The following is a 144,179-nucleotide window of genomic DNA, read 5'->3' on the forward strand; positions in this document are numbered from 1 at the left end:
AGACATAACCTTGACCACATGCTTTCAGATTCGTAGGAGGGAGCAAAAGTGAACTCCTTCAGACTTCACTGAATTCCTCTCTCCCCCAGAGGGCACCTCCCCACAGAGCTGCTCACAACCCGGGCCCAGCTTGAGCCGTGCCTGGGGCCCTGCAGGACAAAGCCCTCCTCAGCCTCAGAGCCCAGGTGGCCGCACTGGGCCAGCGGGCGAACCGCAGGCACGGAGCCCCCAGCGACGTCGCTGTTTTAAGGCTAATTTCAGTAAAGAGCAGGAATGAAGACTCTAACTTTGTCGGGAAGTGGGATCCTTCTTCCACAGGAAAAACAGTCTGTAGGGCTGGGATAAATCACTGAAGTGAAGCAAGCAGTTTTCTCTCCGGCTTTTTGAAAGGAGTTTTACCAATTCACTCAGAATGCTAGCCCTTCCCTTCTGCACACACAACCTCGTGTCCAGAATGCTTGGAATGTGCCCCTGGTTATTGAAACACCACTGTGGGCAGCAAGATCAGTGACCCATTTGTTTCCCTAATCCCTGCCCAGTGAGTGATTCATGAATGCACAAATGAATGAATGATAGACAGATAATTTAGTGAGCCCCTGAAAACCCACATTATAAAATAAATGCTCTCTGCACACGAACCTTCTTCTGCATGATGGGTAGAGCAGAAATCAAAAGGATTCAATACGTCCTCGGTCCTGGACAGCGTGGACTGTAATGAATACCAAGAAATGCACCTTTGTCTTGGAAAAAGTATTGCCACCAGACTGTCCCTCGGGACACCTGGGTTCAAGTCCCAACTCCCCTCTGACCACAGAGGCCCCACTTCCTTTTTAGTAAAATGTGGGAGAGACCCAGAGGACCTGCAGGATGCCTCCCAGGTCACACAATGTGCACCCTGGGCTCACCCTGGGCTCCCGGGGGAGAGACAATCCTACCTGCCCCAGCCAGGGGGCCACAGGGCAGCGCTCCTCTCGCCACGGCTTCTAAAAGGGCCAGTTGCCCCAGTGGCACAACAGAAAGGTCCACAGCAGTTGTCTTTCAGGGGAGCCAACCCCGTCCCCTCAGACACTGGCTGCAGCTCTGATCACCTCGGGCTGGGGAAGGGGGGCCTTCCATTCACAAGCCCATTCAGGGGCTTTTTGGAAGCCTTCTGTCCCGGTGCAGTGAAGCAGGCTAAGGCTGCCTCTTTCTTCCACCAAATGTCCCAAAGGGAAATGACAGGCACCAAGAATCTGGACACACAATTTTTGGAAGAAACAGTGAGAAAATGGCACAGATCCTTGTTAGATAACGCGTTGGAGAAGAAAACTGCAGGAAGCGGTAGATTCGGGGCATAAAGGACATCGTTTGCTGCCTTATTATCTCATTTTTCAGCGAAGCTGACGGGACAGCTGCCTGTTATTATGGGACACACCAGGAAATGTTTAGCTGCCAAACAGAAAGGATCGAGGGAGGGGATTAGCAGCTCTGTTCATGCCACACAAATAGAATTCTTGCACCTGGTAGTCATGCCGTTAGATTTATCATCTTCGGAGGGTGTGTTACTTAAATCCCATTTACAAAGCAACAAAAACAACCCAAAAAGGCGCCTTAATGTCATTGTAATTATGATAAGTATCAGTAACCATTCTGCAGTTTTTAGTCTAGATTAAATGAATTGGTGTGGCTTCCCTTTAATCACACTAATCTTTTATTTGGTTTCTGTCATGTTGCAAATGTGCCATTCTATGTTGCAAATCGAAAGCGTTCTTAGGGATGAAAGATCGATAACAGTTTAACCCTCCGGAAAGCTGCCATCATTAATGATGTTGTGTAATAATAGTGATCTCTTCCAGAAGTGACTATTCCAGATCGCCTCTAGAAGTGACATTTTAAAGTGACATTTTTAAAGAAAGTCAATTATTTGCCTCTCAGCTTCATTTTCTGATGCCAGAGGGTGGCGGGGTGAGGGTCTGGGAGCCAGCTCCTGGAGCCCATAGCACAGCGGAGACCGAGCCCAGCCAAGGGGCTGTGAAGGACAGCAGGTGGCCCTAAATGGCCCCCTTGCTCCGGCTTAGAGTGAATTTACTTCCCTCATGCCAAGGCCCCAGGAGGAATCCAATCAGAGGAAAAACTGAGTCTTATATCCCATGAAAACTACCTGTTAGTACGAATCTTTGCATTAATAAAAATGCAAACTCCTCATGAAATCTTGTTGCTTCACCCATTAGGGTAGAAACTTGTTAACTGTTCATTCCTCCTTTGGCATCTCCTAGGGCCTCTCTGGGCCAACGCTCAATATAAAGGAGGCTGAGACCAAGTTGGACCCTATAGGAACTCCTTACCGCCTAGCATCACTCCACCTGGAGGCCTCAGGGGGTATGAATCCTCCATGGGGCAGGAGCCAGGGGGCATTCCAGATGGAAGGAATCACAAAAGGGCGTACAACCAGCCGGAGAGGGCGCCTATAAGAAGTTAAATAGGACTAGAACTCTACTCATGGCTGCAGGGGAGTGAAGGGAGAAGAGGCTGGAGCCAGAGGACAGAGGGCTTTGGATGTCCTTTTAAGAGGCATGGTCATTGTCTTCCACATGAGATGATGAAGAGTAACATAGCATTGGTGATGTCTGTGGAATTCACTCCTAGAGCATGAATTTGCAGGAAAAGATGCTGAAAAGGGGAAGACTTAGGAGATTCCTAGGATGGTCCAAGTCAGAAATGCTGAGCCTGCTTAGCAGTGAGGTGGAGAAGAAGCAGGTCCCAGGGATGGCTTTAGGGCATGGCTTTGACAAGACATAGAGAAGAAGGGCTAGATTGCCTACTGGGGCACATAGATGAAGAATGCTACCACTAATAAAGATGGGAGATTCAGTATAGGCATGGATTAGGGAACGAGGGAAGAGTGGGTTTGCGCCCTTTGGGCTTACCAAGTTCAAGGTTCTGTGGGATGTCCATGTGGAGATGTCTGGTCTGGAGATGTCTATCAGTGGACAGTATGAGCATGGTTCAGGCACAGCAATCTGGCACTCAGAGAGGGTTCCGGAAGTACAGATTTAGTAGTTATCATTAGAGTTCTTTTATGCTTATGTGAATAGAGATAGTGGTTGAGTCCACTGGATTCAATAAAGTCACACAGGGATGGTGTGTAAAGAAACTAAATGCAAGCTAAAGACCAGGGTTAAAGGACCCCATTTATTATGGACTGGATGTTGGTGTCCCCCCAAATTCACATGTTGAAATAGTAACCCCTGGTGTAATGGTATTAGGAAGTAGGGTCTTTGGAAGGTGATTGGGCCATGAGGTTGGGCCTATCATAAATGGGACTGAAGCCTTCATAAAAGAGGCTGCAGAGAGCTCTCTCGGCCTTTCCGCAATGTGAGGACTCAATGAGCGGAGGGTGCCTCTGAACCAGGAAGCAGGCTCTCCCCAGACACCAAATCTGCCAGCATCTTGATCTTGGACTTCCAACCTCCAGAACTAGAGAAATGAATGTCCGTTGTTGAAGTCCCCCAGTCTATGATATTTGGGGGAAGGCGGACATAGGAAGAAGAGGCAGCAAAGGGGAACAGTAGTCCAGAAGCCAGGTGAGAACCATGTCACCCGCCAAGCAGGCCAAGTGTTCATGGGACTTGGCAATGAGGAGGTCATTGATCATCCTAGCAAGAGTTTTCTCTTTTTGGGGGGTGGAGGTGGGGCACCTGCTATGGAAGAGACAGAGCAATGAGTAGAAATGCCAAACTGTACCGGGATGAGGAGAGGAGAGAGAGTGAATGCATGGAGACTAGAGACTTTCTGTAAAAGACTGTGATAGGAAAAGAAAATAAAGACTGATATGAAGCAAAGAAACAACCCACAAGAAGAGACAGAGTTAAGGGAGGACTTTTTCTTTTTTAATGTACCTGCATATGATCTATAGGTTAGGAACCAGTAGAGAGAGAGAAGTCAAAGGAAAAAAGGGTGATGAATCAGAAGCACAGGTGAGGCTGTGGGCCTTGTACTCCTGGGACAAGCTACTCCTCTCTGTGGGAAGAAGAGAAGTAGGACTGGGAAGAGAAGAGCTGAGTGCTTGGTTTATTGCTTCAAGTTGTGTTTTAATTTGCTCGTACTCCTCTCTCTACTGGAAGGACTCTGGAGTTCCCCTGCATCCTCCACTGTGGGTTAAGTCCCTTATCAAAATGTTGGTGTTTCATCTGCTGTCTTCTCATGGGCCAACATGTTCAACCTCGAATTGTTATTGGAACCAGGATGTCCCCACTATTCTCTTTCAGGGGAGGAATCATATCCTGAACCACTTTTGTGCCTCCCACATCCACCTACATACCCAGAACAGTGTGTCACACACACTAGGCATTCAGTCATTTTCTTCAAAAGAACAAAGGCATAACCTGAAATTAATTCTAATCTCTTGCTGGCTTCGACTACTCCTGATCCACTTCCTGCCATCATCAATTTCTGTTCTAACAATATAAAATGGTCCTCATTTTAGCTTGAATACAATGTATTGGAAAGACAGGTATGCCATGATCAAATTCAGATATAAAAATATTTGAATGACCTTTGCCACTAAGGCAAATTATGTAATCTCTTGGTGTATGTTTTCTTACTATTATTATTATCCAACAAGATAATCTCCAAGACCTATCCTTGTTAAGTTCTGTGATTCTTTCTCCACTAGTACAGATTATTAAGAGTAGACCTTATCTATAAAATATGCACATCTACACTAATAAAAGAGAAACATGGTAATTGGCGTACGACCGCTACCCTTCCCATTGGCTAATCAGCAAGATATGCAAATTAACTGTCAGCCAAGATGGCCAGGCTGGCAGCCAGGCAGCTGAGAACGGGAGGCTTGGTTGCCCCAGCGATGAAGGAAGCCAAGGTTCCCTGTCTGCAGCTGCGGGGCTCTGAGCTCCTGAAGCAACAACTCCAAAATATACAATGTTTCAATTATAGAAGCTAAAAGATGGCGGTTAATTTGCATACTCAGGCTCCAAGCAGAGCCAAGCCAAACAGCCCTGAAGTGGCAGGGCAGAGAGGCCTCAGGGACCCAGGATCAGTGGAGCTGACAGGCCTCCCGGCCCTGGGATCAGCAGAGCCACGAGGCCTCCCGGCCCCACGATCAGCGGAGCCAAGAGGCCTCCCAGCCCCGGGATCAGAGGAGCCGAGAGGCCTCCCGGCCCGGGATCAGCGGAGCCGAGAGGCCTCAGGACCCCAGGATCAGCGGAGCCGGGAGGCGTCCTGGCCCCGGGATCAGCGGAGCCCCAACCCTCTGATCGGCCCTGCTCTGTGTGTGACAGGGGGGAGCTCCCCAACCCCCTGATGGGCCCTGCTCTGTGCATGACAGGGGGTGGCGCTGCAACCTCCCTATCGACCCTGCCTTGAGTGTGACAGGGGCCGGTGCCCCAACCCCCCAATCTGCCCTACCCTGAGCATGACTGAGGGTGGCATCGTAACCTCCCGATCCACCCTGCTCTGTGCATGACAGGGGGCGGTGCCCCAACTCCCCAATCGGCCCTGCTCTGAACCCGACCAGGGGCTGCACCTAGGGATTGGGCCTGCCCTCTGCCACCCGGGAGCAGGCCTAAGCCAGCAGGTCGTTATCTCCCGATGGGTCCCAGACTGCGAGAGGACACAGGCCGGGCTGAGGGACCTCCTCTCCCCACCCCAAGTGCACAAATTTTTGTGCACCGGGCCTCTAGTATTTAATAAAACACTTTATCCATGAAACTAGAGTTAAACCTAGACTTCAATTTTATTTTATTTATTTATTTTTTTAAATATATATTTTATTGATTTATTACAGAGAGGAAGCGAGAAGGATAGAGAGTTAGAAAGATTGATGAGAGAGAAACATCAATGAACCAGCTGCCTCCTGCACACCCCCTATTGGGGATGTGCCCGCAACCAAGGTACATGCCCTTGACCGGAATCGAACCTGGGACCCTTCAGTCCGGAGGCCGACGCTCTATCCACTGAGCCAAACCGGTCAGGGCTAGACTTCAATTTTAAAGCAGAAAAAAGTGTCAGAGCTTAAAGAAAACTGAGAAAATGACTCTTCCATATATTTTTTCTGTAAAATTTTCTAGTGTAATATGCTATAGCTTATTCATTTGTTCAGAACACAAATAGATGTTGAGTGCCTAGAATGTGCAAATTGCTCTGGAAGGAGTCACAAGGGTAATAAAGAATGAATATAACCCAAATTGCTCTGAGGTATTCTGGGGTGGGGGCAAATAAATAAGCATGCACAAATTATAGTATTATGTGATAAAAGATGGCGTTGGAGAAACCCAGAAAGGCTTCGGGGAGAAGGGAGGTGGCAGAGAAGACAACAACAACAAAATATTCTGCACCAGGGACATCGACTTAGAAGCAAAAGCCTTAAGAGCTTGCCTTCACTATATTGAATTAAGAAAAACTACGCTGTTCTTATGTGCTTCCTTCCCTCCTTAGCTCAAATTCTTCACTAAGGTGGGAACTCGAAGGCCTGTCCACAGCTAGCACCCAGCGGGGCTTCAGTAGACCAGTTCCAAGCTGACCTCCATTAGTAAGCCAGCAGGATTTAGCAGCCCTTTGCGACAGAGTGATTTCCACAGGAAGAGTTGATGGTGAATCCTTTCTTCTTCTTTTTAAGTATCAGAAGCGCCAATAGAATCCAAATCTGAGAGAGAGGTGATTGGGGCAATCTGTGGAAGCCCAAGTCTTCCTTACATTCAGGTGTCTAGCTGGCTGACATCCCTGCCAGTGAAAAGGCAGCCTCGTGCCACAAGGGAAATACACTCCTCAGAATGTCACGTATCATTTTTGAAACAGAATTTTGCAAACCATCTGCAATTTGCAATACAGACTTGAGCGCTGGGCTTTTTGAGAGTGGAAAGTGAGCAACCTGTGTGGTCCTAATCAGTGGGGCAGATCAGCAGACATCATTAAAGAACTTCAGCCTCTGGTTCGCGTGGTGGCTTTCCTCCTCGGCCCGTCTGGGTTTCTGGGTGGAGCAAAGGGGACCTGGGCAAATGCTCAGTGATGGCCATGACTGTGGGAGAACCATCCCAGAGGCCACTTGTGTGGTCCGTTGGCCACTTATCTACAGATGTATACACGGGAGTATTTCACCAGTGAATCTGAAGGTCACGTCTTTGGAAGTCTTAGTGCAAGAGGAATGTCCCACACTTAACAACAACAAAACATGTCCTTGGCTTTAAAATGCTTAAACTTAGCAGATACAGGAGATAATTTGAATTATTTATGTCAACATGAGCTTTAGTTTGCCAACTAAAGCTGTAGGAACTAAATTCTCCTAAACAGTCTCATTTACATACTCAATAATTAAATTCCATTAAAAATACCAAGCTGCATTATATATTTAATCTTTGAATCTTTCTTAGCACTTCAAATGCTTCTAACAAAGGGAAATATTCTCAAGTATTTCCATGCCTAACAAAATGTAACTATATTAAACCTCAAGTCCTCTTAAGCATTCCAAAATGGTTTAGATCCTTAGTCAAAGGGTATTTAAAGGTATCTTTTCTGTTTCAACTGAAAATTACAAATTACACTCTTTCAATTGAGATCATAATTCTCTAACTGGTCCAATCCTCCCTTACAAATATTTGAAATACCACACAACACACATCATCCTCAAGATTATAAAAATCTCCACTGGAACTTACACAAAAATGCTAACCCAGTGGATCTGACTTACTTCACCACCTCTCTCTCCATTTAGCTCTAAATCTGAACAGGACTAAAAACTAAGGAGACAGTTACATCATCCCAAACAAGTAGATGTCACCATGTTAGTGCAAGGAGCATGCGCGTTGGCCAGAGGTTTCGGGCCAAGGCACGAGGTTTGATTCTCCCATGACAATGACCTACAACATAGCAAGCTCTTCGAAGGGTGCTGGTCTCTCCCAGTTTCCAGCTATATCATTACCTGGGTTAGCTGCAATCCAGGTCCCACCTCTTTGCTCACCACTTTATTGGCTAGAATAATTTAGCCAATATGTCTGCTTCTATTCTGAATGTATTTCTTACTCTTCCAGTCTGACCAGGCCACCAATATCTACATGGCATCCTATAAATTCCTTATATCTCCCTTCCCTTTGCCTGGCTCTGCCTATCACTTGATCAAAGTGATGTCCCCAACCAAACTGTGACCCACCTTATGTCTCAAGATGAGAGAAGATGTGTTCTCCTTTTCCCATCAGGTCCACCTCAACGATAAGTGGTTTGGTTTATTCCCGAAGAGCTCCATCCAAGCTGACACAGCAGGAAATATTACCTCTCAAACCTCAATGTGCATATGAACCACCTAGGATTTCCTTCCAGTGCAGACCCTGCTGCAGGAGGTCTGGGCTGAGGGCCAAGATTCTTTATCAATGACAACTTCTGGTGGTGCCACACATTGAAGAGAAGAGATTGAATAGTTGATGGAATTAGAGCTGAATGTCAATCTGGCCCCCAAAGTCTATAAATTATGCACAGCAAACACTCGTTTTCCCTCACTAAAGTTCCGTCATTTTATACATCGCTGTCCTCAGCTCATTCATTCTCGCTCTTTCTCTCCCCCCAACACACACATCATGTCTTTTTTTCTCTGCCCCTTTTCAAGCCTGTCAATGAGAATCTAATGCTTTCCAGCGGTCGCCAACCTTTTGGACCTCACGGACCACCGGTTGGCGACCGCTGCTTTAGTCATTAAAAAGTACTCTCTACGCAGAGTTGAAAAGAAAGCTATAGAGGGAGAGGACACAAATTTTAGCAGTAACTTAATAATAATACTTATCGTTTATTGGGTGCTAATTACATGCCACTCACAAGAGCTTTGTGTCTCATATGATATAATCCTATGAGAAAGCTCTCATTATTTACATTTTAAAGGAAGCGGAAACAGGCTCAGAAAGGCTAAGTATGAGGAAGACTAAGTGGGTCAAAGAGCTAGTACCCGGCCAAGTGTGGTAGCTGGTCAGATATTCTTTGAAGCTCATCCCACCAGGCTGGCCTTGTGACCAACTTTGATAGAATGGAGCAGAAGTGACTTTCAAGCTTTGATCTCAAAATGTTTTAAACCACTAAAACATGGCATGGTTCATTATGCAACAGTAGAGAACTGAGCCAAACTTGAATTCCAAGGATGTGTGCCTCTAAACCCTTTCTGAGCCCAAAGCCAGGACCACTAAACCCTAATTTGATGCTCCATGATGAGCTTTGGTCCTCCTTGTGCCTTGAGTTCCAGTTCTAAGCCAGGTTTGACCCACGTCTCTTCTGATTTCCTGCTGCCCCGCTCCAACCCTGGAACTGACCGCCTTACCTGCTTCCTCTTGGGCCCAGTTCCCCTAAGACTGCCCTTTCTGCTCTTCTTGGAGCTCTCTTCCTAGTCACCTTTATGTGGGGTTCAAGTTCTGGTTCTCTGACTTTCCAGGACAGTGTTTCCTCCATTCTGCGGTGCCTGAAACCCCTCGGATTTTGTTAAAATGCAGATTCTTCTCTGGTTGCTCTGCATTTCGGGTAAACTCCAGATAATGCTCATGCTAGCTGGCAGGAATCACATGTTGAGGAGCAAAGGTCTAGGCTGCTCTGTGAAGCAACTATGTCCCTGCTCCCCGCTCCCATAAACAATGATCATGGCTGAGGGGAGGTCATGGCGGACCGTCAGCCAACTAGGGAGCCGCGGCTGTGCCCAGCACTGGCTTCATTCCTGCGCAGAGAACTCTGCAGTCACGGCTGCTATGAACTCATCACGCTTCACCTAGAAAACCATGTGAAAGAGAGGACAGGAAGAGCGATAAAGCTTCCGTTTCAAGGCATTTATTCAGTAACACAGCAAGTGTCTGCCACGCACCCTGCCAAACAATATGTGATGGTATCCAGGTAGGAAACCACAGAACGTTCTTTTTGGGGGGCTTGGACCCTCTCAGCATATACTAGTACCATCATATGGTCCCCCAGCTTAGTTGAAGCCTGCGAGCTTTAAATATAAAGCTGTCTGATGCCATCTGATTGTAATGGAGAAATCGGGTTTAGGAGCCAAGGTTATGTTTGACATGTAAGCATGTGGTTAGCATTTAGTATGAGGGATGCCATGTCTTTAAAAATGTGTGGCTGGGCCCCATCTTACTAAGAATCAGGGAGGCACATAGGTGACCCCATAAACAAGGCCAGATAGGTGTCTTATTTGATCTGAGCCCCTGCAGTTTTTGTGTAGGGAGCCACGGCCCCCAAAAGAGGATACCCTGGGGCTCCCTAGATAGATACAAACACATACTGCTGCTTGGCATGGGTCCTTGGAGCGTATTGACTGTCTTATTAAATGACTGCCTTGAAAACGGAACCTTTCTCTTTCTTTCCCTCTTTCAACTGCTGAGGCCTCCTGAGACAAGTGCTGCTTCTCCCCTGACCAGACACAGGACCTAGTCTCCCGAGGGACCAAGCAGGCGCCTCACCACGCTGACGTCAACACTCGTGGCCCTGCCCGGAGTGGTGAGAACTGTAACTCTTAACTCTTCTCTCCAGCCAGGAGCCACCTCCTGTATTTCCCTCCAGGGTGGGATTAAAGCTTGCTGTGTTTGATCCATTCCTCACTTTGCAGGGCAAAGGCCTACCTCTGGAACTCTACACTTAATCTTTTGTCAGCCCCACATAGGTAGGCCCTGAAGAAGCAATGTGGTGCAGGTCAGACCGGCCCTGCCCTCCCCAAGGCCGAGTGAGAGCGGACTGAGACAGGTAGCTGGGCACTAACGAGATACACACTGCAGTGGGGACATGTAGTGCCGTCATAGCAACGCTGATGAAGGACACTCCCAGCCTTCAGAATGAGGGTGGCGGGGACAGGAAAGGCTTCCTTGAGAAGTGGTCACCGGAGCAGCCTATTAAAGAATGAGTAGCCCTGAGCTAAGCGAAACGGAAGGGATGCATGGTAAGCGCATCCTGAAGGACAAAGGGCATTGTGTCAAAGAAGTTTGAACCAATTGTTGAATCAAGCCCAAGTCCAAGGGGCAGTGCCATGGGATATGTGGGCGGAAGCTCTGTCCACAATCTGGGCTTCTATTTCAGTGCAGAAGGAGGCTTTGAGTTGGAAACATTTCCGAGCTACTTTCAAGCTCAACATTTTATGAGGAAGTCCCTGGGGCCTTCTTAGTTTAAAACAGGTGTATCTTTTTTTCTTATTCCCAAGAAATTTTTAAGTATAAAACAGGTATATCTTTTCATTACTTATAGAAAAGAAATAGAATGCAAAACATTCTATTCCTTGGCATTTATTGTTTTTGCTCCATTCTTTATAATCGTGCTCATTTCCAGAAAGTGACTTCCATATTGGAAAGCGTCCCTGAGGAATATATGGTAATTGGGCAAAGCTGGGCTGAACATTTACCTACAAAGAAAGACTTTGCTAAGATAATGAATAGAGCAACCGAAACAGGGAATGTACTTAATCTACCTGAAGGACATATTTTTTTCCAGTACTGTATTTTGAAAGTACACTATATGCAAATGATATTATGAATTAAATTACAAATCAGCCTCATCCAGTCATCAAAGCAGGTCGTGACTTAACGTCTACTGGGAAACACTTAGCCATTTCTATATATAAAAGCCTAAGTGACCAAACAACAGAACGACCAGTCGCTTTGGCATGCACTGACCCCCAGGTGGCAGACGCTCAAAGCAGGAGCTTCCCCCTGGTGGTCAGTGAACTCCCACAGCTGACTGACAGGCACCAGACTCTGGGCTCACTGCTGGCCGCCCCAGCCCGTAGACTGCTGCAGAGCAGCAACAAGCCTACCGAGCAGTGGTGGCAGGCACAGCAGGGCCAAGAGGAGCAGGAGCAGCAGGCAGGAGCCCAGGTGGCGTTGGACTGCCAGTTTTGGCCTGACCCCCATAAGCTATGCCAAGGGACCCCACTGGTGCACAAATCCATGCACTGGGCCTCTAGTTATAAAAATAAACCTGCATTTAATTGCACAACACAGTGTTTTGTACTTTCATCAAAACTTTGTATGAGTTCAACCTACCTCCTTCTAACTTATCTGACCTGAGTTTCACCAAATGTGATAGATGCTCAATTGCCTGCAATGGCCTTACATTTTTCTTAGCCTTGCATATAAAGAGTTTCTAAATTCTTCTGGTATTATCAGCTTAAGGAGGTCTATAATACTCTATCAAAATATGCTCATTTATTAATACAAAATTCAGGCCTAGCCTCTTTGCCTAATTGTCTTATGAAGGATTTTTTAGTAAAGCAAAACAAATTTTTTTAATGTCCAGGAAAGGGTATCAAGGATTCTAAAATGTGGAGCTTGAAAGTAGCTCAGAAATGTTTCAAACTCAAAGCCCTATTTTTACACTGAATTAGAAATATACTGAAATAAAGAAGTGAAGTGGTCCCCTAATCTTACAACTCTTAGTCAAAATACAAGTTGCAATTCTGAAATTGTATAGGCTCTGAAAAACTAAGTTGTTAGCTTTTTCCTGAGTTTAGTGCCAAAACTTACTAAATACCAAAACTTCCTAAGCCTGCATGAAGCTATGTATCCACTTACCATGAATATGCACCCATTTTGCTGAAGAAATTACTAATGTGCTTGATTACAGAAAGTTTTCCAATATCTCAGTAGGGACATTAATGCACCATAGCCTTTCTACAATTGGAAGAATTCTGGATTATAAGACATTAGAAGTCGGTGCACAAAGTTCGTGCATGGGGGAGGGGTGTCCCTCAGCCCAGCCTGCACCCTCTCCAATTTGGGACCCCTCAAGGGATGTCCGACTGCCCGTTTAGGCCCGATCGGGATCGGGCCTAAACGGGCAGTCGGACATCCCTCTTGTAATCCAGGACTGCTGGCTCCCAACCATTCGCCTGCCTGCCTGCCTGATTGCCCCTAACCACTTCTGCCTGCCAGCCTGATCACCCCCTAACCACTCCCCTGCCAGCCTGATCAACACCAAACTGCTCCCCTGCTGGCCTGATTGCCCCCAACTGCCCTCCCTTGCCAGCCCAATTGCCCCTAACTGCCCTCCCCTGCAGACCTGATTGCCCCCAACTGCCTTCCCTTGCAGGCCTGGTCCCTCCCAACTGCCCTCCCCTGCAGGCCATCTTGTGTCCACATGGGGGCGGCCATCTTGTGTCTTGGAGTGATGGTCAATTTGCATATTACCTCTTTATTATATAGAATACCCGGTCTCAAACCTTTTGGATAAGATATTCTGAACTCCTAACAACAGTTATTCATTATTAAGTATTTACTTTCACCAGATACTGTCCTAAGATTTTAGATCCATGTTCATAATCTGGACTGGGCACATTCTACTCTGAGCCCACCTCCTGTGCATGCTTTCAGCACACAATTCCTCCAACCCTTTGGAGCCATGGGTTCTCCAACCCATCGGGCCTTCCCTCCTTTTACTTGCGGTTCCATCTTCTCTCCTTACCAGGCTTAAATTATTGTGTTACAACTATTCAGTTCAGAACCCCTGGAATCCCTTGCCCCTCTCTCTTTGTCATACTTGCTTAGCAAAACTGCAGTCTTTGTACCAGAACAGTTGCCTACACCTGTGCTGACTGGCCTCCTTTTGAGTTCATGGTCGCTAACCCTTCAGTAGGCCCTGAATGCTGCCTCACATGTATAGTATGTCCCTCCCCCTGCCCTTCGCTTACTGTCCTGTTCTAGAGAACAAGTTCATACTTCCTCCTCCCCCTCCTCTCGGCTGATTACTTTGCTTCCCACTTCTCTAAGAAGTCTGAGAGAACCAGATGAAAACTTCCACGCCCACATCTACCCACCCCCACATTCCCTGCCATTTTGCCTGTTGCCATAGGCCTCTCTGAGTCCACCCAGAGCCCATCCCTCACCCACTCAAGCACGTCCCTTTAGCAACTTTTTCTCCTCTTTCTTGCATCATCAACATTCACTCAACTGGATCCTTCACACATCTGATAATGAGCACACAAACTTGCTATTATTTCTCCCTTAGCCACCCCCTTGCCCTCACCGCCACCAGTCATCTGGTCAGACAGGCTCCCCCTTTCCCTCGGGGTTCTGACAATAGCTTCAAGGTCCTATACAACTAGTCCCCGGGTCCTATACAACTAGTCCCCGGGTCCCTGCAGTTACTTCTCCCCCTCCAAGGCACACTGCTTCTTTGCTCTGCGTTCAATGTGCCTGGCAGGCTCCTGCCCTCTGGCCTTTGGACTGGCTATTCCCTTTGCCTAAAACATTCTGTCTCTAGATGTGGCTCAATCCCTCACCAACTTCAAATCTTTGCTCAGCATCACCTTCTCAATGAGGCCTGCACTGCTACCCTCGTGTACTCTATATAAACTTGCAGCCCATTCCCACGCTCCTATACCACCCGACTGCCTATGGGACTCTTGCCCCACACGATTATTTTTCTTAGCACATGGAACTTCTAACATATCAGATACTTATTTTGTTGTTTATGGTGTGTTTTTTTGCCTCCCATCCTTCTACCCTTGGTAGACGATATAAGCCTCATAGACCAGGACCTTTATTCTGTTCACTGATGTATCCCAAGCATGAAGAGTGATGCCTGGCAGAGCCGGCACTCAGTGCATGCCGAATGAGTGAAATATTTTAAACTTCACAGGACCCTCAGGAGTCAGGGTTTATGTTATCCTTATTTTATATATGAAGAAATGAGGCAGGAGGGGTTTTACAATGTGCCCGGGTTCATAACACAAGAAACAGGAACAGGTAGGAACCCCGTGTTTCTGACACCACAGTCCGCTTGCTAAATGGCCGTATCATGTGGCCTCTTCCATTGGGCCTGCCTCAGAGTTTGGAATGAACATGTTGACTATCCACCATAAAAAAAAAAAAAAAACCACCGTCTAGTGCCATCGTGTCCTCTTTGGTCCCCTCGGGGCATGTGACCCTTTGATAGTTTTGATCCAAGGTAGCAAGCTACTCATTTGACTCTCTCACTCCAGAAGAAATCAGGCTGAAAAGTCAGCCAGAGGGATTGGTTTTCAGTCATGTATCCACTCTTTTATTCCATGCATACTTATTGAGCTCAATATACTGAGGCTATACCGAGCACTGTGCAGTTCGAGGCAGTCAGAAAGCCAGATTTCTCCCTAAAATCACCAGGAAGGGGACAATGACCCCATCATTTTTGGACCTAAATCTACAGATTAAAGATGATCTTCTCTTTGACTTCGTCAGAACTAATGGCACTTTCCGAGGCCTAGAAAAGCCTCCTGCCTGGCCCTGCCCCGGGGCCTCCCTCCAATCCATGAGGAGTAAGGAAGCGAGTGTGCAGGGCCAGGCCCCAGTGTCTGTTGAGCTTCATGCCTGATGGCTGCTTGTTCTGAATAGCCTTGCACTGGAATTTGGAAGGAATGTGTGCAGCCTCCATATGAAGCTCAGTTTGGCTTCAGGGACCATTTTAATTAAATTAATTATCTCTAGAAGAAACACTTAGAGCCATTTAAGCCTAAACAATAGGCACTTGTTCTCACTTCTAATAGGAGTCGCCTTGTGCAGAGTTCTCTTGGGGGAGCTGAGAACAATACCCCCACCAGCTATTTAAGGAAGGCCCTCCCCTCCTGCTCCCTCTCCCTCCTCTTCTGCTCCCTCTTCATCTGCAGTGAAGGGGCATTCAGAGAAGAGAGGTGCAGAGCCTGAGAGATGAGATGAGAAGCGAATGTCCGGAATCTGCATAAAAGCTCCCTACTGCTTCACTGGCTTCCTCCCTGTGCACATCTGCATTTCAGTGGCTGAGCCTGAGTCCTCGGCCTGGCTCATAGGGTCTGCACGGCCAGGAGGAAGGGTCCCATCCTAGCGGCCCTGTTGCTGCCCTACAGAAATGGGTGTCACCACGTTCCTATTACACTTTCCTGTCCATTTCCTCTGAGTATTTCCTTGTTTGTAAGAACTCTAACTTGATTTTTCTTTAAATTGATCTGGCTAATTTGTTCCATCCTATCTGTTCTTTTTTTCAATTACAGTGCTAAGTGAACAGCCCCCACCTCCATCTCATCCCCTGCTCCTCACTGCCAGCCAAGCACCACAGCCCTGGCCCTAGAAAGAGGAGGGTGTCAGCAGGGGAGGGTCCCTTCGCCCTCAAGTTCACTCTTCAGAGATGAGCATCATCTTCCAGGATGCATCACTCCTTTGTGGGAAAGGCTTGATACTGCAGATACGTTTCGTTATAAGCAAAGGAGGGAATGTTTAACACCTTTCTCTGCTGTGCTAAGCCCTCCTCCCTGAGCCGTCCCTCTGAGTTTGATTTACCCTCCGCAGAGCCTTAAATGACCCCATTCTTTGGTGGCTCTCCCAGTACACAGGGGACATGGCACACAGCAGAGAGCCCGAAAGGCAGTCACTACTGTAGACTCCCTGACAGTGGCAGTACAGGTACCACAGGGCTGGGCTTGCTGGAATGAGTGCACACTAAGGATCAGAGCTTGTCAGCTTAGCTTCACAGGCTCATAGTGTGCAGCTGGTGCTGGAAGAGATGTCCAAAGCCGGGGCCACAGGCTGAGCAGGTGCCACCCAGCTCTGCCTATCTAGTTAGAAAGCAGGACTTTGTTTTCAGTATAAATGGTGACTCCACTATACTTGAACTAAAGTGATAAGTAATAATGACACTCAGGGTTATTTTAAATTTACTTTTGTTATCATCTAATTTATTAATAATGGGCAAGTAATCGAGAAAAGGGGGAAAAAAAGCAGGCTTGTTTTATCTTCCACAGTTATTTTAAGAAAACAAGTTTTGTTGTCATTAAAACCTCATGACTAATTGTTAAGGTCTGTTTCTTCTTCTTTTTTATTTATTTTTCTGGAATGATCTCATTCCCAACCTATTTGGCAAAACTGTTTCATTGTTTTGAACACAGTAAAGTTGCAAAGTAATGGCCATTTTAAAAAGTTTTCCTAACCTGCCTGGGGATCATTTTGTTTTGTGCCCTAACAATACTGATGAAAACTATGCCCTTTTACAGGCGAGGAGGGAGCTGAGACCTCGTGAAAGGTAACAGCAAAGTGAGCGTCCTAAGAGACTAGATTGAGACAACCCTTAACGCAGGAGCTGCTAAACTTGCATTTAGCCCGTGAGTGACCTGGTTCCTAAGATTCTCTCTCTTAGGATACAGAAGAGTTTCCACATTTGAAAACAAATTTGGAATAAGGGGGAAAGGTGAGGTAAATAAAAGTAATAAACATACTCTTCTTTCCACTTTTAACTGCTCAGTAAAGGTGACTCAGCACACACACGTTCTTCCATTAGGAGATACATTTGGGTTCATTACAACCAAGTTCCATTGTTTCACTCGCTTGAAAAAAACACCTTCTACAATTTCGAGAAAATTCATTTTGTGGTTGGAAAAAAAAAGAGTATTGTTCTCTTGGGCCTATCGTCTAAACTTTATTTTGGACAAACACAAAAAGGGTAGAAATGTTTGTGCTGCTGCTCTTTCCTGTGTTTTTCCTCAGAGGACCGTCTGTGTGTGGTCTAAAATGATGACCTGTCAGAGATTTACCTATTTTCAAAGGAGACTCAAGCCTTTGTCCCCTTTCCCTTCACATCACAAAATACTGCATTACCTTCTCTAAGCCACCTCAGGGGAGTACACTTTATTTAAATCAAGGGTCGACCCAAGTCTTCCAGTGTGCAGATTTTTATGGCAGTGTCTCCATCTCTTGTTTTGGCCTATATTAATAACTTACGGGTGAGCTTCCTACCTGATGTTCATTCAAAGTATCATCATCCTTCTTTTCATTCTGAAGGGGGTTTGGAGACTTAAGTTTTTAACAGTGACTAGTATAGGTGAAAGCAGTGGGCAAGCTTCTCAGAGTGAGGCCTGAGGGAATAAGCCAGGAACCCAGAGAGCCCAGGGAAAAACAAGCACCTTTCCTTGCAGCCAAAGCTGTGGGTAAACCAGTGCGATATGGAAACAAACGTGGCTACAAAACTTAACTAGTCAACAAATATTTATTGAGCACTTATCTATGCCAGGCAATGCTCTTGCTGCTGGGACTACACATATCAAATGACAAAAATATAAGATGAATGCGGATAGTGAAAAGTATAATCAAGAAAATGAAGTAAGATACTGGCAGGGTAGAGGTGCTTGGATGGGGGGCTTGGGGAAGGTTTCACTGTTGAAGGGACATTTGTGCTGAGACCTGAATAAGAGAAGCTGGTCATTCTAGCAGAGGCAGCAATGAATGAAAGACCCCCTAGGGGACAAAAGGAGGACAAAACTTTGCCCTTTTGAGTATCCAAAACAGACCACGCGGCCAGACTGAAGTGGGCGACACTGGGTGCTGGGAGTAGGAAATGATGTCAAAAGCAAGCAAGGGCCAGCTGATGTTGGCAGTTGGGAGAACAGTTAAGAGACTACTGAAATAATTCAGGTAAGAACTGACAAAAGATGATGGGAGCTTAGACAAAAGTGAAAGCAATGATATGGAGAGTAACCAATGTACAGAGGATGTGTTGCCGAGGTACATTTTTGGGAGTAGGGTAAACAACTCTTGTTTTTTTTTGTCTTGAATATCTGAGCAAAAGGAGGTGAGAAAGAAGGAAGAACAGTATTCACAGGGAACAAACCAAGAGGCCTGCTTTGACCATTTTAAGTGTGAAATGCCTAATTGCTATTCAAGTGGAGAAGTGTTAAGTTGGCACCTATATATCTAAATTTATAGCTCAGTGGAAAGGTCAGAGCTGACGATATGAATTTGCATGTAGACGGTATCTGAGCCATGGATTAGACGAAATTGGGTAGAAAAGGAGAAGAGCTGAAGTCCTAGAGCTGGGCCCTGGAACACACATTTTTGCCCATCAGTAGATGAGGAGATAAAAAAGCTGTGGTACATTTACACCATGGAATACTATGCAACAGTAAAAAAAAAAAAAAAAAAAAAAAAAAAAAAATCTCTTACCCTTTGAGATAGCAGAGAGGGACCTGGAGAGTATTATGCTAATCCAGTCAGAGAAAGACAAGTATCACATGAACTCACTCATATGTGGAATTTAATGAAAATAAACTGATGAATAAAATAGATCCAGAGACATAGAAGCATGGAACAGACTGATCTCAGAAGGAATGCAGGGTGGAGGGGTGGGGTGGGAAGTGATTAACCGGAGAACTTACTGGTATATGCATATAGGCATTGCCCATGGACACAGGCAATAGTGTGGTAAAGGCTGGGCGGGGTGCGTGTGGGATGGGAGGGGTCAATGGGAACAAAGGTGGCAGGGGGGGCATCTGTAATACTTTAAACAATAAATTTATTTAAAAAGAGTTAAGGGGAAGGATGAGCAGGAGCCTGGAAGAGCATGCTGTCAGAGAGGACAAGAGAGATACATAAAGATGGAATGGCCAGCTGAGAAAATGCTTTGGAGTAACAGAAAATTAACTACTGATGTGGCAAAGTGGAGGCATCTGGTAATCTTGACAAGAGCAGTTTCAGGGGAGGGGTAACCAAAACCTAGTAGGTGTCCGCAGAGGCAAGCTGGAATGAGCAAACCTTTTGGTTCATGGGTCGACACTCAACAACTGAGCCACACTGGTCTGGCAGTCTTTCATATTCTTAATGTTGTTTTCTGAGTTTTTATCTTTGGAAATCTGATTCAAAGATTTACTTCTGTTTTCAGAGTTTTGTAGTTTTAGCTCTCACATTTAGGTCTATAATCCATTTTTAATTAATTTTTGTGTATAAGGGTTTAAATTCATTCTTTTGCATGTAGCTATCCAGTTGTTCCTATACCATCCTTTTATCTACATATTGTACTTACTAGCATACCAGTACCGCACTCTTGATTACTGTTGCTTTGTAGTTAAGTATTGAAATAATGAAATATAAGTTCTTCAACTTTGTTCTATCTCAAGACATTTTTTGTTATTCTGGGTCCCTTGTATTTTCATATAAATATTAGGATCAGTTTGTCAATTTCTGGGGGGAAAACACAGGAAGAATTTTGATAGGGATTGCATTTAATTTATGTCAGTTTAAAAAGAATGGTCATCTTAATAATATTGAGTCTTTCAATTCATAAACATGTAATGTCTCTCCATTTATTATGATCCTTTTACTTCCTTCAGAAATGTTTTATAGTTCGCAGTGTAGAAGTCTTGCACTTTTGTTAAACTTATTTCTGAGTATTTTATGCTATTGTGAAAGGGATTGTCTTATTTTTCAGATTGTTCATTGCTAGTAAATAGAAGCACATTACACACACACACACTAGGGGCCCGGTGCATGAATTTGTGCATGGGTGGGGTCCCTGGGCATGGCCTGTAGAGATTGGGCTGAAACTGGCAGTCCAAAGCCGCCTGCCGCTCCTGCTTATCCTGGCTCTGCTGCGCCTGCCACAGGCTCCCGCCCAATCAGTTCTGATTGGGAGAGGCTTGCACTGCCACAGCACCCTGCATCTGGTGATGGACCCAAGGGGGCTGGGGGAGGGGGGCGGGTGGGGACAGTACACAATAAGCCCTCCGGGTGGGTGGTGGGATTCCCTTGCTGGGCCGGGGATCAGGATCCTACTGACATTCATGCTGGTTGTGGGGAACCACCCGGCGGCCACTTTTATATCATTTCTTCCTTGCAGAGCATCTAGGGAGGGGAAGTGGCCACGGTGCCTGAGGCTGACTTCCAGGAAGCCAGCGGTGCTATCGGGATTGTGCTGGTGGTGCCTGTCCCTCGGTGCCTGGCCTGTTCTCTGGAGATTGGACCTGCAGGATTTCTGAGGGAGTGAATGGCTGCTGCTGGGCTGGTAGGCCCCCAGGACGGGTCGATCAGCTGAGCGGAACTCCCACTGTGGGAGCGCACTGAGCACTAGGGGGCAGCTCCTGCGTTGAGCATCTACCCCCAGTGGTCAGTGTGCATCATAGCAACCGGTGAACCAGTCGTTCGGTCATTGGTCACTTAGACTTTTATATATAGAGATTTTCCTGTGAAGTTGATAAAGTTGTTAGTTCTAGCAGTAGCTTTGTGGATATCTCAGCATTTTCTACATATACTAATTCATGCCATCTAACAAGGACAGTTTTTCTTCTGCCTTTTTGACCAAATGCCCTTTATTTCTTTTTCTTGACTTAGCACACTAAGACTTCAAGTACAATGTTGAGTAGGAGTGGTAAGAGAAGAAATACTTTTCTTATTCCCAATCTTTAGAGGAAAGCATTCAGTCTTGCACTTAATAAGTATGACATGAGCTGTAGGGTGTTCATACATCCTCTCTATCTGGATAAGGAAGTTTCCATTTCCATTTTATTGACATTTTTTATCATGTATGGATGTTGGATTTTGTGAAATGCTTTTTCCCGTCTTACTCAGATATTTGTAAGGTGCTGTAGATTATTTTGATAACTGATTACTTTTTAAAAATTTGATTGAAACAATGATTTGTTGTTCCACTTATTTGTGCATTGATTTTATATGTGCCCTGACCAGAGATTGAACCTGCAACCTTGGCACATTGGGATGACACTCTAACCTACTGATCTACCCAGCCACAGTGGTGCTGTAGGGTTTTTTTTTTGTTTTGTTTTTTTACAAAACCCTTGATTCGCCTTTTTTAGTAATTCTTGGTCATGTGACTTGTTATAAGGGTTCAGAACCATAAAAGCCTTTATTACCCTGGCTCCAACGGAGGGAGGGCAGAGGACTAGAGTCTCATGAAGAGTCTGGGGTTTGTGGCTCTGGGGAGAGTGCTGAAGGGTCAGCTGCCAGGATCCCTGTGCTGAGTCATTCTTCCACACGGCAGACACCATCCTTCTTGTGTGGAGCACTCCTCTCCATGCTGCATCAGCCTGGGGGAAAGCAATAGCCCCACCCTCTCGCCCACTTTATAGGGCTTATACCAGCTGTGGACAAACTACGACCCACTTGCCGGATCCGGCCCGTTTGAAATGAATAAAACTAAAAAAAAAAAAAAAAAAAGACCGTACCCTTTTATGTAATGATGTTTACTTTGAATTTATATTAGTTCACACAAACACTCCATCCATGCTTTTGTTCCAGCCCTCCGGTCCAGTTTAAGAACCCATTGTGGCCCTCGAGTCAAAAAGTTTGCCCACCCCTGGCTTATACCCTGCTGAGGAATCAGCTGCCTTGGCTGGGGTGTAGAGGTCTGAGCAGACTCAGGGGGTGTTAGTGACAGTTGTGTGGCTTTGGGGTGGAGACCAGTTCCCCCACTCCCCCATGAACCTATCACTTCTTCTTCACAAGAGATCTACTCTAAGTTCTTAAATAGGAGAGTCTAGTCAAAAAGCAGTCAGTAAAAACAATTCTAGACATTACTTTCTGCAACTGAATAGTTAACACACTTTAAATTCATAGGATACATGATTTTATCTCAGAAAACATGTTCTTCAATTACGACCTAAAGCCATAATGTCACTATTACTGATGCCAATAACCAAAACTAGGGCCTTCCCCACCATTTGTCAATTTACCCTCAAATGGCAGCTTACTTGATGGCCCACATAGACCTGATTTCCACCATTCATTACATTAGTCAGCCACTATTTCCTCCATGCTTTCAAATTCTTTGTAACTTCAGAGAACTTCCCAAAGTATAACATGCTTGAAAGAATGGCAAGCTGGAGTTGAATAATTCTATTCTAATCTCTAGTGGATGTTAATCATCAACTACTACATTTTTTATATTCTCGCTCAGTACTGAGATTAATTTCTGTCCATGTGGATGCAGAACTAGAATGGCAAGTCTGCGGAGAACTGGCTTACCACATAGCTGAGCAATGGTGCTCAGAGTACCCTTCATTAGCCCGAAGACTTTGTCATATAAGGAACATAACACACAAAGTGTGCATGGATTTATAATGTAAAGCACAGTTCACCAAGATTAATGTGACTATATATTTATGCTTTAAAATAAAAAGGGAAATTAACAGCGAGGAAACAGGATATAGTTAGCATTACGTTATTCACTGTTTGCTTGAAAAATGCAATGAGCGCGCACACACACACACACACACACACACAATCAGTATTTGCAGACCTGCCTTTGTAATTTAAAATGTTAATGAAATGTAAATTTTCTCTATACAAAATTCATGAATGTTCAACTCTAAGCTGCACTGTGTCCAACCTTGTTGGAGTCCTTTTTGTTTTATTAGTACAAAAAATCTCTTATTGTCCGCTCTTCCATTTCATCACTACCATACATTTGACAATCACAGAAAATACATTTGACGATCACAATCAGATGGTATCAGTAAAACATAAAATAACTTTAATTTAGAAAACAACACACCCTTCACAAACTTTGGTAACGAAATCAGGTTTTAGGGTTCCAAGCTATTCATCACGAAGAGAATGTGTTTAATCTGATGTGAAGTTGGCTACCCAGCAGTCTAGTCAGGCTAACTCAGGATCTGGTAGGCTGCCAGACATTCTAAATGTTTTCACATGGACCAGCAAGACATAATTTCATGTCTAAGTCACAGTTCTCAGGTTGGGCAATAGGTATAGCTAAAGTTTCTTCACTTGTGGAGTTAAGTATTTTGTTTTTTGGGTTTTTTTGTGTTGTGGTGTGTGTGTGTGTGTGTGTGTGTGTGTGTGTGTGTGTGTAACATTTTGCCTTTAGGTACTTTAGGCATAGATGATACTCTTTCTGGATTTCAATCACTTTTAGTTTTTTTTTTATTGCTAAGTTTGCAAAAGGGAAAATTCTATTTATAGTATTTATTGCAGGAAATACCCCACATATGTATACTAGCGGTCACGTCTGGAGTTTTAGTCCTGGCACTGTCACTAATAATCTGTGAGCTCAGACAAGTGACAAACTCCCTCGGTTAGAATGGAAAGGGAAGATGTCTTACTTACCATAATTGGGAAATTTTTAAATCATATACATGCTCTCCTTCCCTCTCTTTCCAGTTCTAAGTGATGGGGTGTGGGGGAGAATATAGTCATGTATGTTTGAAAACAAAACACTCTCCAGTTGATTATAATGCACATTCCCACTGGACACCTCTGGGGTTTCCTCCGGCTCTGAGATCCTAGCTTTTCTTAAGTGGGTGTGCAGAATTGGAAAATAAGATTGTGCTTTCCTACACACACTTTCTTCAAATCTCTTTCCTAGTGCAGCTTAATTATTGATGGTTTTGACAGCATTTAAAAACATGCCATGCATTTATAAGTTACCTAACTCATCTCTACTCTAAGCAATGTATAGAAGAAATACTGGTCAATCAGGGCATAATTGGTTGATTTCTTACACTTGCATTCTTTTACACATCACCTTCCAGCACATAATAGTATGCTACAAACAGAAGACTAGGAAAAATTGGTTTTTCAAAGTTCATAAATATTACTGATACACTTTATCTTTGGGAAATAATTTTATAAGTGTTATAGTTTGATGCTCAGAATAAAATTATACTATTTGTTTTATGTGCATGAGCAGAACAAGTTTGCCTTCCTCTTCAGAGCAGTCTTTCTAAGTGTGAAAATTTTAAAGTGTAAAGAAATTTAAAAGTAAGTTTCAATAAATCATTTCTAATTTGGGTAAAGAAAAAAAACCCCAAACTCTCAATATAAACCATAAAAATATTTTGTTTCTCACTACCTTTCACCTATAATTAATTCTTAGCTTTTTTCTCATTCTTACAATTCTTAAATTTAGGATTATACCATAAAAGAATGGTATCATTAATATGGAAACCACTGACAAATACAGCCATAAGTACCAGATTGAAAATAAAATTCATTCCTATATTTTTAAAGTTTAGTCTTTAAGATAGAGATTAATTTTAAAAGCTTTGAAAGTATTACAGGGGGGAAAATCAACCAGAAGTACATGTAAACCAAAATTTGGGGACATAAGACAAAAAAATAATACATTTAGTCTCAAAATTTGAATTTTATCCATGAAGCACAACAGTTGACAGGCATCTTTTTTTGAGGAGGGGGGAGGTGAATCTGAAAAGACATTATAATTATAGGAATTAAGAATTTCATTTTCAGATTTTTAAAATAAATTTTATATTTCCCATTGATAGCAGAATGCCTCTGCTATTTATTGCAGACCATTGATTATTAAAGAACTGATAGACTTTTAAATTGTTTTAACAGAAATACTCATTTTTCATCTTCAAATAAGAGGGTTGTTCTTGTAACCCTTACGATGAATTTTTAAATTCCTCAGACCTGTGCAGCAATTTTTCTTCAGTTTTATATTCATAATTTAAAGGGTCTAAAATTTATTCAAGTTGTATCAGTGCAGTATTTGTTCTCTGATTAAAAAACAAACAAACAAAAAACCCTGTGGATGAACACCAGCATGTCCGAACAATGTAACCACTCAAAGGGTATTACTGTGCCACAAAGGAATACCTTAGCACCTTCAGATACTGCAACCTAAGCCACTCACTTCACTGGTTCAAGGCAGGTCTAGTTGGCATTCTCCTTCCACTCACAGGAAGAATATGAGTTTCATAAGAAGAAAGTTTTTGGAGTCTAAAATATCATACAAAGTAAGGAGCATATAACTAAAACCTTCAATTTAATCTAACATCCTTCTCACCTAAAATGACACACCAACAAAAATATTTCAATATGCTAGTTCCCATAACCAAAGAACTGGGTGATCCCTGGGGCTTCTTTAACACTAGATTGCCCAAGGAAGTCATTTTGACTGCTTTTTAATTTCAATTAGAAAAACAATTATGTATATAAGGACACAATGTCTTAGAATTTTGTGACTTTTTGTACAACATATAAATGCGTTTATTAATAATTGTAGTTACCTCCCCCTCCTTCATTTCCGGTATATATATATGTGTTATACCTATATTGCCCAAAAGCAGTCATTTTGACTGCTTGGGAAATTTTAAATAATCAAATGACTCTTATTATTGAATTGAGTAAATTTCTTATATGACCAGTTCGGCTCTGTATTGAAATAACAGTTTTCATTTTTTTTTCGATTACCGTCACATAACATACAAGTACATGATAAACTGTCGATACTTGATAAGTTGCAGTTGCTCAATAAGCTAAACTAGTACTTGTTATTCGAATCTTTATGCAGTGATACTTGTTCTAATAAGTTGTTTATTTCTTTTGTGCCCTAAATTCATGAAAGAAATGTCGAACAGAAGTGAGTTATTGGAAAAGCTAAGGAACATAAGTGAAGAGTGCTCCGATATTATTCTGTCACAATGCAGTCATTTTGACTGCTTTTGGGCAATATAGGTATATACTAAGTTTCAGTCTTTCTAGTGTTAAAGGACAACTAAAGGTTGTAAGATATAGACGGACTAAGTCACACTCCAGGAATGATTTGAAGAGACTTAGGGGTGAGAGAGAACCATCTCTTTGCCAGCTCAGAAAGTTTCTCCCTTTTTAATGGCCCTATCTATATTAGTCAATGAGGTAACTATGGTGTGCCAGCCTGGGCTCCAAAAAGTGGGTGGTCTTTGCAGAGGGAGGCGCTCACTCACTCTACCTCTGGCCAGGGCCAGTTCCTGCAGCTGGACCTAAGGCAGCCCACAGACTCCACTCGGCACATTTCTTCATTTCTCACTTGAGTGCCCTTCTTTAGTTCCCTTTCAACTGCCCACTTTATCTCGGCTTCATTACACCACCGCTCCGTTTGTAATGTAAATTGGGAAACTCGGGGAAGTTTTTCTTTTGGCCTTGTCTACGAAAGAATACAGAGAGGTATTCAAAACGTATTAACACAAATCAATGGCACCAATAAAAGCAAAATCTCCTTAGCAACATAATCTTGATTGCAAAAGGAGAACTGAGAGCATTTAGCAGAACACAGGCCCACATGGAATACGCATTTGTCTGGAAGAATCCAGCACAAAGCCTAAAAGAGAGATTTTGAAAAAATCCAAAATTAACTCACAGGGAACAGTTACTCTTTTTTTCAAAAGTACACAATTGGCTACATTAAATCTATCGTGTGCTTTTGCCTCAGCAACATTGTATCACACCGCTTTGCAAACTGAAATTACAACACCCTGCATGCTTCACATGAGTTGCAGGGTGTTTTTTGTTTGTTTTGTTGTGTGTTTTTTTGAAGTTTTTTTTCCTTCGTTGATTTCTTTAGTAAAGCAAACAAAAAAGTCTCAAGAAATATTCATCTCACATACAATGTAAAGAAAATTGAATGGCTATCTAACTATCTAAGACTATCTTTTAGGCTTTCTAAGATAGTTTAACCACTGCAAGAAGCAATGGCATTTTTGCTTAAGTCTCCATTTCTGAAAAAGGAAACTTAATATGCTGCTGAGAATTCTCACATTTTTCTTGGTAGGATTAAAAAAGTAAATAAAAAATAGAAATTCGGAAAATAAGGAATTATTTACAAACTATAATATTGAGATGACTCAAGGAAACATAGAAATAACCCACAAACACAAAATTTCCCTTAGTTTTTAAATGTTTAAAATAGAATCAATCTGATTTTGTATTTTAAGTAAAACAATCCAGGTGGTGGAGGTAAAAGCATCTTTACTTCCTACTGCAAAAGAGATGCCTTAATGAACTGAATTACAAATACTTTATTTTAAAATTAAGTATATATATGTATATATACACACACATATCTTTTCCATATATATGAAATTATTTCTTAAATGTTTACACTAGAATCTGGGTCAATCAAATAAAATGAAAACATAAAAATGTGTATGACAAATAGTCATTTGATACAATGTAACAGATAAACTTTACTGCTAAATATGTATATTTATAGGGTGGTAATTAGATTTCTGCCTTCCCTTGAACACTTAAAAAGCAATATGAAATCTAAATAGAATAACTGAGAACCCTATAAAAAGCTGCATTGGCTTTTAAATTTTAGGGACAACTTAAGATCTTTGGGAAAATGTCAATTATATAAGTTGTATTTTTTTCCTATTCTTTTTTCCAACTATAATGCAAGCTCATGAACACACAATATATTGTTGTTAAGTTTATTGCACATATTTCCTAAACTCATATTCATGTCAATTATTTTATTCCCAGATATTTGAACAGGTCGTGTCCACAGAAGAAATATGTATGTGCATTCATTCATATGGCCATTTCAACAAACATTACTAGTTTTGTCAATATCCTTTTAGTGGTTTAATCTCTAAGTTCCAGACTCTTTTTTCTAACTTCATCTAAATTGGTTTAAATTTGTATTTAATATATTATAGTACTGAAACTAGCCCATATTTTAGTTCTAAGAATGAAATTATGTGCTGAAGTCATGTGTTAAAACAGACTCACTTAAAAACAAGTTGCCTGGCCGCTGTGGCTCAGTGGTTGAGCATCAACCTGTGAACCAGGAGGTAACGGTTCGATTCCCAGTAGGGGCATATGCCTAGGTTGCAGGCTCAATCCGTTTGTGCAGGAGGCAGCCAATCAATGATTCTCTCTCATCACTGATGTTTCCATCTCTCCCTCTCCCTGCCCCTCTGAAATCATTAAAAATATATATTTTTTAAAATAACAACTCAACTAAAATCATGTGATCAAGGTTCAAATTAGAACTCCATGTGTTTACTAGAAAAATTTGTCAATGAAGACTTAATTTTGTAAGACTCAATATACAGCAATCAACATAGGGCCAAAAACCAAGCCACCCTAAATATTACCATCTACATATTTCTTCACAATTATGACAGCCCAACAAATTTTCATCTAATCAAAAAAATCTTTTAACAAACACAGGTTATGTTTGGCAATGGCTTTAATTTCTTAATAATGAAAAATATAATACATACCTTTAAAATTCAAGTTTGTACCAAAGTTACTTTCATTTTTTAAAATGTTACTAGACTTAGCTGAATGTAGCTAGAATTACCTGAAAGCATAATAGAGACCCTGGTCATGTGTGTGCATAATTGCCCAATCAGAAGTTCCTGATGAATTATACTTGAGAGCTATTCCATGCTCACTAAGGACATAGGAAAAAATTCCTAGAATCATTTATTTAGTATTTTAATTGTTTGTCGCACAATTATAAAAGATAAATAGAATACCTTATTCAAGGTAGCCTCCCACTATCTTTTCAAAAGACATGATAGCAGAGGAAAACTAGAACATTTTTCTTTTTTAAAAAATTTCCATTATTATACACAAAGAGTATAATAAAAAGCTGTGTATGTGTAATTCCTGGCCACTGCATAACTTTCCCACTTGTAAACCAAAGTACAGGTAGGATAACAATGTAGTTACTTCTCTTGGCCAGATTTCAGCATATTGCTTTCCAGTCATGTCTCCTTTGCTTCCACTGCCAATTTCACAATGCTAAACTCTTCTGAGAGGGCAAAATATCATTAACTCCAACAAATGTAAAAATAAATGGAAATTTTTAAGAGATTTTTGATAACTTCAGTTAAAACAAACTCCTGTTTATGAAGACTCCATGGCAATGGAATGAAACTAATTAAATAAGCTGCTACTAAAAGAGAAAGAGGAGGTGATCCTTTATTTAGCATGAAAGGTTTCTTGAGGAAATAGGCTACTCTTTCCTTCTAGAACATTTTAAGTCTATATAGTATTTATGTCAAAAAGAATTTGAGCTAGTTTTACTAAATTAAGAACCAGTAAGAGAGATAACAGGAGATAAAAATCTGCAGTTTGAGGTTACATTATGGTACACTAAAATAGTACCCAAAACAGTGACACATTACTTATGTTCTCCTGAAAGCTGGTTGATATTACTTCTTTAAAAAGAAGGAAAACAGCAACAGATAGCTTATCTGCCAAAATGAATGCCTGGTGTGGTTAGTTCATTAAAATATTTCTGAGATAATTTCTGAGCTAGGAAAAGTGCCCTGCCGGTGTAGCACAGCAGTTGAGCATCAACTCAGGAACCAAGAGGCCGCCTGTTCAATTCCTGATCAGGGCACATGCCCAGGTTGCGGGCTGGATCCCCTACAGGGGGTGTGCAGGAGGCAGCTGTCCAGTATTTCTCTCTCATCAATATTTCTCTCTATCCCTCTCCCTTCCTTTCTCTAAAAAATCAATAAAAACATATTTTTAAAAAAGAGCTAGGAAAGTAACATACTATATTTTTTATAAAGAGAAAAAAAGACTTATCTCTCAAATTCAGATAAAGCACCATGTTTATAATGTAGAGGAAAACTTTTTTTTTAAGGCATGATTTTGCTTTAAGTATCTGAGATGAAACAATAGTTTAAAAGGTATTAGAAAAAAGCTTTTCTCAATTACTATATTTAATGTCTACCTGATTTTAAAACATGCAAAGCTTTACTATAGGTAGATATAGGGAGTATTCATTCTAATGCTTTAATTTTAAATGCAAAATTTGAAAGTAGCTCAGGTTTTTGCTGACACTGAAAATAAGTCAAAAAAGCTACTCAATCATTAGTAGTAAACATCTAGCTACTCTTACTTTTATACAGGATGTAATAAATAACAGCATAATAAATGATTTTAAAATACGAGGTAGTCATAATATCTTCCTTTTGTGGAAATGAAAATAAAAGCAAAGAGGCCGAGTATCTTGATGATCTTGCAGAACATAGAAATGAATTAAAAATCAGGATTAGCATTCTGAATTTGTTTTCAGAATTGTCTATTAAGGCTATAAACAAACTCTGTTGTTTCAATTCACCATGGGGGAGGGGGTGGAATATTGTTCCCTATTGCAGAAACAAGTACACTGAAATATGACTAACATAAACAATATATAGGCTTCTCTTAAGTTACTATCTAAAAATCTTTGTAAAAGTACAGAACAAGATAACTCAAAATTTAAAGACAAATCTCCTTCAAATATCAATTTATATGTTCCTAAAAATAATAGTTGGCTACTATATATACAAAAATTAAAAGTTACTTTATATCCTTTTTAAAAGGGTAAACACAAACTATTATGGGATAATTAATAGTATCCCAAACTATTATGGGATAATTAATAGCCAGTTAGGACTGGCTTTTAGTCTATTCTTTCTTCCCTAATACTACATATAAATCAGCTTTCTTCAGAAATGGTGGTTTGAGAAGCCCCATACGTAACTATCCTATTACTTCCTCCCTGAAATGTCTGGACTGATAGGAACTGTTGAAAAGAAAAATGCCAATTATACCACTGCACCAAAATGGAAATTTAAGTTAAGACACTCCATTTTAAAAATGCAAGTACCACCTTAGCAGAATTGAAAGTGTCAGCTCTTCAGCACTTAATGGGCTGACTCACTTTAACTGGCCTTCTGAACACCTAGCTAAGAATGAGAAAGAATTAACATTCTTACTGAGAGCTTTGGGGAAGGATAGTAGAAAGGCAATTCTGGACTATGTCCCTGCCTGAGGGAAGACTCTGGACATCAAGAGGGCAGCAAAAGGACCCACAGTGCTTCAGTAGGATAGGAGAAGGAAAGAGGCCTCAGGACTAGATGCTGGAATTCAGCTAAAGACAGTTTTAAACACACTGTACTTTTGATTTAGTACTGCTGCCAAACAGTTGAGCCAAAGCAAATATGTATAGTGAAAATCAGGTATGCAGCTAAATGTTATAACTGTGAAGCAGGATACCATAAATGCTGAAACAGTCTGTACACAATGTTATATAAAACTAGTGTGAACTCATGTGGCTGTGGGTCCAACTGTACATGTTACTCTAACATTTTTTAATAACCAGAAATTGATAAGAAATGTCAAAATTTTATACCATTACCTTGTGTCTACTAATATAAAGAAGCAATCAGAAGCTCTGTACAAATAACACTGAAAACACAACTATGGAAAAAGTTGTGGTTGTTCTTGATTTAAAATTATTCAATTACAAAACTAGTTTTTATACTAAGAAAATGAAATCATTGTTTACTATTATTCAAAGTTTGAACACTTACTGATTTTAGACCTAAATCACATGTTCATATTTTAAATTAATGAAACCCAGTCATTAAAGAATCTTAATAAAGCATCTGATGACCATTTTATATGGGTAAGGTGAGCCTCTTGTGAGGGTGGGGTAATATCTACCTTAGAAGCTAAATGTGTCCCTTAAGTTTTACTATTGTCATTAGGTTTTGGAGTATATATTTTAAGCCAAATATATATAATTCATGTATTAAATTGAATAGAGTTTGCTAGGTACACTATTTGATAAAAGAATGTTTCTACACAGGAATGGTGACTGATTGTAAAATGCCAGTAATATATAAACAAAAATCCTAAGTTATTCATTTAGCCTATGTAAAATCTATACATTAGATTTTCTGCCAATATTTTTCCTTGGTCAATTTTAAAAGTACCTATGATTCATGCTTCACAAACTTTAAGGCAGAAAACATAAATAGAAGAACAATCATCATTTTAAATATTTCTAATTTCCAGTAACATGGGCATTTATATTCATAACTCAAGAAAGGATAAGCCAGAAGGGTTATACTGGAGGCTACTAGCCCAGATACTCAAGCTCAAGGCATAACGACTTTTGGTAATACCACATATTAAGCATTCAGGGTTTTTTTCTATATATACATTAGAAATTATAAGAGTGCACATTTCTAGGGAATCTATATATATAAAAGCCAAAGCAACCGAACAACTGGTCGACCAGTCACTATGATGCACACTGACCATTAGGGCGCAGACACTCAACGCAGGAGCTGCCCCCTGATGGTTAGTGCGCTACCCATAGTGGGAGCGCCACTTGGCTGACTGGGATGAGCTGCTGCTCCCACTGCGAACCCTGGGCTGATGGGCAGGAACCCAGGCTGCGATTGTCGCCTCCTCACTCCCTGCTGCCTCCTCCAGATGCCCGCAGGCTGCAGAGCACTGCCACCACCTGGGCTCACAGACCTGACCCAAGAGGCTGAGAGGCAGGTTCATGGCCACTGGCGGACTGAGGCCTACTCTGCCACCTCTCAGTGCTACTGTCCCTGGGCCTGGCCCCGACCCCAACCAGGTCTCCTGGAGAGGCAAGTGCTCCAGCTCCACAGAAGATGCCAGACCAGGGAGCAGCCACTCAGAGGGCAGATCCACAGCCGCTTGGCTGGGCTGACCGGGATGAGCAGTGCTCCCACAACAGGCTGATCCCCGTCAGCCACGCCCCCCACCAGTGCAGGAATCCCATGCACTGGGCCTCTAGTATCATATAAGATCTTTGGTTAATCTCTTCCTGCCCTCCCCACTCCCCCCTGAGATTCATCAGTCTATTCCATGTTTCCATGTCTGTGCGTCAAGCGTCTGCCCCCTGGTGGTCAGTGTGCATCACAGCAAACGGTCAAATGGTCACATAGGCTTTTATATATATACGAGGCCCAATGCACAAAATTTGTGCAAGGGGCTTGGCCCTCGCAGCCCCAGTTGCCTCGGCCGGCCCTCGCAGCCCCTCGCAGCCTCAGCTGACCCTTGCAGTCCTGGCTTCATCCGGAAGGATGTCCAGACAGTCGTTCTGCTGTTTGGTGTAATTAGCATATTAACTCTTTATTATACAGAACTAGAGGCCCAGTGCATGGATTCGCGCACTGGTGGGGGTCCCTCAGCCTGGCCTGCACCCTCTTACAATCCGGGATCCCTCAGGGATAGGGCCAAAACTGGTGGTCTGACATCCCCCAAGGGATGTAGTAGTACGCGAAGCAGCAGGTGGCCCGGGAGGAGCCCACGCCGCTCCTCTCATCTCGACCCCACTGTGCCTGCTGCCGCTGCTGCTCAGTAAGCTCGCTGAGCAGCATTCCCGCTGTGGGAGCACACTGACCACCAGGGGGCGGCTCCTGTGTTGAGCGTCTGCCCCCTGATAGTCAGTGTGTGTCATAGCGACTGGTCGACTGGTTGTTCGGTTGCTTTGGCTTTTATATATATAGACTAGTGGCCCAGTGCATGGATTCGTGCACTGGTGGGGTCCCTTGGCCTGGCCTGTGGGGATTGAGCCGAAACCAGCAGTCCAACATCCCCCAAGGGGACCCGGACTGCCAGAGGGTGCAGGCCAGGCTGAGGGACCCCCCACCAGTGCATGAATCTATGCACCGGGCCTCTAGTCTTTAATAAAATTAAGGCTTTTAAAAATCCTATACTTAATATTATCAACTATGAAACTATCTTATTATTAAATATTCTTAAGGGAATAAAAATTACAACTTACAGAAGACTAATAATAGGAGAAAAAATTATGTCTCAAAAGGTACAATTCTTCTTATAAAGCTAATCAATATGCTGTTCTACAAATTTATAAAATTTTAGATATGGAACACTATGTTGCATAGTCTATAGTCATATTTTTCTGCTCTTGCTGAATACTGAGGCAGATTTAGCATTCCCCATACAATTTTCCACACTGAAACCAGAGGAATACTAGAGCTTTTGAATAGCATTACCTTTTAATTGCACTACTTTAAGGTGTCAGGCCACACCCTAGACATAAGGTAAATGAAGTGAGAAGTGTTTAGATTCTTTCTACTTTGAGCTCTTCAGAAGAAAAATGTTTTATAAATTCAAGTTGTTAAGTATTTTAGGGGGCAAGGGAAAGAAATAATTCTCATACAAAAAAAAAAAATCTAAGTTTTTAAGATAGTTCCTAATGTCCAATATAGGAAATATAATACTGGCATTCAACTATTCAAATTTATATAGAATTACAGTACTTTGGAGAAGTACAAAGAAATACTTTAAAAATATACAGGTATATAAATTAATGAAACTGGTATTTAAAAAATTTAATACAAGGAAAAAAGGTATAGTGGTACCAATTCTTAATACAAATTATTAAGCACAGTTTATATAATTTCAAAAGTTATTCACATTATTGCTCGATACCACAGCTGTATGGAACAAGTTCTTGACACACATTAAAATTTGTATAATTTCAAGTTTATAAAAACAAAAATTTACACATAGGCCATTCAGAAAGTTTTAAAATGCATGGACGTATGTACAACCAAAAAGAGAAAAAAAAATGTATGTTTGTATATATGTAAAAGAAACAAACTGATCTAATTTAAACTTAAATGTTACCTTCTCAATAAAAAAAAAAAAGTACACATAACTGGACCAAAAGCAAACTAGTAGATAAAAACAGTACTAAATATGCCTTCCATTTTTTAGTAATAATCTGTTCTAAATATCAATGGGGTATTAAACACCAGCTTATTTTTAATTCTAGAATTTTTACTTTCTTTCAAAACTTCTTAGAAACATATATCCATTCTACAACTGTGTTAGATTAGGAGAAGTATTTTCCTTAGAAACTTTTTAAAGGAGTATTTCCATACTTTTGTATATAAGATTTGATAAACAAAAAATAACCCAAATAAGGCATTATCATCTTGATAAAAAATATACACAGATTGTAATGATACTAAATTTTTATGATCCTGAGCTCTAGTAACCATTAGATGCATGCATACCATTCACTGATTTGTCTATTCTAATAAAAAATAATTTAATTCTGCCTTGCTACCTTTGAAACCAGAAATCCTTTCAAAACGTTTTTATACGTCTTCATAATATTACAAATATTTCCGCTGTAAACAGAGCATTAGGAATTGTATGAGAAAGGATATGTTAAATGCCAAAAAGCTATTAAAGAAAACTTACTATTTTAAAAGAATAACTATGTTAAATTTAAAAAGGGTGAGAAAGAATACAAAGAGTGTGCTTGCTATAAATGATGAGTAGAGTCTTACAAAGGTGTTTTTCTATATTAAGGAATTAATAAATAAAAGACTGTGTATACCTTGGTGATAAAATAAAAAAGGCTGGCCATTTTTTATGCTAAGTTCAAATGTATTTTTTTTTGATAATACAAAAAAGTAACCTTGAAAATCAGAATACATAACAGAAAAGAGCACAATAACTTAAGTATTAAACATCTGTATGAAATAACTGTTGCAAAGTTGGACAAAAATGCACACTTAGAACATGCGGTTATTAAAAAAAAAGAAAAAGAAAAAAACACCACACGATTCTGTAGAACCAATGTTATGTCACCACCAGAAGAGCACCAAGCAAGGCACCATTGGAAAGACAACATACTTGGAAAGTCTCTATAAATAAAGTAAATGCTAATCCGGTCGAAAAATTGGTGTCTTTGGTAAAAATTCTATGAGGATGACCTGTAGAAGGAGAAAAGGAAAAGTTTTAAAAATATTTAAATAGATTTCATCTTAATAAAACTTCAGTTATATTCCAATATTTAAAACAATTTTGATAGTGCCTCTGACACACAGAATGCATGCATGAATAAAGGAGAAAACAGAACTAGCACTTACTAATTATAAGTATTTCATACTATCTGGATTTATTTAATCCCAACAGCTTTTCTTATGAGGCAAACATTATCATCCTCATTTTACAGATGAGGAAACTGATGATCTGAGAAGGGTAACACCATAGATGTTAAGTCACTATTTGAACAAAGGTCATTCTTAACTGCAAAGTCTTGCCTTTTCTACTATACTACATGGCTGCAGCTTCCACTCATTCATCTAACCCAATTCCATGGGTCATTAGGTTCTAGAGTTGCTCTCATTTTACTGTAGCAGGATATGTGATCTCTATATAAAGGGTATTGATCCCTTCTCTCTTAATTTTTTAAAAGTCCTTTTCTTAAGTTAACAAAATTAAAGGTTGAAATCTGTTCCCAAGGACCTTTTACAAAAAAAACTAAAGGAGCCCTACCCAGTTTGGCTCAGTGGATAGAGAGCCTGCCTGCAGACTTAAGGTCCTAGGTTCGATTCCAGTCAAGGGCACATGCCTGGGTTGCTGGATTGACCCCCAGCAGGGGGTGTGAAGGAGGCAGCCAATCAATGATTCTCTCTCATCCATGATGTTTCTAGCTCTCTCTCCCTTCCTCTCTGAAAGCAATAAAAATATATTAAAAAACAAACAAACAAAAAAACTAAAGGAAAATCAACAAAGAGAGAACACAGTAACACAGAAAGACCAGAGCTAATTTTTATTCCAAACTTGAACTGTCTTAAATTCCAATCAATTATTTCCCTTTTCCAACTCTGTATAAAATAGGTGCTAACAAAAAAATTATCTGATTTGAACATTTCCAAGTTTGGTGAACTCATTTTCTTTTTCAGAAACTGTCTCTAAAAATTGATAATTAAATGTTTAAACTACTTATATGTCAACATTCAATAAATACTTCTATATTTCAAACGTGTCCCCAATCAAGCAGTCTACACAGTTTCAGCTCCTGGATGCAGGCATTACATTTTACAGTGTATATGACAGAACGGAAAATAAATGCTATCTTTGGCCATATTTGCATTATTTTTTAAAGAATATAATGCATAGAAATTGGCCACTTTGTTGCATTCCTTCTAAATCATACTGCTCTACCACATCAGAATAAAAGAAAAATTGTTATCAAGTTGATATTTTTCTAGATTATCTCCAATGTTCAAAATATAATCAAGGAGAACTATTTTTCCTTTAACAAGTGAAATATCTGTAAGCTAAAGAAAAGTTCAGGTCAAAGAGAAATACATGATAAGAATACCCCAATTCATTAGATAAGAAGCCCTCTCTCCTTACTAGATTATTTGTTATCTTAAGTTTTTAAAATTATGTTAAAAAGTTTTTGCAATTATGCTATTCTCCCATTCAACTACCACAAATATATATATATTGAAATGTTTAGAAAAATATAAATATTTAACAATTTTTAAAAAATTGTATTACTCTTCTGAGTATCTTCTATGATGGTATGGAAAATATAATGGTTTTAATAGTAGAGTTTATCTAAAAACTCATAAAAAATTAAAGGAAACTACTTTACAAACAAAGCACACAGCTCATGATGTTTTGAAAGGTTAGTAAATTATTTTATTTTTAGTTAAAAAAAATATAAAACAAAGATGAATATAAGAAGCATATTTTATGAATGAACGACATTCCTATAGTTCTATCTGGAAATAATTGCATTGGGAATAACTTTTGTTTTTCTTTCCAATATTAATTTAGAAATGTGCAAAAATAAATTTTAAAAGCCTTAGTTTTTAAAGCTTAGTGGCTGAGCTTATAAATAGAGCAATTTTTTCACAAAATGCTTTAAATTTCTTACATATCCATTCCTCCCGCCAAAACACATATACTATCTCTGATGAAAATATAAGACTAGCATTTTCATAGGTCAATCTAAAAACAAGTTATTTGATTATATTTCATTATTATTATAAAGTATCAAGCGTCTTTCTCATCAGTATAAAGTAGCATGTTTTATATAAAAGATAATGATAAATTTTAAATTATTTGGTTCAGTGAATATAGACCTATTCTATGAAAAAAGAGGTATTTTTAAGGTGCCTTTTATGTTCAAAGCTAAAAATGGGATTTGATTGTATGATAATGAAAGAAAGGGTAAATACTATAGAGCAAAATGATATTATGACAATTTCCAACTATTTAAGCACTGTTTTAATCAATCTTTTATACACATACACACTATCTCTGATAGCTTGCTTAACTGTATCAAATAGAATTTGTCAGAAATGATGTGCCAGGTACTTCACAAAGAATATGACTTTAATTTCAACAATCAATTCTTCCTTAGATGTTTTTCAGGTAATATAGTAACTTTTGATATTTAAAATAAAACACCCAAGCTAAAGAAAAAATAAATAAAAATTCATAATTACTCTGAATTTTTCAGAAGGAGAAAAATTGTTCAAGTAAATTAAAGAGTCGGTAGATTAAATATCATACTGAATTAAGTTCTCAAATTCATTATATACATGTGCCAACTTGGATATCTTTTAAAGGATAAACAAAGGACAGGCAAAATCCCACCTCCTACATACTTTAAGGATAATTTTTATAAAACAATATTCTAATAACACTTTAAAAGATCCTTTAAAGGCCACTGAGGTATGGGTAGTTAAAATTTATAAAGGCTAAAGGTTTCTTAAGCTCCAATGGCTTGGCTGAAAGGTTTTCTTCCACACTTGGAAACTTGATTAGCATTATATAAAAAAGCCATATCTGACTTGCTGCGTAACCAAAGTTGTGGTTATTCTTTATACAGCACCTAAAATTTCACACTCCATCAACACATGTTCAGGCTATTTTATCTTGGCAATTAATTTATTATTTTTCAGAACACAGTGAAGCCTTGTTTTCAAGTCATTCATAACTTTATAAATCAGTCTTGCACATGAAACCATGCATCTGTGAACCGTAGAAAATCCTTGCACTCAGGAGATTAAGCTCCTGACACCTTTGCTGATTAATAATCATGGAAAGAATAAGATCAGAAGCAAAATAAATGATCATTTAATAGAGAAACTCACAAAACAGCCCTTTAACTTACATATTCCATCATGTTATTCGTTTCACATTTCCTTTTGCTCAGTCTCCAGTGCAAGCACAGCTAGACAAGAAGGAGAGTAAAAGAAGAAAAATGAGCTCTAGTTTATTGCAGCAAACAGACTAACCCATTTGTCCACCTTTCATATTTTTAGTTCAACAAAAGCATCTGTTTCCATACTGTGCAATTCAGACCCCAACAGTACGAAGCTGCTCCCTGTGGTACTCACCTTGTGGTATAACCTATTGTTTTCCCATTCTAATAACTTCTCAATCGATCTTCGTGTCTGGAAGACAAATGAGAAAAAAGTTTACTCTTGACTGGTTTTAGAAAAACTGTTTTGCAGCTGCTTTTTGTGTGAGAAGGAGGTATAAGACAGTGACTGAATATAGGGTGGCCTATAACACTATCAACAGTCAAGCATTAAATAGTAATCTAAATACAAATAGTACTCTAATAAAGATAGGTTTTGTTTTTAGCATTGATTCCTTTTTTCGCTGTTTCAAACTAACCTCTGATTTAAAACTATCAAACTCTAAAAAGCTAGTTATCTACCAAATGATATAAATTTAAATCCCCATTTAGTTCAAAAATAGATTTGCAATACTGAAATAATATGTAAGTATTACGTATTAAAACAGGAGCAAATCTGTATTTAAACCCACACGAATAATAACAATATTAAACTCTTAATCAACACTACTGTTAAAGAAATTAACTGAGAAATTTATGTTTAAGATTACTTGACTTTTGCAGTATGTACTATACAGCATGAAATGTTTCTTGCTTGGGAATTAGAATAAAGGAAAGGATAATTCATGGTGCCAGGTGTTAGGATGAGACTGACACAGCTGCAGGTGCAAAAAGGACAGTGTTTCCACAAGAATCAAATGCAACTTGGTACAGCTGCAGCTTCCTCACAAGGGAAGGAAAAAAGCATATAACACTATTAATGTGGCACAACTAAATAAGTACTAATAATCAAATTGTAAAAAATAGCATATCAAGCAAGGATGAGCTAGGTGAGAAACTGTAGGATCAAGCTGGTTTTCAACAGTCAAATGTTACATAAGAAAATAGTATCTACTATTAACTACTTACCATATTACCTTTCAGCATGTTGAACATGCTGAAGACACATCACAGGCACATAGGTGCCAACTGTATTTCATAACTACCAGTGAATTATCACTACCACCTTACATTCTCCAAGTATATGTCATAAAAATCAGAAAACCAACTAACTCTTTGGATAATAATACAACGACTAATTTATTACATTATTTTTTTAACGATTTTGGGGGGCAAGAATTTTAAAGGGAAAAAAGTGCCCTTGCTAACAATGATCAGCAGACCTCACTTGTTTCTTTGTAAAGATAGCCTTTTAGAGGCAGCTCTCCTTTTAAATGAAAATAGGGCAGCAGTTATGGTCACACTTTTTGTTAATTTAGTTGCCAGTCAGCCCCAAATCAAAAGAAAATAAGGCTGCAGAGTGTAATTAACATTCAGTTCAGTCGTTTTGTCCCTTGTCTAGCCCCCAAGCTTTGTTAAAATTGCCATCTGAATGCTGAAGGCTGTAGGGAAATCGATTTGATTCTAATCGCACCATGAAAAGAACATGATCTAACTGCTTTCAGCCCTCCGTAAATCTGTACTAGGTCTTTAGCACAATGCAACTTCTAATTTAAAAAGCACTGAATGTCTCGTCAATGACTTTGTGAAGAAAAAAGAACAAGGAGCAGACATAAAAATTCCAATAGTTGTTTAAGCATTAAAGTTCATTTGCATCACAGCAAACCTGAAAAGGGCTGACCTCTCAAACCGCCTCTCAGGTCTATGAAGTTGTAGCCTTGACAAGCTCACATTGACAGAGCTCATTGACTCTGAAAGGCTACTCTATCAATGGTGAAAAATGGCAATAGGTTCTACTCTGAGCAGGCATCTGCCTGCCCACCCGCTGCTAAACCAATGGCAAAACCGATTCAAAACCTGAATCTACCTTGTAATCTTCCTTTCTAGGACCTTTTAATAATAGATTAAGATTACTATACAATTTGAGGTTTTCCTTTTACTGATGGTTTAAGAATCGGGGGCTGGGGGTGAAAGAACTAGGGTGGGAAGAACAAGCTTTCCAAGTCTTGTTTAATATTAAAGTATAAAAATTAAAAGCTTAAAATTACATTCTGAAAAATTTCATTACTTGAAGAAAAAATGTGTAGTTCTCACTATCATCTTTTCATAAATTTAAACCCATGTTACATTATAATGAGAAAGAACCTCATTGCGAACGAATCTCGTGATGTATATGATACACACACTCACATACAATTTAAACATTTTTAAATATTTACTTTAAGTAACTTAAATCAACTAGCAGTATCTGAATAAAAGGTAAGTATAAAGTATGAACACTGAATTCCAAAATATTTACATAGAAATTCTGAATACACTCTTTGCCTCTAAGTAGGAGTTTAATGATTTAATAATAGGGTTTGGTATAAGAATTGCATCTTACAATATTTAAGAGTTCTAAACCAAACAAACCCTGCTATGGCATATTCTGGATAGGCATCTAAATATAAAATATTTCTATACAATTGACAGTCTGAAGTAAAAGCTGTGAATTGGCACCTTCTAATCTTGCTGTAAGACCTCTTTCCTGCTTGACAGGTGAAAAAAAAAGCACTTGCACGTGCAGCTTAATTAATCATTACACTTGACATTTCCATGATTTACAGTGAGGAGCAGGTGAGAACAGACAAAACCAGAAAGAAACCCTTGATCAGAGTGGAACATTTCTAGCACACTAAGGTGACAAGTACATAGATTCTATCAGAAAGAATGGAAGAAGAAAGAGAGAAAGAAAGAAAGAAAGCAAGAAACTGTGCCACAAATTATTTGTTAGTAACAACAAAAGCTCAAATTAAATGGAAAAAAAACTTTAACTACTGAGAATGTTTAATATTCTGTAATTATTTTTAGTTAACAAAATCAAAATATATTTTCAAGATTAAACACAATACCAATTTGGCAGATACTAAAAAAAAAAAAATATGACACTTCAGCATTTATAAGAGCTATTTAAAAGCCTTTAAGCATGAAAAAAAGCACTTTATAATTGCAGTATTCTGTCCACAGGGTTGCCAGATATTATTTCTAATAAAATGTACGATTCAACATTGCCAAACTCTATAATTACTACTGAGTAAGCAAACCTAAGCATATAAAAACCTGTCCTTGATTTTTAAAAGGTATATCGACCACTAAATTCAACATAAATTAAAACAAACTAATTACATTAAAAAAATACTATGTATAGAGTCTGCTGGCATGACATACCAAAAAAAAAAAAAAAAAAAAAATCTTTCGGTATTCTAGGCCAGTGGATTTCTAAAAATAAGTCATCTTAATTTCTTAAAAAGAATTTGGTGCTTGTGAAAAGCACCAGATTGATAGTCATGGGAACTAAAAATCTTCTATTTAATAGAAAGAACAGAGGAAAGGGCAGTGCAAGCTTCAGTGCAAGCTTCCCTACAGTGGGCCTTAATCCTTTTCAGTGCTCACACCCTAGGGGTGAGAGGACAGGTTAGTGGTTCTTAACCAATGAATTCTCACTCATTCTGCATAAGATGATCAACAAAAAAATCTCATTTTATCGTGAATTATTATCCTTAATTAAAAGGGCGAAGACCACCAACTCACAACATGCAAGCAAAACAAGTTTTTTATGAGAATGACATCACATCACTAACCTGGTCTGTAAGAGGACAGCTCCCACCCATCTCCCTCATCACAGAGCTCACTTAAACTTTTTTCACATATTTCCTTATTTCAACACCTTGCTAATCATATTTTTCTCACTGGTGAACTAATTCTAATATAGCCATTAAGCAATTTTAAAGTAAAAATTAACCAAGATTCAAACATCATTTCAATTATTAAATACCTATTTATTAAATAGATTTAACTTGAATAGCAAGTAGTAGCAACAGTTCTTTTTAAATTAGAACATAATGGTTCTTTTTAAATTAGAACATAAGTCAAAACATGAAAACTACAAGAGAAGTAAATGGCCTATAATTCACAAAATAGCTAATTACATAATAAATAATCAACAATTAATTTTAGGTATAGCATACCCCTTTATCAACTTCCAAAGACCCTGTAGAGTAAGCTTACACTTGTAAAATACATATTCACTTAGAAATAGTAAGTTACAATAGAAAATAAGGGTTTTCTGAAAATGAAAATTTATCTTACTATGAAGCATTTTTGAAAATTTTTCTACATCTCATAACTTTTGATAAATTATTAAACAAATTATGTGCAATTAGATATAAATAAGTCTTTCAGGGGAGCAAGAAATCTTTTTAAAAATTTGAATATTACTTCCCTACTTTATTACCACTAGTACTTATAGTATACTCATTACTAATAATTCATTTATTTATAATCAATCATTTGAAAAAGTGGTTTTTCAAATACATGATTTTCTAAAGTTGTTAATAAAATCAATGGGAATCTCATAGATTTTAAAGTACTTAGAGCCAAAGGGAAAAAAATGTGGAAGCTCTAACAAAATTTCTCTGAAATTCCTCCCCCCCAAGACAGCATTATAATCAGGTTTTAGAACATAAATATGCTAATATATGCTAACAAAATGTATAAATAAAATATCTCACTAATTACTATAAAAGTTAAGCTATTTAAACTTGAAATTTATTTGAATAGTACTTATTCATAACATCACAGAATGTCAAAGTACAATTTAAACAGTCAATTTCTTATTTAAAACTGGTTTTAATTTTAAGCTCCCAAATTATAATGCATTAAGCTTTCACAAGAATAATGCTTTGAATGTATTCATAATCTTAGTTTTTAATTTTTCAGCATTTTTAAGAACTATACTTATCTCTTGACATCTGTACAAATTCAAATTACTAATATAAGTGAAACAAAAATGTTCTTAATTATAAGTCATTAGAAGAAAGCCATCTAAAATTTTAAGTAAGTTATTTTAACTTAAGATAAAATTACTTGATTCACCTGTTTGTTCTGGATTAATAGAAATCTTATATTGCAGTGATGTGCAGAAAATTAAATTGCATATCTCAGTATCATGATACATGCAAAATCTGGACTCACCAAAAAGATAAACTAGAATATGGTCAGATTCCTCAAAAAAATTTCTAAACAAATTTCCTTGTACTTAAAGGCTCCTTTTAGGCGCCAAAAACACACAATGGAGAAAAGAAGGCCTCTTCAATAAATGGTAATGGGATAATTGGAAAGCCACATGCAAAGAATGAAACTAAATTAGTTTGTCCCGTGTATAAAGATTAATTCAAAATGAATCAAAGATCTAACTATAAGATCTAAAACAATAAATTACACAGAAGGAAAACACAGGTACTAAATTTATGGACTTGGACATAGGAAATATTTTATGAATTTGACCCCCAAAAAAAGGAAAGTAAAGGCAAAAATAAAATGGGATTGCATCCAACTAAAAAGCTTCTGCATGGCAAAAGAAAAGTACAAAACAAAAAGGCTGCCAACCAAATGTGAGATGTTTGCAAACAACAGCTCCAAAACAAGGGTTAATATCTAAAATATATAAAGAACTCATACAATTCAACACCAAACAAACAATCCAATTAAAAAACGAGCAGAGGACCTGAACAGACACTTCTCCCAAGAAGACATACAAATGGCCAACAGATATAAGAAAAGATGTTTAACTTTACTAGCTATTACGGAAATTCAAATCAAAACTACCATGAGCCCTAGCTGGTGTGGTTCACAGTTGGTTGGGCGCCAGCCTGTGCATTAAAAGTTTGCTGGTTCCATTCCTGGTCAGGGCACATGCCCAGGTTGAGGGCTCAATCTCTGGTGTGGAGCATGCAGGAGGCAGCCATTCTGCCTCTCACATCAATGTTTCTCTCTCTCCCCCACCCCCTTCCTCTTACTCTTAAGAACCAATAAAAATTTTAAAAAGTACAATGAGATACCACCTCACACCTATTAGAATGGCTATTATCAACAAGACAGTAATAACAAGTGTTGGAGAGGTTGTGGGGGAAAAGGAACTCTCATTCGCTGCTGGTGGGAATATAAACTGGTATAGCTACTACGGAAAATAGTATGGCGGTTCCTCAAAAGACTAAGAATAGAGTTATCATGACCCAGGAATCCCTTTTCTGGGCATCTACCTGAAAAACCCCAAAACATTTATTCACAAAGATACACGCACCCTATGTTCATTGCAGTATTACTCTCAGTGGCTAAGACATGGAGAACACCAAAGTGTCCAACAATAGCAGATTGGATAGAGAAGGTGTGGTGCATATATACTATGGACTACTACTCAGCCATAAGAAAAGATAAAATACTGCCATTTGTGACAACGTGGATGGACCTTGAGAATATTATGCCAAGCGAAATAAGTCAGTCAGACAAAACTAAGAACTACATGATTTCACTCATATGTAGGATATAAACAGAAACTCATAGACACTAGACAACAGCATGATGGTTACCAGAGGGAAGGGGGTGGGCCGGAGGTAATAAAGAGTAGAGGAGGCCAAATATATGGTAACAGAAGATGATTTTACTCTGGGTGGTGGGCACACAATGCGATATACAGATCCATGTATCATAGAAATGTACACTTAAAACCTATATGGTCTTATTACAATGTCGCCTCAATAAATTTAATTAAAAAGATAAATAAAAAATAAAGCTATAGTAATAAAAAAAAAGGCTCTTTTAAAAAACTTTTGTGATGAAAGAAGGTGAAGGGATTAGACAAAGAGCATATAGGTATAACCCACAGACAGACACAGACAGCAGTGTGGTGATGGCCTGAGGGAAGGGGAGGCAGGGGCAGGGAGAGGGTGGGCAAAGGGCAGGAAAATGGGGACATCTGTAATAGTGTCAAGAATAAAAATAAAGTTTAAAAAAGGCTTCTTTTAAAATTTCTATGTAAACATTACTTTTGAATATATATTTTTTATTGATTTCAGAGAGGAAAGGAGAGGGAGAGATAAAAACATCAATGATGAAAGAGAATCATTGAATGGCTGCCTCCTGCACCATCCCCAGTAGGGGATTGAGCCCCCAACCTGGGTATCTGCCCTGACCAGGAATCAAACGGTGATCTCCTAGTTCATAGGTCAATGCTCAATCAGAGCCACACCCACCAGGCTATACCTAACTTTTAAATAACCTAGATACACTATAACATCCACCAAAGTATGATTAGAACAACCCTCTTAGTACTGTTTGTTAAAATAGTTTTAGATGAATATTAATTAAAAACCTGCAAACCTTTTGCATATAAAAAATCCTCTGAGCAGTGATTTATAGGAACTACTCTTAAAGACAAAGGTATACTTAAATACAATTTCATAAAGAGTTTATGACCTAGGCTAGTAGCTCTTAACTTTTCTAGGTTACTGTGAGTACTTTACAAATGACAAAAGGCACATACACACAAATATAAAATGTTGCACACAATTTTAAGGGGGTTAGCCACTCACCTCTGACAAAAATTTCAGAAAATACTGTTAACATCCCAAAAAACTAAAACTGACTTTCTATTGACAGCAGAAAATTAGAAAAACTGTACATAAAACTGACTTTCTATTGACAGCAGAAAATTAGAAAAACTGTACATAAGACAAATAAATGAATTTTAGATAACACAAAAAATATTACTATCAGGGATTTTGAAAAACTACATGATTACACAAGGAAGAATCACTTGATCAGGATCAACAAGTGGGGGAGGAGGGGATTATCTACCAACTGATTATAATGGACAACTGGAGAAACAAAAATGGGTAAGGAATAGTATCCGTTGGTCTTCACTTTTGGTTTGACTCCATGCTAGGTAGGTGTCTTTCCTTTGTTACCTTATTTAATCTTCACAACAAGCCTATTAAGGCAGCTTGTATTACTTTCTTTTTACATATGAAAATTACAGTTTAGAGGGGTAAGAAACTTAAAGCTAAACTACGAAATAGTGGAACTAAGATTTAAAACCAGGATTGTATGGCCTTCAGCATCATGCTCATTTTATTATACTATAGAGCCAAGAATTTGTACAGAATCTGTAACTTTTTGATTGATTACTGGCCATTTTCTTTCTTTGCTGATTCTAAAGGTGGGAAGAAAAGGTATATCAATATAGTCTGAACAGGTTGTGTAGGCTGGCTCAATGGATTAGAAATTAGTTGTGCCCTAAAATGCAGAGCAATTTTCTCTAGAGACATTACCGAGTTCTGGGGCAGCATAGAAGGGTGGGGGACAAAGCCTGAAAGGCAGAGAAAAATTAGTCACAGTCTACCACTGCTTAGGAAACAAAACTCTGCTTAGGGGGGGTCAGGGGTAGGGGGAGAGGATCGGCATCAAACAAATGACCGGTCTCCCTGCTCAAGAAACTTGAACCTGCATGGAATGAAAGGCTAAAATGCCAAACTCAAAACATGCTAAGGATACAAGTTTTAGGATAGAGGTGAACTGAATATTATTAAAACTTGCAACCCAGCTCAATCTTTTATTACACCAAAGTGACCATTTCCCTCACACTATCTCCCTAATACAGAAAAGATGAGCGAATTGATTGTCAAGTTAACTATGATACAGAATAATGAAAGTGTGGCTGCATTCCCCCTAAGATCAGGAGCCAGACAAGGATATCTGTTCTTACAACTGCTAATCAATGTTTTCTGGAGAGTCTAGTCCAGTGATGGCGAACCTATGACACGCGTGTCAGAGGTGACACGCAAACTCATTTTTTGGTTGATTTTTCTTTGTTAAATGGCATTTAAATATATAAAATAAATATCACAAAATTTAAGTCTTTGTTTTACTATGGTTGCAAATATCAAAAAATTTCTATATGTGGCACGGCCCCAGAGTTCAGTTAGGGTTTTTCAAAATGCTGACACGCCGAGCTCAAAAGGTTCGCCATCACTAGTCAGTGTAGTAAAACACAAAAACTCTACAGAAAGCACCCAGATTAGAATGAAAGAATAATGTCTTCATTGCAGATGATATGACTGTCTAAGAAGAATTTCAGGAGTCTACAAAAAGGTTAATGAAACTAATAATTTAAATTTAGCAAATTATACCCTAACAAGGAAAAATAATTGAAAAATTTTAAACATATACCACTTAAAATAAACATAATACTTATAGATAAGTCTGAAAATATATATCCAAGACATGTACACTAAAACTACATAGCATTGTTCAGAAAAATATTCAAAGACTTAAGAAAACAAGATACTGTTTCATGGGTCAGAAGATTAAGTATTTTTAAGATGCCAATTTCCCCAAATTGATCCATAAATTCAATGTAATCCAAAGTAAAATTCCAATAGGATTTTTTGGTAGAAATTCACTAATTCTAAAATTCATATGAAATACAAACAATCTAGAAAAGAAAAACAATTTTGAAAAAAAAGTAGTACAAAGTTTAAGAACTAGCACCACCCAATTTTAAAACATAATTATAAAGCTACAATACTCAAGACAGTGTGGTTATTAGCATCAAGATACACATAAAGATCAATGGAACAGAACAGAGCCAAGAAATAGACACATACATATACTGAAAACTGATTTCCAACAAAGGTCCAAAGGCAATACAGTGAAGAAAGAATAGTCTTTAAAACAAATGTTATTGAAGCAACTGGGTGTCTATATGCAAAATAAAAAGAACTTCAATCCATACACTGCACCATATAAAAAAATTATCTCAAATGAATCATAGATTTAAACGTAAAACTTAAACCTATAAAAGTCCTAGATAAAACATTGAAAAAAAATCTTTGTACATAGACTTAGGGAGACATACTAGGTATTACACCAACAGCATAATCCAAAAAGAATGAATTGGATTTTATTAAAATTAAAAACTTCTGCTCTTGAAAAGACTGTCAGAGGATGAAAAGACAGACCACTGGTTGGAAAAATCTTTGCAAAATATAAACTTGCAACCAGAATACATAAAGAATTCTCAAAACTTGACTATGAAAAAACAACTCAATAAAATAAAATAAAAACACGGGCAAAAGTTAGAAGACACTTCACCAAAGAAGATACACAAGTGCCAAATAAGCATGAAAAGATGCTCAATATCACTAATCATTAGGAAAATGCAAATTAAAGCCATAATGATAATATTAGAATCATTGAAGTAAAAATATTAACTAAATATTGACAAGGATGTAGCAGAACAAACTATCATGCACTGCTGGTGGTAGTGTAAAATAATACCATCATTTTTGAAAAGTTAAACAGATATATATCATATAGTCAAGCCACTCCATTCTTAGAAATTTTTACTCAAGAGAAAAGAGGATATATGTCTACAGCAAAACTCAAAAAGAATATTCATAGCAGCTTTCTTGATATAAATCAAAAGAGGAAATAACACAAATGTCCTTCAAATGTGGTACAGCTATGCAACAGAGTATTTATTCAACATTTAAAGGGAATGAACTATTAATCCAACAATATGGATGAACCTTGCAATAATTATGAGTAAAAGAAGACAGAAAAGAATACATACTGTATGATTCCATTTACACGGAATTCTAGAAAATGCAAACTAACCTAAAGTGTCAGAAAGCATATCAGCATTTGCCTAAAAGAAACAAGGAGATTACAAAAAGAAACAAGGAAATTTTTAAATGTTTAACAGGTTCACTGACTTGATGTATACATGTATGTATGTATGTGCTAACATGTGACCAAACTTACCAATGATATACTTTAAATATGTGCAGTTTACTGTATACCAACTACACCTCAATAAAGGTACTAAAAATATATATAAAAAATGTAATGGCGTTATCATCAAGATATATTGTATTTGAAGACATAAAACAAAACTTAACACATAAAAAGTGTGTTAAGGCATACCTCTCCATTTACTTACATCTTCTATTTTTTTTATCATCTTGTAGTTTTTGCATACCATACAGATCATGCACATATTGTGTTAATTTTATATGCACGTATTCCTTTGTGTTTGGTGCTATTGTTAATGCTATTTAAAAATTTTTTAATTTCCGCCAAAACCGGTTTGGCTCAGTGGATAGAGCGTCGGCCTGCGGACTGAGGGGTCCCAGGTTCGATTCCGGTCAAGGGCATGTACCTGGGCTGCGGGCACGTCCCCAGTGGGAGATGTGCAGGAGGCAGCTGATCGATGTTTCTCTCCCATCGATGTTTCTAGCTCTCTATCTCTCTCCCTTCCTCTCTGTAAAAAATCAATAAAATATATTTAAAAAAAAAAAATTTTTAATTTCCAGTTGTTCAAACTCGCATTTTTAAATCCCAGGAATGGTTTTTCTGTAGATTTTTATGGGATTTTCTACAGAGATAACCATGTTGTCGGAAAACAGTGACAGTTTTATTTCTTGGTTTGTAATCTGCATACCTTTTATTTCTTTTATCCGCTTTTCACTGGGTAGGATTTCCAGTAAATGTTGAATAGGGATGATATGAGTGGATTATTTGCTTTAGTCCTGATTGTCTCTATTGTTTCCTGTTTTCTTAATTTTTTTTATACAATACAAAAACATTTTTAAATCATATAGTTGAGGGGTCTTAGTATTTTAATGACTACATATATATATACACTGAGTGGCCAGATTATTATGACCATCTGACATTTGTAGGCAAATTAGCTATAATTTCATGCTGAAGTTGCTAGAGGCCAGACCATTATAAATAGGGAAGCAGGTTATTTATCACAGAAGTGATTTTTTTCTGAAGATATGGGTAAACAATGCGATTTAACAGCCTTTGAACGTGGGATATATTTGAACGTGAGTGGCCAGATTATTATGACCACCCCATCAATACTTCGTTGGGCCACCTTTTGCCTTTAATACTGCAGCGATTCTTCTTGGCATTGACTCCACGAGATGCTGAAAGGTGATGTGAGGAATCTGACACCATGCCTGATGAACAGGACTGTCCAGTTCTATGAGATTTGATGGTTGTGGAACCAGCTGCCTGATGGCTCTTTTAACTTCATCCCACAAATGCTCAATTGGATTGAGATCCAATGATTGTGGGGGCCACCTAAGCAAGATAAAGTCTCCCTCATGTTCTTGAAACCACTCCTGCACAACACGAGCACATTGGCACGGCCCATTGTCTTGTTGGAAGAAGCCATCTCCGACACACGAAGATGGAGGCATAGGTAAACACCGGAGATTGCTGCCTCGCACAACCACTTCAAAAATACAAAAAACGGAACGCACATCACCCAGAACCACAGGAAGGCTGGCTGAGGGGAAATTCTACAACTAGAAGGAAAGAGAAAAGCATACCGAGACTCAGAGGAGGTGCAGTGCGGAAGTAAAATACTAAGGTGTGGAGGTGTGTGCGGAGCGGGCTGGCGGCTGAGGGCGCGGTTGTCGTTTTCAATCGGGAGGGAGTCTCAGGCTCTGAGCTCCAGTTCCGGGAGAGTCTCTGGGGACCCAGACTCAAACGGGAGAAGCGGGACTGTCTGGCATCGGTCAGAACTCGAGAGCAGCTTTCTCTCCGAGGTTTGCAACGGTTGCTGGGACACTGAGAGGCAGAGCCTCTGGGGAAGGGACTGAGAGCAGCCATAACTGCTCGCTCCGCCCACCCTGTTGATCCCCTGGGACCCGCCCTGCCCAACCCTTGCACAGAGGCATTTGCGGGATAGCCTCAGTCAAAGGCTAGATTAGCACCTCCCTAGAGGACAGAAGTTCTCCCACTGCAGACACAGCTGATTCTCACAGCCAGTTGGCCTGGAGGTCAAATCCCCCCCAGTAATACCTACAACAATCAAGGCTTAACTACAACAAGACTGCGAACAAAGACCACAAGGGGGTGCACCAAGAAAGCATAAAAAATGCATAGACAAAGAAACAGGACACAAATGACAGAAATGGAGGATATAGAGTTCAAAACCACACTTTTAAGGTCTCTCAAGAACTGTCTAGAAGCCGCCGATAAATTTAGTAAGGCCCTTGAAAAGACTGGTGAGACCACCGATAAATATAGTGAGATCCTCAAGAAATCTAATGAGACCCTGGGTGTTGTGATAAAGAACCAACTAGCATACACTGACTGAAATAAAGAATATTATACAGACTCCCAACAGCAGACCAGAGGATCGCAAGAATCAAGTCAAAGATTTGAAATGCGAAGAAGCAAAAAACACCCAACCGGAAAAGCAAAATGAAAAAAGAATCCAAAAATACAAAGATAGTCTAAGGAGCCTCTGGGACAGCTTCAAGTGTACCAACATCAGAATTATAGGGGTGCCAGAAGATGAGAGAGAGCAAGATATTGAAAACCTATTTGAAGAAATAATGACAGAAAACTTCCTCTACCTGGTGAAAGAAATAGACTTACAGGTCCAGGAAGCGCAGAGAACCCCAAACAAAAGTAATCCAAAGAGGACCACACCAAGACACATCATAATTAAAATGCCAAGAGCAAAAGACAAATAGAAAATCTTAAAAGCAGCAAGAGAAAGAAACTCAGTTACCTACAAGGGAATACCCATACGACTGTCAGCTGATTTCTCAACAGAAACTTTGCAGCCAGAAGGGAGTGGCAAGAAATATTCAAAGTGATGAATGCCAAGAACCTACAACCAAGATTACTTTAACCAGCAAAGCTATCATTCAGAATTGAAGGTCAGATAAAGAGCTTCACAGATAAGGAAAAGCTAAAGGAGTTCATCACCACCAAACCAGTATTATATGAAATGCTGAAAGGTACCCGTTAAGAAGAGGAGGAAGAAGAAAAAGGTAAAGATACAAATTATGAACAACAAATACGCATCTATCAAGTGAATCTAAGAATCAAGTGAATAAATAATCTGATGAACAGAATGAACTGGTGATTATAACAGAATCAGGGACATAGAAAGGGAATGGACTGACTATTCTTGGGGGGGAAAGGGGTGTGGGAGATGCGGGAAGAGACTGGACAAAAATCGTGCACCTATGGGTGAGGACAGTGGGTGGGGAGTGAGGGCGGAGGGTGGGGTGGGAACTGGGAGGAGGGGAGTTATGGGGGGGGGGAAAAAGAGGAACAAATATAATAATCTGAACAATAAAGATTTAATTTAAAAAAAAAAAAAAAGAAGCCATCTCCATTGGAATACGCCATCAACATGATAGGATGAACCTGATCAGCAATGATACTTAGGTATGTTGTGCTATTCAGACGTTGTTCCACATGAATTAAAGGGCCCAAATCATGCCAGGAAAACATGCCCCAAACCATAATACTGCCCCCACCAGCTTGAAGGGTTGTACTCATGCATGTGGGGTGCATGCTTTCATGCTGTTTCCACCAAATTCTTACTCTGCCATCTGCATGATGCAACTGCAAACGTGATTCATCAGACCACATGACTTTTTTCCAATGCTCGACTGTCCAATCCTTGTGTTCCTGTGCGAATTGGAGGCGTTTTATCTTGGTAACTGCAGACAGCAAAGGTGTTTGAACAGGCCTTTGGCTTCCATATCCCATACGATGCAGTGTATGGCTAATTTGCCTACAAACATCAGGTGGTCATAATAATCTCGCCACTCACATTCAAATATATCCCACGTTCAAAGGCTGTTAAATCGCACTGTTTACCCATATCTTCAGAAAAAAATCACTTCTTCTGTCGTGGTAAACAACCTGCTTCCCTATTGATAATGGTCTGGCCTCTAGCAACTTCAGTGCAAAATGATAGCTAATTTGCCTACAAATGTCAGGTGGTCATAATAATCTGGCCACACCGTGTGTGTGTGTGTGTGTGTGTGTGTGTGTGTGTGTGTCCTATATGATAAAAGAGGAACATGTAAATTGACCGTCCCTCCAATACACTCACCAGCCAATCAGGAGTGCGTATGCAAATTAACCCAACAAAGATGGCAGGTTAATTTGCATGCACAGGAGCTGGGTGGAGAGCAGAGTGGGAGAGCTGGCAGCTTGGGGAGACGTGGCTCCCTGGGACACTCCCCCTAAGCTGCTGGGTGGAGAGCAGAGCAGAGAGCTGGCGGAGAGTGGAGCAACTTGGGGAACTTGGCTCCCCAAGACGCCAGACCGAGAGTAGAGAGGGAGAGCTAGCGGCTTGGAGGACTTGGCAGAGTGGGAGGCCGTGGGACGAAGACAGAGCAGGAAGGGAAAACCAAGAGCGCAGAGAGCACCAGGAATGCTGGGAATCGTAGTTCTGGTGGCAGACAGCTCTCCTAGACACTAGAGCAAAGTGAGCCTGGAGCAAGTTACTGTTGCGGTGAGGGATGGAGGGAAAGCAAAGGTGAGAGACATAAGTAAAATCAGGGTGTCTAGGAATAATTAAAGTAAAGTTATCCTAAACATTCCAGGAAATCTCCACCAATGAATCAAAGAAGAAAAAAAAATGCCTCTATTATTCTGTGAGCAACAAACCAAACTGAGTTGAGGTCTCAGACAATTCGTTCATATGATTGCAAAGACAGAAAGAAACTCCCAGATTGGAGAGGGTGCAGGTCGGGCTGAGAGACTCCCACACCCCCAGTGCATGAATGTCATGCACCGGGCCTCTAATACACACACACACACACACACACACACACACACACACACACACACAGAAGGCTACTATGCTAAGTGTCTGACTGTCCAACCAGTCGCTATAACGCGCACTGACATCCAGGGGGCAGACACTCAACAGAGGAGCTGTTGTGACTCGCACTGGCCATTTACAGAGAAACGGCACCACGGACCTAGTGCCGACAAAGCAACATTCGGCTTCTCCTAAGTGGGACACAGATCCCATCACCACCCTGGAGCAACACCCCACCAAATCATAGCCGATGCTGTCGAGACCCCATGGCACAAAATGCAGCCCACAGCCCAGCCCAGCCCAGCCCAGCACAGCCCAGAAATGGTGGCTGTGGGCAACGGGTAATGACATCACATAGCAACGCCCATCTTCCTCTCCCTAGCAACTAGCCTCCTTGGAGTTTCTTCAGCCTAGGAACACAACTTGCTTTATAGCCAGGTTGAAACATTTTACACTTTAACCAAATGTCTGTGAAGCCTTTTCCCGTGCCTCATCTCATTTGATTGTCACAGAAGTCCTGGAGTAGGTAGATAGGAGACTTGGTGAAATCCTATTTTCATTAGCCGGAAAACGGAGATTTAGAAAGCTTAGAAATTTGACCCGGCTAAAAAGAAGTAAGAAATGGTGGACCTTGAAAATGACTTCAGGTTTTCTCATTGCACAAAATATAGTCAAACACTGCTGCAGTTAAATATTTTACCCTTTGTTCTCCCTGTGTGCTCTATAATAATAATCTGCCTTGTGTTTATATTTATTGCTGTGTTGCTGACAATTACCTGAAAGAGAAGTTGGGGTGCTTCACTGGGCTGGAAAAAGTTTAGCTAAATCAGAAAGCAGGTCTAAATAAGCAAGTATATCTATATATATAAATCTCTCGCTAGTGCCAATCGCACACGTGTGTTTTGATCTGTCATTGTCGATCGTGAATTTGGTTGACACTTCTATTATAAAGAAAGGGTGAATAGCAATATTAAAATATTTCTTCTAATTAATTTCCTTTCATTGTGCATGAATCCGTGCACCAGGCCACTAGTATGTTTTATAATTGGCTCTCTTTAGAATCCTATGTATTTTATACATTTAAAATACATTAAATCTTGTAAGGTACCAATAAAACATTATTCTAAGAAATTGTTCATAGGCTTCCGCAGACTACCATAGGTGTCCATGACAAATAAAAGATTAAAAATCCCACCCTAGCCATTTTACTCAGTGTTTAGAGCAGCCGTGGGCAAGCTACGGCCCACGGGCCCGTTTGAAATGAATAAAACTGAAAAAAAAAAAAGACTGTACCCTTTTATGTAATGATGTTTACTTTGAATTTATATTAGTTCACACAAACACTCCATCCATGCTTTTGTTCCGGCCCTCCGGTCCAGTTTAAGAACCCATTATGGCCCTCGAGTCAAAAAGTTTGCCCACCCCTGGTTTAGAGCATTGGCGCTCTAACTGAAGGATCACAGGTTCAATTCTGGTCAAAACATGTACCTTCGTTGCAGGCTCGATCCCTGACCCCAGTCAGGGTGTGTGAGGGAGACAACCAATCGATATGTCTCTCTCACATCGATGGTTCTCTCTCTGTCTCTTCCTGTCCCTTTCATTTTCTCTTAAAATATCCTTGGATGAGGATTAACAGGAAAAAGAAAAAAAGGTTAAAAATCCATGCTGTAAATTACCCTGCTCCTATCTTACAAAGCACCCCTTTTTCAGGGTCTCTAATACCCTTCATACATGCATGAAGTGTCACCCTCTCCATGATTATATAGTTGACACCCAGAACAGAGAAATGAATAGCTTTTTTTAAGCAATAATCATAATTATTTATGTTTACTAGATAGTAGAGTCCATATAAAATTAAATGTATCAAATAAAAATTCCATCTAACCACCTATATAGAGAGACCTTAAGTCAAATACTACAATGTCAAATGAAATATACTTTCTGAAACTACAATGGGAAAAGCCTGAAAATATCAATCTACCTTATTCCCAAATAAAAAAAAAGTTTAATGAAAACATCTGAAAAATGATCTTAAGTTGCTAAAAACGTGGAGAATATGAAGTTTACTTTTTGTTTTCTCAATCCTATACTGTGCACACATTACAGTATCTTGTTTACTCATTTAAAATGTGAAAAACAGAGGATATCAAATGATGAGTGGATAAAAAAAACTGTGGAACATTTACACAAGGTAATGCCACTCAGCTGTAAAAAGGAAGGAAATCTTACCTTTTGTGACAGCATGAATGGACCTGGGAAGTATTATGCTAATTGAAATAAGCCAGTCAACGAAAGACAAATACCATATTTCACTTACATGTGGAATCTAATGAACAAAATAAACTAACAAACAAAATAGAAACAGACTCAGATACAGAGAACAGATTGACAGTTGTCAGAGGGGAGGGGGTTGGGGGACCGAGTGAAAAAAGTTAAAAGATTAAACCAAAAAACGAACAACAAAAAAATCAACTCATAGACACAAACAGTAAGGTGATTACCAGAGGGAAAAGGAGACTTCAGGGGGATGTAGAAGAGGATAAGGGGGGGGGGGGGGGGGGGAGAATAAATGGTAATGGAAGAAAATTTGACTTTGGATGGTGAACACACAATATACAGATGATGCACTATAGAATTGTACACTTGAAACTTATATAATTTTATTAACCAATATCACCCCAATCAATCCAATAAAAACTTTCAAAAAGTAAAAAAACAAACGAACAAAAAAGAGAATTTCAAATGAATCCTTGGGTTAAATGACAGAAAAGTATAAACCAAGTGATATACAGTAGTCATTTAGACAACAGAAACACCCAAACAGTTGGAAGTGAGAGGATCTAAACTACAAGAGCTACAAATTCAACTACAAATCCAGTAACAACCAAAAATTTAAAAAGTTTAAAAATCAAAAAATTCTACAGTCTGAAGATGATCTGGTGAAAATAGAAATTATCTCCTTCCTATCAATAAGAAGCACTAGTTTAAAAATATTTTCAGTAGAAATATACCTTATTTTATAACGAAAATCAAGGGACAAACAGAATTTGCTTTTCTATATTCCTATCATTTGAAGACAAAATGAAATGTAGCCACACAATTATAGTCATTCAATTTCAACTTAACAGTATTTCATTTTTATACATATAATTACCATAATTTTTAAAAACTTTAACAAAAATGTAATACATTCAATCGATACCAGTTTTTTATGTCGCTACCAACATCTTGAAAATTTTACTATAAGCACTCAAATTACAACACTTTAGATCATATTTTCTGATTACAAAATCATTATGTACTCATCACAGGAAACTTGTAAAATACAAAATAAAGAAAACAGAATTCCCCATAATCTTACCAATTATAAATAAGCATTGTAATAATTTTATTTCTTTTATGGGAAGTATCTTATATATTAATAATAATGCTACTAATCAATATTAGACCCTTACTTTGAGCTACTTAGCTAAGAGCTTTAAAAATACTATTTTATTTTATCCTTACAACAACACTGTTTCAGGTGAATATTTCCATTTTACAGATATGTCAACAAGAATTTAAAGAGGTTAGGAAATATGCCTAAGGTCACAAAAATAAGTGGTACAGCTGAATCCAGCATTTTAAATTATTATCCTATGCCACCATCAATATATACATACATAGAATGCTGTATTCTACCTACTCTAAAGCAATTTTAGATGGCTATTTAATATAAACAGCATGTGAGCATACCATAATTTAATTAATCACTCCTCTACTGGATCAGATTATTTTTATATAGTATTCAGGATAGGATGACTCATTCAATACAAAAAAAAATAAAAACAGATAAATGCAAGACTTGCTTGTCTACTTCTAAATTTATATTAAAATATATAATTCAACTTACTCTTTTACTGAGACAAATAACTGGCCACATACTGCAACCTAATGTGCAGCAGCAACAAAGGCAGCCACAAAGTAGCCAACGTACATTAACAGGAAGGTTCTTCTTAAGACAACTGTTAACTCTGTTGATGCTGGCTTTAAATTCTTCAGGAGCTACCTAAAAAAAAATTAAGAAATAACAACACTGCAATATTAATGTCAATAAACATATGCATCATTAGTATAAATCTTTTTCCTAATTTGTTAGGAAAAGACTTCAATTTTGAGGTGTATAAATAGTATCTAAATAATTAACAGGCACTCACTTTTCCAGTTAATGAAGAAGGGAATTCTGATTCAAATTTGTTGCTCAGTCCAAATCTATTTTAAAAAGGAGAAAAATGTTATTGCATGTCACTGCTGCACAAAATAGACCATTTAACTTAATCAAGGGTCAAGTAAATAGCAGCCATTAACCGGATAATGAATATACAGAATTACCACGGAAGATTGAGACACAAAAACATTCTAATCAGCAAGATATGAAATGTAACAAGCAATTTAAGCAGCTGAATCAAAACTTTTGTATAATAAGAGGCTGAGAATAACTTGTTTGGGGTTATCTTTGCGAAACAAATATTATATAATGAAAAACAACACAATGTTTAAATGTTCAAATTTGTCAAAATTATGAAGGTTCTTCCAACTAAGAAACGAAGCTAAAATCTCTATTAATTACTCTTTAGGTCAAGAGTATTTGTTAACACTCAATATTAGCAGTAACATGTCTAAAAATGCAAACTGATTAATTAACACTTTCTGAGATCTACACTATTACAGCCAGAGAATGCAAAAACACCTGAAACAATGTGGTAGCTGGCCTGGCTATTTAAACTTTCAAATTTTAAGATATTTGCTATCTATACTCCCAAAGAAATGAAACCCAAGTAGTGCATTTTAATATCCTTAAGTGTTTAAATGTCTGAAAAGATCATGAGAATTGATTGAGCACATGACTACTTCACATAAGTTATTAGGTAAGAATAAAATAAATACTAAGACACATTGGCAATAGCAGATCACCCTGGAAATAAATATTGAGATTCTTCAATATGATAACTTTTGTTGGACCCTAGAGCCAAAATTCTTTTAGTTTGAGAGATAATTGACACATAATGTATTAAAGTGTACAACACAAGGGTTTGATACATGTGCATATTATTAAATGATTGCCAAATGGATTTAGTTAATATCACCTCACATAGTTACAAAAAATTTTTTCCTATGATGAGAACCCTTAAAATTCACTGTCTTAACAATCCTTAAATAGACAATACTGTACACTGGGTAGCTGGCACTGGTAAAAGGGATCCCCTGAGATTCTGTATTAAACAGCTGGCTAGATTAGGAATTTCTTATTCAACCATCTAGTAGAGCTGGACAGGGAAATCAGATGAATAAGGCAGGTTGTGTGAAGGCAATAAGAAATGATGGGGCCTAGCTGCCGGGAGGGGAGGGGAAAGGAGAGGAAGGGAAGGGAAGAGAGACCAGATCCAGCTGATTACTGTCAATCTAGAAGGCAGACCCACTTTTGACAGACTGTATGATTTTCTTTTTCCAAGAGGAGTTGGAAATCCAGATTCCTATGCACTTTCCCATCTCTAAAACACTGTGCAAGTCAAATAAAAAACTTCTGTGGGTCAGGTTGTGGTTTGCATCATGTCTAGACTTCCCTACCTGTGAACAGTGGGTTCTGAGACCGTTTCTTTTATCATCTTAAGTACTTTCATATACTATTTAATAGCAGCATTGAAATAACATTAATCTATCTTTAAAAATAATGGATACTATTTACAAAAGAGATTATATTACCTAGGTCCAAGCCCAAGTTCTTTTCACACTAAACATAAACTGGCAACCATTACTGTTTAATGTAATTGTGGCACTAATGCCATTCTCTTTCTAAGATTGGACGATTGAGCTAAACCTATTTTCTGTCTATGTAGGGGCCTCAGAGCAATGTGGTTCTACTGGAAAAAGCCTCCAGATAACCCTCTTCCAATCTTAAAGATCCTCCCAGGAAGAAGAGGTGTGAAGAGCTTGCTGATAGTTCTCAGTGAGGTCTCTACGATAATGTAATTCCTTTTCATCTATTTCCTTTAAGGAAACATTCAACAAATGTTTGCATATTCAAGCTTCTTAATATAAACTTCCTTCTCTTACATAATCTCCCTCGGTCTGGAGGTTTTCTCCTTCAATCAATAGTTTCCATTTCAACCAGGTTTATTATTGCAATTAATTAACCATCTCCTTCCAACTGGTCTTTGACATTTTCTATAAAAGCAATAACCAGATACCTCCAAGTCTCCCAAAGAAAAAGGTCCTCCTTACAGTCCCAGCGATTAAATATTTAAAGCAGAGAATACTTATAATTTGCTAGTTAATATGCTAAGTTGAAGACAGCAGTCCAGTATGAGTTTCAACCCTAATTTCCTTTCTTTCCAGAGCCTACTTCCTCATTGGGTGAGTGGCTGAATGTTGATGCTTTGCTCAGGGAGCACTATGAGCTAACTGCCCTGCTGTTCCTGCAAGCAGAGCTTTAAGGCAGGCTAGTAGTTAGTTATTTTTCCAAATTAAGAACTGGTAATTTCAAGAATTCTATTGGCACTCAGTTCCCTTTCTCACACATTTTGTTAAGTTGTATCTTAAGAACAGATAGTAATTCTTCCTCTTCCTTCATTCTCACCCCCAAAGTAATGTCCCAGGAAAGATGAAAAGTAACATGATTCACACTAGAAGAGAGTGTTCAGCTTTTCCAGCAACCATTAATTCAGTTTGGTGCTGATAATTTTCCATTCTCCCTTGCTTGTGTTTTTACCAGCTAAACAAGAATACCTGAAAGAAGGGTCAAGAAAATGCTGCTGTTAGGATACAAAATCAACGCCAAGAAATCTATGACATTTCTATACACCAATAGTGAATTTACAGAAAGAGAGACTAAAAAAGCAATCCCATTTACCATCACACCAAAAAAATTAAGATACCTAGGAATAACCCTAACTAAAGAGGTAAAGGACCTCTATTCAGAAAACTACAGGACGTTGAAAAAAGAGATAGAGGAAGACATAAACAGATGGGAGAACATACCATGTTCATTGATTGGTAGAAGCAACATCATTAAAATGTCCATACTACCCAAAGCAATCTATAAATTCAACGCACTTCCCATTAAAATACCAACAGCATATTTCACAGACCTAGAACGAACTCTCCAAAAATTCATCTGGGATGAAAAAAAAAAAAAAAAAAAAGACCCTGAATAGCTGCAGCGATCCTGAGAAAGAAGAACAAAGTAGGTGGGATCTCAGTAACTGATCAAGCTGTATTACAAAGCCACTGTTCTCAAAACTGCCTGGTACTGGCACAAGAACAGACATATAGATCAATGGAATAGAATAGAGAGCCCAGAAATTGACCCGAACCAATATGCTCAATTAATATTTGACAAAGGAGGCAAGAACATACAATGGAATCAAGATAGTCTCTTCAAGAAATGGTGTTGGGAAAATTGGACAGATACATGCAAAAAAAATGAAACTAGACCACCAACTTACACCATACACAAAAAAAAACTCAAAATGGATGAAGGACTTAAATGTAAGATGGGAAACCATAAAAATACTAGAGGAATCCAAAGGCAACAAAATCTCAGACATATGCCGAAGCAATTTCTTCACCGATACAGCTCCTAGGGCATTGGAAACTAAAGAGAAAATAAACAAATGGGACTACATCAAAATAAAATGCTTCTGCACAGCAAAAGAAACCATCAACAAAACAACAAGAAAGCCCACTGCATGGGAGAACATATTTGCCAATGTTATCACCGATAAGTGTTTAATCTCCAACATTTATAGGGAACTCTTACAACTTAACAAAAGGAAGATAAAAAATCCAATAAAAAAAATGGGCAAAGGACCTAAATAGACACTTTTCAAAAGAGGACATTCAGAAAGCCAAGAGACATATGAAAACATGCTCAAAGTCACTAATCATCCGAGAAATGCAAATCAAAACAACAATGAGGTATCATCTCACACCTGTCAGAATGGCTACATCAACAAATCAACAAACAACAAGTGCTGAAGAGGATGCGGAGAAAACAGAACACTCCTGCACTGCTGGTGGGAATGCAGACTGGTGCAGCCACTATGGAAACAGTATGGAGTTTCCTCAAAAAGTTAAAAATGGAACTCCCATTTGACCCAGTGATCCCACTTCTAGGAATCTATCCCAAGAAACCAGAAACACCAATCAGAAAGGATATATGCATCCCTATGTTCATAGCAGCACAATTTACCATAGCAAAGATCTGGAAACAGCCTAAGTGCCCATCAGCAGATGAATGGATTAGAAAACTATGGTACATCTACACAATGGAATACTATGCTGCTGTAAAAAGGAAGGAATTCTTACCATTTGCAACAGCATGGATGGAACTGGAGAGCATTATGCTAAGTGAAATAAGCCAGTCAATGAAGGAAAAATACCACATGATCTCACTCATTTATGGGTAATAAGAACCATTATAAACTGATGAACAAAAATAGATACAGAAGCAGAGCAGCCTCAAACAGGCTGTCAAACTACCGTCAGAAGGCTGGGGAGGGTTGGGGGGCGGTAGGGGAGGTGGTAAGAGATCAACCAAAGGACTTGTATGCATGCATATAAGCATAACCAATGGACATAAGACACTGGGGGGTAGGGGAGGCCGGGGGATTGTCAAGGGGGTGGTGGGGAAAGGAGACATGTGTAATACTCTTTGTAATACTTTAAGCCAGGGGTCCTCAAACGTTTTAAATAGGGGGCAGTTCACTGTCCCTCAGACCATTGGAGGGCCGGACTATAGTTTAAAAAAAACTATGAACAGCCGAAACCAGTTTGGCTCAGTGGATGGAGCATCGGCCTGCGGACTGAAGGGTCCCGGGTTCGATTCCGGTCACGGGCATGTACCTGGGTTGCGGGCACATCCCCAGTGGGGGGTGTGTGGGAGGCAGCTGATCGATGTTTCTCTCTCATTGATGTTTCTGACTCTCTATCTCTCTCCCTTCCTCTCTGTAAAAAATCAATAAAATATATTTTTAAAAAAAAACTATGAACAAATTCCTATGCACACTGCACATATCTTATTTTGAAGTAAAAAAACAAAACGGGAACAAATACAATATTTGTATTTGCATGTGGTCCGCGGGCCGTAGTTTGAGGACCCCTGCTTTAAACAATAAAAAAATAAAAATAAAAATAATAAAAAAAGAAAATGCCGCTGTTAGTGGCCTTAGAGTCTAGTCTCCCAAACAAATTCCAACAGCAATTTGCTTTCCCTTTTTAAAATTTCTAAACAATATTCAAGTGAAATACTTCATGACTACAGGCAGAATGGGCAAAGATAATCAGGTACCCTTTCCTCATCTCCATTTGAAATATAGTACTCTGCTGCAGGGGTATTTAAATGTTTGGTGTCAGTATCTCTTTGCTTTTTTAAATCCTTGAGGACCTCAATGACCTTTCAAATGTATGCGGTTTATATTTATTGATATTTTGGATTAGATATTAAAATTAAGACATCTGAAACATTTTAAAATTTTATCATAAATTTTATATAGCCCATTATATGCTAACAAAAATAACACTTTTATGCAAAATACCTGTTTTTCAACACAAAAATCTTTAGTGAGGAACGTATCTTACATTTTCACGTATCTTTTTAACATCTGACAATGGAACAGAGCTGGATTCTCACATCTTTCTGCATTCAATCGGTGATATGCTCTTTGGTTGATGTTGATGAAGAAAATTGGGCCTTGCCAGATATGTCATTTAAAATTATATTTATTGCCGTAACCGGTTTGGCTCAGTGGATAGAGCGTCGGCTTGTGGACTGAAGGGTCCCAGGTTCGATTCCGGTCAAGGACATGTACCTTGGTTGTGGGCATATCCCCAGTGGGGGGTGTGCAGGAGGCAGCTGGTAGATGTGTCTCTCTCATCGATGTTTCTGACTCTCTATCCCTCTCCCTTCCTCTCTGTAAAAAATCAATAAAATATATTAAAAAAATAAAAATAAAAATAAATAAAATTATATTTACTATACCAAAACCTGACAGATGGCAGTCTCTTATGGTTCTGCAAAGAGGGAGCTAAAAGTCTATCAATGAACTTTTAATACTCTGCTAAATTTAAAATCTATTGGCATATATTTTGAGTGAATTTTTTTTTACCCAGACCTGATTTTGTAACTTCATTCATTAATCAAATGCTGACATACTTTATTTTATAATATAGGGATCATCATATTCATTAATATGATCACTGATCTCATCAGAAAGGTCTTTACGTATTGGGAAGCTGTCCAGCTCACATTGGCAGATACAAATTTTCCAAAATTCTAATTTTCCTCTGAAAAGTTGAAATTTTTATTGACAACAAATGCTATAAGTTGTTTTCCTTGAAATGACAGTCTTGCTTTATTTTTTAAAAAAAAGGGGGGACAGCGGGGGCTGAATGTTATTTAGCACTACATAAACACAAGAAAAAATAAGCTACCACCTATACCTTAAAAACTGACTTCAAACCCTATTAATAGATGGCTTTTTCCCCTCGCTTTGAGTGTTACTAGTGAACATAAACAATGGCTATGAAGTGTAATAGGTATCCTTGGTATATAAAAGCAATAAAAGGCGGAAGAAGGAAAAATGCAGGGAAAGTGGATTAAGAGAAGAAGGAAAGAGGGAGATAAGAAAAAAAAAGAAAGTTTGGATTGGCCAACTGCTACCAACAACTGTTTTATTTATTATCCAATACCTATTAATTGCCAGTCTCTTAGTATGAAAGAAAATGACGTGCTATAAATACATCTATTATTATTGCCTAAAAGACCTTTTCTTGAATCATGGCTAAAATACTCATGACCTTGGAATTGATAAAATACATAAACTATTTTCAAAGAATGACAATATGCCAGGGATAAAAATACATTGAACTTAACATATTTTACTCTTACCTATTACAATTTACAAGTCTACTTAGTATTCCCAGAAAAGAGAAGTCTTTGAAATCACAACTATTAAACACCTTTTATGTAACATCTCATGATCACAAGGTCCTACAAAAAAAGACTTATCTCACTTTTTAAAAAAATTTTTAAAGAAAGCATGCACAAGTCAAATTTTTTACTTTTATATAACTTGAGGTAATTTTGAAAGTTCATGTAATATACCTGGTAAAGCTTTGCAAAGGGACTGTAACTTCACACCAAAATCTAAGTGGCATTTTGAAACAGGCTTGTTTTACCCATATTCTACCTACTGCCATTTCACAGTCACCTGGTTCCTACAATCTGTAGCCATAACTCAAAGTGTAAGCCACTCCAATCTGATCCCCTGCACTCTCATCTTCATCCAATTCAGAATCTCCCCTTCCTGATAGATCCTTCCTCTTCCAAACTCCTTTTAAGATTTAATCTGTTTTATCTCCTACCTAGTTACCTCCTTGTATCTCTTAAAAATTCTTCCTTCACTTTAACCAAAAAAATCTTGTTGAAATGACACTTTCCTTAGAAATCCTCAATTATAGCTCATTCCCTGGAGTCTATCTTCCAGACTCTTATCTCCCACGTTACCATAATACTTGATTATATTCTCTTGTACATCTTTATCATATTTTATTATAATTATGTTAACAAGCCTAACTTCCAACTCTGATAAACACTGAGTTATTTATGGGTAGGTATGGTACCATAATTATCTTTATACCTCAAATATATGGCCCAATGCCAGACATAAATATTCAATATTTGCTGAATCAATCAATCAATTTTCAAATCAGAAAAACATGTCCAATTTCACTACCTCCTCATTGTAGTCTTCCACACCACTGTTTCTCTTCCTCTAATGCCCATGAATCCTGATTTATACCACATTGTTCCAAGTCCCAACTGTCATTGTCAGACTTCCAGGTCACTCTGTGTTGGGGGCCCACAAGACCAACCTCAGGTTCAATGACTGATTAGACTCACAGGACTCGGCATATAGTTGCACTCACAGCTAGATAGATTTATTACAGCAAAAGGAGACAAAGCAAAAGGAAAATACACATGGAGTGATAGACACAGACTGGGGGGGTGGGGGGGAAGCCTGGGGGAGAGGTCAATGGGAGGGGGGGGAAGAGACTTATATAATACTTTTAACAATAAATGAATAAATAACAACAAAAATACATTACAGATTTAAAAAAAAAAAAAGACACTGTGGTGAAGTACAGAGAAAACCAGAAGCAAGCTTGCAAGAGTCTCTTCTCAGTGAAGACACATAGGATGTGCTTAATTCCTCCACTACAGTAAACCCTCAATTTTGTAGACCTAGGTTTAACGAACTTCAGACTTAATGAACAAAATTTCTGGTCTATATGTCATATGTGGAAATTAACACCCTGTTAATTTTAAAATTCTCTTAACAAGTTTTGTTTATAATTAACAGGTTATTTTTTTGTTATTGCTTCACTGTTATTTTTAATAAATGTTAGTAAATAGGTCATATGTTGGAAAAAACACTGTAGTAATTTCGCCAACATAAATATTACATAGTCTACATGTAAAATCCAAGAGTCATAAACAATGTTGGGTGAATGATTAGCACGTGATCACATCACATTTCACACGGTAATTGGTTCTGTCGCGTGCTGTGACTTCTGTAGCAGTTTCAACTCATGTAGGCTTATGTTCCCAAGTGTGCTAAGCCAGGCCCCAGCCATGTGCATCTTTTTACTCACTGTGACTAGTGAATGTACATTTACTAGTCCTATTCAGTATACATTGAAAATTACAGTAATATACATAGAAAACTTTTCTGTGAAATTAAACTTTTCATACATACTTAATTTTAATTACACAAACCTGTTTACATAAGTAAAAACACATTAAAAAAAAACACGTAAAAAACAAAACAAAACAAAAAAACCACATGAACCAACTAACTTATCAATTTTTAACATACACAATTCAGAAAACCTACTTTATTATATAACTAGTAGCCCAGTGCACAAAAATTTGTGCGGGGGTTGGGGGGAGTCCCTCAGTTATTAAACATTTATCAGCACAACACTGACCACATTGGTGGTGGAGGTCTTGTCAGAATGTATTATATTATGCAGATGAAAATCTATTTAAACAGATTTGATGTAGATATTTTCAAAGATGGAAGAATTGTCCCTGTAACTGTCATCATTGCAAAGTTTTCAGTCCCCCTATGGATTGCTGGATATAATAGGTCATGCGCTGTCCCTGTCCTTTGTAGCCTTTGTTACCTTAAAGACTCTAGTTTTCCATTTATATGTTTAAGTACCAACCTTACCGGCTTAAAAATGTAAGCTTTTAACACTGTTCCCTCTGTTCTGTATTCTTCCGATGAAAAGTGGAGTTGGATTGCAGCACAGGAGAGAAATTCAGAAGGGGAATATGGAAGTAATGACTGCAGTAGGAGAAGAGGGAACCTATTTCCCTGGCCACAGGCGCTGGCAGCTTCTCCGGGTGGCTGCAGCCTGGGACCTCGGGCGGGTGGCTTGTCCGTCCCCTGGGCTGCAGCTAGCCGCAGGCGCTGGCACCTGGACCAAAGGTGGGTGGCTTCTTCTTCTGTGCTTCCAGGGAGGGCAGTCAGTTATGTGTATATGTGTGTGCATGCAAACATAGGCATGTACACGTGTGTATGTGGAAATCTGCTGAGCAAGTCAAAACCATAGAAGAGTTGCCCCCTATCGCTTGAATCTTCCAGAGATATCCCCCACTTTTTTATTCTATCACTACTGGAGAGTCAGTATTTCCAGCCAGCCAGCCAGTGACTCCCTCAGTGTCTATTTCTGATTTCTTCTTTCCCTGTCTGTCTTCCAACCCCTAATCATATTTCCACCTGGATGCATCATTTTTACTCCCAATATGCTGTATAGAGAAGTAGTCAGGATGCTGCCTTCCCATGAATAGAACTCAGTAACAAACCAATTGCATTTTAGTTGGGCAATGCCCCTACCCACCCTTCAAATCCCTTCCACCATGCATTTCTGTTTCCCTTTTTGTTTGTTGGATTGTTCTGCTGCTCCTTCTCCTCACCCCACCACCCTTGGATCGCAATGTAAAATTCTTTTACCATGTCAAGAAATTATTAAAAATACAGGTACTTTGAAAAAAAAAAAATACAGGTACTTCTCCGAACACCGGCAGGGGTGAGGGTGGGGGGGGCACGGAAGAGGCGGCTGCTGGCGGCCACCTCTTCCCTGCCCCGCCCATCTTCTCCGATCACCGGCCAGGGGGCGGGCAAAGGCGGCCCTTTGCCCTGCCACCCGGCTCTTGCCTGCCGCCTGGGTTTCCGATCACCATCAGCAGCAGGCAGCTTCTTCCGTCCTTCCCCTTTCGCCTCCCAGCATTGCTCCTACATATGCAAATTAACTGCAATCTTTGTTGGTGGTTAACCGCCATCGTTGTTGGCAGTTAATTTGCATATCGCCCTGATTAGCCAATGGGAAGCATAGCGAAGGTACAGTCAATTACCATGTTTGTCTATTATTAGATAGGACTAGAGGCCCAGTGCACAAAAATTTGTGCACTCAGGGGTAGGGGGTCCCTCAGCTCAGCCTGTGCCCTCTCGCAGTCTGGGACCCCTCGGGGGTTACCACTTGCTGGCTTAGGCCTGCTTCCCAGGGGATTGGGCCTAAAATGGCAATCAGACATCCCTCTGGCAGCCCGGCAGCCCTTGGGGGATGCCCACTTGCCAGCAGGAAGCACACCTAAGCTGCAGTCAAACATCCTTAGCGCTGCTAAGGAGGCAGGAGAGGCTCCCACCACCACCGCTGTACTGGCAGCCATCAGCCTGGCTTGTGGCTGAGCAGAGCTCCCCATGTGGGAACGCCCTGACCACCAGAGGGCAGCTCCTGCATTGAGCGTCTGCCCCGCGGTGGTTAGTGTGTGTCATAGTGACCAGTCATTCCCAGTCTTTCTGCTGTTAGGGTCAGTTTGCATATTACCCTTTTACTATATAGAATAGAGGCCTGGTGCACGGGTGGGGCCGGCTGGTTTGCCCTGAAGGGTGTCCCGGATCAGGGTGGGGGTCCCGCTTGGGTGCCTGGCCAGCCTGGATGAGGGGATGATGGCTGTTTGCAGCTGGTGGCACCCCCTTCAGAGTGGGGGTCCCCACTGGGGTGTCTGGCCAGCCTGGATGAGGGGATGATGGCTGTCTGCAGCTGGTCACACCCCCTTCAGGGTGGGGGTCCCCACTGGGGTGCCTGGCCAGTCTGGGTGAGGGGCTGAGGGCCGTTTTCAGGCTGGCGGGTGACTGAAGCTCCCAACCTCTCCTTTTTTTCTTTTTTTCTTTTATTCTGGGATTTATTTACCTTCTATGGCTGTCACTGGAGCTGAGAGCCGGCTTTAGCTCTGAGGCTGGCTCCAGCTTGAGGCCTCGGCTGCTGAAAGCAGGAATCTAGGGTTTGTTTGGGTTCTATAACTGCAACATTGTTTCGGTCCTGCTCGCTCCAGCTCTGATGGCTGAAAGCAGATATCTGGGTTTTGTTTAGCTTCTAGAATTGCAACATTGTTTCTTTGAGTGCAGCTCAGAGGCCGGCAAGGCAGGCAGGGAACCTTGGCTTCCTCCATCACTGGAGCAAGCAAGCCTCCTGTTCTCTTCAGCTGCCTGGCTGCCGGCCGCCATCTTGGTTGGCAGTTAATTTGCATATCGCCCTGATTAGCCCATGGGAAGCGTGTCAGAGGTACGGTTAATTACCATGTTTGTCTATTATTAAATAGGATGGGCTTTTGGCTTTAAAGGATATCCCCTTGTCCAAATTAGTCCATTATCTTAAGGTTTTACACTAACTAGCTTTGACAATATGTATACAATGTTGTCTACCCAGAAAGCTCATTACTCAGTGTTTTGGTCACATGGGCACCCTCTCCTTAGCATGTAACAAAATTCCAGACTCCCAGAAAGAAACCACGTGTTCAATATACACCACACTGTACAGGTTAGGCATAGTGAGCCATTCTTATAAATTATGGGAATACTGAGAACTCTCCCAAATTCCAAGTTCCCAGACATAAGCCAAGAGCCAACACTGCAAGCAAGCCTTTCTAAGAATAGCAGTCTCAAGCCTGCTATGTTAAAACTCTTTCTGCCCACCTTCACACTCTAAGGACATAGACATCCATGTCAGTTTTTGTGTCTATCATGACTCTTATCTTCATTCTAATTAGTTCAATATTCAGCACCAGAACTAAGTGGTCACCTGACTTCACCTATTCTGAGGAAATTCACCTCTATTTAATTCAGCAACCTATTTCATTGTGAAATAGTCTGTATATTGTCATCACTTGGAACTGTATCTAAAATTCTGAACTGTAAAATTCCCCTTACCACTACCATCAAACATTTCATTTCTCCCACCCTTATTAAATTTGTTTTTTCATCTCTGGCTGTATCCTACTGCTTACCACTCCTCCTTGCTTTTCCACTCTATACCAGCTCCCTTCTGACTCCCTTCCTTCCTGTCTGCCAAAACTATAGAATCGTTTTGACCATACTCCAACAAACACCCTTTATCTTCTGTATCTCCAGAATGTCTCATCAATCCAATTCAATTGAAATTTCTACTTTCTTTAATTCCCATTGCCTGAAGCTACAAGAGAAAAATCACATATTATAAATATATTATCTAACTTCAGTTAGGTTGACATTATAATAACCTTTATTCATTCCTAATCAACTCCTTTTTCCATACTCCACAGTTGTTGTTCCTCTATTGCTCAATCTTATCCTCACACCTCACATTTTTTTGCAGATAACCATAGTCCTTAATTCCAGTCAGAAAAAAAGACCATTGAACATAATCTACTTTGCCTTCTCACCCTTTCATTTTTTAGATTTACCTATGTCTTCAGTATCTTTACCATCTTTCTGAATGGAGGCAAGTCAAAGCTAGCCATTTACTCCTAGTTGCAACTCCTCCAGTCTCCTCTGCAATCCACTGAATTTCTCCCTTATACATAGCCTACAAGCCTGCATAAGTCTACCAAGCCTGAGAATCTGAACACCTATTTTCTTCTCCCTTAAATATATAATGGCAACTGTCTCTTTGCCTTCCTCATCCAATGTCCTGAAAAAGTCCTCTACATTCATTATCTTTATCTCACCTCCCATTCATTATTCAAACTACTAGTCAGGCTTAAATCAACATTACTGATGAGTTTGCTCTCAACAACTGAAAACAGTTCTTTTCAGCAAGTTCTCCTTCATACACCATGCTTTCTCCTAACAAAGAGCTTGAGTATCAGAGTGGGGAATATCTTACAGACATCGAAAACAGCAGCTCCTCTGTTACGTGTTTCATTTCTGCTAAAGCCTTTTTTTAAGATTCTAGGTCAACCAAAGTAATACTGTCAGATAAAGTTTATAAGACCATCTTATTTTATTAAATGGGTAAGAAAAACCACACTTCATGTTTCTTAATATTAGCTACAAAATGTTACCTTTAATGATTTTAATATGGCATAAGTTACTTAGTTTTCATAATACTTTGTTCCGTTTGGGGGGGGGGGTGTTTTTTAAGTTTGGCAAGAGGTGGGGTTTGTTAGCAATGAAAATGAGATACATGTTTCAGCTTAACTTGACAGCATCATATCCATTATGCACCTTTAAGTTTAATGTTTTTAAATCTGGTAAAAAGAATTTAGTTTTTTTTAAGTCAAAGTACAATTAGCCCTGGACAGAATTGGAAAGGCCAAGTTTCATCCTTAAAATGATGATTTGATATGCTTGAAAGAGCAATGGAGTAGGAAGCTGAACTCCCTTCAAACCTAATAATCTAACATTAACCCAAAAGGCTGGAAGTAGCATTTAATTTTGAAAAATGTGATTCAAGGTGGCATCTTAATTCAGTTATCTCCAAAGACTAGTAAGTAAATAAAACAAAATAAGGGTTTATGTTGGTAAGAAAATCTTAGGATGAAAAATATTATGCCCTGTCAGTGAAACTATAAATTATTTAAACCATTCCAAAATTCAATTTGGCATTAATAATATTTATACCTTTTTCACAGTTAATTTCTCTTTTAGGAATCTAACCAATAATCTGGAATGTAAATAAAATATATGCATAAACAAATTCCCTATCAATTCCCTGAAATGATAAACATCATGTGAGTTAATTATGTATCTCAATAAAACAGAATATTAGACAATTATTAAAAATAAAGTTTGGCCGAAACCGGTTTGGCTCAGTGGATAGAGCATCGGCCTGTGGACTGAAAGGTCCCAGGTTCGATTCCGGTCAAGGGCATGTACCTGGGTTGTGGGCACATCCCCAGTAGGAGATGTGCAGGAGGCAGCTGATCAGTGTTTCTCTCCCATCGATGTTTCTAGCTCTCTATCTCTCTCCCTTCCTCTCTGTAAAAAATCAATAAAATATATTTTAAAAAAAATAAAAAATAAAGTTTGCAAATAAGATGGAAAGTACATATAATATATTGTTAAATAAAAAGAAAATACAAAAGAGTGCATAAATCATTCTCTCAATTGTAAACCTCCGGCCAGTGTGGCTCAGTTGGTTGGAGCGTTGTCCCGTACACAGAAAGGTCTCAGGTTTGATTCCCAATAACAGCACACACCCAGGTGTTAGGTTTGATGGATGTTTTTCTTTCTTTCCTTCCTCTCCCCTCCCAGGAGGTCATGGTTCGATTTCCAGTCAGGGCACATGGCCAGGTTGCAGATTGCAGGCTTGATCCCTAGTAGGGAGCATGTAGGAGGCAACTAATTGATAATTCCCTCTCATCATTAATGTTTCTCTCTCTCTTCCCTTTCCCTTCCTCTCTGAAATCAATTTCTCTCTCTCCCTCTCCCTTCCACTCTGAAATCAATAAAAATATATTAAAAGATAAAATCAGTAAAACATATCCTCGGATGAAGATTTTAAAAAAACTTACAAAATTATAATCTTCAAGGATACAATTAGATAGTAGGTAGTCTATAAAAAATATTCATACCCTTTAGTAATTCTCATTCTAAAAATGTATCAGAAGGAAATAATTACAGTGGCACAGATATGTTAATGAAGAATCAAGTATTCTGCAGTGTTATTTTGGTAAGGGAGTATTAAAGACATTTTATTTCATTTGTTTTCTTAAAGTAGTATGTTTTTCCAGCAGATGTATAGTAAGTAGTTGCTAAGTAAATACTTTAAATGTGTTTTTATAGTATACATCATAACTTTTTTTCTATTTGAATGTTTTAGTTGGTATTAACTAGGTATTTTATTGTAAGTAAATAGGGAGTCTTGGGTTCACCAATCATTTTCCTGAATGCATTTCAACCTTTTCTGTAGTTCAAGCCCAGTCCTTTTTACTTGCATTTTTATTTCTTCTATGTTCCTTATATGCTTCATATTATTGTGTTAGGATTCACTAATGCATCGTTATTTTGAATTAAAATATATTTTGAATTAAGGGTGAATTTTACCTTTTAAATGCAGACCTGCAAGAATCTGTTTCAATGTGTTTTATTCTGTGATTATTTTTCTTACCTTCTAAATGTTGATGTTATTTAAACAGTGGTTTTTAAAACAACAGAAATGTACTACAGTTGTATTAATCATAATACATCAATATGAAAGAATACTATACAGTTCAAAACAATGTGAAGTATAGAATAACTGTTACTCTGAGTGCCTGACTAGCAGCTAGCTCCCTATGCTCTAGCAAATTAAAAAACAAATGGGCATCTGCTTTAAGAACAGCTAATCCGCCCTAGCCAGCTTGGCTCAGTGGATAGAGCATCAGCCTGTGGACTGAAGGATCCCAGGATCGATTCCGGCCAAGGGCACATGCCTGGGTTGCGGGCTCCATCCCCAGTGTGGGGTGTGCAGGAGGCAGCCAATCAATGATTCTCTCTCATCATTGATGTTTCTATCTCTCTCCTTCTCCCTTCCTCTCTGAAATCAATAAAGAAATATATTTAAAAACAAAACAAAAACAACTAATCCCTGGGCTGGCTAGCAGCATATGGGATGGCAGGGTCCAACAGACCTATCCAACTTGCACATTAGCTAACTCAATCTGACATTCTTTCTTGAGTTATCTGGAAGTAAGAAACAATTGTTGGTCACATGAAATTTAATTGAAGCCAAGATACTGTAAAGCCACAAATAAGTAGCAATTGAGATTAAGCTGAAGCCAACAGTAAGCAGAAACTACAAGATAGAGGGAAAAAGTGCTCTGCCAGTTTATGTTGCAACAGCAGAAGCTAGAACTGAGTCAGGTAAGTCACTCTGACAGACTACTAGACCAAGGAGCAAAGGACACACACTGCTGAGAAAAATGACAGAATAATTTCATCACCAGAGCTGTACTATATCCAAAACAATAATATTCCAGTCTCCTTGAAGCCTGGATGGCAAAACTTCCTGTCTTCCTTAGTCTCCATGAATTTTTACAATAAACTTCCACTGCTTAAGGCCCCTTGGGTGGTTCTATTGTTTGAAATCTAACAGACCCTAATATTTCATACTTTTAAAGAACCCACAATGATATTGGCTTATATTCCCAAAATGTTAAACAGAAAATGTAGAATACAAAACACTTTATAAGCATGGTCTCAATTATTTTAATAAAAATATTTATATACACAGAGAAAAACAGAAAAAGTTAATCCATCAAAATGTTAACAGTGGTTAACCCTAGCCAATATTACGGGTGATACTGCATTTTTAACATTTTCATATTTTCTATAATAACATATATTATTATCTTAAGATAAAGATTTCTAGGGGAAAAATTTAATAAGGACTATGAATAAATACACCAAAATATTAAATGACCGTTGTCCCTTGGTGATTATAGACGGTTTATTTTCTGCTTCACTGGGAAGTACTACTTCCAAATTTTTAAATAATCATTATGTTTTTCATTATAATTAGGAAAAAGATTAAACCTGAAGGAAAGATAGAAAATTAAAGGGGTTTTCTTTTTAGTTTTAAGTCAGATTAAGGAAATATTTGTGCACAGTGGAACCTCCATTCTTGAACTTAATTCATTCCAGAAGGCTATTCAAAAACCAAGTCTTTTTTGTTTTTATTGTTAACCCTCATCCCATTGATATTTTTTCCCATTGATTTTTTATAAAGAGTGGAAGGGAGGAAGAGAGAGAGAAACATCAATGTGAGACACATCCATTGGCTGCCTCCACATGGGAGATCGAACCTGCAACCCAGGCACATGCCCTTGACCTGAACCAAACCCACGACCCTTCAGTTACAGGCCGATGCTCTAACCACTGAACATACTAGCCAGGGTCCAGATTATTTTTCCCATTAGAAATACTGTAAATTGAATTAATCTGTTCCAGATCCCCAAATGAATCCGTTTTAACCTTTCATATAATCGGTACATGTCTAATTTACTATTTAATCTATAAACACTTTAAAAACAAAAAGGACGTGAAATATTAATGACAATTTAATAAAAAAGAAATGTACAGTAAAAAATGTAATAAGCAGCAACAAAAGCAAAAATCATGAAAATATTGACAGCACAATTTCCTGAGATGTTAACATGAGGTTTAGTAGTAAACTGACTCATACTTGAGCATTCTCTCCTGTTTGTCACCTGAGAGACGTGTGACTGGTCATACAGGTTATCAGCATAAAAGGGTTGTCAGGTTGAGAAGCGAATTGTTTAGGATGGGAGACATTCTAGAACAGAGGTTTCACTGTAATTGACATGTCTAGGTTTCAAGATAATTCTACTTGTTCTAAAGTGTATTTTAGAGGTGTGTTAATTTTATCTTTTCATTTTTAAATTTATCTTTATTGTTTAAAGTATTATAGATGTCCCCATTTCCCCGCATTACCCCCCCCCCCCCGCTCCTGTCCCTCCCCAGGCCTTCACCGCACTATTGTCTGTGTCCATGGGTTATGCATAGTTCTTTGGTCAATCTCTTCCCGCCTCCCACCTTCCCTCTGAGATTGGTAAGGATTTTTAGAGTTTATTTCAATATGTATTAAGTATATTGTAAAGAATTTAGAAATTAAAGAGAAAAAAATCTAATTCCACAAAGTAGAATCTCAGAATCTGAGAGCTAAAAAGGGTCCTTGGTCTGAATATTGCATTTTAGATGAAGAAATTGATGCATAGTAGGCCAGTAACTTGGTTTTCATACCTAATATGTAGGATCAAGGCTAGAGCTTTACTCTTGAACCCAATAAAGCCCAGGGCAATTTCTACTATAAAACACTGCCTCTAATAACTTTCTCTGTAAGCATCGAAAATGTTTATCTCCTTGAACTAGAAACTTTATAGAGAAAATATTTGACAATTGAAGGAAAAAACTTTTTCCATCAAACAGAAATTATAAAATGAAGATTAATACATAACAAATACTAGGTGTACCGGTTAATAATGGCAGATTCTGTAATCAAAGAGAACACGATAATTTCAAGAGAAACCTCAAAAGTGCTTTATTCAAAGTAATGTCCATCGCTAGCTACACATGCCCCCATCTTTCAGGTAATTTGTGGATACTGTCCCGATAGAATGGTTTTGAGGCAAACCATTTAGAGACCCAATTTTCCACTTCTTCATACGTTTTGAAGTGCTGCTCAGAAAGTGTGTGTGCCGTTGATCGGAACAAGTGGTAATCTGAAGGAGCAAGGTCTGGTGAATACAGTGGGTGGGTTAATACTTCCCAGGCAAGATCTTTTAACATGTCTTTAACTGGTTTTGAAGTGATGGTGTGTTATCATAAAGCAAAATTACTTTGCCATGTCTTCTGGCCCATTTCTGGTCGTTTCATGGTCAAAGCGTGGTTCAAATTGATTGATTGTGGTCGGTTGCGATCAGTATTAGCGGTTTCACCTGGTTTTAGAAGTGCATAATACATCACACCTTCCTGATCCCGCCAAACGCAGAGCATTGTCTTCTTTCCGAAGCAATTTGGCCTTGCAGTCGATGTTGATGGTTGACCGGGATCAACCCATGATTTTGTGCATTTGGGATTCTCAAAATAAATCCACTTTTCATCGCCAGTCACAATTCGATGCAAAAAAAGACTTTCTTTCGTGCCGTTGAAGCAACATTTAACTGATGACTTTTCAGTTTTCCATTTGTCTTTCGTTCAGTTGATGTGGCACCATTTTCCTTCCTTTAAAATCTTTCCCCTTGCTTGTAAACGATCAGAAATTGTTTGCTGAGCAACATTTAATCTTTCTGCAAGTTGTTTTTGAGTTTGACATGCATCTTCATCCAATAATGCTTGTAATTGTTGGTCTTCAAACTTTTTCGGTTGACCTGGACATTCTTTGTCTTTCACATCGAAATTATCACTTTTAAAGCATTTAAACCAGCCTTCACAAGTATCTTGAGATGGAGCATGTTCACCATAAGCTTCCCGAAGTATACGATAACTTTTTCTTCAAAATAAAGTAATAAATTAAAACTTCCCGCAAATGCTCTTTTTTGGCATGAAATTCGACATTTTTAAGCGTAAAAATATCTATGATGTTAACACCTTCAGCAAATTTGACATGAAGTTTTGAAGCTTGCTGTCAATACAACAAAATAGCATACATATCAAATCGCATATATATTAACATATGTGTAACTCCATCTATTGAAAAAAAATCCATATTAACCGGTACACCTAGTACATTGTCATATGGATCTAGAAAAAAATATTTTTGAGCTTTTCACATTGGTACCTAAAATCCCAACATACATAGGATTTTGTTATGTGTTGACAAATAATACAAATAATACAAACATAAGTTTGTTGCTTTCAATCCTTGAATTTTTTTAAAAAGCATTTAAGCAAACAGATTCTGGAGGCAGACTATCTGGAATGTAATCTCGACACTGCCATTCAGTAGATGTATCACTTTGAGCAAGTTAGCTACCTTTTCTGAGCCTCAGTTTCCTTATTTATACACGAGGGATAATACTTGGCCTAACTCATTAAATGAGTACATATATAAAGCACCAACAGTGCATGTCATAAACCCTAGCTATATATATAAAAGGCTATGTGTACCTCTGCCCATCCAACCAGTACCTATGATGTGTACTGACCACCAGGGGGCAGACGCTCAATGCAGGAGTGCTGAGCTGCATTGACTTGGCAGCGGCGGCGGTTCTCGGGTGACACACCCCAAAACCAGAGAGGAGGGAGCTCAATTCCTCACGGGGCCGCGCAATTCCACCTTTGGACATGGGTTATGTTGCTGCTGGGGTACTGTCAGCCCCGAATCTGGTTTACTGCACACTTGTGTTTATGTTCCACACCCTGTATGATAGCAACTTTGCAGAGTGCCCTCTCATACTCCCACTCCGGGACCTCTCTGGGGATGTTGGAGAGCTGGTTTTGGCCTGATCCCTGCAGACCAGGCCAAGGGACCTCACCTGTCGGAGGGACCCCCGCTCACTCTGCAGATGCCAGGGAGGGACCATGGGAGGTTGGCTCCGGGGCATGTCTGGCCCATCTTGCCCAGTCTACCCCGCCAGCCACCTTCTAATTAATTTCCTTTCAATGCGCATAAATCCGTGCACCAGGTCACTAGTATGTTATAACTGCTTTTATAAAATAACGTAAATGTTTGCTGTGTTTTTATTATGGTTATTATACTTCTAATAAAGTGGGCAATATTATCATTTAATATCCACTATGGATAACTGGATAAATTAGAGAATGTCTAGATCTCAGTGACTTCATAAACATCATCTTCAAATCGTTTAGCCAATGATCAAATTGGCTAATGATAACTGTCAAAGATTTTTCCAACTTTTTGCCAAGCTCTTCAAGTTCAGGGGGTAGTGTACAGGAAACAAGGTACACAAAGAGGTGCTGGGTTCAGGAAAGCCAGGCAATAATAAAGCATTTGTAGTAAATATGGGCAAGCAACGTGGGTCAGCAATCCAGGCAGGTGAGACCAAGGTTGAAAAGCACAAAGCAGTTACTGTGGTGAGATAAAAGAGCAGCACAAGGGAGAGACAGAATGCTCAAATTCTAATCCACATATCAATTAAGTATATTGTTTTAGGAGAGGAAATCTCCTTTGTGGTTTTATTTGCTTCAGGTAAGACAACTGGCCTATCAGGGTCATAGATGGCCCAAAGGTCAAATACTATCCCAAAGTTCTCAAGAAAACATTAGCAAGGGTTTACTGGGCTGACATTTCATAGGTGGACAGCTGCTATAAAGCAGGAAGAAAGTTTTAAAACTTTATTCTTGTCAAATAATTTGAGAGTTTTTCTCTTTGCAAGTCTGTGCCTTTTATTAATTCCAACACACTCACATTCTGACAGAGGAAGCACTATGAAAAAAGAAAAAGGTAGCACAGAATAAAGAGTAGGTAGATAAGTTTTAATTTTTAAAAAAGAGGAAGACAGGACTCATTAAGAAGATAACTGAAAGATTTAAAGAAGATAAAGGAGCTGGCATTGGATATCTGATGGGAATATTCCAGAAAGGGAGTGCAAAAGCCCAAAGCTGGGGATGTGCCTGGAATAATTCAGGGAATGAAAAGGAGGCTAGTGTGTTTAGAGTCCAGTAAACAAATGAAAGAATAGTAGAAAGGAAATAAAAGAAGTAATGATGGTCCAGATCAGTTAGGGTCTTATAGGCCACACTAAAAGGGACTTTAACTCTGAAGAGGGGGAGTCTTGGGGAGGCTTAATACAGAACAGACATGATCTGATCTATATTTTTAAAGGATCACTGTGGTAAATGTATTGCAAAGGTTGAGAAAAGGTGGAAGCAGGGAGAAGAAAAGTATTAACTGTGAGGCACAAAAGAGACAATGACAACTCATACCAGCAGTAGAGATGGTAAAAAGTGGCTGAATTTTGAATATACTAGTATTTTGAAGATAGAGTCAATGGATTAATTTCTTTATAGACTGAATGCAATGAAAAAGAAAGAGGGGACATTAAAGATGTGTTAAATATTTTTTAATCTAAGCAAGCAGGATGCCAGATCTGCCATCAACTGAGAATGGAAAGGCTGCAGGTGAAGCTGATTGGGGGAGGTGGGGGGGGGGGGGATTGTTATGAATTCAGTTGTGAATATTTAGGATTCTGAGACATTCAACCTGTATAAAACCATAAACTCACCAAATTTTATCTTTCTATGTAGATGACAAGACCTAAGAACATATAAACTAGAAATTTCAGATTCACACTGAACACATGGGTTTTACACATGGCAACAGCACTTGTTTCCTAATGTTGAACTCTGATTCTCAGTGGAATCAGCTTGTTACCTATTTTGGAAGATGAAGTTATAACTAGAATTAAAATTCTTTAAACTTAAAAATCATGCTTTAAATGAATCTGGCTGCCTTAATATACATCTGAATATCAATGTAGCTCAAGGAGGAAGGGCTAGAACTGAAAGTGTACTATGTTTATCCAAAAGATATAGAACCCCTAGAGTTGGACACATACATATTAGTCTCAGAATAAGTCTAAAAATTTTAACTGTGTGAACGTTTAAATTCTGAACGTTTGGGTTCATCTGGCTCTGTGAAAGTACATGGACTAATGAAATCAAAGATTTAATTTAAATCATGTAGTACATTCACACTATCATAAATTTCATCATTATACAGTTCTATAATATACTAGCATTAGTTTTACTAATATTCAATCAAAATTTTATTGTCAAGTATTGATAGATGATTACATATGTTGCTAAACAGTGAAGTTATATAAATGCATACTGATTAAACTTCATGGTATTAATTTCTGATAATATAAGGATTCAACTAATCCAACTCAACTATTTTACTTTTTTAATTTTATTTTTCAAACAGTTGACATTTAATATTATTTTATATTATTTTCGGGTATACAGCCTAGTGGTTAGACAATTATATAATTTACAAAGTGATCCCCCGATATTTTAAGTACCCACCTGGCACCATACATAGTTATTACAATATTATTGGCTATATTCCCTATTCTGTACTTTACATTCCTGTGACGATTCTCTAACTACCAATTTGTACTTCCTTTTCACCCAGGCCCCCAACCCCACTTCCCTCTGGCAACCATCAGATTGTTGTCTGCATCTATGAGTCTGTTTCTCTTTTGTTTGTCACTTTACTTTGTTCTTTAGATTCCACATATGCGATCAAGTGAAATCATGTGCTGTTTGTCTTTCTCTGTCTGACTTATTTTAATTAGTATAATACCCACTAGATCTATCCATGTTGTCACAAATGGAAAGATTTCATACTTTATGGTCAAGTAATATTCCACTACTGTATATATATGTACAACTTTTTTTATCCACTTGTATACTAATAGGCACTTGGGCCAACTCAACTACTTTAAATCATACATACCTGACCCCCTCAAAAAAAGACTTTGTGTACCTAATTTATACATATTTTAGAATATTCTTTAAACTTATATAAATCTTATGAACTATACAATGATGATAAATTATGTTCATTTAAGGATATATGGTTGAACTGGTTTATACTATAAACTACCAAAAATATCAATTTCAAGTAAAGTTTATAACTGAATAGTTTAGAAAGGGCAGAGAAAAAAGGCTGGATACATAGGAACTCATTCACTAAACTAACCAAGGACTCTACTAGTATTGTATCTACAATGCAAAATCAAAGAGAATAAACAGGGACCTCTTGCAGGAAGCATATATTTATATGCAGACTTGTCAAATTAAATATACACACACTCACTTCTTATCAATCAAAAAACAATGATAAGTTACTCCAAAATCCAACCAACTCTACCCTAAATAAACTTCATTTACTAGGTGGTAGGATGGAAAAAGGCTTAAGAGGAAAAAAAAATTTTTTCCAAGACTTTGTGAAAAAATTTTAGCCCTTATATACAAAATTCAGTTTTAAGTGTAAAGATGTAAAACACAATCTTTTCCTCCAATCTAATAAACAGATCACTGTCAAACACAACACACCTTGCAGCTAAAGGCTACCACTTTACAAAGGTCCTCATTCCAAAATCTATGATCTTGTGGGAAAGCCTCACTTCACTTCCGGCACATGCAGATCTCTTGGCCTACTAGCTGCCCTGAGGCAGCAGAACAGGAAATGCAGGTATGTCATCAAGACAGTCTTCAATCAACAGTAAGGGCAGCCACAGTTCTTTGACCTCAACCTCCACAATGTCAAAATAAAACAAACAAAAAACACAACTGAGGAATGAGATAGCAAAATGGCCCTGCTACGTTTTTTCCACACCTCATAGGGAAGTTGTGAAATTTGATGGCTTTTAGAACTGTAATACCTCCTTTATGTAATAAAGACCATCACCCAACACATAGTCACTATCATGTCTCATCTAGACCAGTGGTGGGCAAACTTTTTGACTCAAGGGCCACAATGGGTTCTTAAACTGGTCCGGAGGGCTGGAACAAAAGCATGGATGGAGTGTTTGTGTGAACTAATATAAATTCAAAGTAAACATCATTACATAAAAGGGTTCGGTCTTTTTTTTTTTTTTTTTTTTAGTTTTATTCATTTCAAACCGCCGTAGTTTGCCCACGGCTGATCTAGACTGTTCTAATAGCCCTACTCTCCCTAGTTTCAGTCTAATCCCTCTATAACCTTTTCTGGCCCCTACTAAGCCTACCAAACCTCATTCTCATTTCAAGGTGCTATCCCCTTGGTTCATTATATTCTAGCCACAATACAGAAGTAGCCGTTTAGTTTCTTAGGCAAGCCATGTTTATTTTGTTGTTCTCTAAGAGTCTTTCATCCCGCCAAAGCCGGTTTGGCTCAGCGGATAGAGCGTCGGCCTGCGGACTGAAGGGTCCCAGGTTCGATTCCGGTCAGGGGCATGTGCCTGGGTTGCGGGCACTTCCCCAGTGGGGGATGTGCAGGAGGCGGCTGATCGATGTTTCTCTCTCATCGATGTTTCTAACTCTCTATCTCTCTCCCTTCCTCTCTGTAAAAAATCAATAAAATATATTAAAAAAAAAAAAAAAGTCTTTCATCCCTTCTAAATGTTATCCCCTCACAGAGGTTCTCTTAATCACATTATTTTTAATCACAGCACTTTATAGGTCTCCTTCAAAGCAATTTTCTTATACATAGTTAGTCTATTAGCTGTAAGCTCCATAAGAGTAGAGAAACTATGTGTGTTTCATTCATAACTATATACCCAGAGCCACACATTATACCTACCATAAAATTTAATGATTACTTGTTAAATTATTAACATCAACAAGACAGCTGATAATGAAGAATTAAGCAAAAAATACTCGTAGGAAACAAATACCTTACAACCCAAGTATTAAAATTCAAACATCTAGCCTGGCCAGCGTGGCTCACTGGTTGAGCTTTAACCTATGAACCAGAAAATCAAGGTTCAATTCCTGGTCAGGGCATATGCCCAGGTTTCAGGTTTGATCCCCAGTGTGGGGTGCAAGAGGCAACCAATCAATGATTCTTTCATCATTGATGTTTCTATCTCCCTCTCCCTCTCCTTTCCTCTCTAAAATCAATAAAAATATATTTTTAAAAATTCAAGTATCTAAATCCAGCACTCAGAATCAACATCTCTTACTTTACTAGTATATATGGTTCTAATAAGATTAGTTGTCTCATTTCCAAAGTAACCCTGATGAACTAGATGGGGGGAGAAAAAAAAAAGTAAACAGAAAACAAAAGCCCACACGTGAAATTCAAAATAAAGGGACATTTATAGAAGATCCTCAAACCCCAAAATACCTTAACAGCCTCTAAGAATATCACTGTTACCAGCCTGATAGTATCTGCTTTTGATTAAATGTTTCCTATACTCTATCAGATAATTCTGATTTATCCTCAAAATCTTGTTTTAAAGCAGGAAAGCATATGTCACCTTTTAGATTGATTCCAAGAAAACAGTAAAGATTAACCAAAAAATATGCATGAAGGATTAACATCAAAATAAGTGATAATCATTTGCTGAATGCCTGCTATGGGTCCAGATCATTAGGTACATTATTTCTGACTCTCACACCTAATCTCTGAGGTAGATATTATCCCTTTTGCAGATGAGAAGACTGAAGTTCAGAAAAGCTAAGAGTTATAATTAGCTTGCAGTTAGGAAGTATCTAAGCATTGAAACCTATCTTATCTGCTTGACATCAAATACCACACTATTTCCATAGGACCATCCAATGCTTTCCAAATGTTGATCTGAGTGTCACCAACGCTCTTATTAATAAAAATTCCTAGGCTCTTCTCCTAAAGATTTTGATTGAGGATGTCTAGGATAAGAACTTAAAATGTGTATTTTTAAAAATGCCCTAGTGATTCTGATAATTAGGCAAGTTTAAGAAATCTTGCCCTGGGATTAAACTAGACTACACAAACATGAAAACACTGATTAATCTGATTTTATAATGGATTCTAAAACAAGTATTGGCAACTGAAAAGATCCAAAGATGTATGGAATTATCTCATTTATTTAGAGAACATTTCAGGACCTATAATATTCCAGACAGCATATTAAGTAGTGGAGAAATAAGAACCAATAAGTACAATCCCTGTCCTCAACTTTACAGCCTTGTGGAGAAATACAGTCTTCAAAAATCTTAAAATGAAATATGCCTTAAATATTATGCTAGCTGGGGGGGAAAAGATGGGAGTTATGAAGTTAAAATTGTTTAACTGAAGTGATTCTGTTATTTCAGCAAATCTTGTTCAGGTCTCTCCTTGCTACCATAACATCTAGTAACAGTCTTGAAATACTGCTTTTGATAGACATTTTTTAATTGACCCTACCATTAGAAAGCTCAATCAACATACTAAAGTGTTCTTGTGATGTCTCCTATACAAAGATCCTATTGTACCCCAAAGTAGTTTCCAAATTTTTTCATTTCAAGTCACATTTCTAAATCTTTCAACTTTCCACAGCATACCTAAGATGAAGACAAGCAAAGAGTGATGTCCCACAGCCACTGATAAAAACTGGTGAAGGACATATATGGCAGTATAAATACACATGCAAGTGTTATATATTTAGCGGTATGTATCCACATATGTGGTATGAATGCAGTATGTATGTATATGTATATATAGTGAAGGAGCCATTAGGTATAGCCTCCTTATTGATATGTTAAATCTTCTTCTAACAAAGGAATCAATTAATATGCAATTATTAACATACTTCAATAAATGTTGGACAATTAGAGGTGAAAAAAAACTGGTGAAGGATGAGGAATTATTTGTGGCAATGATAGAAAAATTATACCTCAGAAGTGAGTACATGAAAACATGATAATTTAGTGAAATAAGAAAAGAATAACATTAGAAACAAACTGCAGCAAAATAACTTGGCTCTATAAAGGGCTTAAATTAGAACTCAAACATTAGAAAAGCTCCAAGTTTGATTCCGATATAGGAGGTCATGACTAAGTGAAAAGGAAAAAATAGTGTCAGTTATAATTGTAGATTAGGAAATACTGGTCCAAAACTAGATTTAAATTCTAATTTTTAGGTTAACACATCCTTTAGCACTACCACCATTGTGAAAAATCAAAGCCTTCAACAAATGATCATTATATTTTGTACAAATTTATTTTAAGGAGTAAAGAACTCCATAATTTTTAAATATCAACCAAACTGGCCAATTCTACCTAATAAGTTAATCACTTTTTCCTTCATCTTCCTTACATAATAAAGTGAGAAATACACCCCCCGACACACACACACACACACACACACAGGAAACCTACTTTAATTAAGTGTGAACTCAAGTCTTTTAAATTACATATACATAAATATTATACAATAACAGGAACTTATCATTTCCCTCTCTTCCTTCAAATATGACTTTTTGTCAAAATATGCTCCTGCCAAGATTTCTCGCTGTTGGAGCTGCCATCTTGTTCCATATTGCTACATGCAAATCTAACAATGAAGAAAATTATTATACTCATCCAGAAGAATGTCAAGAAAGAATGATGATCCTGATGAAATTACGAAGTATAAGTCTAATTTGGAGTCAATATGAAAACACTGTTATTAAAACCACATTAAAGTAGACTTTGTTTAGGTAAATTATACTTTTTACATTCTTATGTCCCCAAAATCTCATTATGTTCCAAAATTAACCAAGACCTGCCTATGTAGTAGAGAATGGAAAATAATTTAGTTTTTCACACCACTATAATAACATACCAAATGATATCATATGAGAATACAGTGATTTCTAAAATAAAATAAAAGCAATTTTATACTATGATATGTTAAAGTAAGGGAAATATTCAACTATAAAGGTCTACTCAAAAGTGCAATCTGTGAAAAATACATATTGACCTATAGCTTTTCCAACTAATCTGGATTACAGGTGACTCAGTAAACAATATCATTTATTTTCAAATTGGTAAGGAAAGAACACTCCTTAGCTTTAAAAAAGGAATCAGGGCAGTGGCAGTGAGTGATAAGTTCAGCCACTCTTACTATAACTGTTTTAATAGCTCTTTCCATTTAAAGGCAAGAAAAACTGAACAGGCTCAACAGTTACAGTAACTTTCCTAAGCACTAATCTCAAAAACTTTTATAGGTACGATAGGCATTAACTGGGCTACCCATTGGCATAATATGCTTGTGAATTATGCATGACAGAGTCATGTAAAAAAAGTTTAAAAGTTCTGTATTACTATTACTATACCTATCTATGTCACCACAAAACAGGCTTAGATTTCCTTTTTGTTTGTTAATCCTCATCCAAGGATATTTTTCCATTGATTTTTAAATAGAGTGGAAGCAAGGGAGAGACAGAGAGTAAGAAACATCTATGTGAGAGAGACACATCGACTGGCTGCCTCCCACATACACCAGAGGAGGGGGGCGGGGATCAAGCTGTAATCAAGGTACATGCCCTTGATCAGAATCAAACCCAGGACCCTTAGTCTTCGGGACAATGCTCTATTCACTAAGCAAAACCAACTAGGGCCAGGCTTAGATTTTCAATCAGAGAGATTCTCAATAATTCTCATTGAAATACTTCACATAATTTAACCTCATGCAAATATTTTAGAAATGGAAATAAGACAAAGTGAATCATTGTTAGGTTTAAAAACAGTTCAGATTTCTTTACACCTATGCTTCTCAAAGTGAAATACTACATGTGTGGAAGATAATTAATAAAGGCTAATATTTATTGAGCACAGTACCACAAAATGTGACTAATTCTTTGCAAGTATTGCTCATTTAATCCTTAATAATCTTAAAAGTTCAGGACTATAACTATCTCTATCTTAACTGAAGAGGCACAAATAAGTAATTTACCCAAGAAGTAGCAGACTATAGATTTCAACCCAGAGCCTAAAACCAAGGTAACAGGGAAGAGAGGGAAGTGGTTCAGGGAAATCACAGAAATATTAACTCCCAATGTAGAAAAGAATGCTGTTTACTGGTGACATATAGTTCTGTATACTACTCTGAAATAGTGGCCTGCAATCCTGGCTACACATAAAAATCACCAGTAGGACTTTTTTTAAAAAACTACCCAAGCCTGGGACCCTCACTCTGAAACTTGGCCTTCCATTGGCCTGGCCTGGGGCAAAGGCAGGTTTTTTTTTTTAAGCTCCCCAGATGATTCTGATGGACAGCTAAGACTGAGAACCACTGGTAGTTCTCCCACCCTGTTATAACTCTCTGGTAGCCAACTACAATCAAATTAACTGATCACCTATTTGGTTCTGAACATTTTGCCTATTATATTTTCCATTTACCCCAAATAAATGCTTAGCTTTTCTTTTCCTTAAAAAAAAGGAAACATTACAACTATGGCTGTACCTTTTTAAATACCAAAATTTTGCCAGTTTTTCTTTGACATCAGGAACGTAGGGGGGTAAATGGGCAGATAGCATGAAAAAGTTTGAAAATCCCTTCTTTAAGCATCCACATACTCCTTAGATTTAAAACAATTTTTAAAAATCATGCTAAAAATTAAATAACCGGTTATGAGAGTAAAATAAAAGTTCTGTGAAATATGTTAAAGAAAGATTTAATATCCATGATATTTGGTTATAATTCTTAATTCTGCTGGTGATGACAGTTAAAACATTAAGTAACTGTTCGGATGTGGTGGCTCAGTGGATTGAGCATCGTCCCATAGACCTAGAGGTCCCAGGTTTGATTCCCAGTCAGGGCACATGCCCAGATTGCAGCTAGATCCCCAGTAGCAGGTATGCAGGAGGCAGCCAATCAATAATTCTTTCCCATCATTGATGTTTCTCTCTCTCTCTCCCCCTCTCCCTTCTTCTCTGAAATCAATAAAAAATATAATTTAAAAAAATAAACAGTAACTGCTACTGTGGTGATAAATTTCATTGTCTTTTCATGGCGCTGTGACAGCAATGATGCAGTTTTTACCCTATAAGTCACCTGAATATAAACTAACAGGGGCTAAAGAAATTAAAGCATTATATAAACATAGCCTAACAGCAATACCACTAGTCATATCATGTACTAACAAATGCAAGGATTTTCCTGAGAATCTTATATGAGAAGTCTTACTGTTTCACTGAAGTTATTCAATTACACATTCCAATCACCCTATAGTGGTTCTCAACCTTCTGGCCCTTTAAATACAGTTCCTCATGTTGTGACCCAACCATAAAATTATTTTCGTTGCTACTTCATAACTGTAATGTTGCTACTGTTATGAGTCGTAATGTAAATATCTGATATGCAGGATGGTCTTAGGCGACCCCTGTGAAAGGGTCATTCCACCGCCAAAGGGGTCGCGACCCACAGGTTGAGAACCGCTACGAATGGAACCTGTTAAAGAGTCTCAGATTTGCTGGCCCTTTTATTTTACTGAAAAGGTAGAAATGTGGAAATATCTGACAAGCATGGGGCGTTTGACCCTATGATTTGAACAAGAGATCTAAGAGGAAAAAAAGAGTATAAATAGTTCAAGTCGTACAAAACTCTGGACTTCTCAGAGAAACATTACAAAACTTCCTGCTTCCGGCCAGCTCGTTATTTGGTTCAGTCTTCACATTCCTTTATTAGTCATGACCATTCAGGAAGCTACCATTCCTTACTGTTTGAATAATATCGGACTTTTAAATGTTCCCAATTCAGACTTTCAAGGACCTTTATCAAATGAAGAAGCCATCCCAGAGTTCATGCCCAAAAGAGGGACTCATATTTCAAAGAACCCTTAGTAACCTGAGAAGTAGATCTATCAGAGATTTTTTAAAAATTATTTGTACACATAGACCGTTCTGCAGATTTTAAGCGTCTGTTCATCTGTGCAGTTTCACCATGCACCATTACGGGGACTTGCATGAGTTCTGCAGAAATGGACTCTGCGAGAAACTGAGACCCGCGGGCAGTGTGTGAAGCACACAGACACAACGACCGCGAACCAGTCATCACCGATTGTCACCGGGGTCCCGGGCGGCCCAGATCTAGCCTCGGAGTCGAAGCCATATGTCACCAGGCTCCAAGGCCTGGCCAGACACGCGAGCGAACCACGGGGTAACTGGGTGAGAAAACAAGGGGGAGGGGCCTCAAAAATGCGTGTCCTGCTCCCCCGGAGCTGAGGGGGTGTCCCGAAGGAAGGGCCCCAAAGAAAAACCTTCCCTTCTGGGATCCTGCCTATCGCCCCAGGCGTGTAAGGCCTGCTACAAGGGTTGCTGGGGAGGAAGGTCCTCACTTCGGAGACCGAAACAAATGAAAATAAAGCAAGTTCTCACTTCCTGGTCGCCTAGTTTCCCGGAGGCCCCCGGAACCAGACGGACGTCGGGAAAATGGGGCTCCCGAGAAGTAAAGCCACCCCTCCCCGCACCCCCACCCCGCCCTCAGCCCTGCACCTCCCGTCCTCGCCCTCGCCCTCCTCCGGGCCTTACACGGTGACGTGACCCGAGCCGCGGACCACCACCGGGTCCGGCGAGTACTTGAGCAGCTGCTCCTCCAGGGCCCGCTCCTCGTCCTCCTCCTCCTCGTAGATCTCGTCGAAATCCGCCATCCTGAGCCCCGAGACCCCTGCCCGAAGGAGCCGGACTCCAGGGACTGTGGCCGGGATACGGGCTGCGAGGCGGCGGAGGCTGAGGGGAGGCGCCGCCGCGAGCTCAGAGGCCGCGGACTCCGGCTACAGAGGAGATGTGGTCCCGGCCGTCGCCGCCATTACCGTCAGCAATAACAACACAATGTCAACATCCGCCCGAGGGCCGACCCCTCCACCAGCGCCGCCGCCGCCGCCGCCACTCAGGCAACCACAGCAACAGCCAGAGCCGCCCGCAGCGGGAGCAGCGGGCTACGGCATCGCGAGACTTCCCGGGAGCGCGGGCGGTGCGTGGGCGCGTGGGCGCGTAGGCGCGCGTACGTGAGCCTCGCGCGCTCCCAGGCCGCCTTCCCTCCTCGGCTCCCACCCGCGGACGGCGCCTCGAGGGCGCGCTCCCGCGGCGCGTCCCCGACCCCCGCAAATGGGTCGCCGACCAGCCGGGGGGAGGAGGAGGGGGGTGGGGGCGGGGGGGCGGCTCCGCGGGCCGGAGGCGGTGACCCCGATTCTTCGAACAGGGCTCCGAGCGCCCGGCGGGGCACAGAGTTCACCAAAGTCGTCTCCAACCAAAACAACTGGAAATGAAAACCCTGACTGGAAATAGAGAATTTATCGTGCGTCTGATTGGCAGTTTATCTAACAATTGAATCTCGCTTTTCGTCCGTTTTTTTTTTCCGTCTGTGATGAGGGCCATCGTCTGACTTGGCCAATTTGAGGAGCCCCACAGACACTGCAGACATTTTTGTCCACTAAAATACAGAATTTTTCAAAACAAATTCAAGCATCTTGTCCGATCATCCTTTTAAATATATTCTAATATGTGAGGCCAACGATGCTGATACTTCCTGTTCTTAAAAGAAAACTCACTGTCAAAAAGTGAAGGAACTAAAAAAAAAAAAAAAGCACATAAAAAACAAACAAACCTGATAGACACAGACAACAGTCTGAGGATTCCCAGAAAGGGTGGTGAGGGAGCAGGACAGGGTAAAGGGGAGAAATGGCGACGGAGGGAGGCGGCTTGGGGTGGTGAACACTATACAACAGACAGGTGACGGACTGTAGAATTATACACCTGGAACCTATAGAATTTTATTAAGCAAGATCACCCCAATAAATTCAATAACTTTTTTTTAAAAAAAAAAAGAAAGAAAACTCACTGTAGTCATGCCATAAAACAAAATTGACAAATTCTCTGGATTACCTCAACCATAACCTGTTTCCTTCCATTAAGACCTTAGGTAATCCCTTCCTTCCTCCCACAAAGAAGGAAAGGGAAGGAAGAAAATGTCTAATGAACGCTGCTTACCTGCTTAGACCAGCAGTACAGGCCTAAGGGCCACCTGGGTACTTGGTTTCAGAGTCAAGAACTTGCCCTGGCAAAAAAAAAAAAAAAAAGAAAGAACGAAAAGTTCAGGGACAGGAGTGGGCTCCTGAAGGAGTCCTGGATATTGAGCATATACTGTGGGGGCAGGAAGAATAGTCATATCAGACCCAGTTCTCCAAGTTCAGTCCCCTGCTAGCAGTTCACTTGAGACGAGAGAACGTGCCAAGGAGGGCAATGAGGACAGTGAGAAATGACTAACGATCGCCTACTGGAAATAGCTGAAGGAAATGAACACAGCCACGAAAAGGTGAGGAAAAGACACAGTAGATGTGTCAGGCTTGCTGTGTATCTCCCCAGAGGACATTTACTCATTTACGCACTCAACAAATGTTTCCTGAGCTCCAGTGATGCAGCAAGCACCATGCAAGTGTGTGTATGTGTGCACGTGTATGTGTGCACGTGTATGTGTGCACGTGTATGTGTGCACGTGTGTGAATGAGATATAGTCCCTGCCTTACAGTAGCTTATGTATCACAAAGGGAAGCAATTGAACTTGCATTTAGGAATCCCAGAAGGGTATACAGAGGGTGCTAATGAAGCACGCAGAAAACAGCTTGGTTTGGTAGTTAACAATGAGCTCTGGGGCCTGCCTGCCTGCCTTTATTCTCAGCTCTGCCACTTACTGTGTGACCCTGAGCAAGTCACTTAACCTCTCTGTTCTCCATATGTAAAATGAGAATATAATAGTACCTAGCCCACTGGAGTGTTTAGAAGAAGGCTAGGCACACAGGGACCTCCAAGGCCCCTCCAGCCAGTCAACTCTACGAGGATCAGCACAGTTTTTTACATTATGTACTAGTATACTCTCTACTGTTTAAGTCAGGGGTGGGCAAACTTTTTGACTCGAGGGCCACAATGGGTTCTTAAACTGGGCCAGAGGGCCGGAACAAAAGCATGGATGGAGTGTTTGTGTGAACTAATATAAATTCAAAGTAAACATCATTACATAAAAGGGTATGGTCTTTTTTTTTTTTTTTTTGATTCATTTCAAACGGGTCGGATCGGCCCGAGGGCCGTAGTTTGCCCACGGCTGGTTTAAGTAATGCATGTCACTTAATATTCCCCAAGAACCCTGTGAGGTAACTAAGGAGGATGTAATTTATTCCTTCATTTCAGAGACATTATGTGACTTTATCATGGCCAAATGACTACTTAATAGTCACACTCAGGACTTCCACCTCCAGTGCACTGAATAAACCAACATCTCCTGAATTTTCTTCTTAGTAGGAACCAGGAGGCCAGTGGCTGCGCTTAGTTGAAGGAGAAGCTGCAAACGGTAGGGTGAGAAAAGGGAACAAGAAGAAGGAAGGGCAGACTTTTTCAGATATGGTCATCCACCTTTCTGTAGTAATAGTGGCCAAGATAAGGGGCAGGTACCCCAAGATATCTAAATCATGACATAGCTGACAATTTGCCAGGGGCTGAGGAAGTCACCCACAGCTCCTTAAACCTCCAGCGCCTTCCATGGTTCCTGCTCCAGGGAAGGAGCTCAAAAATCTTAACTGAACTGAGATACAGAGTTACTAGTGCTATTTCCAGAGCACCATGAATTAATTCGGCTTCTGAGGACTGCAAAAACCTTATCCTTATCTTAACACAGGTTCTGTAGGGGAGAAATGTCCTAAGATCTATTCAGCAGAGAGATTCTTGTATCTCCCACCGCCTCAGGGTAAGTTGGGGCTGCCTTATTTCTGTTCTTCTTATTTTGTTCTTTTTTTCTGCTTTAAAAACAACCTGTCAGAGCCAGCAGAAGGGTGTGGGACCCGGGAACCAGGCCCAGCGGGTGAGGAAACATGTTGACATCAGAATTCCAAACTCCACCCCCAATCCTCTGGGCTCCAGTTTCCTGTCACACTCCTTCCCCCAGTCTCTTCCCTGGGCTGAACCCCACTGGCAGTATCTTTTCCTTCCGTGTTTAGGTGCTCCCCTGCTCTCTGCTGGGCAGACTCCGCTGCATTTGAGTTCCCCTTTACATTCCTGCTTCACACACTTTCACACTTACCTTCAGACCAAATGGCTTCAGACCAAAAGGGATAATGCCTCAAGAGCCTCATGAGGCACCAAATCTTCAGTTGTTTTTAAGACAAATATTCTTAGGTTTGGAAAGTTCCAAGTTCTGTCATTACCCAGCTGAGTCCCCTTGTGCAGATTTAATTTTCTAAGCTTCCTTTTCTTCGACCTGAATGGAAGCCTATGTCATGGGGTTATCAAGGGTCAAATGAGGCAATGCATTGCTATGGACTGAATTGTGTCTTCTCAAAATTCATATGTGGAAGCCCTACCCCCCAATGTGACGGTATTTGGATATAGCGCTTTGGGGAGGTGATTAGGTTCAGATGAGATCATGAGGATGGGGTCCTCAAGATGGGGTTAGTGCCCTTATCAGAAGAGACCAGAGAATTTGCTCTCCCCATCACCCTCCCTTGTTGTAAGGACACAAAATGAAGATTGCCACCTGCAAGCCAGGAAGCTGGCTCTCTGGTGGGGCTACTGGAAGGTAAAGAAATAAAATTTTGTTGTTTAAGCCACCCAGTTTATGGCATTTTGTTATGGCAGCCCAGCTGACTTAGACAGCATGTAAACGCTTATTTTTTCACTCGTTCACTTATTAAATAAGTACTAGTATGTAGTGAACTATTTCCAGGTGCCATATTCTGTGCCAGCAACTTGGGTTTAGCAATAAGGCAGTAAACAAAACACAGTCCCTGCCTTCATCAAGCATAAAATCCAGTAGGAAGAGCTAACAGATAATTATAAACATAATTAACTGTTAGAATTATGACCAGTCCTGTGGAGGAGTACAGGGACCATGACAGCCATTAATCTAACTCACTCTGAGAAATCAGGAATTCTTTTCTGGAGAAATAACATGTAAGTTGATGAACTAAACAAAAGTATGAGTGTGGGGAAATAGAAGGGATGAGAAAGCTCCAGGCCCTGGGAAGAGCATGTTTGTCTTAGTTGATTTGGGCTGCTATGACAGAGTAGCATAGGCTAGAAGGGTCTATGGTGGGAAGATAGTAATAAGTAATGGAGAATAGCACTGCTGCTCTTGGGTTCTAGGATTATGGAAAGGTGTGCAGTACAATTTCATGCATATGCAAACAGAGGCAAAAGGAAATTAGGTAACTTGACCCAAAGCCACACAACTAGAAACTGGTAGAACATGATTTAAGCCTAAACAGTATGTTTCATCACCCATGATATTATCACCATGCTCTGTTGTCTTAAACACCAGCAGGGTAATAGTCAGATTGCCTTCTGTCTCCCGATACCTACAACAGTGCCTGGCATACAGTTAGTGTTTTATAAATATTAAATACATAGCTACATATGTGAAATAATATTGTTTTCCTTTTTCCTTGATCATTTCATACTGTATTTGTATATTTACTTTAGTGTATGTCTCCAAATATTTTTATAATAAATTTGTAAAATCCAAGTGGGTTCTCTTAGATTACCCTAGAATAATATCTATGGCAGCTCACCTGATTTAAACCAATGCTATAAATATAACCTACAAGATGGACTGGGATTTCTTCACTTCTATCTTTTAAATTCACAAATATCTGGGGACTACTCCTAAAATCTTGGGCTCATCAAGCCAGAATGGAGCCCAGAAGTCACATTGACTTCTAAAACCATGCTTCAGTCTAAATTACAATATGTGGTGCTTCTTTCTTTATTGAACATCTCCCATAATTATATTAAATATCATTAGCATATTGAGCACATACAAAAATACGTTATGTTCTGCTACAGTTCCTAAAGACTAGATTCTTTAAGGTCAAGGACTGTGTCTTGGCTTTTTATTTTTTTACTAGAGGCCCAGTGCACGAATTCATGCATGGGTGGGGTGGCCAGTGATCAGGGCGATGAGGGCCTGGGAGGTTGGCTGTGGGAGCGCACTGACCACCAGGGGGCAGCTCCTGCATTGAGTGTCTGCCCCCTGGTGGTCAGTGCGTGTCATAGCGACTGGTCAACCAATTGTTTGGTCACTTAGGCTTTTACATATATAGATTCCAAGCCTTTAAATATGAACCTGGAGTGCAAGAATCATTTAATACCGCTTTATCTCTTAATCCTCCTTCCAATCTCTGGGGAAATACAAGTTTATTCTTTCTTCTATGTAACAGTCCTTCAAATAAGTGAAGATATCCCCACCTAAAATCTTTTTCCTTTGAGCTAAACATGACCATTTACATAATTCATTTTTCCTCCAAGAAGGTAATTTCAAGTTTCTGACCTTACAAAGGCTATAGCTAACTCCTAACAGCTTTGTAGCCTTTTTACTCTTAGAGGCTCAGAACCAGACATAGTGTGATTTGACCAGTGTGCTAGCCAGCCTCCAAGATGATCCCTAATAAGCCTCCTCATCTGGTGTTTACATCCTTCTGCAGTCCCCTCCCACAGTAGAGCTGACCTGTGTGACCAAGAAGATTTGTGAAAATAGCAGTATCTGACTTCTATGGCTAGGTTGTAAAGGGCATGGCAGCATCCACCTTGTTCTCTTGAATCATTCACTGGTGGAATCCAGCTGCCATGTCATAAGGAAGCTCAAACAGCCCTATAGGGAGGCTCGCGTGGAGAGGAACTGAGGCCTCCTGCCACACATATGGGTGGGTCATTCTACAAGCAGATTCTCTAGCCCTGGTCGATCCTTCAGATGACTGCAACCTCAACTAGCATCCTGACTGCAATGTTCTGACAGACACTGTGTCAGACCACCCAGCTAAGCCCTTCACCAATTTCTGACCCACAGGAACTGACAGAAATAACAAGTGTTTATTGTTGTTTTAAGCCAATAAGTTTCAGGGTAATTGGTTATGTGATATTACATAGGTGATACACATAGGTGATTATTACATCCAGGTCAGAAGAAAAAGAGGCTAGCATTTCCTGACCCTCGGTATCATAAGAAACAGTAGAATGATCAAAGTATTAATTTTTAAAGGTGTGTGTGTGTGTGTGGGTTATGTGTGTGTGGCGGGGGGGGGGGGGCGGTATTCTTTGGTATCTTTTTTAGTTTCATTTTGTCTGATGCCTCTGTAGCACTACTATACTGCGACACTTACGTAGACATTCCATACATTTGAAATATTGGGCTTCACCTTTAAGTCTTGAGGGTGCAACCAATTATACTCCTGAATGGGTGTGGTGAAAATCTATTCTTTACTCTTTTGGAACTCTCAATGGAAGCCAGTGGCCTTCTTACTCACCAATGTTAAGATTTTTCCTGTACTTCTTTGTACATGATACAGGGAAGAGTTGGATTTAATAGTTATAATCATGCTGGGTTTCTCACGTGATTGAGTTGATGCAGTATGCGGTTTCCATGGGAATTTAGGAGAGAATGTGTCCTGGTGCGCTCTCTCTCTCTCTCACTGCCCACCCCAACACCCAACAGAGACAGGTGACCTTGCTATGGTGCATATTTTTCTCATATCTAATTTTTTCTTATAATATTTTCTTTCTGAATGTCTGTTTCTTTACATTCATACTTTTGAAGTTTCTTTTCTGATTTCATTGGCTAGTATGTTTCAACCTCTTCTTGTAACCTCAGTTACTTTTATGTAGAACTAAAATTTTAAAGAACAAATTCTCTCAAGTAAGTTAACTTTAGGGCTTCAATATCCAAGGTGTCATGATGCTCCTAGTGACATTAAGCACTTAAGGAGAGACGTGAACAATTTTAGGCTTAGGAGGTCATCTAGTAACTGCCTCCTTGGTATATTTAAAGATGCCAGTGTGTCCTTTGAGGATATAAATGCACTGTGAGGAAAACTGAAGGTTTAGAAAATTAAATGCACCTTATTCACCATAAAAATAACTTAGGCCTGGAGGAACAAAATAGTTCTAAGGGAACTACTTCAGAAACCTTGCTATTATCTTTTTGCTATAATTAATTACATCATTTGGAAGACATTTGGATCTGATAAACATGTAAAAGAATTCAATGTCTTTATTCAGAAAAATAATAGGGAAATGAGGCAAAGAAAAAAGACCATCTGTAAGTAGAAATATTTATATCAGTGTTACATAGTACTCAATATTTAACAAAATATTTTCATTTATAATGTCTTCTGGACCCTCACATTTCAGTGAAAGAAACAGGGGTATGATTCCCATTCTCTAAACTTCAGAGGAAACAAATAAAATGACTGCCTTGTACAAGCTCAAATGGCTCCTAAAAGGCTGAGGTACAACAAAGATCTAATACTCCTTTTGTTTCGGTGGGTATGTTTTCACTACAAGGAAGGGAAGAGAAATACGAAGGGAAAACACATAAACTAACTTAGTGAGAAAGTGGGGCTGTCTTAACACAGTAAAATGAGGAATTGCTAAGTGGTTATAAAAAGAGCTAATTTACTCTTTCAACCACTTAATCTCAGGATGATATTAAAGAAACAGGGAACAGTTTTAGCCAATACTTGTTTTCCTCATCTGTGCAGTGGAGCTAATTATAGTACTCATTGGCACAGAGTTGTTGGAGGATTAAATGAGATAATACATGTAAAGAATGATAAGTACTCAGGAAGTGTTAGTTGTTATTATTGATGATGATATTGTTATTTCCATCAGGGTGGATTAGAATACTAGAATAAAGAGTAGTAGATATGCATTTTCATGCTGCATTGTAACCAGTATACTCTAAATTGTCTTCCTTCAATTCTCTTATCTAGAGAATGAAGACAATATTTCTTTGTAACTGCCTTTTTCATTAATCCTCACCTGAGGATATTTTTTCCCATTGATTTTCAGAGAAAGTGGAACTGGTGGGGAGAGTGAGAGGAGAGAGAGAAACAGCAATGTGAAAGAGACACATCGATTAGTTGTCTCCTGTACGCACTCCAATTGGGGCCTGGACAAACCTGCAACTGAGGTACATGCCCTTGACCCTTGACCTGGAGTCAAATCTGTGACCCTTGGGTGCATAGGCTGACGCTCCAACTAATGAGCCTGCTGGCCAGGGCTGTAGCTGCCTTTTTCACAAAACAATTCATCATGCTGGATCATGGTCTGAGCATCTACAAAGCCCTGTGAAAATACAAGAAGGTGCTGAGACCATTTCTCTCTTCCAGCTTTAGTCTCTCCTTGCCATCCTGAGCAAAGCCATACTTTAGAGCAGTGAGAAGGGCTTATGGGTAATCATCCATTCAGGCCCACACAGTCACCCAGCAATTTAAGAATTCAGTGGCTGAACAGTCAAGATTCAAAAGAACCATGCACATTACCTATGAGAGGTTCACTGAGGTGGCAATGCATATATCATCTAAGGAATGGGCAGATGATTTTGCTGTGGATTAACATGGTGATTAGCCTGTGAGAGGTCAGTCCACAGGAGGTGTTTCCTTCAAAAGTCTTTGCAAAGCTATGGTGGCTGGTGCTCAGCTTAGAAGTGATTCTACCTTGGACCAGAGATACCACTCTACCCACGGTTTGTTAGGTCCTTGTAACTTCATTCCTCCTGTGACCCCACTGTGACCAACCATGAGGACCTGTTATTTAAGGGCATGGCATATGAGCAGGTGATCATTCTTGTTAGTATCACAGAGCAGCCAATAATTCACAATTAGGCCATGACGAGTGACTATATCAGAGCCAATTTGGACACATCTACACCCTGTGACATAAGCATGTGGTTCTATCCTGTCCTGCCTGATTTGAGACACTTTAGGAATGATGTAACTTGGCAAATGAATTCAAAACAGAAATCTCTTTAGATGATAAGCTCAGATTATCTACTAGTGATACCAATCAACCCATGAATATAATGTTTCTCACATGTTGATTCTATAAGAGGTGCCCACAAATACAGGTTTTTTCAGGTTACTGAAATGAGTTTACAAACTTTAGGTAACTCAGGACCCTACCATCATATACAGGTCAAATGTCATTTGTATAAATGCCATTGCCAAAGGGCCAGATATTACTTTTTGTTCTCATTCCTAAAATGATCAAAACAATATTTTGATTGTCATATTGAACAGAGTAGTTCACTCAGATTTAATTAAGTCAGATTAGGCATAGACAATTAGGGAATAGTTCTACAATCCTTTTCAATACCATGTTTCTAGGACATAATTAAGAGAACATATAAACAACCTTATTAATATACTTTGAATTATATTTGTCTGTCTTTCACTTGAGCCTGTCTTTCATTTTTCAATTCAATTCAACCTTAAGAGATCTTCTTGTGATTTAACTATATAATCTTTTCATTTTCCTACATGACATTAAATTATACAGTCATAGAAATTTTACTGTATACTTTCTCTTTATGTTAGTGTTAAAACTTCCCCTTCTTCATTCAAGTACAATCTTGAAGATGGGGAAAACTTAAAACCTGGAGAATAAGCATTAAAAAGAGACCAGCCCCGTGAGATTTATTATCACTGAACCTTACTAAAAGGAACTACTAGAACCTAAGCCCCACTGGGAGAAAACTTCGGTTGTGTTCATTACTTTTCCCTAGTGCTTTGAAGAGTGCTTGACATATAGTAAGCACTCAATAAATGTTTGCTGATTAATGAAAGAACTGCTTTCTAATGAAAGATATTTTATCTGAACATTAGCAAGCTTTGTTCTTACAGGGGGGTTGGGGGAACCATAAAACTCTAAGTAAGCCCCTTCTGAGGAAATGGGCATGCGGAGGAGCGATTTTTCCAGTTCTCCCTGGGTCTGACTTTGCAGTTACTGAAGCAGATCTTACTTTCTTTTACCTCCCTGTCTATCCTTGTCAAAAACACTCAGCAACATGCTTAGTACAGTGAATCCCATAGCAGATGCTCAATGAATGACGTTGTCATCATTATTATTCTTACCATCTAAGAAACTTCAAATGACTTAGTTGAATAGTCCATTCAACTCAACCATCTATAGGCGATGCTGAGGACTAGTCTATCAGATATGGTTTTGGAAAGATTAAGAGCATGCATAAATAAGTCCTAAGAATTATACCCCAAGGTATACTATGTTGAGATAAAACTTACAGTTTTCATATATATCAACAGTAAGGAACTTGGCCAATGTGGCTCAGTTGACTGGGCATCCCTTGCCCCGAAGGGTTGCCAGTTGAAATCTCATTCAGGGCACATGCCCAGGTTGTGGGCTCAATCCCTGGTAGGGGGTGTGCAGGAGATAACCAAATCATGTTTCACTCTCACATCCATGTTTCTCTCTCTCTCCCTCTCTCTCTAATAATCAATACAAATATTTTTTTAAGAAACAGTAAGGAATTTGGAATGATTTGAGTTTTCACCATTAGGAAGAAAAAAATTCTGTAAAGAAGCTACAGCTTGAGGAACATATTAAAGACTAAAAAGTGGATGATTGAGAGAAGAATAAAAGCACCTTAAGTGGGGAAAGGTGTCAGGAGTAAGCTCCAGATATGGGGCTGTGTGTGCTATGGACCCCAAAGAGGCCTGCCTGGTTGAGGCAGAGAGGTTGATCCAGAATGTAATGGGATGAGGGCAGTTAGATAGATAATGAGGTGACTAATGGAAAATAGCCAGGGCCAATAAAAAAGTTATAACCGATAACAAATGGTCATACTGTATCTGATTTTTAGCATTATCTTACCATTTTCTATCTACATGGGACCTCAAAGATGACCCATCTTCCTTCTGGAGGTGGCTATGACCATTTTGAGAGAAGCGTGGGGAAAGGTGTCAGGAATAAGCCACAGACATGGGGTTGTGTGTGCCATTTTGCGAGTATTTAAGTCCTTCAGGAAAACACAAACACCTTGTGACCTGGAGCAGTTATTAAAACTCTGACTCGGACCGGGAATCTGAGCAATGCTGTGGTACTAAGCTAGGACCAGGATGTAAAATCCGGCTGCCCTACACAGTGGGTCCTTGGCCTGTTAAGTTGTCAACAGGCTCTGAGGAAATAAGGTGAATCCATCAGAAAATGCCTAAGGTCTATATGGAAAAGAAAGTCTCTTGGAAAGAAAACAAGGCCGGGTATCTAAATATTACATCAGGATTTCCCACTGCCCTCTAATTCTTAGATGGAATGGGATGAGGAAAGATTACTTAGGCCAACTTTCTAAGGCACCTGGTTGGGTAAAGGAAGCTATTTTTTAATTTTAACTCCATAATCACACCAAGCCACCTTACAACCTTGATTTGGTTTCCAAATCCACTGTATTCCAATCTCACTGTCAAGTAGTAAGTACTAGTACTTGATTACTCCTAGATAGACCAACCGAAAGATTATATAATTCCTGTGAAGAGGCAAGTGAGACTCTGAAACAGTCAGCATTCAACAAACATGTCAAATACCATGTGCCAATCACTCTGATAGGTCGTATGCCGAAACAACAACCTTCAGGCCTTTCCTGACCACCACCCAAGCCCTAGTCATTTCATCTTATCTTAATGCTGCAACTATTATATATGCTTTAAATACTATAGGCTGATGCCATTTCTATTTCCAATCCCAATTTCTCTGAAGTTCAGATCCATATTTCATATCACTCCTATACATCAAAAATTTCATGCCCTAACCGGTTTGGCTCAGTGGATAGAGCATTAGCCTGCGGACTGAAGGGTCCCAGGTTCGATTCCGGTCAAGGGCATGTACTTTGGTTGCGGGCATATCCCCAATGGGGGTTGTGCAGGAGGCAGCTAATTGATGTTTCTCTCTCATCAATGTTTCTAACTCTCTATCCCTCTCCCTTCCTCTCTCTAAAAAAACCAATAAAATATATTTTTTTAAAAAATTTCCCATTGGTTGTTCTGACCATACTTACAACTCAGAGTGTTTAAAACCAAATATTTGTCCTAGGAGGTTTTGCTCAGTGGATAGAGCATCAGCCTGTGGACTGAAGGGTCCCAAGTTCAATTCTGGTCAAGGGCACATGCCCGGGTTGTGGGCCCGATCCCCAGTAGGGGTCGTGCAGGAGGCAGCCAATCAATGATTTCTTGTCATCATTGATATTTCTCTCTCTCTCTCCTTCTGGGGATCGAGCCCACAACCCAGGCATGTGCCCTGACCAGGAATCGAACCATGACCTCCTGGTTCATAGGTTAATGCTCATCCACTGAGCCACGCTGGCCGGGCATGAATTAAGATCTAGATGGAGATGGCATGGAGAGAATCTGTGAATAATCAAACACTGAACTAATATTTCAGTCAACAGTTAAATTGTTCTTTTCCTTTCCTTGTCTCAAAATGTTTAAATTTCTCCCATTCATATAAAAAGTAACAATTTATGCTATTCGAGGGATAACAAAGAAGTGACTGTCATTATTTTACTGCAGGAGAGCATCCTTGAGGAAAAAGTATTACCTTTAAAAACTTGTTCAGAATTGGTAATTTTATTTTACATCTATTTTCTGAATATTACCTTTTTTCTTTTACTACTTTTATAGGTCAATATGATAAATTTCAACAACAGGTATTAGTGACTATTGAGATACCAATGCTCTGGTAAAGGGATGTCAATTGTTACTGGTGTTTGTAGTAAACAATGGCAGTGTGTGTGCCTAGAGAATTAGGGACATTGTCTTGCTCAATCAGTTTGCAGTCAATGAGCCCATCAGCTAAATCTGATGGACTGACAGAGAACTCAGACTTGAGGAAGGGAGTGTAATACACTGACTAAGACAGTATGTTGGTTTTCCCAGAGCAGTCAGATGAGAGAGGGCATCCAGCCAAGTCCAGAGATTCAGGCCAGACTCCAAATGAGCTCAATCTAACAAGACAATATCTCTTGTTTTCAACCCTGGGCAAGTTATAAAAACAAGAGGATGTGGCCATTGTGGTATATTTCCCCAAGCACCATTCATTTAGCTGGGGCTTGAGCAGCTGCTTAATACCGAAGGCAAACAGTGAAGCGAGGACCCCAGCCCTCATCCCACAACCAGGACTTAGAAAGATCCACAGTAAATCCAGTGACCTATTAGTTTTCTTCATTCAGCCAAGAGATAATAGAGGACTTCTCTCCCATCCAAAATGACATTCCGATCTAAATCCTAGTTCCAGTTCTGATTCGGACAAGTGTTTTAACCTCTGAATACCTCATTGTGGAAATAACAGCTTTTTAAAAAGCCCTATGTCACTTATTTAATTGTGCAGAACCAATGACACAACATATTTAAGAGTCTTTGTCAACTTCAAAGTGCTATGTAGAGGTAAGATAGGATTGTGGTTAGGCATCTACCAAGAACCTTGGGTTTCTTTTGATCCCTCATCAAATACTGATTGATACCTACTGTGCCAAAAATTGTTCTCAGTGACCCCAATGGACATCAATATCCTCCAGGAGCTTTCATTCTCACAGGGAGATTCATAAAATAAACACATAAACAGTGCATTGTGTAGGATATAGGGAAGTGACAAGTGCTATGGGAGAACAAAATAGAGCATGGTAAAGGGGTTTGGAGTACAGGGCACAGTAGGGGCTTTGGTATTTTTAAAAATAGTGAGAACAAGTAACATTTGAGGGAAGACCAGAGGTGAGGAAGTAGGAAAGAGTTCTTGACAAAGGGAAGGCCTGTGCAAGAGAGGACCAGACAAACAAAGAACACAAAGCAAGACAGTAAGCCAGCAAGAAGAAAAGGGACCAGATAAAGAGGCACAGCCAAATCAGGGAGGGCCTTTTTAGCCATTGTAAGGTCCTTGGTTCTTGCTCTGACATGATCTAACTTCTATTTTTTTTATTGCATTAACATTGGTTTATAACATTATACAGGTTTCAGCTATAAAACATTATAATTGGTATCTGTATACCATCAAAAGTCTAGTTTCCATACATTTCCATTCATCACCATACATTTGACTGCTTTTACCCATTTGCCCTCTCCCACCCCTTTTCTCCTCTGGTAACCACCAATCTGTTGTCCATATCTACGAGTGTGTTTGTCTTTCTCTGTTTCCACATATGGATGAAATCATGATTCTGTTCTTTTCCATATGACTTATTTCACTTAGCATAATACCCTTCAAGGTCCATCTATGTTGTCACAAATGTAATATTTCATCTTTTTTTATAGCAGAGTAGTATTCCATTGTATATGACTTCTATTTTTAGAGGACCTTTCTGGCTCCTGGATTGAGAACAGACTTTAGAGGCAAGTATAAGAGGAAGGAGCCCTATCAGGAGGCTAGAGTGTGATATAAACCAGTATGATAGTGGGGGGGGGGGGGAGTGTGGAGAGTGGCCATTTTCTGAATATGTTTAAAGGTAGATCCATCAGTACTAACCAAGGGATAAAATGTACAGAGAGAAAGCAAAGAGTCAAGGAAGACTCCAAGGGTTTGGGTCTGAGCCACCAGAAGACAGAGTTGCCAACAACAGAGATGTGCCCATATAGAATGGAGATGGAACTTCTCCTCCTTTTTTCCTCCTAGTTGCCAGGGCATCTTCCAGCAAATATAAAACTGTGGATAGAGGAACAAAATTGAGATGTTTCTACTTGGTGACGGTTAGAGGAACTGACCACTTACCCTATATCATCTCTCTGGACCTAAATTTCTCTGGTTGGAACATGAGATGGGTCAGTTGAAAGCATCTGACACACAGAGCCTTATGCTAGAGAGGAATCCTATATAATAAAAGCCTAATATGCAAATTGACCAAATGGCAGAACAACCGGTGGAACGACCAGTCACTATGATGCACACTGACCACCAGGGGGAAGACGCTCAATGCGGGAGCTGCCCCCAGCCTGCAGGCCCCAGGCCAGCCAAGGTGGGTGCTAGCGGGCCCCCCACAGGTCGTCCCACAGAGGGAGGCGACCAGCTGCAGCGGTGGGGTGTGGAGCTGGCACACAGGCAGTGCCAGGCCAGCCAAGGCAGGTTCCAGCAGGGGCCCCAATAGCCCCACAGGTTGCCCCACAGATTGGCCCTGATCGCCAGCCAGGCCTAGGGACCCTACCCATGCACAAACTTCGTGCACCGGGCCTCTAGTGTACTATAATTACACACAAATTAATTTAATTTAATTCCATGGATAATCTCTTAAATTCTGTAGCCCACACACACAGTATATCCCCTTCAAAAGGCCGGGAGAACATCATTTCACTATCATTATTGCTTGTTTATATTGAGTGCTAACCATGTGCAAGGCATTGTGCCCAGGGTTTCCATGACTTAATCCATTTAATCCTCACAGCCACTCTATGAGAAGGGTTGTTATTACTTCCATTGTCAAAGGAGCAGGGATTTACACTCAGAATCTCCTTTATTTTTAATCTTCAAGGATATGTTTTTATTGATCTTAGAGAGAGAGGAAGAGAGAAGAGAGGAGAGAGAGAGAGAGAGAGAGAGAGAGAGAGAGAGAGAGAGAGAGAAACATCAATGTAAGAAAGAAACATTGATTGGTTGCCTCCCATATGTGCCCTGACCGGGATTGAACCTGCAACCTAGGTATGTGCCCTGACCAGGAATCGAATCCAGGACCTTTCAGTGTATGAGACCATGCTACAACCTACTGAGCCACACCAGCCAGGGTAGAACCTCAGCCTTGAGCCCAAGCTGGACAGTGCAGTAAAAATGGTTGAGGTTGGGATGGCAATGGAATGCATATGCTCTTATTTCAATGCTCTTCTTGAAGCCCTCCATGCCTCTCTGAGATAAGGGCAGAGGCCAAAACTTCTGTTTGTATCACCAGCATTTTGCAAAGCAGTTACACATGAACAGAAAGCCCTGTGGAAGCTCCACAGAAGGAAAACCTACGTTACCTTGTTCTCCAGGTTTCCCAGCTGCTGAAGCAGAGCCTGGCATACTGTGGGCACTCCATAAATGCTCATTTTGTAAACAGACAGAAAAATGACCCAGGGGGTGAGTAAAGAAAATTGAGGGCATTAAAAAAAGAGGTGGACCCCAGGCGTTGCTCCCAGAGCCCTTCCCACTTAGCGGATCTCAGTTTCCAGTGAGGGCCCTTCCTTTCTCCCACACCCACCACTTTCCAAGGCCCCAAGCTGCTTGAGGAGCCCCAGGCGCCCACCCCATACTCCCTCCACACGCAAACTTCACACACACTCTCACACATCCACACTCATACTCACAGGCTCACACTTCACTCGTACTTTTCACACACAGCCTGGCTCACACAGCCTGGCATACACACACGGTCTTACACATACCCACACAGTCTGACAAGTGCTCACAGGAGCATACTCACAGTCACACACCCACGCACACATCCTCCCCAGCACACACTTCCTCAGGCACCCAGTCTCTCTTATTCCCGTATTCATATATTCACACACTTATGCTGCATCTCCCCACTCAAGCGCTCAAACACCTACACTCTTCTTCACTTCTACTTACACTTACACGTACCCGCTACTACTCATACGCATGCTTCAGCTCTTCACAAGCTTGCCGACATATGCATTCACCTCACACACTCAAGTACACACTCATTCTCATGCTCACCCACCCTCACCCCTACCCACCCTCTCACACACTCTTCATGCACACTTGCACACACACACACACTCGGGTCTCCCCCCTTGCACTCACACTCCCGCATGTGCACCTGTCCTGGCTAGGATGCTGTGCAGAGCATGGATGCAGATGTGTTTGGAGTTTGGGGGCCTTTGCTGATGGAGATGTTTTCAGGCTGTGGGTTCAGTAGGATCACTTAGAATCGCTTCGTTTTCCAGTAAGAAATAAGTTAACTGGGGTGGGGGTGGGGGTCGGGGGGGGGTGGAGGAAAGCCTGGGCTGCGGTTCTCACCCTGTGGGAACTACAGCCCCAGGAGGAGCAGCTGCATGGGGAGCACCTCACTGAGTCTCAGAGCCAAGTTACCCTCATCTAGGGAGTGGCCTCTCCAACCTCCTTCTACCTCCTTCTGCTTCATCCAAATGTGGGGGTGGGGAGGGATAGTGAGGACGGACTTCCTGATCCCAGTTCCAGTGCTCAGTCCTTGTGGCCTAGGGTGAAAGGGGGAGCAGGATCCCAACAACATTATGGTGATTACCAGAAGGAAGGGGGTTGGGAATAGTAAAGGGTATAGGGTGTCAAATGTATGGTGACAGAAGAAGATTTGACTTTGAGTGGTAAACACAATGCAGTATATAAATGATGTATCATAGAAATGTACACTTGAAATCTATATAACTTTGGATGTGAGAGAGATCTGGCTGTCGCCCCATTGATCCTCAGCTTTGATTCGGCTGATCTGGCTGGCTGGGCGGGTATCCCCTTCCCCCTTTCCCCACTCTATGTGTGCATCCCTCCTGAAGCTGAGTGCTGGGTGGAGGAGGACGATCTTGCCCGATAGAAGAGAGAACTGTTCTTCTGTCAAGGGTATTGGAGTAGCTGTGCTCCCCTTCTAGAACCTCCAAACAAGCTTTCAAGGAGAAGGTAGGGTAGTCAAGCTTCCAAGACTCCAGACACATCCAACCAAGTCCCTGCATGTGTCAGCCTACCGAGAGAGAGAGAAAGAGAGAGAGAGAGAGAGAGAGAGAGAGAGAGAGAGAGAGAAGAAAGAAACCTATATAATTTTATTAACTAACTAGAGTCCTGGTGCACGACATTCATGCACTGGGGGGTGTGGGGGTCCCTCAGCCCGACCTGCACCCTCTCCAATCTGGGAGCCCTCAGGGGAGCCCGCTCGAATCTGGGAGTTTCTGTCTGTCTTTGCAATCATATGAGCAAATTATCTGAGACCCCAACTCAGTTTGGTTTGTTGCTCACAGAATAATAGAGGCATTTTTTTTTCTTCTTTGATTCATTGGTGGAGATTTCCTGGAATGTTTAGGATAACTTCACTTTAATTTTTCCTAGATACTCTGATTTTACTTATGTCTCTCACCTTTGCTTTCCCTCCATCCCCCACCACAACAGTAACTTGCTCCAGGCTCACTTTGCTTTAGTGTCTAGGACAGTGGTTCTCAACCTTGGCTGCACATTAGAATAACCTGGGAATCTTTTTAAAATCCTGACTTCTGGGCCTCATCCTCCAGAAATTCTGTTTCTTTGTTATGCGGCAGTGGTCGGCAAACTGGCTCGTGAGCCACATGAGCCTCTTTGGCCCGTTGAGTGTGGCTCTTCCACAAAATACCGGTTTCTGTGCATAGGCCACAAAGTGTCAATTGCACTGTACATGCGCGCCCACACGTGGTATTTTGTGGAAGAGCCACACTCAAGGGGTCAAAGAGCCACATGTAACTCACAAGCCACAGTTTGCCGACCACTGGTCTAGGAGATCCGTCTGCCACCAGAACTATGATTCCCAGTATTCCTGGTGCTCCCCATGCTCTGGGCTTCTGCTTCCAGTCCTGGGGCTGCCACCAAAACTACTATTCCCAGAATTCCTGGTGCTCCCCATGATCTTGGTTTTCCCTTCCTGCTCTGTCTCTGTCCCATGGCCTCCCATTCTGCCAAGTCCTCCAAGCCGCCAGCTCTACCTCTCTTGCATACTCACTCCTGATTGGCTGGTGAGCATAGCAGAGGAATGGTCAATTTACATGTTTCTCTTTTATTATATAGGATGTCACCCCCAATAAACATAATAAAAAAAGAAACATAATTACAAGCAAAAAAAGAGGGGCAGGATCTTAGCATAGAAAGTCCTCATTTTGAATCCTCCATCTGCTATTTCCAATCTTTATGGCCTTGGACAAGTTGCTTAGCCTCTCGGACACTGTTTCCCTATCTGTCAAATGAGGAATCGGGCATTCAGCAAATATTTACTTCACTCCTAATACATGCCAGCGCGAGTCTGGACGTTTGATATACACTGGTGAATAACAGAAGAGACCCAGTTTCTGCCCAGGTGCAGCTTGCACTCAACTGAACAAAGTACCCACCAGCTATGAAATAATCCAGCAGACATAGGTATTGATTATGATGAAGGCTTTTGAAGTAAAAGAATAAGATGTTGCTTTTATCTGCTCCAAATGTCTTTCAGCACTTACTATAGTCTGCACACAAATAAAGAAAAATCACTAAAAAAATAAATAAAAATCACATTCCCTCAACCCAATTTTATTCTGTGCCCTTTCTGTCAAATGGGCTACATCAAGCTCTCCTTTGTAATCTTTAAAAATAGGAAAACCACACTAACCAAGGAGTGGACAATAAACAATGGAGACATAGAAAAGTACCTACCTCACAGGGTCATTGTAAGAAATAAATGGTGCATTAAAGGCTTAAGGCATAGTCAGCACATAGTAGGTGCTCAATAAACGCTAGTTATTATTAGGAGACTAGAAGCCCAGTGCATGAATTCATGCATGGGTGGGGTCCGGCCAGCCCCGATGGGGGCCGATTGGGCCAGGGGGAGCGGCCGAGGGAAGTCAGATGGCCGGCCCTGCCCCCAATCGGGCCTGTTGGCCGGTCTTCTGGTCGCTTGGCTTTTATATATATATAGATAGTATTGCCTAGTGCAGCCGTGGGCAAACTACGGCCCGCGGGCCGGATCCGGCCTGTTTGAAATGAATAAAACTATTGAAAAAAAAAAGGCCGTACCCTTTTATGTAATGATGTTTACTTTGAATTTATATTAGTTCACACAAACACTCCATCCATGCTTTTGTTCCGGCCCTCCGGTCCAGTTTAAGAACCCACTGTGGCCCTCGAGTCAAAAAGTTTGCCCACCCCTGGCCTAGTGCCTAAGACTCCAGACCCCTACATTCTACAGAGTCTGAATCCTGATGGTAAGCTTTGCCATCTCTAGGTGTATAACCTTGGGTAAGTCTTTGAACTTCAATAAGACTCAATATTATCATAGAAATAGCCATGATAATGGTGCTATAGCTGGCAGGGCAGTTGTACAGATTAAATGAGGTCATGAAGGCAAGGCTCCTGATCCAAGGGAGGACATACAATGAGAGGTCCGGATACGGTGGATTTGAAGATTGTCATATGTCCTAAAGGTACCTGTTTCCTCATCTGTGAAACCAGTCAACAAAGCTGGAGGTTTCTCTAGGTCTAGGGCAAAGGAGCCTTGAAATTTAGGGTGCAGTCCCAAGTGAGGATTGCCAAGATGAGAAGCCTTGGACGAGGTGGAGAGTGGGAGGTGGCAAGGTTCGCCTGGCAGGCCAAGGTTGATGGGGCTGCTAAACAGAGACAGGTACGCCCAGAAACTGAGGGCTAGAGAAACCCCCGGGCTAGGCACCTTCCGGGTGCCAGAGCCAAGCTGCGGAGGAGCCTTGGAGGTGAAACGCTGCCAGAAAAGGCAGGCAGGGGTGAAGATATGATAGCGCAGAGGCTCCAACTTCCTGGTTATTCTGTAGGAACCCCAGGGCTCTGATACCGCTTTTCCAAGCCTCCGAGCCCAGGGAGCTGTAGGTCCCAGACAGTAAAAGCAACAGGCACCACCAACTCTTACTAAGCACCAGGAATACTGCCAGGCAGGCCTTAGTTCCCCATAAGGACTGGAAGGTGGCGTGCATTTCTCCTATGGTTAGCAATGAGATTAAGTCCGTTCTGCTAAACGGATGCAGAAACTGAGATTCTTCAACCCACCTCCCTGGACTCCTTTCAGTTCTTGCCATTAGCCAAAGGAAACTCTCCCCGGCTTTGGTGCTCACTCTTTGGTGGCCCTACACGTTCCCCATCCCCCCTGTCCAGGGCCAACACCCACCCATCCTTACAGGTCACTTCAGGTTTCCGTTTTATCCATTCCCAGAGCCAAGCGGGAATATATATTCAGGAGAACTACTGTAATTCACCAGCTCTTTGTTGATCTGTGAATCATTTACCATAGGGGAGACCCTCAGGGAATGGGACTTGGGCAAGGAAATTCCCTGGCACATTGCCTGTCGTTTAGTAGGTACACGAAATACAATTTCCAAATATCAACTGCTGAATGACACTCAGAGGTTAATTCTCTTGAGGTTCCAGGATAAGTGGGGGTAGGATTCATCCCTTATTTCTCAACTCACACTTGCATCAGAACCTCGTGGAGAGTTTTTTTTTGTTGTTGTTTTTATTCTGATGAACTGGTCCCACCTCATTAAATCAAAATCTCTAGGGCAGCACTAGCTGGTTTGGCTCAGTGAATAGAGCGTCTGCCTGCAGAGTCCTGGGTTCCATTCTAGTCTAGGGCACATGCCCCGGTTTCGAGACCTATCCCCAGTAGGGGGAAGTGCAAGAGGCAGCCAATCAATGATTCTCTCTCATCATTGATGTTCCCATCTGTCTCTCTCCCTCTCCTTCCCTCTCTGAAATCAATAAAAATAAAAATAAATAAAATACAATAAATCTCTAGGGCATCCATATTTATATAAAACTCTCCAGGTGACTTTTGTAGATGTCCAAGGTTAAACATCAGAAAGACCAAGTTGCTAAAAATTATAAATGTTTACTCTTTTAGGTAACTTTTTTTTAAAAAAACAAACAAACAAACAAACAACTTTCTTTAATCACATTGCTAAGCAGCTATTTCGGCTCACCCCTTTCAGCAAACTTAGGCCATGGGAAGAGGGAAATTGGTATTCCTCTGAGTAGGTAATTCAGCCCTCCCCCTCCACTTTCAAAGATCTCCCCTCCGCCTCCTCCCCCCCCCCGCCCCCCCCAACCCTGTCAACCAGACAAAAACCACCAACTCTGAAAAAAGGAGTAAAAAGGGTGGCGGGGGGAGGAGGGGGTGGGGGGTTGGGAGGACGACTAGCACCAGGGAACTGTTGGGGGAGGACGGAAGGTGGAGCATTTGCTTCAATTATCCGGATAATTGTTCCCCCACCTCACGCCATTGTTACTGAAATGAAACAATATTCTATTGGATACAGTCTGGGCCTTTTCAGGCGCGCTCCCCGCGGCGCTCAGCACACGCTGGGCACTGAGTAGGAGCTCAATAAATTTTATCCCAATGACAGAGGAGAGCTTTGAGGGTGGGGGAGGGATGACTTGTTAGGCTTAAGGATTTGGTGGTTGGCGAGTATTAACCGAGGTGAAGTGGAGAGCCAGGGGCTGCGTGTCGGGAATTCGGTGCCATCAAAACCCGTTCGAAGCGCACCGAGTCTGTTCTGAAATTCTGAACCAAACTTTTCACTGCTTTCCCGGAAGCCTCCGCATTCCCTTCCTGGACGGCCGGAGTGAACTCTTGCGCCGGTGCGGAGTGCAAAGGCGAATTGAGTTTTCTCCAAGGCCCATAGGCTCTGAACAAACACTAGGGCAAAGCAAGATCGTTTTTTTTGCTGGTGGGTGAGCCCAAGGCTCGCAACCTGCCTTTTAAAACGCGCGGCGCGGCCTCGCCGGGCCCTGCATGAAAAGTAACAATATTTGGGCAGAGGAAGGGGCAGCCTCATCCCTCAGCCAGCGGAGGAATGTGGGGACCGACTCACAACTGCCCCTCTTTCATCCGACTCCAGAGGGCTTACGTTCGCTCTGAGTGTGCATTTTGCTCCTTGCAGCCTCGGTTTTAATGAGAGTCTTTAACTCCCCCGAGACTGTGTGCAGGTTACAGCCTTATCTGGAGACCCCGCTTTTTCCACTCTGCCTACACACCCCGTGAACAATCGCTTCTCCGACGCTTTTCAGGAGAGCGAGAGCCCCACTTCTGCTGAATGCCCGGCTCAGTTCATCCCAGGCAGGCGGGCTTTTGATGGCTACAATAACAAGTTACGCCCAAAGAGTGTCTCTTTGGTCAGATCGACAACGCCTGGCTTCACGTTTGCAAGTTAAACGGGCAGAAACCCGGTTGAAACTCCCACGCCAGACGCCAGGGACACTTCCCTCCGCCTTGCTCAGAGCAGAATTGGGGAATGGGTCTGGGCAGGGGGAGAAAAGAAGGGAGGGGTACGGGTGCTGGAAAAGAGTTCCGATTCTTGGCGGCCCTCTAAGAAGAAGAAAGGGGGGGGGGGGGCACCATTTTCTCTGGTATTTCTCTCATTTATTTTTTCCACTTTGCTTTGTTGGCAGCTTTACCCAAATTTAAAAAAAACAAAAACAAACAAAAAAAAAAACAGAGCGTTTTCTCCTTCTTCACCTAGGTAGCTGCTTTCCTCCAGCCCCTGAAAATGTGACTCCTTCATAAAATCAAAATTTGTGATTATTCAAATGTTGGGGACTGTGAAAAGAGAGGAAGAAAGAGAGAAAATTAATATTGCAGCTGTTCTTCTGATTAATGAGAGATAATTGCTCATGAAAAGTCACCCCTGTGGCATTTTGTTGTCTCCTGGATCTTTGTTCTTTTCCACTATTATTGAGGACTTTCTTGAAGACTAAGCGGTTCTTTTCAATTTTTGGGTATTCAGAAAGGGTTGCCTGGTTACAGAGAATGGGGAAATCTCGGGCTATATCGGGTAAGATGTGCCACAGACAGCAATATCACAATGCCACTCGGAGAAAAGGATGGATACAAGTTAACGATGCGCTTTCAATAAAACATTCATAGACTTGTTCACGCTTTGATAATGACCTCATTAAAGGGAGCTGGGGGCAAGTAAGTCCTGTCTCCTGTTTGTGTTCGCCTAACAAAACCCAGCTTTGAGATCATTCATCGCTTTGGAAACTAATATGAAATCAATGTAAGAGAAGCAAATAAATCCGAGGCGGCCCCGCCAACTCCCGGGTTGTCCCGCCCTGCTCGCGGCCTCGGTTTGGGGCAGGGGAACCATGTGGGCAAACGCTGAAACGGAGAGAAAAGGGGGCTAGGGATGCGGGGGGAGGGGGGCCTTTTGGGGAAGGACACTCAGAGGGAGGGGCAGAGTGGGAGTTACAGCCGGAAAAACCGCAGGGTACATCAATGGGTCAGAACTCTAGAGCCTGTTGAATAAGCGATGCTAAGTCCCCGCCCTCAACTTTCTCGGACTTTGCCCAAGAAAGGAAAAAGGAAGAAGGAAAGAGAAGGGAATGAGGGGTTCAAGTCAGGTGTGATCCCGGATTGGGGTAAAGTATTGGAAGCTATTTTGAAAGCAACAACCAAGAATTCAAATCTCAAGTTGGAGCGTCCAGGAGCAGAAGGCGGCACCTCTGAACTGCTTTGATTTCTTTCTCAGTTGAGGGTAAGGGTGGGGGGTCCAGACTAGGTAGGGGTTGGGGGATGGAGGGAGACAATTTTGCTACCTTCGCATTTGTGACATCGTCTTACACTCAAGGAAGACAAAGCCATCCTGTCATCCTGAGCAAAAGGGAGGAAATCAAAGGATCCCCCCGCCTTAAAAGAACTAATTTTCTCCTTGAATTATGAAAGCAATGGCTTAGGTAACAGCCTGTACTCTGTACCCAACTGCTTAATACCGAATAAATCCTTCCACGTGGCTCCCCGAGTCCTGGCAATTAGAGCTCATTATAGGCTCATAAGAGCTCTCATTTCAGGGATTACTTAATGGACGATGAAATTTTATCGGACAGAATCACTGAGAAACAAAATTGTGCAGCAGTGGGGGCCCCATGGGGGCATGCCAGCGTCTTCCCAGGGTCCCCTCCTGCTCTGAGCTGTTTTGAGATGCTGCCGTCCTGGAGAAGGTTCTAGCTGGGCAAAGCTGCCCACTGCCTTGGAGGGTAGGCTTCCTTGCGTGTGCGTGGGGGGCGGGGGGGGGGCGGTGGTAAGGCATAGTGGGGCCTGCTTCTGAAGACAGGACTGGAGTGGAGGAAAGGAGAGAGACAGACAGATAGACAGACAGAAGGGGAAACACTGAGAGATCCAAGGAGAACTAAAGAGAAGTCTAAGACTCTAATGTTGAACATGACCCCTGCCCCCAAATACTTGCTCTTATTGGGCTCAATCAATTAACCAAGTATCCTAATAGGCAAATGTCTCAGCCATGGTCTGCTTTGGCCTCAGTGTGGCTCCAAACTGCTGTTCCCCTTGCAGCTCTAAGCAACCCCAAGAGCCTCTCACTTTTATCAAAATTCCTTAGCGCTCCAACCTTACGTTTCTGTAGCCAGGTATGCATTTAGTTAGACTAGACTAGAGGCTCAAGCTTTGCAATTAGGACTCTCCGAGATAAAATGGTCCTCACAGAAGCACAACTTCCAGCACATTAGCATAGTTTTTCCTGTGAACACACCCAGAACTGCTGGGAACATGGTGACCCACACCTTCAGCCCAAAAAAGATCTTGGATAACTTCTACCTCGTCCAGGGGAGGAAATAAATAACATATATTTAATTTATAATATCTTATAAATATGTTATATAATTTTAAATATATACCTACATGAATATATTACTTACAAGTGCATGGGAATATCATATCATCTATTTGGACACTTTAGGCCTGTAAAAAACACCCTGTCATTGAGCTTCTCTCGATGGTGGAGCTCCCAGTCTTCTTTTGGGGGCTGGAATGATCCCAGGGACTGCCTGGATTCTCCTGATTTGATTCGAGTGAGGTCGGGCTGAGCATCTGCGATGGCTGCACCGGCAAACCTTGTGGTACAAAAGTAGTTACAGCTGAGCTGCCCTGAGTTAAGCCCCGAGATTCCTTAATTGTTGTCACAAGATGTTGGATTAACACATTTCTGGAATAGCTGTCTGTTTACACTCTGGAGACCCACCGTCCACTAACCACTTTCTAATTGAATTCTAATCACATTCAAATAGCTCAATAACCAGCCTCAGCTGCAATTCATAAAACTTTAATTGCCATCCATAAATCCTGGGCTCCCCAGAGTGGGGCGTCCCTACAACCCAATTACACTTCCCTAGCAGGCAAGAGAGACTGTCGCAGAGATGGAAAGAGAAAAGGAGGGACAGAAGGACAGAGGACAGAGAGACAGCCGTGCCTCCAGCTAAGAAACTGGTGCTCCCCTAGGATTTGAGCTCTTGGTTCTCACAGGTGCAGGAAGTCCTGCCTCCACATTTCTTAGCACCACTGTGGACTCAGGCCTGAAATTAGCTGTTTCGGGGAAAGGGTCAGATTTGTAGCTGTTGCTCACCCTCGCTACTCGGGACAGATTTTCTACAGGGGGGTGGGGGGCTCGGGGAGAAGAGAAAGCTGTGGCCTTGCCTTCCCCAAAGATCAATAGCCCCATCTGGCAGCCACCCTTTCACGTAGCCACGGGTGTCCAAGTTTTCCACGGAACCCTGTGCCACTCATAGATGCCCTTTTCCAAATACTGCCATCCGAGGCTGGATTCCTCGCATGGCTCAATTTCCTTCTATCTTTTTGGGGTTTTAAACGAGTGCAGAGGGGACAGTGCTTCCCAGATAGTCTGCCAGCTGCCCAAGATCTATAAATGCGAAGATGCAGGAGGGAGGACCCAGAGCAAAGAGGGCTGGGGCTTAGGTCCTCTCTCCAAAGTCCTTGGATGGAGTTGGTAAGTGGTGGAACCATTTGGAGAAAGAAAAGAGTGACGCTTCAACATCTCTCTTTGCCAAAGGGGGAGCCGCCCATTAGAAAGGGACACAAAGAAGGGTCATTGATCTGAGTAGCCCCAAGTGCAAAGGCATTTTAGAGCTTCTCGAAATTAGAATGAAAAGCCCGTCAGCTTCTTAGCTGGGAGGCCTCACTGTTACTCCCGGGACCCCTCCTGAACTACCCACATGAATGACCTTGGCCAAGGCCAAAAGCTGAGGGACTCCGCGTGCGCCCGTATGTGTGCCCGTGGCCTAAGCTGTGCTCCGGACTGGGCTGCTGCCAGTCTTTGCCTGCACAATCCTGCTCCAAGCTGCAGGCCTCACACTTTACCGCGCCTTCGTCACGGTTGGCACAGAGGAGCAGGGAGCACTGGGCATCCCTATTAAAAAGGCTTCAAAGTCTCCACCTGGTGCGCCCTGCGGCCGGGAGCGGAGGAGTTGGGCTGGGGCCCAGGATGGAGAAGGGGTGGGATGGAGGATTCAGCTCTGATTTCTCGGGAAAGCGTGGAGAAAGAGGGGGAGGAGGCCGGCCTCCCCGCGAAATTAACAAAAACTACATTTTGCAAAGTCTCCCCCATCCCCCTCCTCCGAGTTATTCCCTGCCGCGCGCCCGCCCCTCCTCGCCGCTTCTGTTGTGTGTGACTCGGGCAGCCTATCCCGAGGGTGGGGAGCAGCCGAGGAGCCTGAGCCGAGCGGTACTCAACTGCATCACGTGCCGGGGTGGGGGCTATAAAATCCCGGAGCCGGGGCGCTGGGCGGGGGACCTCAGGACCAGCCCTCTCCAGGGACCCCTTTGTTCGCAGCCCAGACGCCGACACCTCCGCATCCCCAAGGGCTTGACTGGCTGCACCGGCTCTGCGCCCCGGGCAGAGCTCCGAACAGGAGAAGGGAGGGGGCGCCACAGCCTGCTGGGCCCTCCAGCCACCCACCCCTCCCGACATGTCGCGCTCCTTCTATGTCGACTCGCTCATCATCAAGGACTCCTCGCGACCCGCGCCCTCGCTGCCCGAACCGCACCCCGGGCCAGATTTCTTCATCCCGCTGGGCATGCCGTCCCCGTTGGTGATGTCCATGTCCGGGCCCGGCTGCGCGTCCCGCAAGAGCGGCGCGTTCTGCGTGTGCCCGCTCTGCGTCACTTCGCACCTGCACTCCTCTCGGGGGCCGGCGGGCTCCGGAGGCGGGGGCGCAGGGACAGGGAGTACCGGGGCCGGCGGCGGCGGGGCGGCGGGGGGCTCCGGGGCCTTGCCCCTGCTCAAGAGTCAGTTCTCTTCGGGTCCTGGGGACGCGCAGTTTTGCCCGCGCGTGAGCCACTCGCACCATCACCACCACCCGCCGCAGCACCACCATCACCACCACCAACCCCAACAGCCCGGCTCGGCGGCGGCAGCGGCTGCCGCGGCAGCAGCGGCAGCGGCCGCAGCGGCTTTGGGGCACACGCAGCACCACGCACCTGTCTGCGCCGCCACCACCTACAACGTGGCGGACCCGCGGAGATTCCACTGCCTCACCATGGGTAGGGCGGGGTCTTGGGGCACCTGCGCGCCGCGCCTTCTTGGCTCTCGGGAACCAACTTTTCGCCTGCTGTAGAGGGAGTGGGAGCTTGGGGGGCGGAGGGAGGAGGGGCTTTCGGTGTAACTGGGAAGAGGTCCCAGGAAGTTCCACGAAGGTGGAAGTTAGCTTGCCAGCCTCTCCAAGGAGTCTGGTGCGCTTCATTCCTGGTCCCTGGCCCCCAAGTGTTCCGTAATATGGGGGCCTCAGGGACATCGAACTTGAGGGCTGAGCAACTGGCTGAGGTTTGGGGTGGGTGTGTTTGAATTTTAGTGTGATACTCGGCGTGGGGCTGGCTAAAGCGTTTCCACACTTTGGGCTAAGCTGGATCGCCTCTACCTCTCCGCTAGGCCAGAAAGGAGATGATCTGAATATGCCAGCCCCAGCCCCCCTTTAATCCTTGGGCTTTACGTTCCCACACACCTAAGGCCTTTCCGCGCTTTGGGCATCTCTGTCCTTCCAGGCTAAGTAACGACGTGATAGGACGAGGGAAGGGTGAGGGATGGATACAGCTATTTGGTTGAGCTCCTGAAGGGGTCCTTGAGAGGCATCTTTTCCAAGGGATGGCACGGGGCTGGGGGTGGGGTGGGAGCGAGTTTCTCAAGAATGACCTCTCTGCCCTCTCTTGGCCCGCGTGCAGGGGGCTCGGACGTCAGCCAGGTGCCCAATGGCAAGAGGATGAGGACGGCGTTCACTAGCACGCAGCTCCTGGAGCTGGAGCGGGAATTCTCTTCCAACATGTATCTGTCTCGACTCCGGAGGATCGAAATCGCCACGTACCTGAACCTGTCGGAGAAGCAGGTGAAGATCTGGTTCCAGAATCGCCGGGTAAAGCATAAGAAGGAAGGGAAGGGCACGCAGAGGAACAGTCACGCGGGCTGCAAGTGCGTCGGCAGCCAAGCGCACTACGCGCGCTCCGAGGACGAGGACTCCCTGTCGCCGGCCTCGGCCACTGAGGACAAGGAGATTTCCCCCTTGTGAGGGAGGGAGGGCCGCCTCCCTCTCAGCACCCGCTCCCGGGAGCCCCCACAAAGCCGATGCGGCAGGCACCCAGGGGTCAAATACGCGCCTTTCCGTGGTCCCGCCTGCAGAAGCACGGAGCTGAGTGTCCCCAGGGCGTACCAGCCCGGCCCATCCTTCGCGTCTACTCCTTGGCCTATTTGCTTAGGTTCCACTCTCGAGAATGCGAATAGATTTTGTTTAAATGTAAATAACCTAGATTCAACTCAGTCTTGTCTTATAACAGAGAAAAAAAAAACACATCATTGGCTTAAGTTTAGCACCGCCTGGGTTTTGTTTTTAAAGCGCTTGTCATTTTCCCTTCCCTACTGTCTTTCAGAACCTGATAAGAACACCGGGTTTCCTGATGATTTCCTTTTGTTTGTTTTTTTAAATAAAAGTATTGATTTGCAAATAATTTAGAAAAGTAAAACCTGTAGGCCTTGCTTTCTGAAAACTTGCCTGGGGAGAGTTTAAAATCCAAGTGTTGGAAGTTCCTTTTTATGTGAATAGTTTTATATAAGATTATATTTATATTTATTTAAATAAATGAAACAAAATCAAGATTTTGCATTCATGGTGTTTGCTCTCACCCTCTTCCCCTGTCTCCCTCTCCCCAGGAACTGGGAAAAAAGTGTTTGTGAATTCAGATGGAAGTGTTGACTAAAACTGGTACCGTGGGGCACTTGGTCGAGGGAGGTTGGGGCGCTACAGGATTTCTGTGTAACAGAAATTTCTGCCAAGGAGACACCTTCAGTCCTGATGTCACCTACCAGGCAGTAATCCCCATCCTCAAAATAGCTAGCCTCCTCACAGTGGACAGGACAAATCACTCCATTTAGAGTGATGCTGACATTAATGACAGGCAAACCTTTTAATTTAGTTAGAAAAGGTGAAAATTCCTTACCTAGTATTTCTTTTCTGTGGCAACCCCCCCTTTTTTTCCCTTTTCCCTCGTCTCTCTTTATACTAAAATCAGAATTATGTGAAGACATTTGAATAGTTGCAATAGTTTTAGGAAGAGCATGATCGGTCAAAGCAGGTTGTAAGTGCACATGGAAACTTACAAAGAATGCTGTGACTAGAAACATAGCCATTCCTAGTTGTTCCTCTAGCTAAGAAATTAGCGGGTCTCACCAATGCCAAGAAAACAAAAGGTAACACTCTCACTTTTCTGAACTAGCTCAAATGTGCCTTTGGACTCTCGTTTTTATGTGATTCTTTTCTGGTCTCCCTGACTTTAACCTGAATTGTCTCCTTTCTAGTCCCTCTCTCCCCATCACTTTTCGGAGTTAATTCTGCAAGCCGGTCCTGGAGGAGACCGGCTGAGCCCTCGGCAGCAGCCTGGCGCTGCCAGGTCCTGGCATCTGAAAGAGAAACGGAGCTGGGCACAGGGAAACCAGGGAGTCATTTTGTGCAAGCTAACGCTCATGAACACCCGCGGATGTTAATTCTGATTAGTTTCTGTAAAGATTCCAACCAAGAGGTCAAACCACAGGAACTTTTTACAGATACACAGACCTCTAGGTTTGAATTACTTTAGGTCTGTCGTAACCAACACCTCACCAGGTGGGCTTGGGGCTCTAAAACTAGGGGTCAGGAAGCTAATTTGGGAAGGAGGAGAAGGGAAGGAGGAGAAGGGAAGGAGGATGGGATACAGGTTTTCCCGTCAGAGTCTCTCCCTCTCTCCTTCCCTTCCTTCTCCTCCCCATGGGAGAAGGAAAAACCCCCTTTCAGATACTCCAGGCCTGTCCATCAATTCCAATTCGGGCACTGGCCCAGAGAGGCCGGAGGGAGGACAGACCTCACGGTGCCGAACTGAACACGGAGCGGGCGCCGCTTTGTGCAGCGACTTAGCCTGGCCCTGCACAGCGGTCATGGGCAGCCAGCTCGCCCCTGGGGCAGGGAGGCGCAGCCTCTGGGTCTCTCTCGAGCACAGCCTTCGGCCCCTCGCCCTGCCCACGGCGAAGGGGAGAGGGGGCCGGCCCGCTGCCTTCTCTGAAGATCCCGTCTCCCTCCTTCCCACTAGACAGGCCTCTCCGGGCCCCAGTACGCGGGTGGGAGGAAGTGACTGTCGAGGAGCAAAGAAGGCGCCTTTAAGGAAAGTTCCTGCTCCGGATACAGAGCCTCTGCTGACGCTTTCTGCCCTCCTGTCCCACACTAAGCCTCGCCTGGGCGTTGGGCAGACACTGCCTCCTCCCATCCACACTTGGCCGGCCCCCTCTGTCCCCGAGCTCAGGCCTGGCCCTCCCCAAGTCCACGCCTGGCGCCAGGCCCTGCGCCCTGAACGCACAGCCACCCACTGACCACGCCCGATGCTGCCAGCTCCGCTGCCCGCCAAGGCGATGGGGCACCCCCGGCACTCCCCTGGACTGAGTTTGAGCTGCTTGTGCGGTCTCAGTCCCTCTCCCTCCTCTCTTCGAGGAAATTACTCAGGAAAGAGAGAGTAAACAATGAATCCTCACCAGAAGCAAAGAGATAAAGGCAAAGATACCTATCTAGTCATTGGACGTTCTCCAAAGAAAGGTTCCCCAGGGTTTTGGGGTGGGGGTGGGGGTGGGGTAGGGGTATCCTATTTGTCCTAGGACATTCTGTGCCAACTGACCTTCTGATCCCGTTCAGAGTGAAGCCTGAGGTCTCCTTGTACACTAGCGTGGATTCTCCATCCGCCCCCTAATCAGTTGATGTTTTTGAAGTTTGCAAATCAGAATATGGCGTTGGAAATCTGTCTGCTTTTAAAGGCCTACAGTTTCTCCTCAGGTTAAGAATACTTAGGCCAACACTCAGACACACAGATGCTCCGCTAATCAATCTTGATATGAAACACGCCCAGGGAAGTGTCTCCAGGTTTATTTTAATTTTATTTTTTTAAATATATTTTATTGATTTTTTACAGAGAGGAAGGGAGAGAGAGATAGAGAGTTAGAAACATCGATAGGAGAGAAACATCGATCAGCCGCCTCCTGCACATCTCCTACTGGGGATGTGCCCGCAACCGAGTACATGCCCTTGACCGGAATCAAACCTGGGACCTTTCAGTCCGCAGGCCGATGCTCTATCCACTGAGCCAAACCGGTTTCGGCAATCCAGGTTTATTTAAAGGGAAATGTGGGGTCACCTGGACAACTTTGCTACCTGAAAAGCACTAGATGCCAGTTTTCACTGCCCCCTCTTGAGAAACAGGACTGGGCCCCTGTATTTCAGGGGCCTAGAGATACATAATGGAAAGAGAGAAAGAGAATGAGAATGAGAAAGCAGGACCTTGCTCCACTAAGAGAGAAGAAGTGAGCAGCAGGAGCCATTAGTGTGGTTGAGTCTGCCTCCTGGAGAACAAGTCCTGTGGTAGCTTTAAACAGGAACGGAGTTGGAGGGTCGGGGATGGAGAGCAGGAAGGATGACTTCCTGCCCTTTGTCCTGAGCCAGTCTAGACATTCAGAGAAAACAGGAGGAGCAGAGACATTTCCCCTTCACCCACCCACTCAGTGACCAACACACACCCAAGGCCAAGCCCACTCAGCAAGGCTTCTTGGTTTCACCAAGCAGCCCATCCTAGGGTGCCCGTGGGCCCAGGTGATAGAGACACTGGTGAAGATAGACCCTCTCCCCTTATTCTGAAGTGGTCATCACAGCTTAGTTCCCACCCACCTCATTCCTCCAAGGACATCTAAGAATATTTTAGGAGAAAGAAAAACTTGGGATGTCAAGTCTTTGATTTCTGGCTTCCTTCCTCCTCCCCTCATTCCCACTCCCCACCAATTCTACCCTTTTAAATCTGATCTGGACTAGAAATGTAGTTTGTTTGGTCCACCCTGACTGTGGTCAGGGAATTGCCAGAAAGGTGATTGCTCTAGCTAAAAGAGGTCACAGAGGGCAACAGGGTCTGTGTGTATAGGTGTATGTACATGCATGTACATGGTTGTGTGAGTGTATGTGTGCATATGTATATGTGTATGTGAGAGAAAAATAACTTCATTGGTGGTGGTCATGTTACATAAAGAGAAGAATTGCCCTGACAGATTTGGCTCAGTGGATAGAGCGTCAGCCTGCGGACTGAAGGGTCCTGGGTTCGATTCTGGTCAAGGGCATGTACCTTGGTTGCGGGCACATCCTCAGTGGGGAATGTGCAGGAGGCGGCTGATCGATGTTTCCCTCTCATTGTTGTTTCTGGCTCTCTGTCCCTCTCCCTTCCTCTCTGTAAAAAAAATCAATAAAATATATTTTAAAAAATTAAAAATAAACAAAAAGAGAAGAATTATCTGAGAAAGACAAATATCACATGATCTCATTTATTTGTGGACTCTAATGAACAAAATGAATTGACTAACAAAATAGGACCCGAGGCATGGAAGCGTGGAACAGACTGGCACATCTCCATGTGGGGTTGGGGTGGTGAGAAGAGATAAGCCAAAGAACTTATACACTTATATGCATAGCCTATGGATGCAGGCAATAGGGTAGTGAAGACCTGGGGGGGTGTGGGTAAGGGCTGGGAGGAAGGGAGTAAAGGGGGGGCGGTAAGATGGGAAATATCTGTAATACTATCAACAATAAAAAAATATATTTTTAAAAAGTTAAGAGTTATTTTTACCAGGTTTCCTTTTCCCCCCACCCCGTTTATACCTTTCCTGCAGGTTCCACTCATTTTTCATGGTACTTCTTGGGAGATTTTTTGGAGGGAGGTGGAAAGGTGCTCAGAGTTGGGCTGGGGGAAGGAATAAAAAGCTGAACATTGAGGGGAGACTAGAGAGAGCAATGGGTTGGATCTTAGGCCAGACCTTAAGGGTGTGAGGGGAGGCGAATGACACTTCCAACTGAAGAAATTTGGTTTAAAGGAGCAATCCCTGATTTAAAAGGAGCTCTTCCTATCCTCTCCAAACACAGCCTAACACCTCCTAAACATGAATGCAGCTCAGTGCATCAAAGCAATTGTTTCTATTTTCATTATTCACAGGGAATCTTTGTATGTACCTGTTAAGGTGACAGACCTCTTAAAAGGGAACATTTTTCCATGCAATTAAGTGGTGCATTTACTAGGCTTCTATTAACATAATTTAATATAAATCTATTTTATAAATCTTTAGGCTCACATTACTGGAAATTGAACCTTGGGGCGGGGGGGAGGGGGGAATGCCTACATCTCTTTCCTAAATTAGGGGGAGTCAAATCCAAAAACTTGCTATTCTAAGCCAATGGAAATATTAAAAGTAAAGAAATCTTTTGTATTGTCTTTTGTTAATGGTGGAGGCATGGAGAAAAGAAGCAGCTTTTCTCACAGAAAATGAGAAATTCCACAAAGATGCCTGCAGGGCTCCTATATTCGAGGCCCTGGGGAGGGGCCAACAAGAACAGGAATTTAAAGACATTTCTTAGGAACAGGATGGAATCAGAGCTCAGATGGGGGGAAAAAACCACATTAAAACCAACCTTGACTCATATTTGGAAACAAGTTTCTTCTGTTTGGGGAAGAAAAATCCGAAGCCTCAGACTTCTCAGTCCTGAAAGCTACTTCCTGTGGAGGTAGATATCCTTGCCTGTCCCCATAGCTGGACTCCTTGTTCTCAAGGGCACCCTCCAAAATTCTGGGCATCGCACTGTCTCTGAAAACAGTGCTCTGTGTGTCCGTCTATTGATGTCCATGCTTGCCCTTCTGCACTGGGCATTGCTTTTCTTCAAGCTGAGTCCTATGTTTTCCTGAGCCTTTGTCGTACCTTTGTCGACCCTTCCAAATCCCAAACCCAGGAAGGCCCCAGGGACTCCTCTGAGTGAATCCTGACAGATCGGAAGTGTGTGCTGTGTGCTTAGGAAAGTAACTAGTTTCAGATTAATGAAGCAGTGACAATTTCAATCTGCTTAAAGGCGGAGGTTGGCACTGCCCAGGCCTGAGCGTGGGGAGCTCGCCAGGCTGGGCTTTATATTGTCCGCTTTTCTGAAGAGCAGACAAAGATGGATAGAGAGACATTGAAAAGCAGGGGGCGTATTTCAAACAGCCCCATAAAGAGGGCTGTCACTTTAAGACAAGAACCATAGTGCTTTGATGACTTTGTATTAGCTGCAACCATTTCAAATAAGGAACTCAAGTCTCTAGTGAGAGGGAGGGAAAAGCAGAGAGAGAGAGAGAGAGAGAGAGAGAGAGAGAGAGAGAGAGAGAGAGAGAGAGAGAGAGAGAGAGAGAGAGACCCTATTTAGCCTGTGTGAGCACTGCAGCAGGGCTGATTCTTAGGCAACTGCTAGATTTCTGAAGTTCACGGAGAAACAGCCCACAGCAGGTGCAGAGAAGAAAAGGCAGGTGGAAGCTGCTCCTGATGGAAAAAGCTTCCCGCCCGTGGGCTGCAGCGGGCTCCGAAGCCAGCTCCGCCTCAGTTTCCCGGGAAGGGCTGGAGCAGGAGCACAGCCCTGGCTGGCCCCAGACCGTGAGGATTATCATGGAAATTTTCGAGAGCCTGAAAGAGAAAGGAAGGAGGGGGAGGGCAGGCTTTTGGAGGCCACCTTCACAAAGCCTAATTTAAATTGTTTGGGGTCAAGCAGCAGCAAGCCGCCTCCCCCTTTTCCTCCTTAATTAATTAATGACCACAATTAATTATTAGGGTCTTGCATCTCAAGTCTTCCAAACGCCTCCAACAGGGACCGATGAGTTGCTTGAGCCAGAGGCACGGGTATAACTTGGGAGAAGGGAGTGGGGAGTTGGAGGTGTGCTCGCCCTTCCTCTCTCTGTATCTGCCTCCCTCTAGGTCTCCCCTTGCCTGCGGTTCTCTGTGTCTGTCACTTTCTGCCTCAGTTTCTCTCTCACACTCTCTCTTCCTCTCTCACTCCCTTTCTTTGTTCTCCTGGACCAACTCCCCACCCTCCTCCAATCTCCCCGGGCCGTTTCTCGACCCTCCCAACTTCAGGACCCAAGCTGTCCCGGGAGAAGGGAGGATGCCCAAGCTTCGGCCCCCACCCGGCCACCCTTCCCTCGGAATCCCACCGCGTGGTCGGAGGCCGGACGTGAGTGGGCAGCAAGGTAATTTCACCTGCTCTATCAAGAGTTAGTGACAACTTCTGTTTCTTTCTTTCTTTCTTCCTTTCTTTCTTCCTTCCTTCCTTCCTTCCTTCCTTCCTTCCTTCCTTCCTTCCTTCCTTCCTTCCTTCCTTCCTTCCTTCCTTCCTTCCTTCTCTCTTCCTCTCTTTCTCTCTTTCTCTCTTTTCTTTTTTATGGGAACGGGAACCGAACCGGGAAGGAGATGGCGCCGGCTTTGGAGGCCGGCGAAAGGGCTCCTGCGACAGCGAAGCTGGAGGGAGAAGCGGCCGCCGCTGTTTCATTAGGCGCTATTTGAACCTTGCAACATGTGGTAATTTCTGGGGCAAGCTGAAAAGGGGGGATTATGTAGGAGGGACACAAGGAAATTAGCGAACGGTTAATTTAACTCGTTTTCTGCTAGACTTTTCGATACATTCCTAATTGACTGAGGGGCAGGTGAAGCTCCCGCCCCATGCAGGCGCATTCACGGTGGGAATAAATGGTTCTTTTTCAACTCACACTGTTCACAATATATCATCAGGGAAAAGACATGCAATGAATATGTTGATTTTTTTTTTATTAATGGAATTACACCCTGCCATGCAGGTGTGAGGGTAAAAACCTATACTGCAATGAAATAAGCTTAACAATGAAATTAGAATTTTATTAGCTTTCTATGTCACATAGACCTGGATTTGAACTGTCAAAACAAGCAACCAGAAAAGATATTCCGAAGGCAGCCCTGCCAATCAACCAGGAGGAAGGAAGCAGCGTGGTATCCCAATCATTGTCAGCTTCCAGGTCCTTCGGCGCCTGTCTTGGTCCTCGAGCGGTAGGCAAGTGGGCGGGGGGCCCCAGTGGGTATCCGCCTGGTCTCCGGACCCGCGGGCAGTTCCTGGAAACACCACTCGGACTCCAGAGGCCCGACACAGAGCAGGCCCCGCCCAGGGTAGAGGAGCCGGGAGGGCCCGAGGCCGCCCAGAGGTCAGCCGGAGGGGCTGGGCCAGCGCGGCCTATAGGCCGCAGACTTCGCATCTTCTAAATCAGCTGCCCGTGACCCGAGGGAATGGAGAGAAAAGTCGGGATGCCGGGCTGCGGGCGGAGTAGGGCGCCCCTTGGAAACCGCACCGAGTTTTGTCCCCCGGGGCCCGGGAGCTCCGGCGCTGCTACCTGGGTCTGGCAAGCGCAGAGGTGCCCTATGCAAATGGCTCACTATTGAGAAAGAAATACTTCCAATGGGCCTTTGTAACCTTCTATAGAAAATCGAGGTACTCTGCATGACAAAGCACAATTAAGCTTTCTATTCAGGAGTTCTGCAGCTGGTAGCCCGTTGGGAAAGTGGGAGGAAACGCGAATATATTAATAGTGTGGCAAAAGTTTTTTTGTGTGCGTGTCCTTTGCAGGGTCTGGGAGGGAGAGGGGCGGTGGGTGGACCCCGAGGGGAGGATGGCTCCGCCCGGAATCCTTGCCACTTGAAAGGCAACTCCTCTGCCCACGTGGAAAGCTCTGCTTGTCTGGCAGCCGAGGCATCCTGACTGGTCCAGGCGACCCCCGTGCGCCGGACAGGACCGGGCAGGCCACGCGGGCACCGGCGCACGGGCGGGGCGGGACGGGACGCGTGCCCCAGCCTAGTCTCTTTGTCCCGGGAAAGCTGTGCCGAGACCAGGCGCCCAGCTATACTTGGCCACCCCGCGGACTCAGGGGGCAGACTCAGCAGCGCAGGAGGGATGCTGCACTGGGAAGATGTGGGAAGGGCAGAGCCAGATTTTCAGTTCAACTCCAATTTTCTCCACACTCCTCTCTCATAATTGAGATTCACTTCCCAATCATTCAATTTTGCACTCGCCAGAAAGAATATTTTGCTTCTTATTCTCCATTCTCTATCCTCTACAGTGGTTCTCAACCTTCCTAATGCCGCGACCCTTTAATACAGTTCCTCATGTTGTGGTGACTCCCAATTTCATTGTTACAAATTGAACATAATTAAAGCATAGTGGTTAATCACAAAAACAATATGTAATTATATATGTGTTTTCCGATGGTCTTAGGTGACCCCGGTGAAAGGGTCGTTCGACCCCAAAGGGGTCGCGACCCACAGGTTGAGAACCGCTGCTCTAGAACCATGTCCACCCTCCTCTGTCCTGCTTGGTGCCGGCAGATGCGGGCCTTTGTGGATTGTATTATTTCCTCTATTAACAGAGTCACCTGCCGCTTCTTGCCTCTGGCTACCATCTGGGTTTGGTGAGTGAGTGGCACTGCGAATCACAGCCCATGCCCAGGGGAGAGAAGCGGGGGTATACTGACTGTTTCTGGCGGTGTTCTCTAGATTCCCCTTCTCCCTGAGGTCTTCTTTTCCAAGGGTTCAGCTCTTAATCAGGATCCTCGCTGTGACTTCATGGAAAGGGCTCCTAATAGTCCCTAGAATGCATCAAAGTTCTTGATAGTTCCCTCACTCAACCTTACACACATCTCTGTCACCTCATGGAAAAGTTTCTCAAAGAACTCCAGCCCAGAGGAGTTCTCCAGCCATGCTATGCTTGAGTGAATCCCTTCTTATAACAGCAGGTCAGCTTGTCTCCTCATGGTTGCTGGGATAACTCCTTTGAGAGGAACTCCACACCCTAGCCCAGGGGTGGGCAAACTTTTTGACTCAAGGGCCACAATGGGTTCTTAAACTGGACGGGAGGGCCGGAACAAAAGCATGGATGGAGTGTTTGTGTGAACTAATATAAATTCAAAGTAAACATCATTACATAAAAGGGTACGGTCTTTAGTTTGCCCACAGCTGCCCTAGCCCATTCCATTTCAGACAACTTTGACCATTAGGAACACTTCCTTGTGTTGAATCAGAATCTTCCTTCATAATTTCTGTCATGGGCGCTGCCTAGTTCTTTCCCCAGGGGGCTTCTAGATGTCTGTCTTCTTCCCTGTTCCCATCTGTGAGGTTCTTGACAGTCACTGCACCCGTCATTTATACATCCTCAGCATTCATCACAATGCCCAACACAAAGCAGATACTCTGTAAATACCAGCTGAATCAAGGCATCATTCTGCTTCCAGGTCTCCACCAGTCCCTGCAATCAAGGAAAGAGCTATATTTAGAAACACCTATATTTCATCATATATATATATATATGCTCGCATATACATAGGTGCTCACATATATATGATAAATATATGTACATATGTAGGACAAACATGTATAGATAGGATAAATATAGATAGGATATATTGAAGGTTCTGGAATCAGTCTGCATGCTCTACATTTACTAGCATTATGACCTTGGGCAATTCGCTTAACTTCTCTTTCATTTTCCTCATTTGTAAAATGGGGATAATTGATAGTACCTTCCTTATAAGGATGTTGAGGATTAAATAAGGAAATATATGTAAAATATATAGATATTCACATAAGTTAGAGAAGTTCTAACTGAAAAAGTAACTTTTGGATAAAGCCCTGAAGAGAGTGTGGGGAAGTGACCATATGGCTTGCGGGGACAAGAGAATTTCAAGAGCAAGACCTGGGTGGGAACATGCTTGAAATAGTTGGGAAACAATAAAGAGGCAGAGTGACTAGAGAAGAGTGAGTGTGTTTATGGATGGGGGAGAGGGAGGTCAGAGTGGTAATGGGTGGGTTCTGTGGTTGTAGTAAGGACTTAGGCTTTGATTCTGGGAAACCTTTGGAGGATTTTGAGCAGAGGAGTGATATGCTTTAACTTATGACTAATCGGAATGAATTTGGCTGCTGTGCTGAAAGAAGCAGGGACATTAAGATTCTGTTAAATTAAGCAAGGTACGAGATGATGGTGGCTTGGACCAGGATAGGGATAATGGGAGTGGGGAGAAGCGCTGAATTTTTGGATTTGACTGGGGAGAATGGCCAGGATTTGCTGACAAACTGAATCTGAGGAGTAAGGGAAAGAAAAGGGTCAAGGATGATACCAAGGTCTTTCTCCAAGCATTTAGAAGAAAACAGATTGCCAATATATAGAAGGAGCAAATTTTGGGCTCTCTTAAGCTTGAGATGACAATTAGACATCCAAGTGAGGACATCATGAAGACAATTTGAAAAAATAAGTCTGAAATTCTGAAGTGAGATCCAGACTGGAGAAGTAAATTAAGGAGTCATGAATATAATGACGGTCTTAAAGCCATGTGACGAAGGGGAGCTCATAAAGAAGTGAGCATAGAGTAGAAAGGGAAGAAGTCCAAAGACTAGCCCTGGAGAACTCTTTTAAGATTTAAAAGCACAGGTGTGTGTGTGTGTGTGTGTGTGTGTGTGTGTGTGTGTGTGTGAAGAACTAGCAGAGAGAAGCAATGAGGTGAGTTGTATAATTGCCCAGCTTATTGCCTGCAGAGAATTTCCAAGACACAGTGCAGGGAGGGTAACCCAGACAAAGGCCAGCAGTCACCATGAGGTAAGGAGATAGTATTCAGAAGTAGAGGAGACCAAGGAGACTAGAATTCATAGGACATAGTACCTGTGAAGTAGCAAACTGTTCAGAAAGAAAGCTGTAGAAATCTGCAGGTTTCCTTCAATCTTTTAGCTGATTATTCATCAGTAAATGAAGAACCTACCTGAGGCCAAAGAACAAACACCACAAAGGAGCAGGCTGAACAATTTACCCTCTCACACCTGCCTGGTTACTAAAACAAGGTATTACCTCAGTCGTAGATGTGAGTGATCACCTCTCCTCACTTACTTTCCTCTCATTATAGCATTCCCTTCATCCAAAAACCAGAAAAGCTTGTATCTTCAGACTAGAGGCCCGGTGCACAAAAATTTGTGCACTGGGGGGGGGGGTGTCCCTCAGCCTGGCCTGTGCCCTCTCGCAGTCTGGGACCCCTTGGGAGATAACGACCTGCTGGCTTAGGCCTGCTCCCGGGTGGCAGAGGGCAGGCCCAATCCCTATGTGCAGCCCCTGGTTGGGCTCAGAGCAGGGCCAATTGGGGAGTTGGGGCGCCGCCCCCTGTCATGCACAGAGCAGGGCAGATTGGGAGATTGCGATGCCACCCTCAGTCACACTCAGGGTAGGGCCGATTGGGGGTTGGGGCACCGTCCCCTGTCACACTCAAGGCAGAGTCGATGGGGAGGTTGTGGCGCCACCCCCTGTCACGCATAGAGCAGGGCCAATCAGGGGGTTGGAGCGCTGTCCCCTGTCATGCACAGAGCAGGGCCCATCACAGGGTTGGGGAGCTCCCCCCTGTCATGCACAGAGCAGGGCCCATCAGGGGGTTGAGGAGCTCCCCCCTGTCACATACAGAGCAGGGCCCATCACAGGGTTGGGGAGCTCCCCCCTGTCATGCACAGAGCAGGGCCCATCAGGGGGTTGGGGAGCTCCCCCCCCCCCTCCCATCACGCACAGAGCAGGGCCCATCAGGGGGTTAGGGAGCTCCCCCCTGTCACTCACAGAGTAGGGCCAATAGGGGAGTTGGCACACCGCCCCCTGTCACACACAGAGCAGGGCGGATCAGGGGGTTGGGGTGCCACCCTCTATCACCCACAGAGCAGGGCCGATCAGGGGGTTGGGTCACCGCCACTGTCACACTCAGGGCAGGGCCGATGGGGAGCTTATGGCTCTACCCCATCACACACAGAGCAGGGCCCGTGATGGGGGGTGGGGTTGGGGCACCGCCCTCTATCACCCACAGAGCAGGGCCGATCAGGGGGTTGGGGCGCCTTCCCCTGTCAAGAACAGAGCAGGGCAGATAGGGAGGTTGTGGCCACGCCCCCTGTCACACACAGAGCCGCAGGGCCATCAGGGGGTTTGGGTGCTGCCCCCTGTCACGCTGATCCCGATGCCAGGAGGCCTCGTGGCTCCACTGATCCCAGTGCTGGGAGGCATATTACCCTTTTACTATATAGAATAGAGGCCTGGTGCACGGGTGAGGGCCGGCTGGTTTGCCCTGAAGGGTGTCCTGGATCAGGGTGGGGGTCCCCACTGGGGTCCCTGGCCAGCCTGGATGAGGGGATGATGGCTGTTTGCAGCTGGGCACACACCCTTCAGGGTGGGGGTCCCCATTGGGGTGCCTGGCCAGTCTGGGTGAGGGGCTGAGGGCTGTTTTCAGGCCGGCGGGTGACTGAAGCTCCCAACTGCTCCTTTTTTTCTTTTTTTTTTTTTTATTATTCTGGGCCAGCTTTAGCTCTGAGGCTCCAGCTCTTAGGCCTCTGCTCCTGAAAGCAGGTATCTGGTTTGTTTCGGTTCTCGAAACTCTGTATCAACTCCAGCTCCGAGATCCCAGCTAGCTGAAAGCTGGTTTCTGGGGTTTTGTTTAGTGTCTGTGTTTGTTACAATGTTTGAAACTGCAGGCTCAGAGGCCTGCAGCGGCAGGTGGCAGGGAACGTTGGAGTCCTCCGTCACTAAAGCAACCAAGCCTCATGTTAGTTTCAAGCTGCCTGGCTGCCTGCCGCCATCTTGGCTGACAGTTAATTTGCATATTGCCCTGATTAGCCAATGGGAAGGGTAGCGGTCGTACACCAATTACCATGTTTCTCTTTTATTAGTGTAGATGGGCACTTGACTGACTTCTCTGCTTATACACTCCTTCCAAAGCCAGAAGAAGATAGATAACATTTGGATGTAGTCTTAAAACAAAAGTCAACACTCATATCTTGGGGGACATATGAAGAAAATGGAAATGGAAAAAGTTTAACCTTTGAGGCACTTATGAACTAGAAGGTATTTTTTTTTAATATATTTTTTATTGATTAAGATATTACATATGTGTCCTTGTCCCCACGTTACCCTCTACCCCCCACCCCCCCACCCCCGCTCATGCCCTCACCCCCCCGTTGTCCATGTCCATTGATTAGGCCTATATGCTTGCATATAAGTCCTTTGGTTGATCTTTCCCCCTTACCCCCACCCTCCCCTACCTTCCCTCCAAGTCCCGACAGTCCAATCAATGCCTCTCCGTCTCTGGATCAGTCCTTGTTCATCAGCTTATGTTGTTCATTATATTCCACAAATGAGTGAGATCCTGTGGTATTTATCCACTCTCAAGTTCCATCCATGCTGTGGCAAATGGTAAGAGTTCCTTTTTCTTCTTCCTCTTCTTAAAGAATACCTTTCAGCATTTCATATAATGCTGGTTTGGTGGTGATGAACTCCTTTAGCTTTTTCTTATCCGTGAAGCTCTTTCTCTGACCTTCTATTCTGAATGATAGCTTTGCTGGATAAAGTAATCTTGGTTGCAGGTTCTTGCTATTCATCACTTTGAATATTTCTTGCCAGTCTCTTCTGGCCTGCATGGTTTCTGTTGAGAAATCAGCTGACAGTCGTATGGGTACTCCCTTGTAGGTAACTGACTGTCTTTCTCTTGCTGCTTTTAAGATTCTCTCTTTAGCTTTTGCTCTTGGCATTTTAATTATGATGTGTCTTGGTGTGGTCCTCCTTGGATTCCTTTTGTTCGGGGTTCTCTGCGCTTCCTGGACTTGTAAGTCCATTTCTTTCACCAGGTAGGGGAAGTTTTCTGTCATTATTTCTTCAAAAAGGTTTTCAATATCTTGCCCTCTCTCTCCTTCTGGTACCCCTATAATTCTGATGTTGGTACGCTTGAAGTTGTCCCAGAGGTTCCTTACACTATCTTCATATTTTTGGAATCTCTTTTCTTTTTCGGTTGGGTATTTTTTGTTTCTTTGTATTTCAAATCTTTGACTTGATTCTTGGGATCCTCTTTTCTGCTGCTGGATCTCTGTAAGTTATTCTTTATTTCAGTCAGTGTATGCTTAATTTCTAGTTGGTCCTTTTTCATGTCCTCCATGGTCTCCCTATACTTATTGAGGGATTCATTAAATTTATCGGCGGTTTCCATAAAATTCTTGAAAAACCTTATAACCGTGGCCTTAAACTCTATATCCAATCGTTTGCTTTCCTCCATTTCTGCCATTTGTGACCTGTTTCTTTGTCTCCGCATTTTGGCAGCTTCCCTGTGTTGATAGAGTGGCCCTGTGCACCAGGTGTCCTGTAGGGCCCAGTAGCTCAGCCTCCCCAGTTACCTGGGGTGGACACTCTTGGTGCCTTGGTTGTTGTAGAATCACTGGGAGGAATTGACCTCCAGGCCAATTGGCTGTGAGAATCAGCTGTGTCTAAAGTGGGAGAACTTCTGTGCTGAAGACACCCTTCTGGGGCAAGACTTGCTTCAGTGGGGCTTTGGTGCTCACTGAGTCTGCTCCCTGAGTGCGTCCCTTATGGATCTGAGGAGTTGCAGTCTGGTACCCTCTGCCCACTGGGTACAGTGGCTCCTGGATCCAAGGAGGTGCTAATTCAGCCTCTGCCTGAGGCCACACAGCAGGAGCCACGAAGAGGCTCAGCTGTGAAGCAATGCAAGCCGCTGCGGGGCCTTGGGCCTTCTCTTGGAAGTTCCAGGTCTGCCTGGTTCGGCTGCAGTTAGGTACATTCACATGCAAAAGCCTCTGCCGCAGCCTGGGTGGGGCGGGGTCTCAGGGAGTCAGAGGGCGGAGAATGCAGCCATGGCTGATTCTCCTCCCGGAGTGGCGCGTCTCAGTGTTCCGGTAATGGCTGCAAGCACCTCTGAGGGAAAGCCGCCCTCACGTTCGCTCACTGCCGGTCAGACCAGCTTCTCCCCGTATGAGACCTGGGTCCCCAGAGACTTCCCGGAACCGGAGTTCAGAGCCGTCGGGAGTTTGTGATTCAAAAAGACAGCCGCGTCCTCAGGCGCCACCCCCTTTCCTCGCGCTCGCGCGCGCCGCCGTACCTCTGCACTTCACCTCCGCAGCGCCTCTGGCTCTCAGCGTGCTTTTCTTTCCTTCTAGTTGTAGAATTTACACTCAGCCAGCCTTTCTGTTGTTCTGGATGATGTTTGCTCGGTCCTTTGCGGTAATTTTCAATTTTTGTGTGAGGCAATAATTTCCCGGTGTTTACCTATGCCGCCATCTTAGTTGCTGTCTCAGGTCTAAAGCCCGAACTAGAAGGTATTGAGTGGCAGGTTCTGGGCACCCCGGGTATTCTCAGAAGAGGACGGCTCATGACAAGAGGAGTGGGGAGCTGATACCTAGCTGAAAATTGCTCAGGAATGCACAAATTAGGATTGATATTTGGAAACCCAATTTCTATATTTCCTATTGTTTCTCTTTTCTTTTAATAAGAAGCCTATCTTTCCACCTATTTTTATTTAATCAAGACATAGTGAGTTTAATGAGTTTTGATTCTCTCAATCAGGAAGACCTGTCAATATTTGATAGGCAAGCAGAAAGAGGCACTAACAGAGACTTATTGAAATATTTTAGTCACTTTCAAAAATCCAAAGACAAGTTCTTTTTTGCAAAGCTTTATTCTCTTGTTATGAATTCCTCTCTTTCTGAATTGTCTTTTGTGATTACTCAAAGATCAAGCAGCTCGTACAAAGTACGCGAGTCAGTTTTATGGATCATGCAGGGTAGGTAGCCTGCTGCCTTGCCTTCATTGTTGTCAAGCTGAAATTATGTTGTTAAAATTTTTAGCTGGCTACTTATTTATGATGTAAACAAATGGTTGCTGGTATCAAACTATTTTTGAATAGAGGATTTCTCTGCATTCCTTTGGCTAAAACGACATCCTTAAAAAGGGATACACAATAGTTGAGGTTTTATCAAATACATGAAAATTTAACTTCAGTTGTGATTTTTGGCATAATAAAAGGTAAAGCAAAGTTACCAGTTTACTATAAGACCTTTGCACCAGAAATTTTGCAAAGTGAGAAAAATCTAGAAGCTGCTCATGTAATCACTTATGGCACCATCAACTTTGGAGAGTAGTTATATTTAAATGTAGATTTTTCCACTATGAAAACAGATATATTAGTAGTAGTTCCAGATAAGTAAGAAAATAAACAAATTTTTAAAACCCTCCTTCATACCAGTTTTTAATCTATAACCATCTACCAATTTTGTCGTATATTCCCTGAGAAACAACTATTTCCCCCACAAGTGACTTCTGAGGGAATGGGATCTATCTGATAATAAGATTATGAGTATGTATTCCTGGCAAGTTTTGTTGTATTTCACATTGACTTCTTTTTTCATCTCTTCATACTAAAATCTTATTTGCTATTTATAGAGACCTACTTGTTTTAACTACATACTTGATTGGAATGATAAAGAAAGGACTACTACTATTTCTCCTGCAAGCCATTTTAATATTTCTTTTTCTCTAGATGAAGTTTCTCTAAGTAAACATGACTATGGGTGCTGGGGTGCTTCATTTTATAACGAAAGCCTAAAAGTAATTCCTTGTCTTGTATTCCTCTTCACATACATACATGTATGTATCCTTTCTACACCACACACAGAATCACAATCTTGCAACTGACTGAAGTGAATATGTTTTATGATGTATTTATTTTTCTCTCCAAACTCTGAGAGAAAAGCTGGCTAGAAGCCCATGGCCATTAAGAACTCATTGCTTGCCAAACAGCTACTGTTATTTGTTCAAAACACATTCATAGAGTTGCCACTGCAACAACTTGGAAGGAAAGTAATTTAAAATCACACCATCATTTTCCATCCTCCAGCAACTTTACATTTCAATGCCTCACTGAACATTTCAGGAATAATCAACAGGACTCAGATTTTTCTCTTTTAACTTGCAGGCTACACGTTTGAATGGTAGAGATGTAATGTCTTGGGAGGTTTGACTAAACTCCTTTTTCTTCTTCTCCTAAGTGTAGGCATTTTCTAACTTTCCCCTCTTTCTTGTTTTTCTTTCTTTTTACAAAAAAAAAAAAAATTTCTATTGATTTCAGAGAGGAAGGGAGAGGAAGGGATAGAAACATCAATGATGAGAATCATTGATCAGCTGCCTCCTGCACGCCCCCTACTGGAGATTGAGCCTGAAACCTGAGGCATGTGCCTTGACCGGGAATGAACCATGACCTGATTCATAGGTTGTCACTCAGCCACCGAGCAACACCCACCAGGCTCTGTCTTGTTTTCACTTTTTCCTCAGAGCTCTCACTTCTCCCCTCAGATCAATGGTCCCTTTTATAAGGATAATTTGCATCTCTAACATCTTTTTGTGAGTGTGGTAAAATAACACAACATCAAATTTACCACACTAACCATTTTTATTTTTTATTTATTTAAATATATTTTATTGATTTTTTACAGAGAGGAAGGGAGAGGGATAGAGAGTTAGAAACATCGCTGAGAGAGAACCATCAGTCAGCTGCCTCCTGCACACCCCCTACTGGGGATGTGCCCACAACCAAGGTACATGCCCTTGACCTGAATCGAACCTGGGACCCTTGAGTTCGCAGGCCGACACTCTATCCACTGAGCAAAACCGGTTAGGGCAACACACTAACATTTTTAAATGTGTAGGTCAGTGACATTAAGTACATTCTTATTGTTGTGCAACCATCACCACCATTCATCTCCAGAAGCAATAATTCTCCATTCCTCCCTCCACGCAGCCCTTGCAACCACCATTCTACTCTCCTATGAATTTGACTCCTCTGGGACCTCATACAGTATTTGTCTTTTTGTGACTGACTTATTTAACATAATGTCATCAAGGTTCATCCATGTTGTAGCATGTGTCAGAATTTCATTCCTTTTAAAGGCTAAATAATATTCCATTCTATGTATAGACTACCTTTTATTTACCTGTTCATCCATTGATGGACATTTGGATTGTTTGTGACTAATGCTACTATAAACATGGGTGTAAACTATCTATTCGAAAGCACTGTGACCTCAGTGCCATCTCCACATTTCCCACTGTTGCTGGCCATGTTCACTTCGCTGTGCGGTGGCTGATCGCTCCTTCCAAAGGAAACTCCATGACCACAGCAACCCAGGCTTAACATATACACTATATCTTTTATTTTTCATCCATTTTTAGCATCACTACCTAAACTTAGGCCCTTACTATTTTTAACTCTAATTAGTTAATTAATGAATTCCATTAAGCACGCGGTGTGTTTCCTACCCCAGCATCTTAGCTGTGCCATTCTCTACACCTGAGCTCTTCTTCACCTCGGCGCCTTTCACCATCCCCCCTTGACACCTTCATGTGCACTCCAGCCCACACTAACTTCTCCCTTTCCTGGATCTCTTCAGCAATTACCATAAATCACTTTTAGTCCTTAGTAATTAACTGTCTTGGAATTATTTATCCACTTCCCTGTGTCTTAGTTCCATAACTGGAGTGTACATCTTGTATTTTAGTCGTAATACCAGTTTGTTCCTGGGAGCATGACCGTGCAGCTTCCCTAACTCTTTCATTTTCTGGATTGTACATCTTGGAAGGTAAAGACTGCATCATTTACTTATCCTTTCTCCGGTAACTGAGTATTTACTGTTTTTAGCCCTGAGCTAGGGTTACAAACTGACATGGGGCATGCTCCCTCCTTTTAAAATACCCCCATTTTAATGGGGATGTAGCACTAGAGCACCTAATGCAGTATGAAAATGGTTTCACAGGAGCCCTGGACAGAGCTAACTTTACCTAGGGGAACTGAAGAGGGCTTACGTATCTTGACATTTCCGCATTGACAAATGGCCCACTGAAAATCACAGCAGTTCCTTCCATGTGATAATTCATGGTTTTCACAATTGATTTTTCTGTCTCTGTAGAGAAGCCATTAGCCTTTTCATGCATTTGCCTGCAGGATCCACACATACGTTTTAAACTACTAATTGTTGGGGAAAAATAGTCTGGGCCTCAGGAATTAGAATGAGAACCCTCACTCCCAATTCCACTTTATGATGGATACATGTAACTGCCCCTCCCTCAAAGACAGTGCCCCACGGTCAGGGAAGTGTCAGGATACATGGGTTACGTCCCAGGAGCCTGGATAATTGATTTGGAAAGTACAGATGGCACTCATTTCTCAAGAGAAAGCATGGTCAAAATTTGAGAGATTATATCATTTTCGATGACGGTAGGAAACTGATATTTTCACTTCTCTTGTTATGAAGCCCATATCCAAAAGCCTGATCAATATAGCTGATTTAATGGGTTAAAGAAGGGAAAACCTTTTCTTGCCTCTGATAGGCCAGCCTTAGTTAAAGGTCAACACTGGGAGCTGAGAATGTAGTCAACACACCCATCTCAGCTACAGGGGCTGAAAGTGATGGGGGAGGGGGTAATATTTCCAAAGAGAAAAGAGCAATACCATCACTCCCAGGAGAATGAATGGGTACCTGGCAGGTTAAAAGAACCAATATTCACTTTATCTCACTTTTCATTCGGTATAATAAGGGAAGGGGGACTGGACAGGAAGAGAGGACCAACCCAGCATTGTCTGGTTCTAAGGACTGATTGGACCAAGTACTATATCTACTGTCCACTTCTCTGGTTCTCTTCATTGTATCACAAGTTAGAATTCTTACAAATCCCTAGAAAAGCTGCTCCTTACAATGAGTATACAGAATTTTAGTACACTATTGTTTAAATGTTGAAAAGGGTTTCTTTCTTTTTCTCTCATTGCATGTTGGCTTTTCACAGTGTGCAATTTTGCTGCATTTATAATCATTATGTATTTTGTTTTGGGAGAATGCATTTTGTCATTAAAGCTTTTCACACAACTAGAGGAATGATCATCTTCACTATCAATATCCCAGTACAGCCTGCTTTCCCCGCCCCCATTACTTTCAAATAGGTTGCAAAACTCAGACGGATAGCAATTGAAGGGAAAACTAAAACCAATTTGATTTTCTTAATCAAGAAATAATTAATTTGTACATGGCAGCATTAGAGAACTATAGAAAAGACTCCATGCATTCCTTTCACATTCCCTTTCACAAAGTCACCAGTTAAATCCAGTCCTGCCGAAGCCGGTTTGGCTCAGTGGATAGAGCATCGGCCTGCGGACTGAGGGGTCCCAGGTTCGATTCCGGTCAAGGGCATGTACCTGGGCCGCGGGCACATCCCCAGTGGGAGATGTGCAGGAGGCAGCTGATCGATGTTTCTCGCCCATCGATGTTTCTAACTCTCTATCTTTCTCCCTTCCTCTCTGTAAAAATCAATAAAATATATTTAAAAAAAAAAAAATCCAGTCCTGTTTGTGGTATAATAATGTAGAGCTTGTGCACAAAGTGACAGTAAACTAATGCAAAGACTTTTCTCATGAATAGGAGAATGAATGTTGTTGTTTTTTTAAATTTCAAGGAAACTGTATTTAAAATGCAATTTTTGAAAAATATAATAAAGCCAAATATAAATATTGTGAACAGATGTTTCTTAAGAAGTTTCTGAAATGAATAGTCACCATCTGGAACCATTAACAATGAGAAGGTAAGCAAGCACCTGTTTCTTTTTTTTAAAAAGATTTCATCTCTGTATCAAATTATAAACAAGTACGGCAGTTTCCATAAAAATGCAATGTCCTATTTACCAAGCTGTTTAGAAAAATATTGATAAGAATATAGATGGTTTAGAAAAGTGTGCTCCCAAAAGGCTTAGTCTGTTTTCAGATTTTTTGCTTACTCATAATTTTGTAAAGATCAGACTCTTCAGTGGGAGCATGTTCTGTATTTTTACAGGCATGCCCAAAACCTGAATGGACACCAGCATTGCCACCACCAAGGCGTCTGTTTGCTCATTGCCACATTTTATTAGTAGGTGCTGCACAATATGAGTTGAACCTATAAGCCTGGCAGCCTGAGAACTTGATTGCATTAGGGGCCCCAGTGAATATTCTGTCTATTTGTAGTATGGTTTTGCAGCAATTTGCACCAAGAGGCACAGTCTTTTGCTTCATCCTTTGAATCAGGGCTAAACTAGTGACTTGATTTAGCCAATAGAATGCAGAATGAGGGACAGCATCCAGTTCTAAGCCTAGCAGATGTTTTGCACACTTTCATTCTTTCTTGTGGGACCCTGCTACAGACATGTAAGTAAGCACGGGCTAGCCTGCCGGAGGACGGAGACCCCACAGAGGAAAGGCCAGGTATGTCTGTGAAGTCCTCCTAAAGCAGCTTGCAGCCAACGAACTCCCCAGCATGTGAGAGAGCCAGCCCAGATCAGGTTCTTAGCCTTTTGCCTGTAGCAGGAGGGTTTTGGTTTCTTGAGGCCTAATGATTGACAGTGGGTAATGCAAGCTGTTAAAAGATTTGAAGAACTTCTGGCTGCTGCCTTTTTATCTCCTTGAAATATGGGGAGATAGAAACAGTTGCAGGGGTACAGTTAAAAAAAAGGAGGTGCTGGGATTTATAGGTAGATTTCCTTATGCAGGTTGGAGGTTCTAAATAAATGAAACAGAAAAAAACATATGGAGTGAGTATAAGGATATGGTTATCTTACTGAAAGACATAATTTATTTTTAATAATTTCATCATTTTTAATATAATTACAAATTAGGCTAATCTCTTGGTTGAAACCCATCCTTCTTACAAGCGAATTCTTTTTTTATTGAATTTATTGGGGTGACATTGGTTAATAAAAACAAATGAATTCTTGTTTCAACAGTTGGTTCCACATATTATGTGCTCTTTTAAAATAAGTCAGTCAGAGAAAGACAAGTATCACATGATCTCACTCATGTGGAATCTAATGAACAAAATAAACTGATGAACAAAATAGATCCAGAGACATTGAAGCATGGAACAGACTGACGAATCTCAGAGGGAGGGCAGGGTGGGTGAGTAGGGAGAGATTAACCAAAAACCTTATGTGCATATTTGCAAAACCCATGGACACAGACAATAGTGTAGTGAAGGCCTGGAGGCATGGGGTGTGGGGGTGTGGGGTAGAGAGCATCAATGGGGGTGGGGGACATCTGTAATCTGTAATACTTTCAATAATAAAGATAAATTTTAAAAATATTCAATTAATTAATTTATAAATTAATTCTACTTGTTTCCTGGCTAATTAATCTTCATTATAGTAGTTTTACTACAAGTGAATTAATTGGACTATATTAACTCCATTAGTAGATTGATCTGATAGCTTTTGACACTGGGTTTCAAAGAATAAAGCAATCAAAGGTTATTTTTCATATTTGTGATGATCATTTATTGGTGGCCTCCCTGGCACCTATCTTCCACTTTTTCCTTTATCCATACTCCAAAATTTATTTTCTTCAGTCATGTGATTTGGGTGGGAATAATCTAACTCCAAATTCCAGGTAAGGGCTCCAATTGGCTTATGTCCCATGGCCACTTGTGTTGGTTCTGGAGTGGAGCACACACAGCCAAAGCTAATGAGATGCAAGGAGATGTTTGCTGGAATTCTGATGTGGAGAAGCCTGTCTCCCTGCATGTATGCGATATGGAATTGTGGAAGTCACTTTTCTGCAAAGAGAGGAGACTCTAGAGTTGCCAGAAGGCCACAAAACAGAGCCAAAGGTGAAGCCAAACCATGGAGAGCAGATAAAAGACATGCGTCTTTGGAAACACTGTTTGACCTGCTGAAAAGAGCCTTGTCTGAAGTTGATTTTGCCTCTAGAGTTTTCATGGATGTGACTAACAAATCCCTGTTATTATTTAAGGCAATTGAGTTGTTTTACCTTCACTTGAAACTGAAAGACACTGACTGATACAACCTCTATCTCTTATTTTCTTGCTTTGCTTCAAGCACCCCAGTTCAGAACTTCTTTCCTCTTGCCTGGCCTATAGCGGTAGCCTCTTAACTACCTTCCTTCTTCCAGTCCACGCTGCTCTGATCTATGCTTTGTTACAGGGTTAATATCTCTTAATTACACCTATGATCATACCTCCTTGCTCAAAACACTTCAATGACTCCTCAATGCCTACTGCACTAAAAACAAATATCTCCTTTTGACATGCCAGGCCCACTTCAGTGTGCCCCAACTGTCCTTAAAGCTTCCTGTGGCCTCCATTCCCTGTTGTTAGGTACAGAAGATCTTTTCTAATCTTTTTCTTATTTGACAGATCAGTAGTGTTTAACATTAGTGACTTCTCTGGTTTGTGTGATACAACAGTCTCTTTTTAAAGTCAGATCCTTCTTTACCCTGTCATCAAACACTGGAGTTTTTCCAGGCTGTATTCTGGGGTTGTTGCTCTTCTCAGTTCATGCACATGTGCTGGATTTAAAGTTCCTTTTAAATGCCAATGAATTAGAGATCTAAACTCCAACTGAGATTGCTCCTCTAAGTTTCAAATCCCCAAATCCACTTGTCCATTGGACATCATCATCTCAGACTAGTCCAGGGGTGGGCAAACTTTTTGACTCGAGGGCCACAATGGGTTCTTAAACTGGACCGGAGGGCAGGAACAAAAGCATGGATGGAGTGTTTGTGTGAACTAATATAAATTCAAAGTAAACGTCATTACATAAAAGGGTACGGTCTTTTTTTTTTTTTTTTAGTTTTA

At 41.6% G+C, this 144,179-nt stretch overlaps 2 protein-coding genes across 6 annotated transcripts; one reads left to right on the forward strand and one right to left on the reverse strand.

Annotated features, from left to right (window-relative positions):
- Nucleotides 1-34,581: 34,581 nt before the first annotated feature.
- On the reverse strand, nucleotides 34,582-91,052 carry CHIC2 (cysteine rich hydrophobic domain 2). Of its 5 annotated transcripts, none has more exons than XM_036334112.1 (6): nucleotides 90,607-91,052; nucleotides 59,011-59,065; nucleotides 58,791-58,862; nucleotides 39,437-39,493; nucleotides 39,211-39,270; nucleotides 34,582-36,004 (listed from the first exon to the last, which is right to left on the reverse strand). In XM_036334112.1, the coding sequence occupies exons 1-6, from the start codon at nucleotides 90,723-90,725 to the stop codon at nucleotides 35,954-35,956; spliced, it is 414 nt and encodes a 137-aa protein (XP_036190005.1). In that variant the 5' UTR covers nucleotides 90,726-91,052; the 3' UTR covers nucleotides 34,582-35,953. The 5 variants fall into 5 exon arrangements, with proteins under 5 accessions (XP_036190005.1, XP_036189979.1, XP_036189988.1 ...); XM_036334086.1 differs by having other exon boundaries at nucleotides 58,707-58,862; nucleotides 90,607-91,048; XM_036334095.1 differs by lacking the exon at nucleotides 90,607-91,052 and adding an exon at nucleotides 66,589-66,812 and having other exon boundaries at nucleotides 58,707-58,862.
- A 27,192-nt stretch (nucleotides 91,053-118,244) lies between these two features.
- Nucleotides 118,245-120,403, forward strand: GSX2 (GS homeobox 2). The gene is made up of 2 exons (XM_036334073.1): nucleotides 118,245-118,870; nucleotides 119,546-120,403. Exons 1-2 carry the CDS (start codon nucleotides 118,297-118,299, stop codon nucleotides 119,884-119,886), a joined length of 915 nt encoding a protein of 304 aa, XP_036189966.1. The 5' UTR covers nucleotides 118,245-118,296; the 3' UTR covers nucleotides 119,887-120,403.
- Nucleotides 120,404-144,179: the final 23,776 nt, after the last annotated feature.

The sequence above is a fragment of the Myotis myotis genome, unplaced genomic scaffold (genome assembly GCF_014108235.1).
Source record: "Myotis myotis isolate mMyoMyo1 unplaced genomic scaffold, mMyoMyo1.p scaffold_m19_p_1, whole genome shotgun sequence".
NCBI lineage: Eukaryota > Metazoa > Chordata > Mammalia > Chiroptera > Vespertilionidae > Myotis > Myotis myotis.

Bases quoted from the DNA above. Each gene is read 5' to 3' on its own strand.
- CHIC2 (XM_036334086.1), bottom strand. From the start codon at position 90,725: ATGGCGGATTTCGACGAGATCTACGAGGAGGAGGAGGACGAGGAGCGG. The intron at 58,863-59,010 runs GTGAGTGCCTGT...ATTTTTTTTTAG, and splicing joins CTTCTTCATTAACTGGAAAA to GTAGCTCCTGAAGAATTTAA. The intron at 39,494-58,706 runs GTAAGTTGAATT...TTTGTCTTCCAG, and splicing joins TTATTTGTCTCAGTAAAAGA to ACACGAAGATCGATTGAGAA.
- GSX2 (XM_036334073.1), top strand. From the start codon at position 118,297: ATGTCGCGCTCCTTCTATGTCGACTCGCTCATCATCAAGGACTCCTCG. The intron at 118,871-119,545 runs GTAGGGCGGGGT...GCCCGCGTGCAG, and splicing joins ATTCCACTGCCTCACCATGG to GGGGCTCGGACGTCAGCCAG.